At 36.4% G+C, this 115,995-nt stretch overlaps 4 protein-coding genes across 4 annotated transcripts; all 4 read right to left on the bottom strand.

Moving 5' to 3' along the window:
• Window positions 1-3,635: 3,635 nt before the first annotated feature.
• Window positions 3,636-32,782, bottom strand: LOC122022796 (E3 ubiquitin-protein ligase UPL1-like). Its single transcript, XM_042580911.1, has 27 exons — window positions 32,396-32,782; window positions 32,201-32,274; window positions 31,533-31,784; window positions 31,224-31,398; window positions 29,674-29,760; window positions 29,447-29,515; window positions 28,573-28,669; window positions 28,022-28,104; window positions 24,901-25,008; window positions 24,216-24,337; window positions 23,963-24,070; window positions 23,820-23,893; window positions 21,800-21,925; window positions 20,448-20,515; window positions 16,705-19,468; window positions 15,455-16,524; window positions 15,039-15,341; window positions 14,758-14,965; window positions 14,256-14,521; window positions 13,902-14,179; window positions 10,329-11,442; window positions 10,112-10,258; window positions 9,902-9,982; window positions 9,034-9,259; window positions 8,804-8,943; window positions 7,463-7,569; window positions 3,636-4,171 (listed from the first exon to the last, which is right to left on the bottom strand). Exons 1-27 carry the CDS (start codon window positions 32,714-32,716, stop codon window positions 4,069-4,071), a joined length of 8,571 nt encoding a protein of 2,856 aa, XP_042436845.1. The 5' UTR covers window positions 32,717-32,782; the 3' UTR covers window positions 3,636-4,068.
• Window positions 32,783-35,348: 2,566 nt separating this feature from the next.
• On the bottom strand, window positions 35,349-36,513 carry LOC122024985 (uncharacterized protein At3g27210-like). Its single transcript, XM_042583738.1, has 3 exons — window positions 36,270-36,513; window positions 35,836-35,919; window positions 35,349-35,746 (listed from the first exon to the last, which is right to left on the bottom strand). The coding sequence occupies exons 1-3, from the start codon at window positions 36,385-36,387 to the stop codon at window positions 35,409-35,411; spliced, it is 540 nt and encodes a 179-aa protein (XP_042439672.1). The 5' UTR covers window positions 36,388-36,513; the 3' UTR covers window positions 35,349-35,408.
• Window positions 36,514-40,643: 4,130 nt separating this feature from the next.
• Window positions 40,644-64,302, bottom strand: LOC122024052 (E3 ubiquitin-protein ligase UPL2-like). Its single transcript, XM_042582566.1, has 17 exons — window positions 63,985-64,302; window positions 63,742-63,868; window positions 60,644-60,739; window positions 60,350-60,553; window positions 53,704-60,238; window positions 52,454-53,523; window positions 52,038-52,340; window positions 51,757-51,964; window positions 51,255-51,520; window positions 50,901-51,178; window positions 47,328-48,441; window positions 47,111-47,257; window positions 46,901-46,981; window positions 46,032-46,257; window positions 45,802-45,941; window positions 44,461-44,567; window positions 40,644-41,179 (listed from the first exon to the last, which is right to left on the bottom strand). Exons 2-17 carry the CDS (start codon window positions 63,835-63,837, stop codon window positions 41,077-41,079), a joined length of 10,974 nt encoding a protein of 3,657 aa, XP_042438500.1. The 5' UTR covers window positions 63,838-63,868; window positions 63,985-64,302; the 3' UTR covers window positions 40,644-41,076.
• A 16,508-nt stretch (window positions 64,303-80,810) lies between these two features.
• On the bottom strand, window positions 80,811-83,453 carry LOC122022794 (disease resistance protein RPS2-like). The gene has a single exon (XM_042580910.1). It carries the CDS (start codon window positions 83,451-83,453, stop codon window positions 80,811-80,813), a length of 2,643 nt encoding a protein of 880 aa, XP_042436844.1.
• Window positions 83,454-115,995: the final 32,542 nt, after the last annotated feature.

Below are 115,995 nucleotides of genomic sequence, written 5' to 3'. Positions count from 1 at the left end.
ACGGGCTGACATAATTGATACTTACATGAGTATTTACTTCAATAGATCTTACGATCAATTCTTAGCTAGTGTAAAAATATCTCATTTAGTATCTGAGCTGCTTAGGGTGAATGATATCACCTTTTACTTTAGTGAATGATAAATACAAAATTGATATCTGCATGGGTGTTTCCTTCAATAGATCTTGAGCTCAATTCCAACTGGTGCAAAATGTCTCGTTGAATGTATGACCTCCTTCATGCAAAGGACCGTTGTACTAGGGCAATATGCCCTTTGTGATTTCCTTACATATATCTTGTCGTGGAATCAATGATACTGAACTGCTTGGGGTAAACAATATCACCTTTTACTTCAATCAATGATGAATAACAATGTCCCCACAAGTTAGTGCAGTTGGTACATGTATAAATGGTTACTCCAATAGGTCTTGGAATCAATTCACATCGGTTGCAAAATGTCTCGATGAGTATCTACCTCCCCATGTAAAGGGCCACTACACTAAAGCAAATGTCCCCCTGATTTACCCCTTCTAGAGAGTGTGGAGTCGCCTTGGAGAGGTCGCTAAGGTGAGCACTTCATTTTTGCTTCAATGAATGATAAATAACAATCTCATGTAAAGGGTCGCTGCGCTAGGAAAAATGTCCCCTATAATTTATTTGTCTGCATATTAGCGTGGGGTCAGCGATACTGGCTGCTTGTGGTGAGCAATATCACCTTTTGCTCTAATGAATGATAAATAACAATCAATAGGCAAGGGTTCAAGTCTCGGTTACGGTAAATAACCTTCCCACTTAAGGGGTCACACAGTACCTAATTTACCTCACTTCAATTCACTGTGGGGATAGTGATAAGTAGCGCTTGGCGTGAGCATTATCACATTTTTGTATCAATCAAATGAATGATAAATAACAATGGGGCTTGTCACCAGAGAGACGAGTTCGGATCCTCTGTCCTGAACTCCCGTGTCCCCTCTGTCCCGCTCACTGATCGAATGGATCAAATCACATTTCAAGAATGCTTTGCACATCACAAGGGATCTTACACACATCTCAAGAATATCACGACCGTCTGATCGACAAGGGGACACGGGAGTTCGGGACAAAGGATTCGAACTCCTAGAGAGACATGATTCAATTCTTGGTAAGTGCAAATACTATTTTGGGTTATCTCGTGCTCCCTATTTAGGAAGGTCGCTCGATTGAGATGGAATAAGCCCCCATAATTTACTCCCTTCCAGAGTGTGTGGGGTCGTCCTGGAGGGGTCACTAAGGTGACGACTTCACATTTTGCCACCATGACTGATAAATAATAAGTCATGAGACAATGATGCAATAGTAGAGCGTATTCTCAGTTTTTTAAATATTTAAGGACTGATCAGTCCCAACTTTAGTAAATTAATGGATGAATTTCTCTTAATATGTAGTTAACCTAAGAATACTGAATTGATCAGTCATCCGCTACAAGTGCATCTCGATTTATCTTAATTGTCGATAGAAAATTTATATGGGTCAAATTGATCATCCCAGAATTAATTAGGGTTGACTAGATATATAGGGTCAACTTAAAAACACGGAATGATAAATAACAGTCAACTATATCAAAACAAAGTAAAAAAAAATGAAAACTCGAATATTTAAAGAACAACAATATCGTTGAAAAGGAAAAAAACTCATGAAAGACCAAATCATGCTTGGGTTGAGGCGCCATACCTTCGTGCGCCTCCAATGTGGAAGACTAAAACATTCTTTCTCCGTTAAATGACCAATTATCAATGAGAGAATTTTGAAAAGTGGCTCAACTCTCTAGGCACGATTAAAGAAAAGAAAATATAAAATAATAAAGTAGACAAGTAAGCAGACAAAACTAAAACTAATATCTAATCAATCGGCTATACCTCCTTTGAAGGAATGTTCATGGTTAGAGGCGCTCGACCTTATAAAGCTTCTAGTATATGAATAACCGAGCGAAGGTCGAACAAGCACAAACGTGTTTGTATACGCTCGGACGAGCAAAACCTGACTGAGCTTAGAGGCGCTCGGCCTTATCAAACTTCTAGTATATGAATGATCGAGCGGAGGCCGAACAAGCACAAACGTGCTTGTATGCGCTCGAACGAGCAAAGCCCGACAGAGCTTAGAGGCGCTCGGCCTTATCAAGCTTCTAGTATGTAAGTGACCGAGCGAAGGTCGAACAAGCACAAATGTGCTTGTAGGCGCTCAGCTGAGAGCCTCTAATCTTCTAGTATATGAATAACCAAGCGAAGGTCGAACAAGCACAAATGTTCTTGTATGTGCTCGAACGGGTAAAGCCCGACCGAGCTTAGAGGCACTCGGCCTTATAAGGTTTCTAGTATATAAATGACCAGTCAAGATATGTTTCAGGTATTCTTTATACATGATTGGTTTAAACAACCAATCAAGAAATGCTTCGCAAAGGTGTTCTCCTTATATGATTGGTTCAAACGACCGGTTGAGATATGCTTCATAAAAGGTATTTTTAATATGTCATTAGCTTAAATGACCAGTCGAGACACATGTAGTAGATTATTTTATAACAGCCTGGCAAGTTTGGCGGAAAACATTCTCTCGAAGCTTCTTCAATTGCAGGGGTACATTCTTCTGCATATTTCATTAAAATGAGATGTTATAAACGACAAAAGAGGTACATCTGGGATATGAAAACGATTACTTGAAGAATTATTGGTAGAGGTTCAGGTTGTACTTTCTCTATCTTCTAACAAACTGGGAATCACTTCATGATTGTGGAGGTTGTATGAGGTGGTATAAAAAGGGGAGTCCTTTCCGATGGCAAGGTATGTTGACGCTCACAAACTCTGTCATCTAAAACTCTACTTCTTTGTACTTTCATTAGAATACTTCTGCTCCTTCCACTTTGAAAAGAAAGAACTGACTTGAGCGTCGGAGGACCTAGCTAGGGATTCTCATCCCGGTCTTAGATCGCTAATGGCTAATGCTTTGTTGGCTCGTCACGCTATGTGCAAGATCGTTGAGAAGCCCCTCCGGATTTTCAGAAGTTCATCTTCCTCAGAGTCACTGTTCATTAGAGCAAGCACATCTTCTCACAGATTTTAGACAGGATCAAAACAACTAGAAGGCAACGGCGTATGCTTAGACCAAAAAAGTCTTATTGATTTAAAAGGATAATTAATTAATTGGATTTATTCTTTTATGTATCTAACGTTTATGTATCTATATTGATCTTCGTCCATGTCCCTAACCGGTATAAGACCATTAAGATAAGATAACAGATTTACTTTTGATAAAAGAAGTAATCTCAAACGCTTGGTAAACACATGATAGTTACCTGTAGTGAATAGGATTCGAGTCTAGTCTCAGGATTTATATCTTGTAGATAGAGTTCAAGTCGCAAGAAATACATCACTTATATTTATAAAAGAAGTAATCTCGCGCTGATGGTTTATACAACAGTATTGCCACACATGTAGGATCGGAATGCCCTCCTAATTATCTCACCCCCTCTACACAAGGAATCGTCGATTCCTTTTGCCACGGATAAAACAAGTAATCTGATTTGTTATTTTAGATGGCCAGATAAGATTGGAATATTTTTTTAATAATTAATCAAAAAAGAACATCTACAATTCTGAACGTTGATGATTCAAAAGAAAAGGATGCATTTTACTGAATAACAAGATGTTGCCATTCACAATCTGTTCCAAATATCCACGAGAGCTTTGCTGTTTTTTGAGTACAAAAGTTGTACTAAAAAATAATATGGAAAAAAAAACAAAGTTAGCAAAGGAGACGCCATACAAGACGATTTGATTTGCAGTCACGGGGATTCGGACGACTGACACATCCACAATCTGCAACATCAGCCTGGAGTAAGAGTGGTATATCATATATGGGGGTTTCTCTCACAAATCATAAGGTGACTACTTCATGGTTGAATTCCAATTTGAGGAAGTCCCTATTCCATAAGTGCGACCAAGCAACCACACTTCAGACCCTCGGCAAGGAGAGAGTTGGCTTTTAAAACCCTGTCGAATACACCTATCTGTACAAGTGCACACCTTCCTTCCCACTCTCAACCGAAGCCAAACCCTTCATTCGCTTCATGGATAGCTAGAAGTAACCTCTCCTGCAACTGTCCTTTTGAGGTGTACTCAGGCAGGTCCAATTGGTTGAAGCTGCACAAGTACAATGTACAAAGACCATCATAAGAAAGACTGGGATAGAATTCACCTGATCAGTAAACCACAAGAGACAACAAAACAAAAGAGAATGAACAATGTCAATCAGAGAAAAAATGCAACTCATTAATAGCAGATTGGTAGATGAATATATATATTTAAGTGAAGCTAATCCCAAGCATAGTGGATTGGCTGTTGGTTAATCACTTGTTCCGTCGCCTAGAATGGACAACTAGCTATCTTGACAACAAACATACATCTACCTGGCCTAGCGATACCAACAAAGAAATTCCACAACAGAATAAAATATATTTATTATGATTATAAATTTATTTATATCAACTGCCAATAAACTTCGTGCCCATCCCTAAAAAAGAGAAGGAATATTATGTATGGATTTATCAAACTATTAAACTAATGTTAAGTTATTTCTTGGAAGGAACTCGTTATAGGGTCCAACTATAATGTCTTGGCAAAGACCACTCACTACATCTCTATCACAACTTAAGTATAGTGTCAAATATACAAATTACACAAGTTCTCACGTTCTAGATTGGATAAGAACAGATATTATAATATCGATTGTCTTAGATTTTGAACATGGAATGTGAAAACACTCACTGACAACATTTAGAGATAGTAAATACAATGATTAGGAGAATAATTAATATTTTGTGTTTATAAAAGATAAAATGGGTACAGAAGAAGCTAGAGATGATAAAGAATTTAAGTTATGATATACAAGAAAAAATAAAATGAAAAATGGAATAGGTATTATTGTATATAGTTTGTTAAGGGATGAAATAATAAGAGTAATTAGTTAGAAAATGAAATTATTAATGTAATTAACATATATGCACCTCAAGTTAAGATTAAATGAAAACATCTGACATAGGTTTTAGAAAAGCCTGGATGAGGTGGTTAAAAAAAATTTATGATAGATGAGATTATTTTAGTAGGAGGAGATCTAAATGAATATATAAGAATAAAAAATAATAGAGTTCATGAAGGTTGTGGTTTTGAAACAAGAAATGAAGGAAAATTTATATTGAATTTTGTGATAACATATGAACTTATAATAGCTAATAAATTTTTTAAGAAGAGACGAAAACACCTAGTTACATTCAAAAGTGGAAACAATAAGTCACAAATTGATTTTCTTAGATCTTATAATCGAGAAGGGGGATAGAAAAATTTATAGATTGAAAGCAAAATATCTTTAGGGTGAGGACAAGAGCAAGTATTAGGAGAAATACATGTGAATATGTAGTAGCAAAGAGAGAAGCCAAGAAAGCATTGAGTGAAGTCAAGGATTAAGCTTTTGAATGCCCTTGATACAAAAGAAGAGAAAAAAGACATCTATACGATAACGAAAGCTAGAGGAAAACAAAAGATCTTTCCCAAATAAGATACATTAAAGATGAAGTCAAAGGGTACTAATAAGGGCAGCTCGGTGCATGAAGCTCCTGCCATGTGGGTCCCAGGAAAGGATCCATTATACGCAGTTTTACCCTGCTTTTTTTTGCAAGAGGCTGTTTTCAGGATTCAAACTCATGACCTTTAGGTCACAAAGTAACAACTTTACCGTTGCACCAAACCAAAAGATACTAATGAAGGATGAAAATAATAAAAGAATGATTTAAGTTAGAGGAGTATAAAAATTTAAATTTTTATCAGAGAATTTAAGCAAACTTTAAATTGGATGCAAAATGAAAAAGCAATTGGTTTAAATGATATTCCAATAAAAGTAGGACAATGCCTAGAAGAGCAGGGTATTAAATGACTTACAAATTTATTCAATTTTGATATTGAAAAGGAACAAAATGTCTCAACAATGGAGGATAAGTACTCTAATCCTCTTATAAAAACAAAGATGTACAAAATTGTGCGAATTATAGGGGCATTAAGCTAATGAGTCATACTATGAAACTTTAGAAAAGAAAGAAAAAGATTAAAGAAAGAGACCAAGGTGATCAAAAATTAATTTAAATTCATGCATGAAAAGTTAGCGAAAGAAGTTATATATCTTTTCAAACAATTGGTTGAAAAGTATCGAGAAAAGAAGTAAGACTTATACATGATATTTATTGACCTCAAAAAAGCTTACGGAAGATTCTCAAGAAAGATTATATAGAGAATTCTAGAAAAGAAATGCATTATTATAGCGTATATTAAAATAATTAAGGATGTCTATAAGATGTAACGACAAGAGTGAAAATTTTAAGCAAATTAATTGAAATGTTTCATAAAGATCAACTCTAAATTTATATATATTTTACACTGGTATGAACTCAATATATACATCCAAGATGTGTTATCATGGTGCATGTTATTTGCATATTATTTTGATTGATAAGTCACGTGAATGAGTAAATGTTAAGCGTCAATCTTGACATGAAACAATAGAAGTAAAAGGTTTTAGACTTAGTAGAGTAATATAGAATTTAAGTTTAGTATTAGTAGTAAATGTAACAAGGTAATTTGTTAGGATACGAGATGACGAGTTATGTGTAACTAAGTGCTTTAAGTATCTAGGTTTGTTTTTTGCAAAAGGACTGAAAGATTGATTGTGATGTTTTATATAGAATACAAGCAGAAAGGTGTCAGGTGTTTTTTTATGATAGTAAGATATCTCTAATACTTAAAAGAGAAATTTTACAAATTGATAGTTAGAATTGTTGTGTTATATGGAGTTGAATGTTGAGTTATAGTTCGAGCACACAAGCAAAGATGATAATCACGAAGATAAAAAAGTTAAGGTGGATGTACAAGCATACGAGGATGGATATTATAAAAAATAAGAATATTAAAGAGAAAGTCAAAGTTGCATTTAATAAGGAAAAATTCCGAGAAATATATTTAAGATAGTATCTACATATACTTAAACAACCAATAAATGTCCCAGTTCGACAATGTGAGACTATGATAAATACACACATTAATAAAGAAAAATGACCAAAAAAATATTTGATTACAATGATAAAATAAGATAAAATTATAGTAGGAGATCGTGCCCAATGACGTAGGAACATCCATATAGTTGACCGCATTTAATAGGATAAAAGTTTGGTTGTCGTTATATTAGTTCTCTACCAGCAATATTATATATTTTATACCAAATATACCTACGTAGAATGATCAGCACTTTGCCTATAATTGGATAAAGACAAAATATGGAGTGGTTTTCTTTCAAAGAAGAATCATAAAATACTCAATAGTGTCTCTTTCTCCAGCCTATTTTCTTGTTTTTAAACAAGACATGCTATAATGGGAAAAAAAATATCATACCAAGTATGAGCTGAAGGCAGATGGTGCGGGGTTCCATATGCCTTGTGAATCTGAAACCGCTGAGAGCCTGAGATTCCTTGAAGTGCACTAAATCCTTCCAGAGGCACCTATTACAGTAAAAGATATTAGGAAAGAAGAAATAAAGAAGTCAACTAGTTGAGACATGGAAATGTACAAAAGAAACATTAGATGAGTGTTATTTACAGTAACAAACTGCTGTTGAATACAAACAACCATAGAAAATAAAATGCTAAAGAAATTAAGTCACACAAACAAAATGAAAATGACGAAGTCATAATGCCTATATCAATGATTGCTTGTTACACATCTTCATCAGCCTGCATTTGTTCCCAACTGTTCGGGGTAGGCAATATCCCCCTCAGACCTTCAACTTAAATCGCTTCAACTATTTGGCTAACTGATAGCTTTAGAATAGATGGTGTGAGAATGTTTAAAGAATTAGTATAAATGGGAACAAATTATAATAAAATTTTATTCTAACTATTTGATGAATAATTTCTATAATTGGGAATACTCTGATTAATAACAAAATAATATGATTTAGTATGACAAACAATCTTGCAACAAATCACAATTCACACTATCCATTGTTTTGTATCTCAAACTCGAAAATACAGATTTCATACAATGAAACCCAAAGGTAACTTCAAACTTGACACGTTAGCATGCATTTAAGAATCTTATTGACTATCAACCAGCTGGAAAAGAAAGAACAGTGTCAGCCCTTGGTGTGCAACAAGAAATTAGTGCTATACCAAACAATTTCATGCCAGCCGATAAGGGGAAGCAATGTGCACATCAAACTGTTGGACAAGTATTGTATCGTGGGACACAAACATAATTTGCAGATATGAAACAAACATATATAATTCCACCAAAAAAGCAGCAACTATAGGGATTTGAAGAATAGACGGGATTACTAGCAAGAGACAGCACAAATATGTTTGCTATCAAATGGTTGGACATCATAGACAGAATCCAGTAAGCTCTTTTCAGGACTTGGAATCAAGAGCTCCTAGGCTCCATACAATGAAAATGAAAGCCTAGGCAAATGGACTAACTTTCAGGCATGGTATTTTCTTGTACATCAATTTGTTTTATACAAAATTAGCAGAAACACACGGTTGCATTACTTGCTTCAAACAAGGCAATCCTACTGGTGCTTATAAGAAGGAAACCACCATACAAGAAAATATTGGACCCTTTGAGGTCAACTAACAATAGAAACTTAAGCAAATTTCCTATAAATTATCTATCTACTACTTTAAGGACAATGTTTCATATACAAACAACTATCATTTATCTAGCCAAAGAACCTACCTTTGAGGTGCCAGTTACAAATTGAAGGAATCGGGCCTTGTCCTCTTTGCTGAAGCCCTGAACGACTTCCCAAAACCATTGAATTACAGGGGATGCATTGCTATAGCCAGAATATTCAGTATTTGCTCTCAGGTCATCCACTGTCACAAGTGAAACAGAATAGGAATAAGAGAAGTGTATATGAAAAGTATATCTGTGGGAACTTTAAAACACATCAAACATCAACTCACAATCAATATCAGGAAGTCCACTTATTAATAATTCTAATTCTTTATCATTGAAAATAGATATCAGATCCCTGGGTATCAACTCATTAAAGCCTTCCATAAATGCATTTATTTGAGGCCTAATTGCAGTGGTTAGCAAATGTTCAGCCACACGATCAACATATTCGTGTTTGTTTTCTTCAGTGACTCGAATATTTCTCCCACCAGGAATCAACTCAGAATCAGTTACCTGAAATATAAGCATATAAGAACATGTCAGAAAAATATAATAACCCCTAAAACAAGAAACAAAAATGTATTTAATGAATTAAAAGGTTCAGGACTTAAGGGGATACAACTTCAAACATGCAAAAGACGGTCTAAAGTTTCTCAAGTCTCACAGATTTAGTAAAGGACCATAATTCTGACTTGAAAGCGAAAATTAGCATATAAATGCACCCAATAAACACGTCATAAATAGGAAAGAGAAATGTATAATAAACAGGCATCTAGTGTATCATTTTAAGGCTCCTGTACAAGCTTTTCCACCAAGAACGTATAATATCGTAAAAGACCTATGCACAAGAAGAGAAGTATATATACAAATCAGGATAGATTTGTAAATAAAAGGGAACAAACTACAGTCCAGAAAAATTTAAAAGCAAGACATAGAATCAGTTTATAATTAAAAGACAAGATCACATCCATTGAACTATTTAGTATTGCATATCTTTAGGCAAGTGTAGGTCACTTCAAGGGTCCATGTATTTTGGTTAATTTCCTAGAAACTTAGTTTCAAAACAAACAGGCTATACGATACCTATAGTGTACAAACTTAACATAAAAGATAATGGGAGTACATGATTATAAAGGGAAAAAGAATAGCATTCACCTCAGCCTTTTCATACAATATCAGTTTTTCCTCATCAGCATCCATACTGAAAGTAAGATCCAATACTTCACTTATATCGTTCTGCAATATGGCAAATAAAATAAATGGAAGATCAAAAATTTTGAAAAATAGAAGAATCATGAAACATCAAAGAATGAAGATGTTGATGAAGTAAAAGAACACCAAAATGTACAAGGAACTTCAGGATACCTCAAGCATCCACTTCAGATTTTTATAGTAATCTGGATCAACAGCCTCAATGTCATGATAAGTAACCTTTACACCAAGAATGTGTTTGTAAAATGACCTTGTAAAATGGACATCAAGGAGCTGACTATCAAAGAGTGCTTTACTGACCTGAAAAATTTGACAATGTTAGTGATCACAACAAAAAAAGCTTGAAAAGGATAATAATCAAATCACTCACCACTCGTCCAACAAACTTAAAATATGAAAGATGTTCCGTCTGGTAAACTGAATTGGGGTTTGGCTGGAATGTTGATTCATTGCCAACAGTTGTGAAAAGAAGGGCACCCTTATCAAAAATTACCCGAGAAAGCAACTGATACCATTCCCTGGTAAGTCCACCGGCATCAATACCTTCTTCACCTTGAAAATGGACAGTTAATTTTCCCTTCAAATCTTGTGGTGAGCGCATTCGCAATTGGTTATATGAGTCCTCCAATATGTAGGCTCTTCTCACTGAAATTCTAACAGGACTGTGATGATGATCATGTTGATGTTTTATTTTTGATCGAAAATGAGACCGTTTATTGTCAAAGTCAATGTATCGTGGAATTTTGAGCATGAGAGAAAATGACTTCTCAAGCAAACCAGGATTCTGACGAATGAATGAATTTAACAACTTCCTATGCCTCTCCAGAAACCTAACAAAAACAACCTGTTTTTCATGGGTGCTTGTACATGGACCACAAGATGATTTTTGTGCAGTTGGTGTAGTTGCATCTTCAATGTCAGTTGCCGTAGTAGCAAAATCTTGAACAGTTTCATATTGCCCAGGACGCAACTTTTCACATGTCACAAAGAATGACTCAATATATGGCAAGATATTTTGGGCACCAACAGAGAGTGGTGATACTACAATTGTACTCGTCGATGCCAAATTTCCTGAAATAGATTCAGGCTCTGATGGAGGTCCTGAAGAGATCTCAATTTTGCTTATGCAATTGCTCAACTCTAGCCACAAAGGTTCAAGTGCAGAATTTATATCCCATACATGAGAAAGAGCATTAATATGGTCTTTGTCGGGGAATGAAACTGGGTCCTTCTTTTCGTGCAATGCAGCAATAAGAGAGCTCAAAGCCTGCAGAACTCTCAAGATTGCAGTACCATTAATAGAAGATGAGCTGAGAAGTGCTTTCTCAGCATCCTCGTATAGGTTAAGTTCATTAATTGCATAAATACTTAAATTTCGCACTGAATTGACCAGCTCTGTAGTAAATAAATGACAATACGCTGGAGCATTGGCCACCACTTTTTTTAAGACCTCAGCAACAAGATTGTATGCATTATCAGATAATCTGCAGAGAAAAAACACTCTAAAATCCCCAAGAAAGTGTAATGCTTCATGAACAAGTTGAATCCTTCAGCAGTAATCAGGTTTAATTGGCATTGAAAACACAATCTTTTGTCTAATTTCATATGGCACAAAATCAAGGAAATATGAGTGTGACATGGCGGGGTAAACCATTATCTCAAAAGCTAAAATCATGAGAAATGCACAGGGTGACATAAAATATTTTTTTAGATTCATTTAAGTGTTTCTTTAGATCTTAAAAATAAGATTATTTAGATATTTTAATGAATTTGTTAGTTTTTAGATAATTAAGTTATATTTCTATAAAGAATATCATTGCCTGCCTAGAATCTTTGTATTAGATAATATTTCAATTAATAAAAAATTTCCTCTTTTGATGAGTTGAGTTGTTCCTCATGCTACATCAATTGGTACCAGAGCTAAATTCCTAATTCAATCTCTAATTTCTAGATGTGTGAATTCCCAATTCACTACTCCTTTCCCTTCAAGTGCTCGAAACCATCAGATCTCCCATCCAGCGTTCCACCCAAAAAAAGTCACTCCCACCATTTGTCTCTGCATGCCAGCAGCGGCACATTGCCAACAGCTGCCTTCTTTGCTGCAAGCATCACCAACCACCACCGCATTTGAGAGCCTTGCACCACCCTTGTTCCTGCTCACTGCAAAGCCCTACCAGGTCTACATCCCACTGGTGACCTGCAGTGAACCACGACCGCCTCACCAACCAACCAAGGTCCCCATCAAGGTGATTCCTTCGTTTGAGGTCGGGTCATACCCAAGGAACTGCCACCTTTGTGCATGATTCAACATAAAATAGACCTCATTTATGGATCACATTTGTCAATACTCCCATACTACCATATGAATCTTGAGAACACACTGAACTAAATAACTAGATCGAAGAACTCCCACAGAGAAAAACTTTATTAAAGAAAGCAGGAGTCCTTTCGTAACCTATGCATTATTAATGTCGAAAAAAGATCTCTCTTGGAAAGGCAACAACATCGCCTTTGTTGTAAGACTCCCTTGAACCAATCAAAGTCATAACTACAACAAGACAAGTTCTTTAAAACGGAGCATTGCATTCCTGCAACAACACTAACAATGCATCTCACATAGCTAAATTGTTCTTTACGAAGATTGTTCTATTGCATGGGTTACATATATTGATCGTAATAAATACAACAACAACAGCCAAGCCTTATCCCACTAGATGAGATTGGCTATATGGATCTTTTTATGTCATTGGGCTCTATCCCTTATTATATGATCATCTATATTTAAATAAATTTTATCTTATTTTATTGTTGCTAACTAAGTCTTTTTTGTCTTTCTCGTTTGATGTGCATATTTGTCATAGTTTCATATGAACATTTATCGGTAATAAATATGTTAAATTGGTAAGCTATTTTTGAAAGATCCTATGGAAGCTGTTTAGAATCCAACTCAAAATCTCATCACATTTCATCCACAACGTCGAAGCTCAAGCTGAAAATCTACTTAGGCATTTTGCTGAGGTATTTTGTAGGAAAACCCCATGATTTAGAATTCCATAATACCAATTGTAGAGTTTACTGATAATAATTATGTAAATCATTGTATAGGTAAAAGTCCATTCACGATACTCTATAGGTCTAAAGATCATCATTTAGTCCATTTGGTTCCATTACTAGTAGTTCCGTTATCTACCATCTTCTACACTTCTAAGTCAACGAATAACTTTTTTGCGCATATCCGAAAGACACGTCAATGTTAGGAGAAAACTAAGGATACATACCAATGAATTTTATAAGGATCACAAAGATACACACATAAACAAAAAGATTACAGTCCTTATGGTATTTCGGCATTATGAGAAAAATACATCTTAATGTTTATATTGCTGACTTCCCTCCTGAATATTATGAGAACTACAATGCACAACCCTCAATTTATTTGCTTAGACCAAACAAGAGGCACCAAAGTCATCTTCCACGGATGCACCCATTGTTACCCATTCCACACATTTATGAGGCATTGTAAAACTTAACAGACCATCTGGCTTTCTACTTGATAAGTTGAATTCTTCTTGGTGAGAGAAAATGACATAGTGATTCTTTAAAAGGTTGTTTAGATTTATTTAGGAGTTTGTTTAAATTTTTTTTTTTTTTTAAAGTTTGTTTAGATATTTACAAAAAAAATATTAAATTTGTTAGGTAACTATGTCATATTTTTACAGAAAATTGCTCTTGTTACTAGCCTAATAAAGGGATAGGATCCAATGTATTAGATCCTCTTTCAATCAATAATACTTGTCCTCTTTCAGTAAGTTGAATTGTTCCTCATGATGCATCACAGGATCTCACAAAACAAAATCAGGTTCTAACAAACTTATTTAGAATTATTGTCACAGAAATGATTAACCACTGTAAGTCTAAAGGCAAATAAACAAGAAAACTGTACCCTTCACGTGCAAGCAAAGAGCAGAGAAGTCTAAGCTCTCCTTCTGGAATGCTCAATAAAATATCACTAATATTGTTTTTGTTGTTTGTACCAGAAGTAGAAGCCTTTTTAGAATCCTCACTTTTCTTTGATTTAATATCCTCTTTAGCAGAAGACACAACAGCATCAGCATTAACTGGTGTGTCTTGCATAATGTCAGAAGCAGATTGTAGCTCAGTTGGTGCTTCAGGTTTGTTTGACAGGCCAGAATCAATAACAACCTCAATGAGATTTAACAACTGAAAAGCAATGGCTCAGTTAGTCAGTACTTGCAAAATAGGAATTAGACCACTGCAACTTCTATTTAGTAGGTACCTGTTCCAGATGAGAAACACTCCTCATGTACAATGGTTGATTCAAGAGTCCAAGAAGTAACACAATAGCAAAAGCTCCTGTTTTAACCTCGGATTTATCTTCCTCCATCAGAACAGCTTTCCCGTGTCCCTTGTCCGATACTTCAGGTACGCTTGTAGGTGAACATGGTAATACAAGATGCAATAGGAGCTTGGATACATTTGGATGATTTTTTGCTAAGTAGGCCAGAGTCTCCAAAATACGGCGAGACACTAACGGAGGCACTCCTGTATATCCAAAAAAACATAGTGATTGTGAAACAGATCATGAATCATGACAATGCTTTTGATTAGCAGATGTAAACAACAGTCATATTTCAAAAAAGTTAGTTGTTCAGCATTTTAAGGAAATCCGCCCAGTTTTGTAGTAGAGGAACATATAACATGTTAACAAGATATAACTGAATCTTAAAGGTCTCATGACAGGTCATCAAACAAATATACTGCTGCAATTAAAGAATTACCGCCATAAAATTGAGGACGGGAATAGGCGACATAACTCTGACACCCATACAACCTAAACGGGGATTCAGCGTATTCAACTGAAGTGTTAGTGGGTCCCCGTAGATCCAACATTAGCATATCCATTAAAACTTCCACCAAATAAGTTCTTGTCTCGTGATGAGTACATAGATTCAAGAAAAGCCTCTGTAGTTGACCTTTATACAAAGGCTGCAAATAAACCATCAAACTGTCAGCATGTAAAACGTAATAGAAAAGCAAGTTAGAAGAAACAAGCATCCACCTGAACTATACGTAGCAATCTGATCATTGCTTTTAGATCATTGATGCCAACTAGGGGAACACCATCAGTTTCAATTAGTTTTCCAACTGTAGATCTGCGAGCAGAAGCCTCAATATTTCGGTCCAGAGTAGACCCGATAGTATCTCCATGCCTAGAAGACTCTCCGCGTCGACTTCTAGAACTTATGCCAAAGAGTCCTCCAGTATGATGACGATGGGCAAACCTTTCACGCAACATATTTGCTTCGGCAACAAGTGCAGGGGTTAGTGTGGCCAACAAAGTATCAGGCGAGGTTAAAAGTACCTAACATGAAGGAAAATGCTTGCAAATATCATGAGAAATAAATTCACAGATATAACTTCATAAAAAAAAAATGCTTGAAGACAGAACATCTAACAGTCTGAAACAAAGTTCACCTCTTCTCGAACATCTGAAGGAAGTGTAGCAATTATAGACACAGCATCCATCTCAACAGGTTGGCCTTCTAGTTGTTGTGATTCTTGTTGTCTTTGAGCACGTTGTTGTGCTAAGACCTCCTCCCTAATATCAGGTGGAAGTGCAGCAAGAAATTCAGGATCGATATCTCCATCAGCTTGAGGCTGCTCATTTGAAGCCTGTGAAACCTGATTCTGCCGTGATGAAAGTACTTCAGCTCGCAATTCCTCAGGAAGAGCCTCCAAAAATGTGGGGTCTATAGCATTTGTATCAACATTGCCTGATGGTTGTTCCACCTGAAGTGCATCCCGATCAGTTTCTTCATTCTGATGTGGAATCTCACTGACACTCTCCAGAGATGTATCACGACCACTAACAGGGATTGAGTTTGCTGATGACCTTCTCATCCTAGCTGCTGGCGGTAAATCACCCAAAGGAAGTCTATCGACAGGACCTTGCCTGTCTCCATCATCATGCCCATCAACACTCCCAATTTCAACTTCCAAACTACGAAGGCTTTCACCTATTGTTGCCCCACTGCCACTGCTTGCTTGGCTCACTGCTTCAACATCTCTGACAACAGCATCAGCCCATTCATACTGCATCTCTGTCACTTGTTCACATGCACCAGAAACTCCAGTGTCTTGAATAGAATCGCCATTGGTGGCTACAATGCCAGTATTAGGAGAGACATCTATTGCTTGTAAAGGGATAACAATATTCTCATGATTCTCAGTACCCCTTGCTTCTATTTCATCCCTAACTTCAGCCTCTGATGTTTGCAACTGGCTTGGTTCATGTTTTCCTTGCAGACTAGTCTGTATATTTTGGTCTTGTGCAGGTGTAGGCTGTCGCAATTGGGAAACAAGCAGTTCTTCAATCCCTTCAGGCACTGCAGGAGCATTAGATGCACCACGTTGATGATTATCATCCAACCACATACTGAAGCGATGTCCATGTCGTCCATTCCTCAATGTACGGAAGATAGCATCCATTCTGTATGATGTGTTCTCCTGATTTCTTTCTGAGAAAGCTATATCCACTGTATTTTCTGAAAATGAAATTTCAAAAATGTGAGCATGAAATGACACTAATACTTATTGAACTACAAATTTTGACAAATTGGTATCCCATTATAAGAATAAAATAGTTGTTGGATAAGCAACATTAATTAGAGGTAAAAGGGTGAAGCATCAACTCAACCAAAAACTTGAGAGGCCAAATATTTTACCTGATTGTCTCTGGTGAACTAAATGTCTAAAAGAAGAAGGCTCCCCCAATAATGGATGTTCAAGATGAAGAGAAGTGTGATCACCGGTTCTTCCAAGGAGATTATAAATGGATGTTGTACGTCCTTGACGTCTAGAGCCAAATATGTCAAGAGGCATTACAGAAAAATTGTCACTACCAAGAACTTCAAATTGATCGAAAACATTTATTCCACTGATTCCTTCCTCTAAGCGGAGTATTACACCATCATCATCTTCATCATCATCATCCTCTTCTTCCAAGACATCTTCATCAAACTCTTCGTCATCGATCTCATGGTCATCATGATCTATATCTGGATGAGAGATTTGATGAACTTCATCCTCCTCCAAATCATTGTTCTCTTCATCATCATCCTCCTCGTCATCAACTTCCTCTCCATCCCCTGACATATCTTCATCCTCGTCATCATCACCCATATCATCTTCTACATTTTGTGATATTTCAAATCTGATTTCCACACTTGAAACACCATTATCCATGCCTGTACCATCTTCAGATACTTCGTGCATGAAATCATCTTCAGCTTCATGAGAAAAAACTCCATTCATTTCACGATCATGGTCCATATCATCTAACACAGAACTGGAATTGCCATAGGTTTGGGCAACACCAGCTGTTTGCCTTTGGTTGGGAACCTCTTCGGTGTGATCAGGTTGGGACATTGTTTCCAAGGCCTCAAACCTATCCCCTTGATCATTAGAGGAACCTAGTTGATGCTCAATAGTGGCCAGCTTCAGGGAGTTGTCCTCCTTTGCAGTGTTAATGTAAGCAGAATGAACATGTTCTTTTGTCACTAACTCCAATACCTTAATGATTCCTGCGATGAGCTTAGGTGAATCAGCATGGTCCAAGTCTAGCACTTGAAGAACCTGACTTAAAGAGTGAACAAGCCCAAGATCAATAAAAGTAACTGATGCTTCTGCTGAAATATATGAACCAGTTGGTGAACGAGCAGCAAGAATATCATTAAGTAGGTCAACAAAGGCATGAATACGTGAATCAGATGCCCTGCAATGACCAGATGAATCAACAAAGTCTTTGAACACATTACTTATTTCAGAAAAAATTCTTCTTCGTCCTTCTGTTGAACGAACAGATGATGCCACCAAAAATTGGCTTGCTCTGGTAGCTAACTTTTGCCTCCAATCTCCTTCAGTTTTTTTATCTTTCTTGGAAATTCCTGGGTAAGGAAGAAAATTCAGAAGAATATGATGAAAGATGCCCCCACTGACACTTCCATTTAAACCCCTAGAAAGAGAACTACTGAGTTCAGCATCTCTTCGAAGTAACACCTGAATTGATGAAGCATAAGTGAGAAGTATCTCCGTCAACAGCTTAACAATAAAAACAATTTTCGCAGTAGATACCAAAGCCTCTTGTGAATTAATTTTGTCATCTTTAGATGAAACATCGGTGACTTTTTCTTTTCCTTTAGCTGAAGTTGAGTCAATATCCATATCTGAAACTAACGAGCTAGCAGGACTTGCATCAGTTTGGTAATTTGTGACTGGAGGGACAAATTTCACTATCAGATCCAAAAGGTATTCAATTACACTAGTAAAGCTCTGTGGAGTTTTGCGATGAGCCTTGGTATTCTTTGTACAAGGTTCTGATAGCTTACCATGCCCATTTCCAGGAACCACCGATGCCATATCTAACCCAGTAGTCTTTTCATCACTTGCAGCTATTTTGTCTTTCTCAATTATCTTCTCCTTGTCCTTGGCCTTGGACTTTTCCTTCTCACGATCTTTCAATAGCACTACATTAGGTCTGTCACCTAACATTTCAATTCTGCATACAGCTTGTGCAGCTTTCAGAAAAACCACAGGGTCCCTGGAAATAACAATAGACAAATTTTGAACAAAAGTTCTTGGTGATACTCTTGCATTTGAATGTCTGCTTGTTGCTGCAATGAGGCTATGGCGTATCTCTAATTCCATGGCTTGTTGAAGAGTATTCGGATCTTCCAAAATGTGGCGGATAATCACAGCTGCCACGTTACTGTACCCAGGAAATAAGCTGTTTGCAGGTAAACTAAGTAAAGCTTGTAAACCTCCAGCCTCAAGAAAACTAACAGCAACTGGATGAACCTTAGTTAACATAGAGCTCAGCTGCAGCACCACATGTGTTATCTCACAAGGTAACTGATTCTGAATACATCTGCAGCATATTTCCAGAAGCCTCTTCTGGTGGTCCATGTTCAAAAAACCCATAGTTGACGCTAGACAAGACTGACAATTCTTTTCTTTTTGCTCATCAATCACAAGTGAATGCTGGGGATTAAGAGTATCATTTTTCATTTGTTCCAGATTTACTATTCCTGGAGGCATCTTAGGATCCACCTGCAATAACTGATCGACAGAAAGAAAACATGCAGTTACCCACTTTGGAACTTGAGGTTCTACACCATCTAGAGAGTCAAGATTCCATCGAGAAAGCAGGTCCATGGCAATCTTTACAAGCCCAGCTTGGTATGCAACTTCTCGTGCCATAACATCATCATGAAGAAGTAGAGCAAGGACATGAAAAAGTGCAGATAACATATTCTCACTTAATGTAGTTGAAGATACACAAGAATGGTTGACATGATCAATGATTTGAGAGAGGACTTTATGCCGATGCTGACCATTATTTTGTGAGCATATTGTAACAAGAAGATCCCTTATAGGAAAGGCTAAAGGTTCATTCGCTTGCAGGACAATATGATGTGGTAAAATAAAAATCTTGGCAATGACATTTTAAATCTCAGAAGAATATGATACATATGCAAGTAAAATGACCGAAGGTTATTTAAGACTCAGAATATATTGACCACATCTTGTTAAGTTTACTAGAACTTCATTTTACTATTCTGATAATAATAATTGGAAGTAGACACTATCATGGTTTAAAATCTCGACCCGTGCTGAGGTTTCGGTCCTAGATCGGAACGATACAGTTTCGGTATCGTATCGCACTGTGTCAATATAGTTTCAGTATTTTTTAAATATATAATATATTAATTTAAAATAAAATATTTAACATAAATATTTTAAATATAAAAATAATCTGAAAATAAATATGAAAATAGATAGATAAATAAATAAAAATTTTATTATATTTTTATAGAGTTAAAATAAATTAATTAGATAATTTTATTAGGGTTTAATAAAGCCTCTTTATATTATCTTTATCATAACTAGGAATTGATTAAAATAATTTACCTGAGTTTTAATAGAAAAAACACCCACCTGCGCACAAGAAAGTCACAGTCGCAGGTTCATGCGATTCCAGCACGGCCGCAGGGTCGGGCGACCCCCCCCCCCCCCCCCCCCCCCCGCGCTACGCCACCGCTGCAGATGCGGGGGTCGCGCGACACCTCTCTGTTGCCCCGGGGCCTGGTACCGGGATCGTGCTGATGCCGGTCAACGAGCAGAACGAGATGTTTCACCCGTTTCGGCACAGTATTTTAATCCCTGGACACTATATCTTAATTCTTCCATGGAACCATTTATAGTGCAATTCAAAAGTGTTATTTATCTACATAATTTTTTATATTAAGATTTGGAATTCATTCTGGAACTCGATTTTTATATCAGTATATTATATTGATTCTTTAATGGATAATAATGCACGTGCAAGTCACGTAGAAACGAGTTCAAATAAATAATCTAATTAAATGCCAAATGCTATACATGAAAACGAAGAAGCAAGGAACCAAACCTTTGGGTTTAATTCTTTAGTTGTTGCATTATCTCTTCCATGCCAGTAAAACGTGTTTACATCATTTCCTGTGAACCATTGTAATTAAGACAACAATATGTCATGCAAAAGCCCCAAAATCACATAAAGCATGCGTTCCAAATGGATGAAATATATTAAAACTTTTTATACTTTAAGCAAAATGCACTGAACATCGTTGAGGAGTTTCACTTCTATTTATTAAAGTAGTTAAAATAAGACAAATAATTGAGTAGAAGAAAGTGTTACTAAATTTAAGGTGCAGAGCAAAAAAGCCAACCAATCTCATAAGAACTTTTAGTTGGCCATTTAGCATCACTCACGTATAAGTGTAGTGCAAATTCCATGAGAATTCTATGGACTAATCTACATTTTGCACAAGTACAATATTGATTGATTGATATAGAGCAGGAACACACAAAAAGTTATGTATGCATGCACACTAAATACTTCAAATGAGAATGTTGACACTGTCATACAAAAAGCAATATATACACAGATATGCACATGCACGAGTAAGCCCAGTACATAATCCTAGTGTCTAGCTGCAAAACTCATCAAGCTAAACATCTCGTCAAACATTCTTGAATGAGATGTGGCAATATAAAAAAATAATAATAATAATAATAATAAGTAACCACTAAACATAGAGGTTACACAGGCTCTAAACACTTTGCAAGAAAAGGTGAAACATGTGCTCAAATTTTAATAAAAAACACTAAATATGATGTATTTATATATTCAACGTTGAACTTTTAAGGAACTCATTGCCTATATTAGTTCCATCATATAAAAATGAATAACCACATTGCAACCAAACAGGTAAGCCTATTGCAAATAGGATAGAGATAATTAGTCATCACCAAGTGGAAATTAAGGAGTGACCCGACAATGTTGAAGGTTAAGGAACTCATCGCCTAAATTAATTCCATCATATATATTTTCAATGTTGAATTCAAAGGAACTCATTGCCTATATTAGTTCCATCATATAAAAATGAATAACCACATTGCAACAAAACAGGTGAACATATTGCAAATAATATAAAGAAAATCAGTTGTCTCCAAGTGGGCAATTAATCAGTGACCCGACAACTTTATATTGAAAAAACTAATAGTTTGATCCCAATATTTACTATGAGTCCACAGCTATGAACTTAGAAATGGGTATCAGTATATAGCTTGCTAGAACTCTTGAGCAGCTATGGTCTTCATGACCATGATTACAACTTAAAAGTTTGAACAGCACTTGGTGTTATTTTTTTTAGAATCAGAATGCTACACATGAGAACAGAAAAAGGTTTTAGTTACAGTTTACTCAAAATAAAAACTCACCAGATTGTGTACTATTGAACCATTGGAACCATGCATTCAAGCGGACATAGGCTCTCTTGAGGAAATCAGTGATCTCATCGGTTTCCTGAGGTGAAAATTTACTTGACCGTATGCCATTTAGTAAGTCTGTTAGAAGATTGTTTGCAATCAAACACCCACTTATAAATGTTTCAACAGAAAGAACAGTTAGCACAAACACAGATTTATTTTTCCTGTCAAATCAGGCAAATAACCACATCTGCAGAAACAATTCTCATGGACATATACAATTCCCCCAGTTAAAGTTACACGACACCCACACACACACTCAATGTATGCATATCCACGGGAAACAGCTATAATTATCTCAGAAAATAGCATATAAATGAAACTGAGACAATCTATAGAATAATTATGAACCGTAACAACAGTATGGAGGATGCTTCAATCAAATCATACCAAATATCTATATATATAAATTGTTTTTTAAAAAAAATACATGTAACCAACTCAAGTAGTCGGGACTCACAGCTCATTGAAATATTAGTATATAGATATGAATAGTTCTGAATTGCAACAGCAAGATAGAGGATGATTCAGTCACCCAATCATGTGATATATATTAAAAAAAATTAAGGCACCCAAAACACAATATTTATTTTTACATCATGGAAAACTTAAGACTCACCCTTCTATCATCTAAAGAGCAGTAGATTCTTTACCCACTGGTGCTAAAATCTTTATGGCTGTAGTTTGCTTATTTAGTGATAACTATATCCCAAGATGCTGCTTAAACAAATATGTTACAAACACTTGGCAGCATCCATCTCTAGCCCACAATTTCAGTTCGTCTTAACTCCTAATGCCCTGAGTTAAAATTATATGGAAAAAACTAAATTCAAAGTTCCAACAAAACTGTCACAATTTCTGCAACTTTTCTGCAACTTCTCCAGAAGCTATGCCTCCAGAGCAAGGATTGAGTGGCATTTCCACTGTTAACCCTTGTAACTTCTGCTGGGAGTAAAAAACAGGAAGCTTTCTGCAGCAACATCTTTGGCCCAAAAAAAAAAGTTCCACATAAATTTGTGGAGAACATTGAACAGAGAAGCAGCTAATCAGCAATGATCACTTGTAAATAGAATGGAAAAAGTCTCATTCACACCTTTCTTTCTCTTGCAACAAGGAAACATTGGGGGTTCTCCGTTGGAAAATTGCCATGTCCCTATCATTACATGTTACTAAATGCCACAACCCTTGTCATCTTGGCAATGAGAGTATGAAGAGGATATGGCAGAAGGATGAGAGCGTAAGAAACTTTATTAGAGATGACAAAAGAATGACCTTTCTTGGTTTGACAAATGATACTAGCCTGCAACAGATATAAAATATTGGCATCTGAAGATTGAAACGCAGTCATCATCATGCAATACACATATTTAGTTGTGTGAAATTTAGGACCATGTACGATATTGACTTTAGCCAAATTTACGATAGTCAAATAAGTATCAGATATTCATAGAAGCAAATCAGAAACAAGCATAAAGCATTCCTGCATCCTTGACTCTGATTTAGCATACCTCTGAATAAATTTACTCTTTGTACAATATATAAGCAATGTATTTACAAAACAATATGCTAATTTATCACGCAATGCAAGCAAAACACGAATCTCGCAAGCACTTTGAACTGACCATGCTTAATATATTTCACAAATAGTTTCATTTATGGAGCTCCAAAAAGATGAGTTGAAATCTGAGACAGCAAGCTGTGATTGTATTTGTTAGAAGATGAAAATCCATGAGTAGATCTTTATTTCAATATCTGTTTTGAAACTTAGTCATTTTTTAAGTTGGTCAAAATCTTGGTATGTGAATGAATATTGTGAACTTTGGCTAAACATACATGCCTCCACAAGCAAGGACAACAAATTGAAGGCAATTTAATCATCAACACAATTTTATAAGCACACAGCATAAATTCAAAAACAATACATTTTTCAATTAGTAGGTAGGCAATATATGTATAGGTAAAGTTACTGCACCTCTTATAACAAGAAATAAAGTTGGTGGATTCCCATTTGTTGAATATTGAAGAACAAATTCCTCAGGTACTTTACTGCAAATATTGAACAAGTTTCATGTGAATAAATTGTCCACAATCTCATATAAATTGCGATTAAATTACCTCAACGCTTCAGCACCTAAAATCTGCTCACGAGGAATCCATCCATCAGCATTAATGAGATCCAACCAATGCCCAATGATGTCCATGGATAAATCAGCATCCCAACGCCTATTAACATTAACATGATACATATTTCAAGAAAAGTACATCAGATCATAAATGAGCCTAATTCCAGATGCTAGAATTTTATTCAATAGAAATTTAACAGCTGAGCTGCTAGACTCTGCGAAAATAATCATAGTATATGACAAACCCGATGATCATTTGATGGAAGCCTTCATCCCAAAGAAAACCTCTTGGAAAGAATGATCTACTAGGAACAGCTGTAAAAAGTGCAGCTGGCCAATAATAAATAAACTTATCCCCATTCTTTTGCTGCCAAAGAGATCAAATATAACATTCTTACTATACTTTCTTCCAAAGGTTAATCATAATAACATAATACAACTTCAGGGATCAAATATAACATGCTTGCATGCTTAGTGCTCATAATCAAAGGTCAATTTCTATCTTGAGCAGAATGATTTGATACAATAAATCTAACAGAAAATATGGCATGTTTATAATATAAAAGTCCTTTCATGTGAACACCATAATCTAATTAGCAAGGATTAATGGTGACTAATCTATTTAGGATTTAGGAGATAAATGGGCAAAAAAAATATCACAAATGTAGGTGATAAAAGATTCATATACATCTCAGAGTATATGACACAAATTTTCAAAAGATAAATAAAGTAAATCAAACGAGACAATAAAATAGCAAGCTTATATGGAAGAATTATAAAATAAAATAAAATTTTCAATGATTTGACATATATTCCCACTGTCTATCATACCTCTAAGTTTGATGATCATAAAAGCTATGGTTGATAAATAGAAAGAGAGAATGTGCAGCAGGTTAAAAATCTTTGAAACTTAACAAACCTTACACTTACAGTGTAACCTTCTGGTAAGGCAATCTTTGACTGACCATAGAAGTAGCCAATTCCTCCAAGCAGATTTCCTAAGGCTGCCCTACCAACAGCCATCAGTTCAGAATCAACCTGAATTAAGTTAAGAAGTCAAATAGTGTTCCATGTCAATCCATTTTCCATCTTCAATGCTTATGTTTCCATGGAAACTATGGTGCAGACATACCATAAGATGTATACTATAAACAACTTATGCTGTTAAACAATTCTGCCTAGATAGTCTGCAATAAGCATGTAAACAGAAGTGCACTTATTGATATAGAAGCCTATGTTTTTCCAAAGCAAGGTTCAAAGTAGCACTCTATAATGGAGTTTCAAAGCTTGGCCCATACAATACTATTCCAGTGTGATGTCATGCCAGAACTCAGCATGCTATGAAATCCTCAAAACATGTCAATATGATGTCAAGCTGATTTCACTCTTCTAATTCCCTTCACTTTGCATGGTTATTTTCAAAAATATTAATATAGAAAAAAGTGAGACTTTGAAGAAACAATTTATAAAAAAAAAGGAACAATAAACATCTGAGACAGATTTGCCAAGAAAATTTCAGTTTTCTCAGTTTGGATTTTCCCTAAACGACACATCATACTTTCTTTTTGCCAAAATAAAATACTTTTTCTCACCACATAGTCCAAAATATCCCATGGTTTGGCAAACGAAAATCTCTTTTTCTTATCTAATTATTTCAATAGCAAAAATTTGTTGAAAAAAAAGGATATAGCAGTGAATTTGTAGGAGTGAGATTATACCAAAGCATAATTAATTTAAAATTGACCACAAAAGAATTTTTCCCAAGTCCTAAATGACCAAAATTTGTTATTTTGGCAAAAAAAATCTAGACTTCCTAGGAGTCCTAAACGGATTGTTCACATGTTTTAAGTTGATAATAACTTTGTCATGGCCTAAATCATAGAATTTTGACTAGAAAATCATGCTAAAAACTTCTCAATAGTCTCTAATAGAGTGTTTGATTTTTTTTGTCGAAACAGATGGCCAAAATCAAAAGAACATCCCTTTTTATTGAATCGTCAAAGAGTGCTCCTTTTTCATTTATCATCAAAACAGCACTCATCCCACCTTAACACATCTTCATTTCCAAAAATACCCTTACTTTTAGCTGTTATTGTAGTAAGATCATAGTTCAATTGTTAGCACGCTCCTTATTCAGGCACGAATTATATATCTACTGCTTTAAACTTAGATGCAATATATCACTAATCTAAACTTTACAAAGTACCAAAGAATCAATTTAATCATTAACTATGCACAAAGGTGCTGTCTTGGTAATTTTTTACTTTTTATAAGTAAATTCAAGTTCAACATCCTCAAACATTGAAATATGCAAACAAATAATACTTTTACAGTGAAATGATTAGGGGAAAAGGAACAATTAGGGAAAGCTATCAAATCAATAAATAACTAGCATATATAGAGTTTTAAATTGTCGTGACTGTGCTATTTAGAGCAAGAGGTAGATAAAGATATTGTCAATCAGATAAAGAGCAGTCAGTTGAATTGGAGAGAAACATCTAGAATCTTCTGTGTTCATTGTGTGCCTTTTAGATTATTTTTTTTTTAAATTGAAGTATGATCAACCACTTATGGTGTTACTGAAAAAGATGATATAACAAATATAGCTGGGGAACAATTATGTTTAATAAAACTTATTCATGTAAAATTTCTACTTCCAGTTTGCCGATTTCATAAGACAAAACAAGGTCATTGAAAATTGAAAAATAAAAAACAAATACTTAACATATCATTCACCTCTATAAAATTTAAATATGTCAAAGAAATCAATGTTAAATATTTGTTTTATTATCCTTTCAACCTTCAAATTTTTATTTTCTTATAAACAACAAAGAAAATAGAAAAATTCTCAAACCCAACAATGAGGGACAGAGGAAGACAAAAGAAAACTTTAATTGGGAGGCGGTGCACTCAGATTCCCCGCTGATCAAGCGGTTGTTGAATATCCATGACCTCATCCTACGGCTACTCTGATTCCCAGCATGTTCTATGCAAAGGTTGGCAGATTGGTTTGAGCAGGACAGAGGTGTGGCTAGGGCTTATGACATTTTTAGGTATCCCAGTCCTAAGAAGCCCTGGGTGAGGAAGTGTGGAAGCCCTACATCCAGCCTAGTCATGAAATTACACTTTGGATGCTGGGCGACTTCCAACCAAAGACAAATTGGACTACATGGAGGATCAGTGTTGTGTCTTTTGTAGGCAGGAAATGGAGTCACACTTATTTTTTTGGATGCCCTCCTGTAGTGATTTTATGGCGAAGGGTCAAAGAGTAACTACAGATGGGGTCGGAGATGTCTACCTACCAACAAATGCTACGAGTCTTTGGGCATGTCTTCAAAGGAGGACGTCTCTTGACTAAAGCCCGACACCTTGAGATGTCGACTTTGATACACTTTGTATAGAGATCTAAGAACACTTGCATCTTTGATGAGGGACAGTTGGAGAGTGAGAAAATCTTTAGAAATGTACAAATGCATATTTACAAGACTTTGGGAGTGTTTTTTGATCTGACATTATGTTAGACATAAGACGCTACTAATTTCTAGTATTGTACCTTGGTCTTGCTTTGATATATATTTTTTACTTATCCAAAAAAAACTCTAATTAACATAATCAAAAAATAATTAAAATTGATTTAAAAGCTTAGCTGTAATTACTGATATAAGCTTTCATAGATTTCACTGGAAGGATAGAGTTAATGAAATTGACCAAAGTAGCTGGGATTGACATATGTTATTCTTTTTTTCTGTTAACAAAATCTGTACTTCAAAGCTTATGATACATATAAATAATTATGGTAACACCAAAAGGTATAAGAAATTTTACTACTGTGATCTTAAGTGGGCTGTGTGTTGCACTCAAACATAAAACATATGCAAGTAATTTGAAAGGAATCTAAAATGGAGAATCAATATGATCTAAAGTGCATTGTGCACGAACAACAAGCGTAAATGCTGAAATATTGTGGAATGGTAAGTAATCGGAAAGGAAGCTAAAATGGTAATCAATCACACAAGATTGCGTGTAGAAAAAAAAAATCAAATGAACATACCTTATCCTTCAGTTTAAAATATCTAAGATACTTGTCTTCAAATTCCTTTTGCTTCTCATCTAGACGAGTAGACAATATGTCTCCTGATGGAAAGAATTAACAAGAACTTCTTTCAAAGAAAATGACATTGGTGGGAAAACTGCAGCATAAAGTAGGAATTGTCTGTTGCTAAATTATTAAAAAATACAGAAATAATAATAGACAACAGAAAAGTTTTACACTGAAAATCCATTGTTGTTGGTGACAAATGGATACATTATATTCCATTTCATAGTATAACCTTTCTCAATTTTAAGGCAGTCTCAAGAAAAGTTCTTGCTTCATTTTGCTGACATTATGGAACATTATACGAAAATGATTTTAAAAAAGTTCACATTGACTCCAGTAACTCATCAAGATGTTTTGTGATTTAAATATTGTTCTTTCAATCTATCAAATATCAAGTCCTGGTCATAGCTATGGTCAACAGAATATGGTTGGATCAGTTGAGAATGTGCTATCAGGAATGTTAATTTTTTCCTTTTTTCTGAGGGGAGGTGGGACAATCATACCTGTAAGACTGTGGAGACGTTGATCCACCAAAGAGCCTTCCATATTAGTTCCAGATACAAAAGCAATATCTAGTTTTGCAGGAAGAACAGTTGAAATCTGGAAGGAAATACAATAAGTTTTGAAAGAAAACAATAACCAAATAACTAAAATCATGAGGAAGATTTTCTATAGATAAAAGAATATTGACTCAACAAACATAACACAAACTTTCTTTTAAATCGGCAATTCATCTATGCCAGTGTTTAGATAAAACCATATTATCGACAATATCCAGAGAATATACCCATTAGATAGATTAAACAGTGAAATTACTCGAGTATGAAGCACCGAAAGAAGACATGAGGATATTGAGGCCAGATAAAGAAGCCACAATAAGATCTAAAATAGTAGTCCAATTCACATTATGAACAAGGTGATTATTAGTAATTATGTGCAGTCCAAGTCTTATGCATTATGATATTTTAAGCATTTATAATCACCATACCATGTCTTGTAACAAACATTCACAAGTTTTCTTCAGAACATTTAGAAAGCAAAGGAAAATTATTTACATCATTAGTATGCCAGATATCTAACTCCAAAATTTGAGCATCTAGAATAGCTTCTCAATATCTAGAAGTTGTGAGCAGAGAATCTCAGATGTCCTTGAATAAAATAAAATAAGACTGAGAAGTCACATCTAATATGTGTCACAGGAGTGGATATCTAATATAATCATGTTGCATCGTGACATTAACACTCATCCAAAGTTTAATGTGCATGCTTCAGAATTACAGTTACCTTAGTCATCACAGTCAAAGCATTACCAGTCCTTTTCCAGAATTCCAACAAGAGAAACTGAAATTTTCAATATAGACTCTTAACTATTAATACCTGAATAACAACTACATTTGAAGATTCTTCAATTGTGTCAGATAGCTGAAGTTCCCCAGTTCTTCTTGCCTTGAGTACAAGCCAGCAATCAAGAAAAAGTTTTAATTAACATTCATGCAATCTTAGCCTTAGAAAAAGAAGGGAAAGCTGAAGGGAAGACGATTACCAAACAAGGACATGTCCTTATCTCAATATATTTTACATCACTGCTAAAAGATGAAACTTACTTGAAATGCAAGAGTACCCTGAACGAGTTCTGTCAAATTGTGCATATGATGGGTTCTGAACCCAGAAAAATGAGTATCCACATGTCTCTGCAAAGCACATGCAAAAACCATTAGGTCAGAATAACTTAATTTTTATACTATAAATTGGCAAGAAGAAACTCTTCACCTAATAGATTTGTATATGTGGTTTAAGAGAAGTACCTAAACTTGCTATTTTAAAAGACTCTGATGTATCCTTCTACTTCATAAAAAAAAAAAAAAAATGAATGACTGCATGTGTACTAAAAAAATTCCTTTTTCAAAAAAAAAATACAAAAGTGAAGTACCTAAACATTTTTAAATACCCAAAATTATATTTATCTCTAGCTATTATTAGTTTCAGAGATAACTTCTAAGACTAAGGGCCAGGACATGTTTTATTTTTTATTTTAAATTTTAAAGGTTATTTTTTATTTTTTAAATAGGTATTTCCTTTTCCCTATTAAATTTTTCCTTCTTAATTTTTTCTCTTTTATTCATTAATTTTTTTCTCCCTTATTAATTTTTTCCTACTTTTATTCATTATTTTTTTCTCCATCAAAATAAATAAAGAGAAAAAAAAATACCTCTTAAGGTAAATAAAGAAAAAAAAAATCTCTTAACTTTAAAGATTATAATCCTTTTCCCTTCTTAGATAAAAATTAAATATAATATAATTTCTAACTCTATAAAATTATATCTCAAATATAACTTAATAATATACATCTATAACGATCAAATATTAATAAAAATATTTTTAATTATTATATTTTATATCAAAAAAAAATATATCAAAACCATATCGGCATGACAAAATACGGAACCGAAACCGTATCATTTCACTCATATACTGAAACTTAGGCACATGTCAAAATTTAAACCTGGGTGCTATTGGACTATACTTATGGGCCCAATCAAAACTAGGTCTACACTAGCTGAGTATTGTCCACATGACCAAAAGTGGTGTCAAATCAGGACCTATAGCTTTGCTCCTATAGATACAAGATATCTTGTAAAAAAATATAACTTTGAAACTCTTTCCAAGGGCCTTTGATCAAGGTTACTTTTATTGTGAAAAAAAAAAAAATCCTCTCGATCAAGACATAAATTGTAAGCACTTTTCTTTGCCTCAACCGATGCAGGATCTTTCCATCAAACTTTGCCAAGTCCCTTGACAGTTTAAATAGCACTTGGCAAAAGAACTAATTTCTGGATTTAAGCTCCTGACTAAATCAAACTTATTGCAACTATATATTTAGCGAAAACATTAAAATTGGATAATCTAATGTAAACATGGAATGTATACTTATAAAGTAAGTTCAGTTCATTTGTTACAAATATAAGATGAAATGTGACCTATCAAGTAAAAGAACAAAGTAAAATAGTGGATTTAGAACTTCAACATGAGAAGGTATACAAGGCCTATACTAACATCTGAGAATGACCAAAAAAGTGCAGTATGATACCACCATGACAAGTCTTAAAAAAAGATGCATCAGGTTATGTTATTCAGAATCTACTGAGGTCTATACCTGGGAATCTAAATGCAGTTCCCAACCTCCAATATCATTGCGTGTTCCAAATGCCAGTAGGGTGGCATCACGTGTTTCAAATAGCTGCTTCTTTACATTTAAAGAATTTCCTTCCTCATCAGCAATATAAAAGAAAAGGTGTGTAGTCTCTTCATTGCCCTCATGTACAATTGATCTGTAAACGAACCGAATGGGAAATTGATCATACCACAAGATTGGAAGAATCCATAAATCTAAAAAGCATGATACTTAGAGATGTAATAAAGTTCAATGTTTGATAAAATTAACTGGAAGAATGACCAAAATTACTTTGCATTCTGTAGATCCAATCTGACAGCCCAGTCACCTCCAAAGCCACTTCCTTCCTTCTTCTCCTTTAAGAAACTAGTTGTGAATGATAATCCATGATCGACAATTAATTGACGACCATAGCTCCTACCATTGTGATCTTTCCATCCATATGTGCTTAGATCATCAGAATCTTGGCAAACATGGCGAAGAAAGTACTGACCATTTCGCATGCTTATCCACATTAGTCCAGCAATTAGTGACTGTGGAGTTCTGCAGAGACAGCAACAGATCACTCCCAAACAAATGCTTATAAAAATATTACTTGGCTTTCTTTCTTTAAAGGAAATCTACATGTAAATCATAGAATATATTTAAGTAACATTCAACTTTAAAAAAGTCACAAATTAAGAAAGAAAAATTATAAAGATTTGTAGTGTTTAGGGTTCAGGTATGAAAGTAGCTAGTGCACTGAGAGATTCACAAAATCCTTACTCCTTAGAAATATTCCAACTTTATTGCTGACATCTCAAAAGAGAGCATAAAATTTTAATTACAAAGTAAGTCCAAATGCACGATTACTCAACCCTACTTGCAGTGGTTCCAATCAGGTGCCAAGCTAATTCAAGAAATATGTTAGCATCTTCTATTGAGTTATTGGGGAATAAACAACCACAAAAGGAAGTAACCTTGCTCGTATTCCGAAATAGACATGGGGCCGGTATGTGCCCCAGTACAGGCTTTCCTTATGCTCTCCTTGAAACTGCAACCATTCCAAATATTTTAAAATACATCTTTTTTCCTTTTTTTCAGATGATTAACACTGAACTTAAGACAAATTCTCATAGATGATAACCTCAATTTCTCATAGATGACAACCTAACCTGGGCAAGATCCATCATCTTAGAGGCCTGCAAAGGGGTGACAACCCTCCTCAACCTCATCAAAGCCGGAGACTCGTGCCAAGATTCCCAATGATGATTATAAATCAACAAAAATACAGAAATGAAAGCCAGGAACCCAAACCCTAACCATAGAAGGGTCTTGAGGCTGACGTCCATAAGACGGATGGGGCCATGATCGCGGCTCCGAACCTTTCTCACCGCATCCACAGGGCGGGAGTCGCGGTGGGATTTTCCGTCACTGGCATCTATAGTCGGCGGCCGCCCCCGATTGCGGGCCGTCCGTCGACTACCTCCGCTCATGGCCGTCTCCGTCGACACTCGCGACGAATTGATCGACTTGTCAGAAGCGCTGAGATGGATACGAATCAATACAAATCCTTAGTTGACTTGACTTGTTAGAGAATTTTACCAAAACATACCTTCAGATTTAGTATATCTCAAAATACATCTCAAATTGATTATTAATTAACTTTCCCTATGGACAGATGTGCATAGAAAAATCGCTTTTACGGAACCCAATAAGTTTGTAAAATTATCAAATTACGTTGGTTAATTTGAAAATGACGAAATTATATATGCTATACTGATTTTCCCCTGTTATTAGTTGAATCAATTTTTTTATTATTCGAGCCATTTATTTTTGTTCATGAGCCGATTTCAATTAAAATTAATTGATCAATCGATTTCAATTAAAATTGATTGATCAATCAACTTCGAAATCTGGAGATTTCAGAATTATATGAAATTAGTTTCTATGTGTTCATCTATTTATCTCGATCATATTTATGTTCTCAAATATCAATTCGACCTGATATATTGAAAGCAATGAGTTTGTGAACATAAAATTGGATTCTGAAAATTAATTCATGTTCAAAAAATCATTGCTCCCAATATATTAGGTGAAATTAATATTTAAGAGAATAAATATAATCGTGAGAACTAGACTTCGAACACATAGAAATTGATTTCATATCAATCAAAGATCGTTTGTCCATCAAATAATTTTTCCCAAAATAAATATTTAAAAATCGATTTGATTGAAAAAAAACTCAATCTAATCGATTTCCAAAAATTCATCATGAACAGTACTATTTTAAAAAAAAAAATTGATTCATGTTGAAACGAATACTATACTCAACATATTATGTCAAATTAATATTTAAGAGTATTTATATAATCAAGAGAATTAAATTAACACATAGAGACATAATTTCATATTATTCCGAGGTCTTTAGGTCAATCAAACGATTTTGGACAATTTTAGCCAAAAGCGACTAATGGACAGGCTGATGGACCTAGAAACCTCGGAATAATATGAAATCAATTTCTATGTGTTTATCTAGGTTTTCTGATTATATTGATATCCTCAAATATCAATTTGACTAGATATATTGAGAGCAATAATTTTTTGAACCTAAAAATATATTCAAAAAACTAATTCATGTTCAAAAAAATTATTATTCTCAATATATTGGATTAAATCGATATTTGAAGACATAGATATAATCAAGAGAACTAGACGAACACAATGAACCTAGTTTCACTTCATTTTGAGTTCTCTAGGTCCATCAATCGATTTTGATCAAACGAACCAACACGGAGGAAGTAAATCACGGGCGGGGAATGAAGTAAATTCATGTCCTATGAGTTGTTCTAATTCTTATAATTATATTCATATTCTTAAACATCAATTTGACATAATATATTGAAAGCAATGATTTTTTTAATATGAATTAATTTTTCGAACATATATATGATAAAAAAAAAAATCATTGCTCTCAATATATAGATCAAATTAATGTTTGAAGGTATTTTTATAATTAGGAGAACTAGACGAATACATTGATTTCATGGCATCCGAAGTCTTTAGGTACATCAGCTGTTTTGTCTAAAATCGGTTGATCGATAGATTTTTCGAAAATCGATTTGACTGGAAAATATTCATTCGAATAGATTTCCAAACTATTTGAAAAATCCATTAGAAATCGATTCGGTTGAGTTTTTTTTCCAGTTGAATCGATTTTCAAAAAAATCCATCTATCAGTCCATTTCGACCAAAACTAATTAATGGAGAAATTGATGAACCTAGAGATCTTGGAATGATATGAAGTTTATTCTTATGTGTTTGTCTAGTTTTCTTGATTATATGCATGATCTTAAACATTAATTTGACCTAATATATTGAGAGCAATGATTTTTTTAGTTTTTCGAACCTATTTTTATGTTCAAAAATCATTGCTCTCAATATATCGAGTAAATTGATATTTGAAGGCATTAATATAATTAGGATAACTAGATGAACACATGTGAATCGATTTCATATAATTCGAGATCTCTAGGTTTCGAAATCACTAAGCACCCGATTTTGATTGAAACCAGCTGATGGAAGAAAATGGTTCGACTAATAAAAAAATGATTCGACTAGGAACAGTAACAAAGATAAAATCGGTATAGTATACATGATTTTATTATTTTCAAACTAACCTAAGTGATTTAATAAAAAATCCTTCGTCACATTAAGCGATATTTCCATTCGATAAAATTCAATTATTGCTAGATTCATCTGTCATTATTTTTAGATTTTGTTTTATTTTTTTAATTTATTACAAAATATATAATCATTTAGCATATTTACTAATACGTAAAGTTTTTTTTTTGTATTTCCTTTTCAATTGCATTATCAATGGAATAGAATAAAGCAACATTGAATACTGGAGATGTGGCGGAAATCAAAACAGTTTATCCTAGCTAATTCGGCCAGCTTGGTTCATCCTATCGAGTCGACTCACTCGGATCGGTCTGAGTTGATCCGGAATGGATTGTTATCCGGTTAAACAAGTGTGAATGAACAAACTATTGACTATACAAACCTATTTGATCAATTCCCATTGTCTTTCGAATTGAAATCAAAATTGGAAAGGCGAACAATCCATTCAACTCATAAGCATCTGTCATTCTAATTTAAGCATAACAAGAGAACAGGTTAAGCAAACTAGAGCTCATTAACATTGCGGCTCCTCCTGTCCTTGAAACTCAGACTCTGCACCAAGCTTGACAAGCAACGCTGCTTCGGCTTCATTTTTTTAGCTTTCTGATGACTTGAATCTTTATGATCTGGAGAATTAATGTCATCTTGGCATGGCTGTCCATTGACTTTCAACTTGTGATTGGCATCGTTTTGTTTGATTTCCAGTTCATCTAGTTGACTCTCCTGAAGAAGTTCAGCAAGACTTCTTTTCCCATAAGTCGGAGGCTCAGAGATAACTTCAGGAAAACTAGTAGGGGAGAAGATGTTGCCCGGTTGATTTCTGGAACTGGAAGGAACGAAATCTAAATATGACAGGAAAGAGAAATCTTCAAAATTGGTAAGAAAGTTGAAATAAAAAGTATAATCTGAGACTTATATGTGATCTTACAACCTCCATTGACACTGACAAAATCATCTTCACAATCTGAATCTACTAACCATGTCTGTGAATCAAAGAAGGTCTCATCCTTTGTACCTAATAAATATGCAATGAATCAGCACATTAGAACACATTTCTATCTGTTGGAAGTACATTAAACGCATTGTCTCTTCCTAGTCAAAGTGGCGGTCCCATAGATGAATCAGATTCAAAAGAGCAACCACCAGCAGAGCATTAAGGAATCATAAAATAAAGGTAATTTTGAAATTTGATCTACATAAGGAAAAGATACTCAATATGAGCTTACTAAGAAAAGTTCTACTTTTTAACTCCAAAATAAAACTGAAGAACATGTTAACTGTAAAATAGAATTGCATACAAAAAGCATCCAGATGAATAAGCAAAGAAATCAGATAGAGAAACAGGAAGAAATGCAAGGGCAATACCATGGCCGGCGCTCTGTCTCCTGGAGTCCAATTGTTCACTATTGACCACCTTGTCCTCCTCTGAGGATGCAGTCAGGAGCTGCCTTGCCTTGGACACAATTCTCAGCTTCAGTTTCATGAGGGAATGCGAAAACTTGGGGACTTGCAGAATTGTGAGACAGAAAGGAACAAGAAGGAAAGCGCTGACATAAAAAAAGATGCAGTTACAGGGAAACAAAAGCAAGTGTGTGAGGGGTGGTGGGTTTGAAAGAGATAGTGACAAGCAAATTTGCAGAAAGCTTTATGGTTCAATGGGTCCAACTGGAAGAGAAGAAGGGCGGTAGATGTGGTCTTGCATGTGCTGAGAAAGTGGACTTCTTTGCCAATTGTTTCAGCCACATGTGTTCATGTCTACATCACTAAAATAATTCACAAGATATGCTCTGCTAGTTGACGAAGTTTGTACCTGTTCACTGGTTGCATAAATTATTCGTTTTAATGATCATCTTTTTGTTCTACATCCAGATTACGATTAGGAAGCCCCAAAAATTTGAATTCTGATTGTGCTATCATCATTTATGAAAATTATAAACAAGTAGAACGTGCAGATAGAGCAGCTGGACTAGATTCACGATTCCAATGCAATTTATATATCTATAGAGTTGGTGGGGAATGACAATTTATGTATCCCTAGAGAATGATAAATATATATAGCGTAATGAATCACCTATGTACTACAATGAATGATAAATAACATGTTTTCACGGGCTGACATAATTGATACTTACATGAGTATTTACTTCAATAGATCTTACGATCAATTCTTAGCTAGTGTAAAAATATCTCATTTAGTATCTGAGCTGCTTAGGGTGAATGATATCACCTTTTACTTTAGTGAATGATAAATACAAAATTGATATCTGCATGGGTGTTTCCTTCAATAGATCTTGAGCTCAATTCCAACTGGTGCAAAATGTCTCGTTGAATGTATGACCTCCTTCATGCAAAGGACCGTTGTACTAGGGCAATATGCCCTTTGTGATTTCCTTACATATATCTTGTCGTGGAATCAATGATACTGAACTGCTTGGGGTAAACAATATCACCTTTTACTTCAATCAATGATGAATAACAATGTCCCCACAAGTTAGTGCAGTTGGTACATGTATAAATGGTTACTCCAATAGGTCTTGGAATCAATTCACATCGGTTGCAAAATGTCTCGATGAGTATCTACCTCCCCATGTAAAGGGCCACTACACTAAAGCAAATGTCCCCCTGATTTACCCCTTCTAGAGAGTGTGGAGTCGCCTTGGAGAGGTCGCTAAGGTGAGCACTTCATTTTTGCTTCAATGAATGATAAATAACAATCTCATGTAAAGGGTCGCTGCGCTAGGAAAAATGTCCCCTATAATTTATTTGTCTGCATATTAGCGTGGGGTCAGCGATACTGGCTGCTTGTGGTGAGCAATATCACCTTTTGCTCTAATGAATGATAAATAACAATCAATAGGCAAGGGTTCAAGTCTCGGTTACGGTAAATAACCTTCCCACTTAAGGGGTCACACAGTACCTAATTTACCTCACTTCAATTCACTGTGGGGATAGTGATAAGTAGCGCTTGGCGTGAGCATTATCACATTTTTGTATCAATCAAATGAATGATAAATAACAATGGGGCTTGTCACCAGAGAGACGAGTTCGGATCCTCTGTCCTGAACTCCCGTGTCCCCTCTGTCCCGCTCACTGATCGAATGGATCAAATCACATTTCAAGAATGCTTTGCACATCACAAGGGATCTTACACACATCTCAAGAATATCACGACCGTCTGATCGACAAGGGGACACGGGAGTTCGGGACAAAGGATTCGAACTCCTAGAGAGACATGATTCAATTCTTGGTAAGTGCAAATACTATTTTGGGTTATCTCGTGCTCCCTATTTAGGAAGGTCGCTCGATTGAGATGGAATAAGCCCCCATAATTTACTCCCTTCCAGAGTGTGTGGGGTCGTCCTGGAGGGGTCACTAAGGTGACGACTTCACATTTTGCCACCATGACTGATAAATAATAAGTCATGAGACAATGATGCAATAGTAGAGCGTATTCTCAGTTTTTTAAATATTTAAGGACTGATCAGTCCCAACTTTAGTAAATTAATGGATGAATTTCTCTTAATATGTAGTTAACCTAAGAATACTGAATTGATCAGTCATCCGCTACAAGTGCATCTCGATTTATCTTAATTGTCGATAGAAAATTTATATGGGTCAAATTGATCATCCCGGAATTAATTAGGGTTGACTAGATATATAGGGTCAACTTAAAAACACGGAATGATAAATAACAGTCAACTATATCAAAACAAAGTAAAAAAAATGAAAACTCGAATATTTAAAGAACAACAATATCGTTGAAAAGGAAAAAAACTCATGAAAGACCAAATCATGCTTGGGTTGAGGCGCCATACCTGCGTGCGCCTCCAATGTGGAAGACTAAAACATTCTTTCTCCGTTAAATGACCAATTATCAATGAGAGTTTTGAAAAGTGGCTCAACTCTCTAGGCACGATTAAAGAAAAGAAAATATAAAATAATAAAGTAGACAAGTAAGCAGACAAAACTAAAACTAATATCTAATCAATCGGCTATACCTCCTTTGAAGGAATGTTCATGGTTAGAGGCGCTCGACCTTATAAAGCTTCTAGTATATGAATAACCGAGCGAAGGTCGAACAAGCACAAACGTGTTTGTATACGCTCGGACGAGCAAAACCTGACTGAGCTTAGAGGCGCTCGGCCTTATCAAACTTCTAGTATATGAATGATCGAGCGGAGGCCGAACAAGCACAAACGTGCTTGTATGCGCTCGAACGAGCAAAGCCCGACAGAGCTTAGAGGCGCTCGGCCTTATCAAGCTTCTAGTATGTAAGTGACCGAGCGAAGGTCGAACAAGCACAAATGTGCTTGTAGGCGCTCAGCTGAGAGCCTCTAATCTTCTAGTATATGAATAACCAAGCGAAGGTCGAACAAGCACAAATGTTCTTGTATGTGCTCGAACGGGTAAAGCCCGACCGAGCTTAGAGGCACTCGGCCTTATAAGGTTTCTAGTATATAAATGACCAGTCAAGATATGTTTCAGGTATTCTTTATACATGATTGGTTTAAACAACCAATCAAGAAATGCTTCGCAAAGGTGTTCTCCTTATATGATTGGTTCAAACGACCGGTTGAGATATGCTTCATAAAAGGTATTTTTAATATGTCATTAGCTTAAATGACCAGTCGAGACACATGTAGTAGATTATTTTATAACAGCCTGGCAAGTTTGGCGGAAAACATTCTCTCGAAGCTTCTTCAATTGCAGGGGTACATTCTTCTGCATATTTCATTAAAATGAGATGTTATAAACGACAAAAGAGGTACATCTGGGATATGAAAACGATTACTTGAAGAATTATTGGTAGAGGTTCAGGTTGTACTTTCTCTATCTTCTAACAAACTGGGAATCACTTCATGATTGTGGAGGTTGTATGAGGTGGTATAAAAAGGGGAGTCCTTTCCGATGGCAAGGTATGTTGACGCTCACAAACTCTGTCATCTAAAACTCTACTTCTTTGTACTTTCATTAGAATACTTCTGCTCCTTCCACTTTGAAAAGAAAGAACTGACTTGAGCGTCGGAGGACCTAGCTAGGGATTCTCATCCCGGTCTTAGATCGCTAATGGCTAATGCTTTGTTGGCTCGTCACGCTATGTGCAAGATCGTTGAGAAGCCCCTCCGGATTTTCAGAAGTTCATCTTCCTCAGAGTCACTGTTCATTAGAGCAAGCACATCTTCTCACAGATTTTAGACAGGATCAAAACAACTAGAAGGCAACGGCGTATGCTTAGACCAAAAAAGTCTTATTGATTTAAAAGGATAATTAATTAATTGGATTTATTCTTTTATGTATCTAACGTTTATGTATCTATATTGATCTTCGTCCATGTCCCTAACCGGTATAAGACCATTAAGATAAGATAACAGATTTACTTTTGATAAAAGAAGTAATCTCAAACGCTTGGTAAACACATGATAGTTACCTGTAGTGAATAGGATTCGAGTCTAGTCTCAGGATTTATATCTTGTAGATAGAGTTCAAGTCGCAAGAAATACATCACTTATATTTATAAAAGAAGTAATCTCGCGCTGATGGTTTATACAACAGTATTGCCACACATGTAGGATCGGAATGCCCTCCTAATTATCTCACCCCCTCTACACAAGGAATCGTCGATTCCTTTTGCCACGGATAAAACAAGTAATCTGATTTGTTATTTTAGATGGCCAGATAAGATTGGAATATTTTTTTAATAATTAATCAAAAAAGAACATCTACAATTCTGAACGTTGATGATTCAAAAGAAAAGGATGCATTTTACTGAATAACAAGATGTTGCCATTCACAATCTGTTCCAAATATCCACGAGAGCTTTGCTGTTTTTTGAGTACAAAAGTTGTACTAAAAAATAATATGGAAAAAAAAACAAAGTTAGCAAAGGAGACGCCATACAAGACGATTTGATTTGCAGTCACGGGGATTCGGACGACTGACACATCCACAATCTGCAACATCAGCCTGGAGTAAGAGTGGTATATCATATATGGGGGTTTCTCTCACAAATCATAAGGTGACTACTTCATGGTTGAATTCCAATTTGAGGAAGTCCCTATTCCATAAGTGCGACCAAGCAACCACACTTCAGACCCTCGGCAAGGAGAGAGTTGGCTTTTAAAACCCTGTCGAATACACCTATCTGTACAAGTGCACACCTTCCTTCCCACTCTCAACCGAAGCCAAACCCTTCATTCGCTTCATGGATAGCTAGAAGTAACCTCTCCTGCAACTGTCCTTTTGAGGTGTACTCAGGCAGGTCCAATTGGTTGAAGCTGCACAAGTACAATGTACAAAGACCATCATAAGAAAGACTGGGATAGAATTCACCTGATAAGTAAACCACAAGAGACAACAAAACAAAAGAGAATGAACAATGTCAATCAGAGAAAAAAATGCAACTCATTAATAGTAGATTGGTAGATGAATATATATATTTAAGTGAAGCTAATCCCAAGCATAGTGGATTGGCTGTTGGTTAATCACTTGTTCCGTTGCCTAGAATGGACAACTAGCTATCTTGACAACAAACATACATCTACCTGGCCTAGCGATACCAACAAAGAAATTCCACAACAGAATAAAATATATTTATTATGATTATAAATTTATTTATATCAACTGCCAATAAACTGCGTGCCCATCCCTAAAAAAGAGAAGGAATATTATGTATGGATTTATCAAACTATTAAACTAATGTTAAGTTATTTCTTGGAAGGAACTCGTTATAGGGTCCAACTATAATGCCAAAGACCACTACATCTCTATCACAACTTGAGTATAGTGTCAAATATACAAATTACACAAGTTCTCACATTCTAGATTGGATAAGAACAGATATTATAATATCGATTGTCTTAGATTTTGAACATGGAATGTGAAAACGCTCACTGACAATATTAGAGATAGTAAATACGATGATTAGGAGAATAATTAATATTTTATGTTTATAAAAGATAAAATGGGTACAGAAGAAGCTAGAGATGATAAAGAATTTAAGTTATGATATACAAGAAAAAATAAAATGAAAAATGGAATAGGTATTATTGTATATAGTTTGTTAAGGGATGAAATAATAAGAGTAATTAGTTAGAAAATGAAATTATTAATGTAATTAACATATATGCACCTCAAGTTAAGATTAAATGAAAACATCTGACATAGGTTTTAGAAAAGCCTGGATGAGGTGGTTAAAAAAAATTTATGATAGATGAGATTATTTTAGTAGGAGGAGATCTAAATGAATATATAAGAATAAAAAATAATAGAGTTCATGAAGGTTGTGGTTTTGAAACAAGAAATGAAGGAAAATTTATATTGAATTTTGTGATAACATATGAACTTATAATAGCTAATAAATTTTTTAAGAAGAGACGAAAACACCTAGTTACATTCAAAAGTGGAAACAATAAGTCACAAATTGATTTTCTTAGATCTTATAATCGAGAAGGGGGATAGAAAAATTTATAGATTGAAAGCAAAATATCTTTAGGGTGAGGACAAGAGCAAGTATTAGGAGAAATACATGTGAATATGTAGTAGCAAAGAGAGAAGCCAAGAAAGCATTGAGTGAAGTCAAGGATTAAGCTTTTGAATGCCCTTGATACAAAAGAAGAGAAAAAAGACATCTATACGATAACGAAAGCTAGAGGAAAACAAAAGATCTTTCCCAAATAAGATACATTAAAGATGAAGTCAAAGGGTACTAATAAGGGCAGCTCGGTGCATGAAGCTCCTGCCATGTGGGGTCCCAGGAAAGGATCCATTATAAGCAGTTTTACCCTGTTTTTTTGCAAGAGGTTGTTTCCAGGATTCAAACTCATGACCTTTAGGTCACAAAGTAACAACTTTACCGTTGCACCAAACCAAAAGATACTAATGAAGGATGAAAATAATAAAAGAATGATTTAAGTTAGAGGAGTATAAAAATTTAAATTTTTATCGGAGAATTTAAGCAAACTTTAAATTGGATGCAAAATGAAAAAGCAATTGGTTTAAATGATATTCCAATAAAAGTAGGACAATGCCTAGAAGAGCAGGGTATTAAATGACTTACAAATTTATTCAATTTTGATATTGAAAAGGAACAAAATGTCTCAACAATGGAGGATAAGTACTCTAATCCTCTTATAAAAACAAAGATGTACAAAATTGTGCGAATTATAGGGGCATTAAGCTAATGAGTCATACTATGAAACTTTAGAAAAGAAAGAAAAAGATTAAAGAAAGAGACCAAGGTGATCAAAAATTAATTTAAATTCATGCATGAAAAGTTAGCGAAAGAAGTTATATATCTTTTCAAACAATTGGTTGAAAAGTATCGAGAAAAGAAGTAAGACTTATACATGATATTTATTGACCTCAAAAAAGCTTACGGAAGATTCTCAAGAAAGATTATATAGAGAATTCTAGAAAAGAAATGCATTATTATAGCGTATATTAAAATAATTAAGGATGTCTATAAGATGTAACGACAAGAGTGAAAATTTTAAGCAAATTAATTGAAATGTTTCATAAAGATCAACTCTAAATTTATATATATTTTACACTGGTATGAACTCAATATATACATCCAAGATGTGTTATCATGGTGCATGTTATTTGCATATTATTTTGATTGATAAGTCACGTGAATGAGTAAATGTTAAGCGTCAATCTTGACATGAAACAATAGAAGTAAAAGGTTTTAGACTTAGTAGAGTAATATAGAATTTAAGTTTAGTATTAGTAGTAAATGTAACAAGGTAATTTGTTAGGATACGAGATGACGAGTTATGTGTAACTAAGTGCTTTAAGTATCTAGGTTTGTTTTTTGCAAAAGGACTGAAAGATTGATTGTGATGTTTTATATAGAATACAAGCAGAAAGGTGTCAGGTGTTTTTTTATGATAGTAAGATATCTCTAATACTTAAAAGAGAAATTTTACAAATTGATAGTTAGAATTGTTGTGTTATATGGAGTTGAATGTTGAGTTATAGTTCGAGCACACAAGCAAAGATGATAATCACGAAGATAAAAAAGTTAAGGTGGATGTACAAGCATACGAGGATGGATATTATAAAAAATAAGAATATTAAAGAGAAAGTCAAAGTTGCATTTAATAAGGAAAAATTCCGAGAAATATATTTAAGATAGTATCTACATATACTTAAACAACCAATAAATGTCCCAGTTCGACAATGTGAGACTATGATAAATACACACATTAATAAAGAAAAATGACCAAAAAAATATTTGATTACAATGATAAAATAAGATAAAATTATAGTAGGAGATCGTGCCCAATGACGTAGGAACATCCATATAGTTGACCGCATTTAATAGGATAAAAGTTTGGTTGTCGTTATATTAGTTCTCTACCAGCAATATTATATATTTTATACCAAATATACCTACGTAGAATGATCAGCACTTTGCCTATAATTGGATAAAGACAAAATATGGAGTGGTTTTCTTTCAAAGAAGAATCATAAAATACTCAATAGTGTCTCTTTCTCCAGCCTATTTTCTTGTTTTTAAACAAGACATGCTATAATGGGAAAAAAAATATCATACCAAGTATGAGCTGAAGGCAGATGGTGCGGGGTTCCATATGCCTTGTGAATCTGAAACCGCTGAGAGCCTGAGATTCCTTGAAGTGCACTAAATCCTTCCAGAGGCACCTATTACAGTAAAAGATATTAGGAAAGAAGAAATAAAGAAGTCAACTAGTTGAGACATGGAAATGTACAAAAGAAACATTAGATGAGTGTTATTTACAGTAACAAACTGCTGTTGAATACAAACAACCATAGAAAATAAAATGCTAAAGAAATTAAGTCACACAAACAAAATGAAAATGACGAAGTCATAATGCCTATATCAATGATTGCTTGTTACACATCTTCATCAGCCTGCATTTGTTCCCAACTGTTCGGGGTAGGCAATATCCCCCTCAGACCTTCAACTTAAATCGCTTCAACTATTTGGCTAACTGATAGCTTTAGAATAGATGGTGTGAGAATGTTTAAAGAATTAGTATAAATGGGAACAAATTATAATAAAATTTTATTCTAACTATTTGATGAATAATTTCTATAATTGGGAATACTCTGATTAATAACAAAATAATATGATTTAGTATGACAAACAATCTTGCAACAAATCACAATTCACACTATCCATTGTTTTGTATCTCAAACTCGAAAATACAGATTTCATACAATGAAACCCAAAGGTAACTTCAAACTTGACACGTTAGCATGCATTTAAGAATCTTATTGACTATCAACCAGCTGGAAAAGAAAGAACAGTGTCAGCCCTTGGTGTGCAACAAGAAATTAGTGCTATACCAAACAATTTCATGCCAGCCGATAAGGGGAAGCAATGTGCACATCAAACTGTTGGACAAGTATTGTATCGTGGGACACAAACATAATTTGCAGATATGAAACAAACATATATAATTCCACCAAAAAAGCAGCAACTATAGGGATTTGAAGAATAGACGGGATTACTAGCAAGAGACAGCACAAATATGTTTGCTATCAAATGGTTGGACATCATAGACAGAATCCAGTAAGCTCTTTTCAGGACTTGGAATCAAGAGCTCCTAGGCTCCATACAATGAAAATGAAAGCCTAGGCAAATGGACTAACTTTCAGGCATGGTATTTTCTTGTACATCAATTTGTTTTATACAAAATTAGCAGAAACACACGGTTGCATTACTTGCTTCAAACAAGGCAATCCTACTGGTGCTTATAAGAAGGAAACCACCATACAAGAAAATATTGGACCCTTTGAGGTCAACTAACAATAGAAACTTAAGCAAATTTCCTATAAATTATCTATCTACTACTTTAAGGACAATGTTTCATATACAAACAACTATCATTTATCTAGCCAAAGAACCTACCTTTGAGGTGCCAGTTACAAATTGAAGGAATCGGGCCTTGTCCTCTTTGCTGAAGCCCTGAACGACTTCCCAAAACCATTGAATTACAGGGGATGCATTGCTATAGCCAGAATATTCAGTATTTGCTCTCAGGTCATCCACTGTCACAAGTGAAACAGAATAGGAATAAGAGAAGTGTATATGAAAAGTATATCTGTGGGAACTTTAAAACACATCAAACATCAACTCACAATCAATATCAGGAAGTCCACTTATTAATAATTCTAATTCTTTATCATTGAAAATAGATATCAGATCCCTGGGTATCAACTCATTAAAGCCTTCCATAAATGCATTTATTTGAGGCCTAATTGCAGTGGTTAGCAAATGTTCAGCCACACGATCAACATATTCGTGTTTGTTTTCTTCAGTGACTCGAATATTTCTCCCACCAGGAATCAACTCAGAATCAGTTACCTGAAATATAAGCATATAAGAACATGTCAGAAAAATATAATAACCCCTAAAACAAGAAACAAAAATGTATTTAATGAATTAAAAGGTTCAGGACTTAAGGGGATACAACTTCAAACATGCAAAAGACGGTCTAAAGTTTCTCAAGTCTCACAGATTTAGTAAAGGACCATAATTCTGACTTGAAAAGCGAAAATTAGCATATAAATGCACCCAATAAACACGTCATAAATAGGAAAGAGAAATGTATAATAAACAGGCATCTAGTGTATCATTTTAAGGCTCCTGTACAAGCTTTTCCACCAAGAACGTATAATATCGTAAAAGACCTATGCACAAGAAGAGAAGTATATATACAAATCAGGATAGATTTGTAAATAAAAGGGAACAAACTACAGTCCAGAAAAATTTAAAAGCAAGACATAGAATCAGTTTATAATTAAAAGACAAGATCACATCCATTGAACTATTTAGTATTGCATATCTTTAGGCAAGTGTAGGTCACTTCAAGGGTCCATGTATTTTGGTTAATTTCCTAGAAACTTAGTTTCAAAACAAACAGGCTATACGATACCTATAGTGTACAAACTTAACATAAAAGATAATGGGAGTACATGATTATAAAGGGAAAAAGAATAGCATTCACCTCAGCCTTTTCATACAATATCAGTTTTTCCTCATCAGCATCCATACTGAAAGTAAGATCCAATACTTCACTTATATCGTTCTGCAATATGGCAAATAAAATAAATGGAAGATCAAAAATTTTGAAAAATAGAAGAATCATGAAACATCAAAGAATGAAGATGTTGATGAAGTAAAAGAACACCAAAATGTACAAGGAACTTCAGGATACCTCAAGCATCCACTTCAGATTTTTATAGTAATCTGGATCAACAGCCTCAATGTCATGATAAGTAACCTTTACACCAAGAATGTGTTTGTAAAATGACCTTGTAAAATGGACATCAAGGAGCTGACTATCAAAGAGTGCTTTACTGACCTGAAAAATTTGACAATGTTAGTGATCACAACAAAAAAAGCTTGAAAAGGATAATAATCAAATCACTCACCACTCGTCCAACAAACTTAAAATATGAAAGATGTTCCGTCTGGTAAACTGAATTGGGGTTTGGCTGGAATGTTGATTCATTGCCAACAGTTGTGAAAAGAAGGGCACCCTTATCAAAAATTACCCGAGAAAGCAACTGATACCATTCCCTGGTAAGTCCACCGGCATCAATACCTTCTTCACCTTGAAAATGGACAGTTAATTTTCCCTTCAAATCTTGTGGTGAGCGCATTCGCAATTGGTTATATGAGTCCTCCAATATGTAGGCTCTTCTCACTGAAATTCTAACAGGACTGTGATGATGATCATGTTGATGTTTTATTTTTGATCGAAAATGAGACCGTTTATTGTCAAAGTCAATGTATCGTGGAATTTTGAGCATGAGAGAAAATGACTTCTCAAGCAAACCAGGATTCTGACGAATGAATGAATTTAACAACTTCCTATGCCTCTCCAGAAACCTAACAAAAACAACCTGTTTTTCATGGGTGCTTGTACATGGACCACAAGATGATTTTTGTGCAGTTGGTGTAGTTGCATCTTCAATGTCAGTTGCCGTAGTAGCAAAATCTTGAACAGTTTCATATTGCCCAGGACGCAACTTTTCACATGTCACAAAGAATGACTCAATATATGGCAAGATATTTTGGGCACCAACAGAGAGTGGTGATACTACAATTGTACTCGTCGATGCCAAATTTCCTGAAATAGATTCAGGCTCTGATGGAGGTCCTGAAGAGATCTCAATTTTGCTTATGCAATTGCTCAACTCTAGCCACAAAGGTTCAAGTGCAGAATTTATATCCCATACATGAGAAAGAGCATTAATATGGTCTTTGTCGGGGAATGAAACTGGGTTCTTCTTTTCGTGCAATGCAGCAATAAGAGAGCTCAAAGCCTGCAGAACTCTCAAGATTGCAGTACCATTAATAGAAGATGAGCTGAGAAGTGCTTTCTCAGCATCCTCGTATAGGTTAAGTTCATTAATTGCATAAATACTTAAATTTCGCACTGAATTGACCAGCTCTGTAGTAAATAAATGACAATACGCTGGAGCATTGGCCACCACTTTTTTTAAGACCTCAGCAACAAGATTGTATGCATTATCAGATAATCTGCAGAGAAAAAACACTCTAAAATCCCCAAGAAAGTGTAATGCTTCATGAACAAGTTGAATCCTTCAGCAGTAATCAGGTTTAATTGGCATTGAAAACACAATCTTTTGTCTAATTTCATATGGCACAAAATCAAGGAAATATGAGTGTGACATGGCGGGGTAAACCATTATCTCAAAAGCTAAAATCATGAGAAATGCACAGGGTGACATAAAATATTTTTTTAGATTCATTTAAGTGTTTCTTTAGATCTTAAAAATAAGATTATTTAGATATTTTAATGAATTTGTTAGTTTTTAGATAATTAAGTTATATTTCTATAAAGAATATCATTGCCTGCCTAGAATCTTTGTATTAGATAATATTTCAATTAATAAAAAATTTCCTCTTTTGATGAGTTGAGTTGTTCCTCATGCTACATCAATTGGTACCAGAGCTAAATTCCTAATTCAATCTCTAATTTCTAGATGTGTGAATTCCCAATTCACTACTCCTTTCCCTTCAAGTGCTCGAAACCATCAGATCTCCCATCCAGCGTTCCACCCAAAAAAAGTCACTCCCACCATTTGTCTCTGCATGCCAGCAGCGGCACATTGCCAACAGCTGCCTTCTTTGCTGCAAGCATCACCAACCACCACCGCATTTGAGAGCCTTGCACCACCCTTGTTCCTGCTCACTGCAAAGCCCTACCAGGTCTACATCCCACTGGTGACCTGCAGTGAACCACGACCGCCTCACCAACCAACCAAGGTCCCCATCAAGGTGATTCCTTCGTTTGAGGTCGGGTCATACCCAAGGAACTGCCACCTTTGTGCATGATTCAACATAAAATAGACCTCATTTATGGATCACATTTGTCAATACTCCCATACTACCATATGAATCTTGAGAACACACTGAACTAAATAACTAGATCGAAGAACTCCCACAGAGAAAAACTTTATTAAAGAAAGCAGGAGTCCTTTCGTAACCTATGCATTATTAATGTCGAAAAAAGATCTCTCTTGGAAAGGCAACAACATCGCCTTTGTTGTAAGACTCCCTTGAACCAATCAAAGTCATAACTACAACAAGACAAGTTCTTTAAAACGGAGCATTGCATTCCTGCAACAACACTAACAATGCATCTCACATAGCTAAATTGTTCTTTACGAAGATTGTTCTATTGCATGGGTTACATATATTGATCGTAATAAATACAACAACAACAGCCAAGCCTTATCCCACTAGATGAGATTGGCTATATGGATCTTTTTATGTCATTGGGCTCTATCCCTTATTATATGATCATCTATATTTAAATAAATTTTATCTTATTTTATTGTTGCTAACTAAGTCTTTTTTGTCTTTCTCGTTTGATGTGCATATTTGTCATAGTTTCATATGAACATTTATCGGTAATAAATATGTTAAATTGGTAAGCTATTTTTGAAAGATCCTATGGAAGCTGTTTAGAATCCAACTCAAAATCTCATCACATTTCATCCACAACGTCGAAGCTCAAGCTGAAAATCTACTTAGGCATTTTGCTGAGGTATTTTGTAGGAAAACCCCATGATTTAGAATTCCATAATACCAATTGTAGAGTTTACTGATAATAATTATGTAAATCATTGTATAGGTAAAAGTCCATTCACGATACTCTATAGGTCTAAAGATCATCATTTAGTCCATTTGGTTCCATTACTAGTAGTTCCGTTATCTACCATCTTCTACACTTCTAAGTCAACGAATAACTTTTTTGCGCATATCCGAAAGACACGTCAATGTTAGGAGAAAACTAAGGATACATACCAATGAATTTTATAAGGATCACAAAGATACACACATAAACAAAAAGATTACAGTCCTTATGGTATTTCGGCATTATGAGAAAAATACATCTTAATGTTTATATTGCTGACTTCCCTCCTGAATATTATGAGAACTACAATGCACAACCCTCAATTTATTTGCTTAGACCAAACAAGAGGCACCAAAGTCATCTTCCACGGATGCACCCATTGTTACCCATTCCACACATTTATGAGGCATTGTAAAACTTAACAGACCATCTGGCTTTCTACTTGATAAGTTGAATTCTTCTTGGTGAGAGAAAATGACATAGTGATTCTTTAAAAGGTTGTTTAGATTTATTTAGGAGTTTGTTTAAATTTTTTTTTTTTTTTAAAGTTTGTTTAGATATTTACAAAAAAAATATTAAATTTGTTAGGTAACTATGTCATATTTTTACAGAAAATTGCTCTTGTTACTAGCCTAATAAAGGGATAGGATCCAATGTATTAGATCCTCTTTCAATCAATAATACTTGTCCTCTTTCAGTAAGTTGAATTGTTCCTCATGATGCATCACAGGATCTCACAAAACAAAATCAGGTTCTAACAAACTTATTTAGAATTATTGTCACAGAAATGATTAACCACTGTAAGTCTAAAGGCAAATAAACAAGAAAACTGTACCCTTCACGTGCAAGCAAAGAGCAGAGAAGTCTAAGCTCTCCTTCTGGAATGCTCAATAAAATATCACTAATATTGTTTTTGTTGTTTGTACCAGAAGTAGAAGCCTTTTTAGAATCCTCACTTTTCTTTGATTTAATATCCTCTTTAGCAGAAGACACAACAGCATCAGCATTAACTGGTGTGTCTTGCATAATGTCAGAAGCAGATTGTAGCTCAGTTGGTGCTTCAGGTTTGTTTGACAGGCCAGAATCAATAACAACCTCAATGAGATTTAACAACTGAAAAGCAATGGCTCAGTTAGTCAGTACTTGCAAAATAGGAATTAGACCACTGCAACTTCTATTTAGTAGGTACCTGTTCCAGATGAGAAACACTCCTCATGTACAATGGTTGATTCAAGAGTCCAAGAAGTAACACAATAGCAAAAGCTCCTGTTTTAACCTCGGATTTATCTTCCTCCATCAGAACAGCTTTCCCGTGTCCCTTGTCCGATACTTCAGGTACGCTTGTAGGTGAACATGGTAATACAAGATGCAATAGGAGCTTGGATACATTTGGATGATTTTTTGCTAAGTAGGCCAGAGTCTCCAAAATACGGCGAGACACTAACGGAGGCACTCCTGTATATCCAAAAAAACATAGTGATTGTGAAACAGATCATGAATCATGACAATGCTTTTGATTAGCAGATGTAAACAACAGTCATATTTCAAAAAAGTTAGTTGTTCAGCATTTTAAGGAAATCCGCCCAGTTTTGTAGTAGAGGAACATATAACATGTTAACAAGATATAACTGAATCTTAAAGGTCTCATGACAGGTCATCAAACAAATATACTGCTGCAATTAAAGAATTACCGCCATAAAATTGAGGACGGGAATAGGCGACATAACTCTGACACCCATACAACCTAAACGGGGATTCAGCGTATTCAACTGAAGTGTTAGTGGGTCCCCGTAGATCCAACATTAGCATATCCATTAAAACTTCCACCAAATAAGTTCTTGTCTCGTGATGAGTACATAGATTCAAGAAAAGCCTCTGTAGTTGACCTTTATACAAAGGCTGCAAATAAACCATCAAACTGTCAGCATGTAAAACGTAATAGAAAAGCAAGTTAGAAGAAACAAGCATCCACCTGAACTATACGTAGCAATCTGATCATTGCTTTTAGATCATTGATGCCAACTAGGGGAACACCATCAGTTTCAATTAGTTTTCCAACTGTAGATCTGCGAGCAGAAGCCTCAATATTTCGGTCCAGAGTAGACCCGATAGTATCTCCATGCCTAGAAGACTCTCCGCGTCGACTTCTAGAACTTATGCCAAAGAGTCCTCCAGTATGATGACGATGGGCAAACCTTTCACGCAACATATTTGCTTCGGCAACAAGTGCAGGGGTTAGTGTGGCCAACAAAGTATCAGGCGAGGTTAAAAGTACCTAACATGAAGGAAAATGCTTGCAAATATCATGAGAAATAAATTCACAGATATAACTTCATAAAAAAAAAATGCTTGAAGACAGAACATCTAACAGTCTGAAACAAAGTTCACCTCTTCTCGAACATCTGAAGGAAGTGTAGCAATTATAGACACAGCATCCATCTCAACAGGTTGGCCTTCTAGTTGTTGTGATTCTTGTTGTCTTTGAGCACGTTGTTGTGCTAAGACCTCCTCCCTAATATCAGGTGGAAGTGCAGCAAGAAATTCAGGATCGATATCTCCATCAGCTTGAGGCTGCTCATTTGAAGCCTGTGAAACCTGATTCTGCCGTGATGAAAGTACTTCAGCTCGCAATTCCTCAGGAAGAGCCTCCAAAAATGTGGGGTCTATAGCATTTGTATCAACATTGCCTGATGGTTGTTCCACCTGAAGTGCATCCCGATCAGTTTCTTCATTCTGATGTGGAATCTCACTGACACTCTCCAGAGATGTATCACGACCACTAACAGGGATTGAGTTTGCTGATGACCTTCTCATCCTAGCTGCTGGCGGTAAATCACCCAAAGGAAGTCTATCGACAGGACCTTGCCTGTCTCCATCATCATGCCCATCAACACTCCCAATTTCAACTTCCAAACTACGAAGGCTTTCACCTATTGTTGCCCCACTGCCACTGCTTGCTTGGCTCACTGCTTCAACATCTCTGACAACAGCATCAGCCCATTCATACTGCATCTCTGTCACTTGTTCACATGCACCAGAAACTCCAGTGTCTTGAATAGAATCGCCATTGGTGGCTACAATGCCAGTATTAGGAGAGACATCTATTGCTTGTAAAGGGATAACAATATTCTCATGATTCTCAGTACCCCTTGCTTCTATTTCATCCCTAACTTCAGCCTCTGATGTTTGCAACTGGCTTGGTTCATGTTTTCCTTGCAGACTAGTCTGTATATTTTGGTCTTGTGCAGGCGTAGGCTGTCGCAATTGGGAAACAAGCAGTTCTTCAATCCCTTCAGGCACTGCAGGAGCATTAGATGCACCACGTTGATGATTATCATCCAACCACATACTGAAGCGATGTCCATGTCGTCCATTCCTCAATGTACGGAAGATAGCATCCATTCTGTATGATGTGTTCTCCTGATTTCTTTCTGAGAAAGCTATATCCACTGTATTTTCTGAAAATGAAATTTCAAAAATGTGAGCATGAAATGACACTAATACTTATTGAACTACAAATTTTGACAAATTGGTATCCCATTATAAGAATAAAATAGTTGTTGGATAAGCAACATTAATTAGAGGTAAAAGGGTGAAGCATCAACTCAACCAAAAACTTGAGAGGCCAAATATTTTACCTGATTGTCTCTGGTGAACTAAATGTCTAAAAGAAGAAGGCTCCCCCAATAATGGATGTTCAAGATGAAGAGAAGTGTGATCACCGGTTCTTCCAAGGAGATTATAAATGGATGTTGTACGTCCTTGACGTCTAGAGCCAAATATGTCAAGAGGCATTACAGAAAAATTGTCACTACCAAGAACTTCAAATTGATCGAAAACATTTATTCCACTGATTCCTTCCTCTAAGCGGAGTATTACACCATCATCATCTTCATCATCATCATCCTCTTCTTCCAAGACATCTTCATCAAACTCTTCGTCATCGATCTCATGGTCATCATGATCTATATCTGGATGAGAGATTTGATGAACTTCATCCTCCTCCAAATCATTGTTCTCTTCATCATCATCCTCCTCGTCATCAACTTCCTCTCCATCCCCTGACATATCTTCATCCTCGTCATCATCACCCATATCATCTTCTACATTTTGTGATATTTCAAATCTGATTTCCACACTTGAAACACCATTATCCATGCCTGTACCATCTTCAGATACTTCGTGCATGAAATCATCTTCAGCTTCATGAGAAAAAACTCCATTCATTTCACGATCATGGTCCATATCATCTAACACAGAACTGGAATTGCCATAGGTTTGGGCAACACCAGCTGTTTGCCTTTGGTTGGGAACCTCTTCGGTGTGATCAGGTTGGGACATTGTTTCCAAGGCCTCAAACCTATCCCCTTGATCATTAGAGGAACCTAGTTGATGCTCAATAGTGGCCAGCTTCAGGGAGTTGTCCTCCTTTGCAGTGTTAATGTAAGCAGAATGAACATGTTCTTTTGTCACTAACTCCAATACCTTAATGATTCCTGCGATGAGCTTAGGTGAATCAGCATGGTCCAAGTCTAGCACTTGAAGAACCTGACTTAAAGAGTGAACAAGCCCAAGATCAATAAAAGTAACTGATGCTTCTGCTGAAATATATGAACCAGTTGGTGAACGAGCAGCAAGAATATCATTAAGTAGGTCAACAAAGGCATGAATACGTGAATCAGATGCCCTGCAATGACCAGATGAATCAACAAAGTCTTTGAACACATTACTTATTTCAGAAAAAATTCTTCTTCGTCCTTCTGTTGAACGAACAGATGATGCCACCAAAAATTGGCTTGCTCTGGTAGCTAACTTTTGCCTCCAATCTCCTTCAGTTTTTTTATCTTTCTTGGAAATTCCTGGGTAAGGAAGAAAATTCAGAAGAATATGATGAAAGATGCCCCCACTGACACTTCCATTTAAACCCCTAGAAAGAGAACTACTGAGTTCAGCATCTCTTCGAAGTAACACCTGAATTGATGAAGCATAAGTGAGAAGTATCTCCGTCAACAGCTTAACAATAAAAACAATTTTCGCAGTAGATACCAAAGCCTCTTGTGAATTAATTTTGTCATCTTTAGATGAAACATCGGTGACTTTTTCTTTTCCTTTAGCTGAAGTTGAGTCAATATCCATATCTGAAACTAACGAGCTAGCAGGACTTGCATCAGTTTGGTAATTTGTGACTGGAGGGACAAATTTCACTATCAGATCCAAAAGGTATTCAATTACACTAGTAAAGCTCTGTGGAGTTTTGCGATGAGCCTTGGTATTCTTTGTACAAGGTTCTGATAGCTTACCATGCCCATTTCCAGGAACCACCGATGCCATATCTAACCCAGTAGTCTTTTCATCACTTGCAGCTATTTTGTCTTTCTCAATTATCTTCTCCTTGTCCTTGGCCTTGGACTTTTCCTTCTCACGATCTTTCAATAGCACTACATTAGGTCTGTCACCTAACATTTCAATTCTGCATACAGCTTGTGCAGCTTTCAGAAAAACCACAGGGTCCCTGGAAATAACAATAGACAAATTTTGAACAAAAGTTCTTGGTGATACTCTTGCATTTGAATGTCTGCTTGTTGCTGCAATGAGGCTATGGCGTATCTCTAATTCCATGGCTTGTTGAAGAGTATTCGGATCTTCCAAAATGTGGCGGATAATCACAGCTGCCACGTTACTGTACCCAGGAAATAAGCTGTTTGCAGGTAAACTAAGTAAAGCTTGTAAACCTCCAGCCTCAAGAAAACTAACAGCAACTGGATGAACCTTAGTTAACATAGAGCTCAGCTGCAGCACCACATGTGTTATCTCACAAGGTAACTGATTCTGAATACATCTGCAGCATATTTCCAGAAGCCTCTTCTGGTGGTCCATGTTCAAAAATCCCATAGTTGACGCTAGACAAGACTGACAATTCTTTTCTTTTTGCTCATCAATCACAAGTGAATGCTGGGGATTAAGAGTATCATTTTTCATTTGTTCCAGATTTACTATTCCTGGAGGCATCTTAGGATCCACCTGCAATAACTGATCGACAGAAAGAAAACATGCAGTTACCCACTTTGGAACTTGAGGTTCTACACCATCTAGAGAGTCAAGATTCCATCGAGAAAGCAGGTCCATGGCAATCTTTACAAGCCCAGCTTGGTATGCAACTTCTCGTGCCATAACATCATCATGAAGAAGTAGAGCAAGGACATGAAAAAGTGCAGATAACATATTCTCACTTAATGTAGTTGAAGATACACAAGAATGGTTGACATGATCAATGATTTGAGAGAGGACTTTATGCCGATGCTGACCATTATTTTGTGAGCATATTGTAACAAGAAGATCCCTTATAGGAAAGGCTAAAGGTTCATTCGCCTGCAGGAGATTAATGGACACCGACAGGATTTCATCAATTGGCGGCAATTGGACAACTTCCTCATCTTCATCAATGGTATTAGAATTTGCAATTCCATCTACCTTCAACGATGAGTCTGAATTCCCTAGGGACATGGCAACAGCTCTAGCAAGTTCATCATCTTCTTGCGGCTCTTCTGGATGTGAAAATAGCCAATCTGTTGCAATTTCAACACTATTTGTACCAACCTGTCTCAGTGCTTCTTCTGCTCTAGAACGAGAAAAGCCCATCTCTACAATCAATGATATAGCTGATTCATCAGGTGGTGGACCAACTAAATGAGATGCTCCACTGGTACTGGCATTCCTGACTTCAATCCCAATATAAATATGTCGCACAATGGAGATCATTGAAGTAACAAACTCCAAATTGCAATCAGAAAACTGATGATGAGTCCAGATGGGAAGTATAGCTTTTAAGACCTTGGATTGAAGCAGCCTGACAAATGCTTCTGCATCTGGAGGAAATAAAATGGTTCCATTTGTGATTGGTTGCTCGAGCAACTGCTTTGTTGAGGAGGAGAGGATGAAAGAAGATGTGGCTAAATGGTTCAGCAGTGTACCATAGCTAGCCAAAGGCCCATATATCCATGAATTATCTGAGTCTCCTTTGTCTTCTTTATAACATTTATCATCCATTTCCATCGGGGAAGCTGCAGAGACCCTGTTGACTGTAAAAAGCAACTGACTAGTAGCTTCAAAAGTGGTTAAAACGGCCTCAATAACACCATTTCCAAAACAACATTTTAGCATAATGGGATTGGATGATTCCGGCCTATCTGAAAGAATCCCATTCAGAAAATCAATAACTTTGCCAAGATATCGACATTTTGTTGATACAGAAATCTCACTATCTGAAGAAGAGCTCAAATGCCCACTAAAATTCAAATGTCCTAAAACAATTGAAGAAACTGTGTTACCAACAGATATAATGGAAGGGGAAACATTTGTGGGATTGTTCTCCCGACGCAAAGTGAGAAGCATTGATTTCCCTAGCTCCATAAAGAGATGGTTGATATGATAAACAAGTGACTTCATCATGTCATGGCATAAAGAAAAATAAGATCTCTGCTTGGCATCTTCTATCTTACTAGCAGTGCTGCTATCTGAAGAATTTGCAGATTGGGATCGGGAACTGGATGTGGCTCTCAATGTTGAATAACCATCTATACCATGTCTTTGTAAACCAGTGGAAGCACGTCCAAGATCCCGATATATGTTAACTAGGTCAGAAATTTGAGATTCTATGCTCCACCCAGGAACTCTTCGTCGTAATAATGGATCGAGATACTGCCTGAAAGTATTATAACGTTGCTCTTCAGAATCAATTGTACCAGAGTCTACATGTAAATCATTAGAAGAATCATCATCTTTTTCAGTCTTTAAATCTTCAAGGAGAGCAATGTGCCACAGAACTTCACGATGAATATGCCCAATGTCTTCTAGAACATCCCTGCTAGAATCTCCAAATTCAGTGAGCAATGCACTAATCCAGCGGTTATCTTTAGAAGCAGTGAGGAAAAGGAGAAATTCAACAACAAAAAGAGACGAGAATGCTCCATTGTCTTGCATAGACTTGGAATCCTGCAAAGACAGGGCAGAAAATGAACTGAATTCATCCAGAGATTTCTTCAAGTGCTCCCTAAGAGAGGAAGAAAATGAACGAGCAAGTGGTGCAGAATGATGCTGCGTAAAACCCTTGAAGACCACCGTGATGTGCAAAGCAATTGGCATTGCATCAGTTGACTGTGTGATGCTAGGCCGTTGAAGAAGTTTTAACAATGCTTCTATACCCCCCTTCTCTACAAACATTCTGCAAGTTTCAGAATTTTCCATTGTCCGATGAACTAAGACCATTATATGAAAGATACACAACTGTTCAAATTGCTCATCACTAGTTCCTTCTGCGGCCATATCCATAGCACTAACCAAATCGTGCCCCTCATTAGCTTTTTCTTCAGAATCAGTTTCCATGGCAGTGTTCTCATCCATATCCACTGTGGTTTCCTTGGATTTATCACTCACTATAGATGAAAGCTTTTTTATAATTTCAATAATTATCTCAACCCCAATACCTCTTAGTGAAGAAACATGACGAAGAAGCTCTTCAACAGCATTTGCCAGAAGAACAACACCCTCATTCATTGCAAACAAATATTTCCTTGTCGTGAAAGTCTCAACAAGGAACTGCAGTGCTGCAGTTTCTTTCACTGCCTCCAATCCTTTGCCATTAAGACAGATAGCACCAAGACCATTAGGAACACAAATGAGTGCCTTTGAAGAAGGAAGAATCCCAGATGTCACTGATGATAAAAAAGAGTCTGGGACAGCAAACTCATTCAGAACAGGGAAGCATGTTGGGTCCTTGTGAATGATTTCATTCATAACAGTTACTGCTGCAAAATAAATGTCCCCGCCAAACATATTTGCATTGTTAAATATTAGGGATAAAGAAGCAAGCAGGCAGTTATGGTGGGAATGATTCCTTGTAGCATTTGCTGGAGAGTATGTAGCAGAACTCAATGCCTTGAGCAAGCACTTGATAAGCTGTTTCTGCAAGCAGATATGATTTTCATCAGACTTTACTGTGTCTGTGGAGATCACTACGTCACTAGTACCTTCCCCAGAGCCAACGATTCTATAAACTTCAATCTGTAGTCTCTGAGCCAAAAGTTCAACCCCACCTAAATCTTTAAATAGAGAAACAGCAGGGGTACTATATTCCATTAGCTTTTGCAAGGTTTTAACTGCAGAAGAGACAATATGTATATGTGCCGGATCAGAATCTTGTAAAAGAGGTAGAAGAGGGGGAACAATTCCTGAGCCCCTTACAGCACTACCAGAACTTGAAGAAGATAAAACATGAAGTAAGAAGAATTGTAGAAGAGCATCAACAAAGACAGGGGTAGAAGGATCATTGGGGTTGCTAAGTGATGTAATAGTTTTCTGAAGCACATTTAGCAGCATCAAGCGATTCCCACTTCCAGATATGATGCTTGAACCACTCAATATTCTAGCTCGTTCATGAGATGATGCATATGCTGCTAACTGAGCTCCTAAAGCAAGCATAGCCAATGCCCTCAAGGTTCCTGGCACAGAATCTTCAGCACGAACAAGCTTGATGAGTTCATTTGTATACTCAGGTTCATTCGCAAAAAAAGAAGTTAGTTCATCATGAGCATCATTTGACTGTACTAAAACAATGAACGCAAGAATGCTAATCCTGCAATACAGCCTAAAGGTTTTGGGAGATCGGAATGCATGTGCATACCTAATTCTTGAAAGCAATGAGAATCTGTGCTCAGTAGGTACATTAAACTCTTCAACACACTGTTTCAAAATGCTCAAATCATCATCCTTCCTTTGATGCATATCTGGCATCTCTATGACACAAATGTTGGATGATTTAACTCCCTCAATGACAGACTCAGTAACTAATGAAGCAGTGGCATATTCAAAATGAAGAGTTGAACCCAACCGATGTTGGGTTCCATCACATCTGTCACCAACATCAGAAGGAAACAAGCACAATCCCTCATTCTGATTCCTCTCATTTGCCACTATACATGAATGTAAACCCAAGCCTTCTTCTTTGCTTCCCCAGCCTTGTGCTAGAGACAAAAGATAGCTATTCATAGAGTCACAGCCAATCAGTTTACCACCCAAATGTATCTTGGATGGATTTATTTTCACCAAAGCGGAAAGAGTCTCTAAGGTAGCTATAAGAATGTCCGGATCTGTGGATGCAAGTAGAAGCTTGAAATGCTGATTCAATAAAATGATTAACACATTAGAAAACATCAATGAAATACCATTACAAGTGAAAATTATTAGATTGTTATTCAACGGCTAAATAACTTGGATCTTCAGATTCACCTCTAGACCTCCAAACGAACTCTTGTTGTGACAATTTTCCAGAATAACTTGCATGACTCTTAAAATCTGCATAACTGAATGTTTAGGAAATGGATCCTCCTCCAACATATTGTCAGATAAGAGAAGGTCTTTTCTGCAAGAAAGATATGTCTTGAAGTATGTGTCAAAATGCATAAAAAGTGGCCTCCAATGATGAAAATTTCCCTGAAATTAAATCAAAGACTAAGATAGATACAAAAACCGCTATTTGAAAGTTAACTTTAAACAATAATAATAATAATAATAATACTGCACCTTATTGTACTCCCATCGAAAGCCTGAAAGAGGGATGGCTATATCATGTAATGGGCTATTAATTACCCTATCAATGAAAGCTTTAACCTTAGGTGGCTGCAAATACCAAATAGTAGGATTGTAAGCCAACTGACAAGCTTAACATAGAAATAAATTAACAAAAATTAAATAATCAATCAAAAGAACTTGAGTTCACTTGAATGCCATGTAAAATAGTACTAGGAAATATTATTTGAGCAACTAAAGTGCATCAGCTCTTGAAGCACTTGCATCTTCTCAGACATTCACTAGGGAGTAAAATAAGATTGGCAAATGATATTCTTCTACACTCAAAAAAAAAAACATACAAATAAACATAAGAACACAAGCATGTGCATAGCTAGCAATTTGGTGCTGTTTCAAAAGCAAAGTCTAATACCTCACACTATATCTCTCCAGGAGTTCATTCCTATTTCATTCCTACAAATGGAATGTGACTATACACACACATATATAATATGCATGATTCCAATATTTCTAAATGTGAAAGTATAAACTAAACTCCCCTAATATAAGCATCTACTTAACATCTATTCCAGCAGGTAACATAGTCGTATATTTATGAAACTGACATGGGAAGCAATCCAAGGAAAAAAAGACAATGACTTGGATGGATTTCACCTTGTTTATTTTTTAAAGCTGGAGCTTAAAAAAGATAATTGTATAAAACGATTTTCAATTAGAAACAAGTTTCAGGGTCAGAAGGAAAAAGGTCAACCATGACAATTACTTTTCTGATAAGGGCTTGAAAATAAACAAAGTAGATTTCTTTGTGGTAACTAATATATAATAATAACAAAGGTATCTTTTCCCAAATAATATACAGAAACATTCGCAGAAGGAGTACTTAGCCAATAAACAAAAACATGGACGAACAAGTCAAGGAACAATTTCTCAAGTCGTTAATCCATTCATAATGTCACACTGAATTTCTTTGGTGAAAAGTCCAATCTGAAGTACAGAATAATTAGTAAGTAGCACTACACATTTTGGGCAGAAACCATATTGACTTGATAACAAATCTAGAAAAGGTTAATTTGTCTAACAAAACGCAAATTGAATGAAATCTCTACCTGGTCTGCCTATTCGACTTATCATTATAATCAATTTTCACCTTTTCTCGTATAAATAATACATTTTTGTACACTACAGTCTGTCACCAAGATTGTTTTTATATAACACATATAATGCAAATTATTCCTCCATGCAATGTTCACATACTTCTTTTTTACCACCCTACATAATCTAAGAGATTCAGTTCACTATGAGGGAAGGAAACAACTAAGGAAAGAAAGAAGGTAGTAGGAAAAATTAAAAAGAAAAGGATAATGAAATATTTCATTTAATTCCTTAGAAGAAAAGAAAATAAAGGGCAGCCCGGTGCACGAAGCTCCCACCATGCGGAGTCTCGGGGAAGAATCCATTGTACGCAACCTTACCCTGCTAAATTTTGCAAGAGGCTGTTTTCAGGATTCGAATCCGTGACCTTTTAGTCACAAAGCAACAACTTACCGTTGCGCCAAGAAAGTAGAGGTTCCTAAAAATTTATTTGTTAAAAAACACTAAAAACATAAATCAATAGTTTAAAAAAAAATGAATTTTGGGGGCTCAATTGAACTCAGCTGACATGAAGAGAATCTTTTCTAGCCAATCAAAGCAGAAGCAGATTTGGGCAAATCTAAAGAAAAATATTCACTAGCCATTTTCTTCCCTCTCTAATTCTGCCAAAAAACACATGAAAGAGGTCATCAGGAAATCCTTCTGCCATATTGTTTCTATCCATGTTTCCTCCCTCGTAGGAAACACACTGTGATTGTCAGAAATAGATACACCACAGAAGTGATCAATAATGTTCTGAACTAGATTAATCTGAAATACCCAACCCAGAAATTATAGCATCTTCTAACCTACAAATTTAAATGATGCATTACTGTGCTGAAAACATCATCCACAACAAATCAAATATCGGAACAGAGTAGAGATCAAACATTAATGACGCAATACATATTTGACACTTGGAGGTTTACAAATCATCAGCATCATTAAGCTGTGTTAATCACAACTAATTGGCACAAGCTAAATGAATCTCATTCCTCCATCAAAAACCTATGCAAGACTATATCACTACTATTATTCAGATCTATTAAATCACTTTTAATTACATTAACTAGAGTTCTCTTTTGTCTCGTTCTATCCCCTCACACCTTCAACTTCAATCAACTCAACTATTTTTTAACATTTATATAAAGGTATGAAAATTTCTATATGGGTGTTGATTGTAGGCTTTGGTTAAAATCATATGGTGTCAACCCTTATAGACACCAAATAGGTTGCCAAGAATCAGACTCTATTTGGTGGGGCGGTAAAACACTCAAAGGAACAACTAAGAGGACTAGGGTTGATATTATTATAATTTTTTGTGTTATATACTGATTAAATAGCTTGAATAGTGTGCTTATTTATACATATACTACGCATTTTTAGAAATATAAATATTTTTTAATGCAGACAATTCATGCATGACACAGCTGGTCAAGCAAAAATTGCCTATGAACCATGGTATACGTAATTAGATAATATTTGGAATTGAGAAACTTACAACAAGGCCTTGCATTTGGATCCATGATAAATAGACTAGAGTTCATGATTTTGCTCAGCCTAATACCAAAACACATACACAAAATAGGTCCAAGTACAACCACAATGCAAACACGTTTCCACTGACCAAGATGAAAGACCACTAAAAGGGTTTCAGATCACATAAACACTAATCTGTAGAGGCAATGAAATTGATACAACTGCCCATTATTTTCTACTCATACGAACCAATTAGAGCCAACAAGTTTAAAAGAGCAAAAGCACGAAACAAGAAAAGGCATAAATATTTTAGCATTTCACGATCACTTAAAAAGTAAAACCTAAGAACTAGTTCATCACTCGACCCCGTAAAATCATTCAAAAATACGTTCACACTCCACCACAGACAACTGACTACTAACAATCTTAACGTGCAAGAAACAAACAAAGTAAACAGAGGATTAAATTCAGGGAGAACTCACGGACTCGGCCTCCAATTTCAGGACTGGCGAGACGGACCTCCCGCCCGACAAGATCTGCTGCAACCGCAGCGGGAGACTAGACCGGTGCCCCGACATCGCGATTCAGTATATGCCTTATTTCAGAAACCTGCCGACCGAGAAAATAAACAAAAACGAAACTCCATAAGAAACGGCGATACAGATCGAAGCCCCGTGAGTCAAATGATTCAAATAAAGAATATGATCGAATCGAAGTAGCCGGACCTTCGATTAGGGCGACGACGGGAGAGAGGAAGAGGAAGAGGAAGAGGAAGAGGAAGAGGAAGACGAAGAAAAGGAGGGTTTCGGAGAGAGCGGTGTTGAGGCGATGATGCAGACATACACATAGACTCGTAAAAGGAGACGGTAAGAGTGTGACGGGAAAAGGAGAGAGGCGAGACGGATAAAACCCAACGAGGGCAGTGCGAGAGAAATAGTCACGTCTCACAACGAAAGAAGATGGTTGGGAGAGAGAAGAGAGAGAGGAGAGAGGAGAGAGAGAGAGAGACAGAGAGGTCGGCGTAACGGAGAAGAGATGAGGGACGGAGGGATCCCGTGTAGGGTAGTGTCACGTTCCATCCACGTGCCATGTCCAGTTTGACGGTACTGAATGTGACATTTTTTCAAATTGCTCCAATAAATTTCATAATACTAATATGAGTAGGGATAATTACTGTAATGGATGTTAGGATCAATTATCGAGTGTATGATCTTCTTTAATAGGCGACTGTAGTGAATAAATATCTCCTTATAATTTATCCGCTTTCTAAGAATGTGGAATCGTCCGAACGACTTAACGTTCAGGCGATAATTTTACTTTTTATTAATAACACTTATCATGGATTGACGTAATTATTATTTATATTAGTATTTGTTTTAATTGATTTTAGAATTAATTTTTTAACATGTACAAAATACCACGTTGAGCGTATGATTTTTTCATACAAAGCATCTTTATACTAAATAAAATGTTACTATAATTTATCTATTTATATCTTATACGACTTAGAATACGACCTTTTTTATTAAAAAGAGTGACTATATTTCTTTATTAATAAAAAAAACATTCTAATTTTAAATTTATTAAAAAGAATATTAAAACTAATGTTACTCTCTTCTTATCTTTTCCATGAACCTTCTAAATTTCATGTTATTTTTTAATATATAAATCTGATATGAAAAAATATTAGGTCGATTTGATTTAGAAAATATCATATCCGGATTAGGTATGATATGAGATTACATCAGGTCTAACTGCGTGTTGCAAATTTTGAGAGCATGAAACAGAAATAAAATAATGCGATAATCACTCATAGTGCTTTCCCGAATAAATCACAATTGAAGACGTTGACGGTCGACGAAGGGATTGTCGCTGTCGGAAGCACGAACACGGAGCTGTCGGAAAGCGTTTCAAGGTTCACGAGCCAAATTCCAGCCTCTGGATGCTCTCTCTTTGCTCACACACGATCACCTCAGTGCTCTCTGATCACCTTCGCAAAAGCTTGGTATTCTCCCGGATCTATGCTTGGACGCACCTTAAATAAAAAAAGCTGAGGAAGACGAAGGGGAAAGGACGCCCCTTCGTCTCCCTGGCGTTTGCAGCAAACAGCCATTTGCAGCAGCGAAAGGGACGAACCCTTTCGTCTTCTGATGTAACGCCCAACATCTCTCACTAGTCCAAATCAATCCATAAGGTTATATGCTCACATAGACCATGTCAGTCACATAGACTACAAGGTGATCATGTCACGAAGACCAAAGCAAAATTAGTCACACGGACCAAATAAGTCACATAGACTTTATGAGGATCAAGTCACGAAGACCAAAGCAAATTAGTCACAAAGACCAAATAAGTCACATAGACTTTATGAGGATCAAGTCACGAAGACCAGAGCAAATTAGTCACAAAGACCAAATAAGTCACATAGACTTTATGAGGATCAAGTCACGAAGACCAGATCAGAACATCCATTCCATACATTAGGGAAAATGGTTCGTGCGACAGCAAGCACAGTGAGCATTCAATTGTTAAGAAGATTGTCACACCTTACTTAGCTACTCCATAGAACGAATCAGAGACATTAATGTCCATAGAACGAATTAAAGACATAAATGGCTTGCTTTTACCCCAAATTAAATTATTTACATTATTATGAACATCTCTAATCCCTCATATTGACCATATGTCAAGAGCATGTTCAATATCTTCAATCAAACAAATTATTCACAATTACATTTTATGTACTGAACTAAAAATGTAACCGGTACCAGTGAATAAATGTCACAGACGTAAATCAATCTCAATCTTCCTTTTTAACTAAAATCTATTCATTCTAATCAGTCGCTTTCCTAGTTATGGTCCATAGACCGAATCATCCATAGCCAATAGGAAACATGCTAAAATAGCAGACACTGATCAGAACTTCAAGTAGACAACTAAATAGTCACTTAGGGTAAAGTTGAGATTAACTTATAATCTCAAGGGTCTCAATAGTAGAGAAGTAGGGATTCATTCTCTTACTACCCTTCTTGTCGCCATAGCACATGTGTTATGAATCATATGCTACGATGTTATTCTCTTTTCCAAAAAGAGCGCATATTTTTCCCAAAATTTAACATCGTACAGATTTCGATCTAGACATTCCCAATGTCTAATCCTGAATTCAACATATGAATTCTAATCTGGCCTCAAGCAGATTCAATAAATGATGGGTGAATTTACTCCAATCATTACACAAATGATCTCATCTTGATACAAATATTAAGACGACCTTAACTTATGAGTATGTCTCTATTTACAGCTACATAAGATGTTCCATAAGCAACGGTCTTACCTCTATTCGTACTTAACAAATAGAGATGATTGTCCATGTGAGTGGACCAATCTCAATCTGTCAACATGTTTATCGAGACTTTTATTCGAATGTAATAAAGACATATACACTGAATAAATCATGCCATTTTTCATTTATCAAAATGTCTTTACAATTAGTTACATTCTTCGAAGTCCCAAAGACTTCACATGTCCATCAAATGACTCTTTAATCAATGGCTTAGTAAAAGGATCAGCAAGCATATTCAATGTAGGGATGTACTAAGGAATCACCTTTTTCTTGTCAACAATATCCCTTACAAAATTATACTTAATTTCTATATGCTTGCCTTTGATGTGATATTTGGGATCCTTGGAAAAAACTATTGCAGCTTGACTATCACAGTACATTGTAACAGGACTCCCACTATCCTCAGCAATCTTCAGATACTTCAGGAACCTTCTTAGCCAGACAGCCTCTTGCACAGCCGTTGCACAAACCACATACTCAGCTTCCATTGTCGACAAGGCTACACAAGTCTGCTTCTTGCTGTTCCATGAGATGGCGCCACCATTCAGCAAGAAGACATAGCCAGATATGAATTTTCTGTCATCAAGGTCCCCTGCCCAATCTGCATCTGAGTAGCCACTTAGGCTCATATCTGATCCTTGAAAGCAGAGACAATAATCCATTGTTCCTTTGATATATCTGAATATCCTCTTCACCGCTTTCCAGTGTCTCGATCCTGGGTTTGACTGGAAACGGCTAACTAAGCCAACAACATAGCTTATATTAGAACGAGTACACAACATAGTATACATCAAACTACCAATAGCACTGACATATGGTTTCTTCTTCATTTCGACTATTTTATCAGGAGTCTTGGGATACACATTTTTGCTCAAAATAGTACCTTTCGCAATAGGCGTCTGTTTAATGTTGCAATCTGACATATTGAAGTGTTGTAGCATCTTAGTGATATAAGCTTCTTGGGACAAACCCAAAAAGCCTATTTGATCGGTCTCTAACGATCTTCACTCCTAAGATGTACTCTGCTTCTCTCATATCTATTATGTCAAATTGTGATGAAAGCCAGGATTTGACTTCTATCACACACTTTATATCACTTCCAGCTATTAGCATATCATCAACATATAATGACAAAATGATAAACTTTCCTTTTTTCTTTTCTTAGGTAAACACAATGATCCTCATTGATCATTTCGAAACCATAAGACAATATTACTTCATTAAACCTTATGTTCCATTGTCTTGACGCTTGCTTTAGCTAGTATATAGACTTCCTAAGTCTACATACTATTTTCTCTTGGCCTTCAGCAGCATAACCTTCTAGTTGTACCATATAGATTTCTTCGTCAAGACTACCATTAAGGAAAGTCATTTTTACATCCATTTGATGTAATTCCATGTGATATTGTGCTACTATAGCTAGGATGACACGTATTGACACAAACTTTATAACTGGGGAGAATGTCTCTTCAAAGTTAATATCCTCCATTTTAGTATATCCTTTTGCAACTAATCGAGCTTTATATCGATTAATCGATCCATCTGCTTTCCTCTTTACTTTGAGAATCCACTTATTCCCAATAGCCCTTCGGGCCGAAGGAAGATCGACTAAATCCCAAACTTGATTCTTTCTCATTGACTTCATTTTTTCATCCATTGCAATTTTTCATTCTTTTCTAACTGAGCTTCCTCAACTATTCGAAGTTCCCCATCGTCAACTAGAAGAACCATCAATGTCTCATTCTCAATATCAAACCTTCTCCGAGAAATAATCTGACGACTACTTCTTCGAAGGTTAGACTGTTGAGAAACCGACTCATTCAGTGGCAAATTACTCCCACTCGGTTGACTAGATTGAGGCATCTCCTGATATGTTGATAAGGAACATTATCCTCCTCCTCTGTCTCATATAGATGAATTGTCTTATCAACTTCACCTCTTGTTGAGAACTCAATTTCAAGAAAAGTAGCATCTCTTGACTCTATTTCAGAGATGGTTCCATCTTGTCGCTCACCAATAAAAACATAATCCTTAGAAGTCTCAGAGTACCTTATAAAGATACACTTCTTACATCTAGGTCCTAATTTTTCATGTTCGTGAGTCTTTTCATGAACGTAGGTAGTTGACCCCCAAAGTCTCGGATTACTTAAATCTGGTTTTCTGCCTATCCAATGTTCATGTGAGGTAGATGAAACTGACTTTGAAGGCACTTTGTTAAGTATATAGGTCGCAACTAATAATGCATCTCCCCAATAGGAGATTAGCAAATTAGCTTGCGTCATCATAGACCTAACCATTTCAAGAAGAGTCTCATTTCTTCTTTCAGTAACCCCATTTTGCTATGGAGTTCCAGGGATAGTTAGTTGTCTAATAATCCCTTTCTCATTACACATTGTCTTGAACTGATCAGACAAATATTCACCTCCACGGTCAGTGCGCAAGGTTTTAACCTTATGTTCCAATTGATTCTCAACTTCATTCAAGTAATGAATAAAACAATCCAATTATTCAGATTTGTGAGAAATCAAATATACATGACTAAAATGTGTGAAGTCATCAATAAATGTAATTAAATAAGAATTTATATTTCTAGCCTTCATATTCGTCGGACCACAAATATCCGAATGAATTAATTGCAATGGTGATTCAGCCCTAATAGTCTTTCCAAATGGTTTTCTAGTCGTCTTTCCAGCAAGACAATGCTCACATATAGACAAGTTAATCTTAGCATGAGTGTCTAAAAGGTCCTCCTTAGCTAATCTATTCATTCGTTCTTGTCCTATATATCCCAATCTAGCATGCCAAATTTCATCATTAACATCAGCATTACTAGTAAGAGCAATGTTTGAAAAACAGTCATCATTATTATTTGGTTCTACATCAAGAATCATAAAACCATTTGTTACAAAACCATACCTGATTAACACAGAGTTAATTCAAAGTTTCACACAACGACTATAAAAATTTACATTGTAACCTAAATCAAGAAGACAAATAACGAAAACCAAATTCCGTCGAATCTCAGGAGCGTACAGGACATCATCTAGAAACAAGGTGCTTCCACCACGTAGGTTGAGCTTGCAAGTGTCAATTCCTTTGACTTCAATTCTTGCATTGTTTCCTACATATATTCATTTGTTGCCAGCTGGTACCCGACAGTACTCCACATACGTAGCTCGATCACGTGCTATGTGGTTCGTTGCTCCTGAATCTACAATCCATAAAGGATACTAATCAGCTAACAACACTGTACTTGCAACATATTGCTCGTGGAAAGAAGATAGAAATGGATCTACCTTTTTAGGCTCAGCACACTCCCGAGAAAAATAGCCCTTCTTGCCATAGTTGAAGCAAGTCAACTTGCTCCTAGGTTTTTGTCCATATTTCTTTCCTTTCTTCTTGATTTGGTTTTTAACAGCAACAACACTAGTCTTCTTTCCTTTTCCCTTTCCTTTCTTAAACCATCTTTTCTTATTCTTGGAACCATAACCTTCAGCTACAAAAGTTTGACCAGAAATCCTTGTGGATTCAATCCTCTCTGCCTCAAGTTCAACATAGCGTGAGACATCAATGAAAGTCTTAATACTCTCACTGTGGGTCATATTCTGTTTCATCGTTTCCCAAGAATCAGGAAAGGAACGGATAACTGCTTGAACCTGTTATTCATCGGTCAACGCATGACCAGCAGTCTTAAGCTCTCGAATCATGTTACTCATCTCCCTGAGATGTTGGGCCATGGTAACATTCGAGCACTTTTTACAACTATCAAACTTGATAGTTAGCTGACGGAACTTATTCAGACTGACTCCACTGTACTTCTCTCTAAGGGCTACCCAGATAGCATGAGTAGATGGTAATGGTTCATACTCAAATACCAGGTCATCCACCATTGAACTAATCAATATACCCTTAGCAATGAAGTTATTCCTTTTCTATGTCTTATAGGTATCAAGGTCACGTCTGTGCTGTGTTGTAGAACCATCAATCGGTTCCACCATGATTTGATTTACAGCATCTAGAACTTCTTGTTCCTAAAGAACGTATTGTATCTTGAGGTGCCAGATTTTGTAATTATTCCTATACAATTTCTCACCCTTATTGAGTTCAGCTATGATGCTTTTAGTTGCCATGATCTACATAAATAAACACATTATTTATTATTTCAATGTAATTCATATATGTATAATTATTTATTGACTCAGTGTAAATTAAAGTTAGTTTACAAAATCAAGTGATAACAATGTTTCCACTCATCATTTGTATGTTCTAATCTAATCAACACTGATCAATCATATTACACATATCTCATCTAATGAACGAATCATTATTAAAATGAACTAATCATTTTTCATATGAACTAATAATATGGATATATGAACAAATCATATTCACATGAACTAATCATGTCATGAAATGAACTAATCATTTCCAAGTTTGTTAACATATAGCATAACTTTTCATTTATCATAACTCTGTTCGTACATAACGACAGAAATTATTACATGACTCAAAAAACTAGATGAGCTAACACTGTTCATACATAACGACAGTAAACAGAACACTAATAAACTAGATAAGTCAGCACTGCTCCCATTAGGACAAAACACTACTATAGCAGCCAACACTATCCCTATTCACCTGGACTCATTTGAGATAATTTCAGATGGGGCAGTTTCAGGATTCTCCATCAGATCCATTTCTGGATCTTCCTCGAGTATCTTCTGGTCATCTTCAGACTCTTCAGGCTCTTCTTCACCCATATGGTGAAATAGTTCCTCACACAGTTCTGAATATGTGACGCGTCCTTCATGACGCCCCCATACATAGTCTGCTATTATTCTGGGATACTCTGGTAATGAATGCATCAATGCCCATATCCTATAACTGTCAAGGACTGGAAACTCTTCTTGCTCAAGTTTCCAAAATAGTTTATCCAGCCGTCTAACATGTCCGTCGACTTCATAAGCAGACTTATACTCTATCTCCTGAATCTCCTCTCAGAGCTGGTTTCACCGCACTTCGCGACGAGTTAATGTGGTAATCGTCCGTGCCATATGAAAAATTGAATTTAAATAAGTCAGTACAAAACTGACTAACCAGTACAAAACCAGTTTAATTCAATTTATACAGGCATACCATCATTATAAATCAAGAAAAATAAATCTTCTCGATTTTCAGGAGTTTAAGTCAACTGACCCATTAGACCGGTCAATCAGGAGTCCGGATGTTAAACTTAGTCTATTGTCCTCATTATAACTAATCTAATTGGACCTATGTTCTGTTATTGTTTAAGCTCATTTGAGTCAATCTCAGACTTATTGATCAAATTTAGGTCCGTTTGATTCATCCAATGCCTATTGGATTAAGTCTGACCCATTAGAACAAATCTAATCTTTTTGATTAAATCTGACACAACGGAACTAATATTTGATCAGCCTAACTTCTGTAATCAAACTCACCCCAATTAATTCAATAATAAGCGAATTGGTTAAACCAACAAATAATTTGAACCAGATCTTGATGTCATTGAATCAATTTGGTCTGCTTAAATTTATTAATAATTTAAATCAGACCTGGGTTTGATCAACCAAGTTGATTTGGTTCCATTTATAGTAAATTGAACCATAAATTAATTAAATATTTATTTATTAATTAATAATACATATCCATATGTATTTAATTAATAAAAATATTTAATTAAATTTTAGCCACTATTCATGCATGTTAATTAAACTTTAAACACGCAAGTGACCACTGTTCATTCATGCATCTAAACAGACGAACAAATTTTGTTAATGTGCTTCGTGAAAAATATTTGTAATTTTTTTTAAATTTTTTTCACTGTGCTTCATCAAAACGAAAAAGTGTTTATCTTTTTCTGAATCGATTCATGAATCGATTCATTCATTGTGCCATGAATTGAATCGATTCAAATATTTGAATCGATTGCACAATCGATTAAAACAAAAAATATACATTGTTCGTGTTTTTTAATTTCTCTTCAATCGATCAATGAATCGATCAAAAAAATCTGTGCGATTTTGAATTGATTGAAATGAAATCTCAATCGATTCAATGAACACTGTTCATCTTCTTCTTCGTGACAGAAGGAGAAAAAACGTGAGAGTGATCTCCGCGTCGATTTTCATACAATCAAAACTATGTTCTGATACCATTGTTGAAAATTTTGAGAGCTTGAAACAGAAACAAAATAATGCGGTAACCACTCACAGTCCTTTCCCGAAGAAATCGCAATCAAAGACGTCGACGGTTGACGAAGGGATTGCCGTTGTCGGAAGCACGATCACAGAGCTGCCGGAAAGTCCTTCAAGGCTCACGAGCCAAATCCCAGCCTCTAGATGCTCTCCCTTTGCTCACACAATATCACCTCAGTGCTCTCTGATCACTTTCGCAAAAGCTTAGTATTCTCCCGGATATGTGTTTGGACGCACCTTAAATAAAAAAAGCTGAGGAAGAAGAAGGGGAAAGGATGCCCCTTCGTCTCTCTGGTGTTTGCAGCAAATAACCGTTTGCAACAGTGAAAGGGACGAATCCTTTCGTCTTCTGATATAACGCCCAACACTGTAGACATGATATAAGAATATATCAGAACATTTTTAATCTTGGAGAGAAATGATGTATTAGAAAATGGTGAAAAAAAAAGGGAGGATTTAGAAGTTTGGCAGGAGGAATGGAAAGAGTATAATATTATTTTTAATATATTTTTTTGATAATTTTAAAATTAGAATGCTCTTTTATATCAATAAAGAAACGTGACCGTTAGTTTTTTTTTTTTAATGAAAAACCATTTAAAATAAGCCATATCACCTCCGATAAATTCCATAATACTCCACGATACACTTCCCACTTTCCAGTTGACACAATGTGCCCATCGCTGGAGCCCATACAAAGATGCCTGAACCGATTTTTATCCAAAATCTACGTAAACCTTTGTTTTTTCCAGCTGTCTAAAAGAGTATTGATTTTAAAGTATAAGTTATTTTAGTTGAAAAGGCTGGAAATAGAAACAATTCGTATACTATTATATCTTTTATTATTAGTCTCTTAAAAGTAAAACTATCATAATTATTTAATGAATAGATGAATTAAATTATTATGTTAATGATAAATAATTTTTTGAATGGAATATATTACCAGGTCCGACTATAATATCTCGATAAAATCATTATATATCTAGAATTCGGATGTAGTACTAAATATGCAAGAGTTTGTATTACAGGGTTCGATTATAATGTATCAGTAATGACCGCTATATCTCCTTAAGAACTTGCATGTAGTATTCAATAGATAAAAGTTCTCACCCTATAGATTGAATGAGAACAAATATGATTTTTTAAAAAATCAATAGTCTAAGATTTAAAATATGAAACATAGAAATCTTTATTAGTAAATCAATGGAAATAATAGAGACGATGATTAGAAGAAAAATTAGTATTTTGTGTGTATAAGAAATAATTTGTAGACAAAAAGGTAAAGATAATAAAGAACTCGGGTTTAAGTTATGGTACACAAGAAAGAGTAAATAAGAAATGGAGAGTGTATTATTGTAAATAGTTCATTAAATGATTAAATTGCAGGAGTAGTTAGAAAAGGGATTGAATTATAGCCCTAATAATAATAGTGGTGAAATAAACTATGAACATAATTACTGTATATGCACCATAAATAGAATTAGATGAACCTACCAAATAAAAATTTTAAAACGACTTAGATAAAGTATTACAAAATATTTCGTCAAATGAAATGATTTGAATAGGAGGTAATATAAATGGACATGTCGGAGTGAAAAATGAGAAATATGAGAGTGTACATAGGGGTTATGGGTTTGGAATGAGAAATTAAGAAGGAAAAACTATATTAGATTTTGCGATAATATATAACCTTATATTAGCTAATATATTTTTTAAGAAAATATAAGAACATCTTGTCGCCTTTAAAAGTGGGAATAATAGATCGTAAATTAACTTTCTTATGGTTAAAAAAAATAATAGAAAAATTTAAAAAGATTGTAAAGTCATTCATAGAGAAACATTAGCTACTCAACATAGATTAGTAATATTGGATATATGCCTCAAACATAATATCAATAAAAAATATATATATATGACCACTAGAATTAAATGGTGGAAGTTAAAGAATGAGAAGCAAAATATATTTAAGGAGAAGGTAGAAGTACAAGTATTAGGTGAAATATATGACGACTCTAATACGATATGAGATAAGATAGTATCAAAGTTGAAAATAATAGCTAAAAATGTACTCGATGAGTTCAAAGGGCATACACCACTAAATAAAGAATTTTTATGGTGGAATGAAAAAGTAAAGAAAAACGAGCAGCTTATAAGGAATTATATATTTATAAGAATTAAGAAAATTAAAAAAATATATACATTAGTCAAGAAAGAGACTAAAAAAATTGTGAATAAAGCAAATAATGAAAATTATAAATGTTTATATCAAAAACTAGATACAAAAGAAGGGAAAAAAGATATTTATAGAATAACTAAAGTAAGAGAAATGAAGACAAAAGATCTTATCCAAATAAAATATATTAAAAATGAATGTAATAGGGTACTAGTAAACGATAGAAAAATAAAAGAACGGTAGAAAAGATATTTTCATCAACATTTTAATGAAAGTTTAGGTTATTTAAATAAGTCAAATGAGTATAGAAATTTAATCTTTTATCTTAAAATTCAAATTTAAAAAGTAAAACAAGTTTTAAATAGGATACACAATAGAAAGTAAGATGATATTCCGATCAAAGTATTGAAGTGCTTAGAGAAACAAGATATTGAATGACTTACAAAATTATTTAATTTATATTGAAAATAAAAAAATGACCAAAGAAGGGTAAGTACTTTAGTTCTCTTATATAAAAATAAAGGAGACGTATAAAATTGTATAAACTATAGGGGTATTAAATTAATGAATCATACCATGAAACTTTAGAAAAAAAAATAATAGAAAAAAGATTAAGGAAGGGGACCACGATAATTGAAAATCAATTTGGATTCATGCTTAGAAGATCGACAATAAAAGCTATACATTTTCTTAGATAACTAATTTAAAACTATCGGTAGCAAAAACAAGATCTACATATTGGATTTATTGACTTATAAAAAACTTATGATAGAGTCCCAAAAGAAGTTGTATGGAGAATTCTAGAAGAAAAAAAAGTATTAACATTGCTAGGATCAGTGTCGCCGGCAAGAGGGGTGAATTGCCTACACAATAATAACGAAAAAAAATCTTACTCGATTTTTTAAAATAATAACACACTTTATAAAAAGAATCAATAAACTAAAAGAAAGAGGCTATCGATTTTTTACTTAGTTGCAACCGATAAGGTTGTTAATCCAAAACTTTAAAGCACTACTCAAATTCTCCTTTCGTCATAGGCGAAGAAGCCTCTTACAAGTGTGGAAGCACACAAAATAGTAGAACACTTAAAGAAACTCATATACAAGTGATTCTAGACTATTAGGATCAGGGTTGTATTTATAGCTATGGTCGGGGCGCCTGGTAAGGGATAAATTTTTATCTCCGTTGTTACGGAACGCACCACATCGCATTCCGGATAATTTTCTACTTTGGGCGCCCGGACCACCCCGGACCAGCTCGGGGCGTTGCTGACTGAAAAATAAGCTTTTGTTGATTTTTCGATCCAGGTCTTCCGTTCTGTTTCCGCTCACCTTGGTCCAGGTCTTTCGCTCTAGTTGCGTTCGCTTGGATGATCTCGGCCATTTGGAATAGGGCTCATCTGAACCCAACTTTCGGCCTTCGAGCAATCTTCCGCTCTGGCTTCTCATCCCTCGAAAACTCCTCGCGCCTCCTTCTCGTTCACCCACGTACTCTTCTGCAACACCTCGTCCCTCAGACGCACCGAGCCCGTCGCCTCTCTTCTGTGTTGTCCTTCTCGCTAGATGCGTCTTTTGTTCGACTTCCTGTGCTTCAAAGTTCCTACACACTTAGACACAGAGGTTAAATACCAACAGGACCTAACCTGACTTGGTTAATCACATCAAAACTACCTTGGGGTACTAACAATTTTCTCCTTTTTGATGTAAGCAAATCCAAGTTAAATTAGGGTAAACTTCAAAAATAACAGTTATAATTTTTTTTGAAAAGAAGAAAAATTGCAAGTAAAAAAAATTAAAAATAATTTGCAAGTAAAAAAAATTAAAAATACTACTCTTCCCCTAAACTTAATCTTCATTACTCTCCTTTTGTTCACATTAAAAATATGGTACTTTTAAAATTTACTTTGGGAAAAAAATAAATGCAGAGTCTAAAAAAAGATAAAAGGTTAAGCTTCAAAAACTCTGGTTTTATTAACAAGTAAAAAACTTTAAATGTTAAAAAGATTTAACAAGGGAATTTTTTTTTGAATTTTAGGGGAAAATTTTCATAAAAAAAAACTTGCATTTTGATAACTAAAACAACAATTTTGATAAGCAATTTGAAACATTAGTTAAATGCTTCATAGTAAGTCAATTAAATATTCAATTCAGTAATTGACTTTCAGATTATGACGAGGCACTAGGCTTTCTTGGTTATTGAAGTATCAACTACTTTTAGACAAAGCCTCTTAAATAATTTAAATATTTAATTTTTTTCTAAAAACCCTAAGTTTAACTTAAAACAGATCATGCATCACAAAATAATTTTAATTTAAACATGATTTTGGAACCTAAAACATATTTCTTCCTACTGATTTATCAAAAACTTTCTAGGAATATACTTCTGTAATATTCTTCTAATTTGACCCTTATGATATTTAAGATACCAATTTAGGTTTCTTTAGTTTTTCAGGTATTTTGATTATCATATGTAAAGTTTCTTAATTTTTTAATTTGGTCTTTCAATTTTTCATTTTCATACATTTCTAGGGACATGTTTTAGTTAGGATTGTTCTTAATTCCAAAACTTTCTTTTTCAAATTAATATTTTTCATTTTTAGTTTACATAGGGATATTGTCATGGATTTAATACCTGAATATAACTGGTCAGGGGTAATAAACATACCTCACTTACCAGATCTATTATAAAGTTTGTTTCTTCCTCCTCGCTACTACTTTCTTCTAAGAAGTCTCCCCCTTCATCTATGCTCTCCTCCTGGTGGCTTGCCATCAGTGCAAGTCCAGCATACTCCTCCAGATCTGACTCTGATGATGACTCGTCCCACGTCGCTTTTAAGATTTTGTACTTTGTTATAGTTGGGCCCTTATTGTTTTCCTTCAATTTTGGACAGTCATCCTTAATGTGCCCCTTTTTATTGCAGTTATAGCATCTTACCTTCCTTGCTCTTCTTTTCTTTGCTTGCACTTGATTGAACTTATTAGTTTTAAAACAAGCCTTCAAGAGTGCATACCTCAAGGTCCTTAGAGATGTAGTAAACATCTACTAAGGCTGACCATTCTTAAGTTCTCGGAAAGGAGTTAAGTGCATACCTTAAGGAGTCATGATTTGTTACCTTTTCTCTGAGGTTATTAAGCTGGGTGATCAGGTCTTTTATTCTTGTGTGGAGTTGGGCTACCTTCTCTCCCTTGTTCATCCAGAGGTTCGTTAGTTGGCTTCGGAGGATGTCCCGCCTAGCCAGTTTAGATTCCGAGGTACCTTCGTGAAGCTCCAAGAATTTCTCCTAGAGATCTTAATTTGATGGAGTCGTAGGTTCTGATCTGGCTAACCTCTTGGGGCGGAAGAACGCTGAGTAGATGGAACTTGACTTTTCCATTAGCCACGAAGTCAGCTTGCTCCTTCTTCATCTATGTGTATTCTTCCTTCTCGGCTCCGTGCTGATCCGTAGGTGCTACAAAACCGTATTTTATACTTAAGAGAATTTAGAAGTCAGTTTTGAAGAATACCTCCATGTTCTTCTTCCATGTTGCAAAGTCTCTCTCTAATTTCGACGGGTAGATGCTAGATCCGGCCATTTCTTTTGTTTCGGATGGTGGTTAGTCCTTCTGAAGCGGGTTTAGCTCTGATGTCAATTGTTAGGATCGGTACAACCATCAAGAGGAGGTGAATTGCCTGCACAATAATAACTAAAAAAATCTTTCTCGATCTTTTGAAATAATAACACACTTGTATAAAAAGAATTGATAAACTAAAAAGAAAGAGACTACCAATTTTTTACTTTGTTATAACCGGGAAAGTTATTAATCCAAGACTCTGAAGTACTACTCAAATTTTCCTTTAGTCGTAGGCGGAGAAGCTTCTTACAAGCATTGGAAGCACACAAAATAGTAGAACACTTAAAAAAAACTCTTATATAAGTGATTTTAGACTATTGGGACCAGAGCTATATATATAGTCCTGGTCGGGGCGTATGGAAGAGTTTTAGGCGTCTGGGAGGGGATAAACTTGTATCCCCGTCGTAAAAAAACGCGCCACATCATGTTCCAGGCGCCTAGAGTCTGGGCACCCCGGACAGGTCCAGGCACCCCGAACCAGCTCGGGGCGCTCTAGATTTAAAAATCAGCTTTTGTTGATTTTTCGATCCCAGTCTTCTGATCGGTTTCTGCTCGCCTTGGTCCTGGTCTTCCACTCTGGTTGCGCTCGCTTGGGTGATCTCGGCCATTCGGAATAGGGATCACTCGAACCCAACTTCCGGCCTTCGAGCAATCTTCCGCTTCGGCTTCTCGTCCCTTAGAAACGTCGTGCGCCTCCTTCTCGTTTACCCGCGTACTCTTCCGTAGCACCTCGTCCCTCAGACGCACCGAGCCCGTCGGCTCTCTTCCGTGTCGTCCTTCTTGCTAGATACGTCTTTCGCTCGACTTCCTGTGCTCCTAAGTTCCTGCACACTTAGACATGGAGGTTAAATACCAACATGACGTAACCTGACTTGGTTGATCACATTAAAACTACTTTGGGATACTAGCAAATGTAAAATATATTCAACTAATTAAGGATATATATGAGGATATAACGATAAGAGTAAACACTTCAGACAGAGTAACTGAAATATTTCCAATAAAAATAAGGTTACATCAAAGATTAACTCTAAATTCCTATCTTTTTATACTAATTATAGATGAACTCACTACACATTCAAGACACAGTAAAATGGTACATGTTGTTTATAGATGATATTATTTTGATAGATGAAACACGTGAAAGAATAATGCTAAACTAGAATCTTGACGAAAAATACTGGAAAGGAAAGATTTTAGGTTTAATAGAAAAAAGACATAATATATGGAATTTAAATTTAGTAATATTAGACATAATGAGATAATTGTTAAGATAAAAGATGATGAGTTGCCTGAAACCGAGAGCTTTAAATATTTAGAATTATTTTTACAAAACAATTAAGGGATTGAGAGATATGTCTTATATATAATATAAGCAAGATAGTTGAAACAGAGAATAGCGTCAGATGTTTTATGTGATCGTAAAATAGCTCTGAAACTTAAAGGAAAGTTCTATAAAACCTTCTATGTTATATAAAGCTGAATGTTGGGCTGTGACTCGAGCACATGAGCAGAAGATGAGAGTTGCAAAGATGATGATATTAATGTAGTTGTGTGGGTATACAAGGATAAATAGAATAGGAAACGAAAGCATTAGAGAGAAAGTTGAAGTTGTATCTATTGAGGAAAAACTCTTATAGATACGTTTAAAATGGTAGGAGTATATACTTAGACGACCAATAAATTATCCAGTTAAGTAATGTGAAATTAAGACAAACACATATATCAAACGAGAAAAAGGAAGATAAAAAAAAACTTGATTAATAATAATAAAATAAGATAAAATTTATAAGTATAGACGATGATATAGTAGAAGATAGAGTATAAAATGATCTATATAATTGATCTCATATAGTAAAATAAGACTTAGTTGTTATTATTATTAAATATATGGATTAATAAACATAGTAGTGAGCCTAATACTAGCAAAAGATAAGCAGAAGAAAAGTCCAAAAGACATAAACGGAAGTTTTAAACGTAGTAGTATAAGAAAATGTTTATAGAGGCTTGAGATATTTAAGAAAGGATTAGAACAAAATCATCTGAAATGGAAGATTACAAGGTGGGTGCACAGATGACAGTGAATTATTAAAACACGGTATCCCACGACTTCTTATAAGAGACACCACTAATAGTAACTTAGCAATAGCTGATTAGCTTCAAACACACACAATTATAAGCTTGATAAAAACCCTACGCACTTTAACTCTGCCTACAGAGGTTTGAAGAGGTTCTCAAAAGACAATTTGGTCAAATCATCCTCCCATTCCAATTCATCCCACCATGCTCTTTCGCTTCTGACACTCTTCAGCTTCCCACAGCACAGATTAATCCTTGTTAGTTTAGGGCATTCTTCAATCTCAATGCTCTCCAACGAAGAAAATGTCAATGTTCGACTCTCATCACTAAAACTCTCAAATTTTGGCAGCCGCTTGAGCACTATACGTTTGAGAGCAGGGAAGATGGCTATCTCCTCGCCATCGTTTGTCCCGGCGTCCAATTGTATTAGTCGAGCTATCTCCTTACAGTTCTCAATTCTTAGTGTTCGAAGACTTCCAAGGCACCCAACGGCCCTGCAGACAAGGGAAGCCTTTGGAAGATGGGAGAGGTGCAGCTCCATTAGATTTGCAAGGGCAGTACCTTGAATTGCAAACTCTTCCAGTTCATTCATTGCGTGCACTCGCAGCTCCATAATGTTTGGCATGCTTTCTTGAGGGAATTCTGTCGACGGAATGTCGAGCCGCGTCAGGCCTCGGCAGTCCTCTACTTGAAGCCAATGCACGGACGTCGTTAGCCTCTGCGACTCGAATAGTCTCCGAAGGGAAGTTTCTGTGCTAATGGCGATTCCGAGAACCTTCAACTTCGTCAGGACTTCCAGCTCTTCCAGATAAGCTTCCTCTTCTTCCGATGGTGCCGCCCTCCATTGGTTGTAGCCGTCGCACATCTTGAGCCACCGCAATTCCTGAAGCCTCGACATGAGTTGGTCAGGGATCCTTTTCAAGCGTGTCGTTGATGAACATGCCAAGTACCTCAGGTTCACCAAAGCCCCGAGCTCCCTCGGCAGGGATGTGATTTTAGTGCCTGATAGGGTGAGAAATTGCAGGAGTGCCAGATTGCAAATCCCCACAGGAAAATCTTCTATGGGATTGTCTTGCAGGTCTAGGATCTTGAGCTTCGGCATCCGCGAGAAGAAACCATTTGGAATTTTCACGAGAAGATCGTTGTATCCAAGATCAAGGTAAATCAAGTCTGGAGCTTGAGGCGCCTCCGGCAGAGCTCTTATCTTGTTCTGACCAAGCGCGACTCTCTCTGCGACCCTCCATTTCTCAGCTGTTGGTGCTTCTGCTAGTCCATCTCCATAATGCGCCAACCATTTGCTTCCCTTCTTCCCGCACGCCCTTCCCACCCACAGAATCATGGCTCGAGTCATCGGGTGCATTTTGAATCTGTCACTTTCAATTGGTTTTTCTGATGCATAGCTTTTGCCGTCAATTCTTTGTATCAAAGAGGATGAACTCAACATTCCGAGCAAATAGTGTGTCTCGTTCGCAGACTCCCAGACATTGTTGAAGTCATCTATGATCCCTTCTCCGATCCATAGCTTCCTGATGAAATAGTTGTCGACGAGACATCCTTCCGGCACCAGAGAGAAATAGGAGGCGCATAGTCGATCCCTGTCGGTGAGAAGGCGATCGTAGCTCAGCTTAAGAGGATACAGAACGCGTTCTTCCATACCTGGAAGCTGGAAAGGAGCGTCCCTCATGAGGTTGACGGCGTGCATCCACTCTTGGACGGTCTTCTTGTTGGCCATCGTTTGGGCGACGACGACGAGCGCCGCCGGCAGGCCGCCGCACTTCCTGGCCATCACTTTAGCAATTCTGATTATGCGTTCATCAGCGTCGTTGGGTTCAAGCCTTGCATTGAATCTGAAGAGCTCCCAGGCGGCTTCCTCTTCTATGCGCTCCATCCTAATCATCCTTTCCATTCTCATGTGGCTGCAGACGTCCTCTATCCGTGAGGCGACGATGATCTTGCATCTAGATTCCGGCTCCGGAAATGGAATTCCTACGGCTCGATAATCCAAAGGCTCCCATAAATTGTCGACTATCAGCACGAATTTTAAATGGCTCAGGACACGGAATATGTTGGCGGCTCTGTCCATCTGGCTCACGCCGTTTTGCCATGTCAGGTTCAGTCGGGCGAACAAAAACTTGTGAAGCTCCTCCACCTTATGCTCAGTCGATGACTCGAGGAAGATGATGATATCCAGATACTCCAGCTCGTTCTCCAGGTAATTGTTGAACTCCCTCAAGAGTGCGGACTTGCCGACGCCGCCCATCCCATGGATCCCGATGCAGGTCACGCCGTCGTCTCTCGCGTGTCGCCGGAGCTCCTCGAACGCCTTCTCCACCCCCGCCGTTTGTTGATTTTGCATCCTGATGAAGCGGACCAGATTGTGGCGGTGGACCACCTCCGGCAAGTCTCTCTGCTTCAGCTCCCGGGCAGACGCGAGAGCTGCCTCGGCTCTTCTCCGAAGCTTGACGCTGGTACAGATGTTGGCGGGAAAGCGGCAAAAACACTTGATCATTCGCTCGTATTTGGCGCGAATTTGATCCGCTTCACCTGCTACTCCTTCGACGGCCCTAAGCCAGCCGAGCACCTCGTTGCGGGTCGTGAGGCCTTGCCTCATCGTTGCTTCCACCTCTCGCTTGACGTCTTCACTTTTGCTCTTCAACTGGCTCACCTCTCCGGCCAGAGAGCTCAGATTATCCTCGTAGGACACGACATAGTTGCATGAATCGGAGGTGCAATCCTTCAAGCAACCGAGGGCCTGTGAAATGCCTGAAAAATACATCATTTTAGGAAGGAGAAGAGTGACGAAGTTAAGTCACAGCACTGATCATTATGATATTTATTTCATGCTAAATTATACTCTACCAGTAAATCTTAGGGGGTGTTTGGTTGATGAATTTGGGAATGAGGAAATGAAATGATAATAAAAAATAGTGTTTGGATTGTAAGTTTGGGAATGACATTTTGGGAATGATTACTAGATTTATGGGAATCAACCAAATCCATATAATTTGATTTCCATGCCTATTCCCATTCCACCCTACTATCAAATCCATACCCATAGTCATTCCCATCATTTAACCAAACGCCTCCTTAATTTACTTAAAGAGGATGAATTACTGATCTAAGAGGCATGAGATATTTTTTTCATTAGGTGGAATTAACAAAAAGATGGATTCCTAATCCACCTTTAATTAAGTGTGCAATGTATGATGCACGATCCCTGTGGCTCCACAAGGAGACAGAGAGAGACAGCCAGTGGTTGGGTGATTTGCTCATCAAGTTACCCCATGATGATTAATTAGTAGACTAAATGAGGACTAATGATTGACAGTTGGTATGTAAGTCTTGGCGAAGCTTTAGAAACGACCTTTGGTGTTAAATTATATGCATTTAATTTGCATTAGTCATTGCTTACTTGTATAGTGAATTTTTTTATTACATAAGGAAATTGGAGGCATTTGAGCACCAAACATATTATAGTGAGATTTTCAAGTGGTTTATGGAAGGGTGGTTAGGCATTGGATAGTGCAGATGTACATGGAGTCTGAATCATCATAAGTAGGGACTGTTTTTAAGGGCAGTTGCATAGTCTGCTTCAACCGGTTAAATTGATAAGCAAGGACTAGTTTAATCAAAAAAAAAAAATTAAAAATTGAGAATCTATGAGTTTTTTAAGATCAAAATACATAGAACAATGAGTCTTCTTTGTTCATTTCTTATAAAAATGATCATATATGGTTCAGTGGTTGGGACAACTTCTATCTTAATCTTGTCGTCTCATGCCAAGAGTTTAGTGGCAGAGGTCGTTTCATAACCACTAATTGAGTCTTGGTAGGTTAAATTAACAATAGGGAAAAGATATATAATATAAAAGCAAGACTGCAATAGTAGTCAGTCATTCTTCATCTTATCATTGTCGATGAGTTTTAGAATTTAAGATTTTGACTTAGGGTTGACTTTAACTTAGAATTTTAGGTCGCTATTTTTCCCTATGCTCAAATGTTTTATTCTGGGTTTGATTTTTTTTCAAACAAGAAAATGGTATTATAATGCACATTTTCTATAAAATGTTTATCTTTTTAATTTTATAGAATCGTGATTCCTTATTCCTTATTCAATTCTAAAAATAAATAGTTTTTTTAAAAAATAAGCTAGTCAACCTGCGACCAATTGATTGCTTATAACACTTAATGATCAAGAGAGTATTGAGTAGATACTATATGGATAAGAAAAAGATTAGTGACCTTGTTGAGATGACTTCAGTAAAGGATAAATTAAGTTGGCCTCCGACTCCTTAGCACCCTAGTTTTTTAGGTGTATCCTAATTTTTTAGGCACGCTCGACTTCTCGATATCTTACCTTCTTGGCCTCCCTACTCCTTGGTATACTGTCTCCTTAATTATTCGAATTGAAATTCAAGTTTATTTCAAAAAAAGAATAATCATGGTACAAAATCTCAAATTAATTCAGGGAAATGATAATCATCACGTAAATCTTAGATTATTTCGAGAAAAAAATATAATGACATGAATAAGTTTTGGATTATTTAAAAAATTAAATAATGATAATAAATAAATCAGAACAGAAAGAAAAAGTCTGTTGTCTACCTATAAAAGTAGCTCTTCCCGATGTCTAAGGTACATGCATGCATATATTGAAACTCTAATATTGCTCTTCTTCTTTGTTCTCTAACTTAAGCTTCAGAATGACTGCACAGGGGAACCCCTGACCATCATTTTAATACTTTTCTTCTTGTTTGCCTTCGTCTAAGCTTATAATACCACATCATTATACTCGTTGTCATTTTGTGATTGATGATTAAGTTGGCAACGAAGCCACCTCATCAGTGGTTCACTTGTCATCCTTCACAAGTATGATCAAATTGATGTCATTTGTGAGAATATTAAGTTAAAGACCTGGACCAAGATGTTAAAATGGATGATGTTGAAAGACCTAATGTCACTGCCATGGTAACAAAGGATTTTGACAAGTTAGTAGTAATAACGATGCAAGCAGTATTAAAGGGGCAATCCTCACATCCTTCACCTATGATCAATCCTTCAATAAAACTGCCACCCTGGTTAGTTGAAGCAATATCAACACACTAGAAGGTGTCTTGGCCTATGGGAACGTCGCAGACTGCTTTTCCCATACCAATCAGTAAGTCTGTTACAAGAGAGCATTTTGTAAAATCTTCTGGTAAAACCCCTCATCAAGATCTTCCAAGGGAAAAATGGCTCGAATATGATGGAACGAAAGCTCCTCGAGATTCTCTGTTCTCGAGGGACATCCTCCAAGATGAGTTACCAAGACATTTTCGGATGTTACAGATTGAAGAATATAATGGTACTACAGATCCCAAAGATCACATCTGTAAATTTGAAAATGCTTCTTTGTTTCATCAGTATATGGAAGGTGTTAAGTGCCGAGTTTTCTTGATCATGCTTTCGGGCTCAGCGCATAGATGGTTCAATCGAATCTTTGCCCCTTCTATCCGAACTTTTGAGGAGTTTAAAATTATCTTCATACAACTCTTTGCAACCAGTCAAAGATACAAAAAAACACCGCATGATTTGTTCACCCTCAGGTAAAAATTCAAAGAACTCCTGAATGAATATTTACAACGATTTAATCAGGTAGTCATAGATACTCCCTTAGTTACCCCAGAGGTACAGATTAGTTCTTTCTCACAAGGCTCAGTTGATGGAGTTTTTTCAAGTCATTGGTAAAAAAAACTCCAACCAACTTATAAGGATTACAAGCTCAAACACTTAAGTATATTCAAGTCAACGAAGTACAGTCCGTGAAAAAAAGGAAACTCCAACTCTAGCTCCCATCGTCACTCATCCAAATCATAGAGTGCCTCCTTCGCCCTTGCAAAATCGGGAATTCATAAATTAGATGGGGAAAAAGGTGGGACAGGTAGTGGAAGTAGCCCCGACTCCTACTTCTAAATCTGATCGAGGGTCCTCTGGGGCCATTCAATATCACGCCTACTATAAATTAGGTACTCACTCCACTCGGGATTTCCAACAATATGGAAAGGAATTGAAACGAGTAGCTGATCAGCAGAATGTCAATCAGAATTGGCTTGGCAAAAGAAAATCTCCTAAACCTTATAAATGTCATTATCATCATGATGCTAATATCAATCGACCTATAAGTTGGTGATTTCATTCTCCCTCAAAGGAACCCCAACGTTCCTTTTAGTCTCGTCAGAAGGCAGAAGAAAGAAAAAAATATAAGCAAGAATAAGATCAATGCTTGAGGGACTGTGAATATGAACTCAGGTGAGGCCCTACAGATGGATATTCCACTCGAATCTGGAAGGCTTATTGTAGAAAGCTATAGAGTTATGACATCAACGCCAATCGGGGAAAAGAACAAGGTCCTTCCATAAATTTTGAACCTGAACATTTGGCAGGAATTAAAGCCCTCACGATGATACTTTAATAATTGAGTTTTTTATCATCAATTATCGAATAAACAGAGTATTTATTGATACCATCAATTTCGTCAACATTATTTTCAAAATAGCTTTCAATTAGATACAACTGGACAGGAGGAACTTCACTCTATACATACCCCTATATAGTTTCACGAGGCACGAAGTACAGTCTATCGGCCAGATTAACTTCTCCATTTCCTTGGGGGAGAAGCCACAAATGCGAATTTGGCAAACATCCTTTATTATCGTAAACGCCGCTTCTGTCTACAATATCATACTAGGGAGACTGACATTGAGTATCTTCCAAGCGATGGTCTCTACTTTTCATCAGAAAATTAAATTCCCGATGGGGAGCCGAGTCGGGGAGGTAAAAGGTGACAAATTAGTGGTAAGGAAGTGCTACGTAGATATAATCCGAATCGATTCGCGCAAGGCCGATCAAACTCAAAATAATTCTATCCAACTGTCCAAGAGGCACCGATATAATTATACGCCGACTGAAGGAATATCATGAAAGTGTACAGATTTATCCCAACCGTCTAGACAGGTTCACTCGAGTAGCTACCAACATCCCTTTAGGCCTCAAACAATAATTAATTATAGTTTCTCATGCAATCATGATGTATTCACCTTGTCTCAAAAGACATTATTGGTGTTTCCTTAACTGTTTACTGGTTAAACAAAATACTAGAAATTTTACTCATTCTACAAAAGAAGTGAAATTTCTCTTCTAGAGCAAAACTAGGTGATTCAGGAGGAGATCATCAAGTTAATGGAAGTCGAGTACATACAGGTGGTTTAATTCCCTATTTAGCTCACTAATCTAGTGCTAGTGTCTAAATCGGGAGGCAAATGGAGAGTCGTATCGACTTTCATAACCTAAATAAAGCTTGCCAAAAATATTGTCACCCTTATCTTACATTAATCATCTAGTAAATTCTACTTTCGATTCTGAACTCATATGTATGCTGGATGCTTATTCAGGATATCATCAGATTCTCTGGCTTCTAAAAATTAAGAAAAGGTCAATTTTATCACCACTAATAGAACTTTTGTTATATTGTCATATTCTTTGGTTTGAAGAGTGTTCGAGCAATTTATCAATGACTTATAGATTATGTCTTTAAGTATCAAATTAGTAGAAATATTGAGGTATATATTGATGATTTTTTAATCAAGTATGTCTGATCTGAGACCTTAATCTCAGATATTGAGGAGACATGTCACATGCTCAAGTGATTCAGGCTTAAACTTAACCCCAATAAGTGTTTATTTGGGGGTCAAAAGTGAAAATTTTCTTGGGTACATAGTGACCAAGCGAGGAATTGAGTTGAACCTTGAGAAGATCCAGGTGCTCCAGAACATGCTTCCCCCTCGTAATCTCAGGGAGGCACAACGATTGGTCAGGCGTATTACAACACTTTTCCTATTCATCTCCCGCTCAGCTTATCAGAGTTTATCCTTTTTTAAGATTTTGAGGAAATCTTTCAAGTTCGAGTGGGGCATACTTTCACTAAATTTACCGAGTAATTGTCCCGACTACCCTTACTCTCCAAACTAGTGGCAGGAGAAAATGCTATGGGTATACCTATAAACATCTGAAGGAGCAGTCGTCATGATGCTGCTTCGATAGGAAGATGGTGTACAACACCCCATCTATTTTCTAGGCCACTTGTTGAAAGATGTCGAAAGTGTAGGTCCATGTAGGCGGTAAGAGGGGGGGGTGAATAGTCCTAAGAATAGAGTAAAGAAAATATCTTGCTTTTCGAACTAGCAAGGATAAACAGTTAAACAATTACAAATAAATTAATCAATAACATAAAAGAAAAGAAGCAGGATTTACTTGTTTACAACCTACGTAATTATTAATCTAAGGTAAGTGAAAGTTCAATAAGAATATCCTTCATTGAAGGCGGATGATACGGGTTGTATCGAGCAGGTTTTGGAAATGACGAGAAGATTCTGGTTAACATGGTGTGGGGGTTAAAGTTGAGATAGGAAAGCAATCTCCATCTGGTTCAGTTGATCACCTAACTATCAAGTCTTTTCCAAATGACTCTAACGCAAAAATACTTGGATGGGGTCAACCTGAACGAATTTTAAAGTTCTCTGTGAACACCTTGCCGGGCAAAGATCGAGCGGAGCTAGAGATACTTAATCTCATGTATAGCTCTTGATATCTATTCGGCCAGGTAAAGGCTGAACGAACATAAGATTCTCTGTGAACACCCGGCCGGGCAAAGACTGGACGGACCCAGAGATACTTAATTCCGTGTATAGCTCTCGATACGTGTTCGACCAGGTAAAAGCTGAACGAACATAAGGTTTTCTGTGAACACCTAGCCGGGCAAAGATCGGATGGACCTAGAGATACTTAATCTCATATATAGCTCTTGATACGCATTTGGCTAGGTAAAGGCTAAATCGACATAAGGTTCTTTGTTAACACCCGGCCAAGCAAAGATCGAATGGACCTAGAGATACTTAATCCCATATATAGCTCTCGATATGTGTTCAGCCGGATAAAGGCTGAATGGACATAAGGTTCTCTGTGAACGCCCAGTCGGGCAAAACTCGGACGGAGCCAGAGATACTTAATCCCATATATAGCTCTCAATACGCGTTCGATCGGGTAAAGGCTGAACGGACATAAGGTTCTTGTGAACATCTGGTCGGGCAAAGCCTGGATGGACCCAAAGATACTTAATCCCATATATAGCTCTCGATACATGTGCGATCTGGTAAAGATTAAATGAAGATAAGGTTCTTTGTGAACACCCATCTAGGCAAGGGCCGTGCAGGCTTAATAATATTTTATCTCATAAAACTCTTTATATATACACTATCGTTCGAATATATGACTTTTTGTACATGCCTGACCTATCAAAGGTCAGATGAGTTTATATTACCTGAAGATATAGTACCCCTAAAATATAGTTCTAACATACGTGATTTATTATATGACTCCTCAAGTGAACTTATGACATAATAAAAGTATTATATTAGTTTATGAGCAGGTTTTTACAGTATTTAATGCATGGTCGAGCAAATTAATACAATAACAAGTAGTGCGATTGGTCTGGTGGAGTGACTGATATGTATTCAGTAGGCAAACAACAAACAAAACATTTTAACAACCTATCATAATTGTTAGAAAATATTCCCTTGAAATCTCCTTTGGAAACTAATTGGTTTCCCATTAATGAGCCAGTTATAACAATATTCTCCTTCAATAACTTCAGTAATGATGTGGATCATAAATGACAAAAGAGGTACATCTGTGGATAGAAAAAAAATTCCTCGAAACTATCATGAAACACCCAAGTTGTACTTTCTTCTATCACCTAACAAACTCTAACAAACCGGGGACCACCTCACGATCGCGGAGGTTATAAGGTGGTATAAAAAGGAAAATTCTTTCTGCTGGCAAGGTACGCAAACACTTACATCTGAGCCTGACTCTTTTGGCATTTTTCTTTATTGTTCTTCAAAAGAGGACATTGATTTTAGCGTTGGAGGGTCTAGCCAAGAATTCCCACTTTGGTCTTAGGTCACTAACACTTTATTGGCTCATCTGATTGTGCGCATGATTGTTGGGGAGTTCCTTCAGATCTTGAGAAGCTTATTACTCTTCGACCAACCATCCATCGGAGCTAGTGCGCCATCTCATTGCCTTTAGACATGATCAATGGAGAAGCTTCTTACAATCTTTGACAGCTCAGTAAGGAATATAGAAATTGATTACAAGTTGTTGTATTTAACTCCTAACTCCTGGAAGCTATTTATAGCATTCTAGGCAGCTATTACCGTTGGTTTCCGTGGGTAATTGGAGGCGCCTCCAATGACATCAAGGGCGCCTTTAGTGGATAAAGTTTTATCCACGCTCGCAATGGCCAACTAACGGTAATCGTTAGCTCAAGGCACCTCCAACATTGTTTTATGGCCACCAAAATGCACGAGGGCTCCTCTAACACTGTTAGAGGCACCTTCCATCAGGCTGCTTGACCGGTTAACTTTCAAAACTGGTTAACTCTTCGTCGCTCTTCTTTGGGTGATGTTCTGACCATTTGAAGTTGAGCTCGCTCGAACCCAACTCTGACATTCTCTTTGAGTAGGCTTCCTCTCCGGCTTCTCATCCCTAGAAGGTCGCATACATTTTTCTCGTCCACTAGTGTATTCTTCTGCAACACCTCATCCCTCGGACGTACCAAACCCATCAACTCGCTTCTCATGCCATCCTTTTCGCTAGCTATGTATTCCGCTCAACTTCTTGTGTTCCTAAACTCCTATACACTTAGACACAATACATCAAAATTACAAGATTTAACTTAATCCGATTGACCACATCAAAACTAACCTAGGGTACTTACAATCTCTTCCTTTTTGATATGCATCAACCTAAGTTAAGTTAAGGTAAACAAATAATAAAACTATTTAAGAAATAAATTTGTAATTTGTTACAAATAACAAATTTGCAAAAAGTACAAGAAATTTTACATTTAGCACAATCAAACATTTACAAAAATTATGTATATGCAATTACCTCCCTCTTAACTTATTCCCTCTTCCCCTTTAATCACATTTAAAAACTAGGGGTAATTAGTGAAAAAAATCTGATTTTTTTTTTCTAAGGTTGAATGAACTAGTGATTTTCAGATATTTAAATTTAGGGATTTAAAAACCAGATTTGACAAAAAAAAAAAAAAAATTATTTTTAAGTTTCAAAAAATACTAAAATTTTTTCTTATGGTTTAATAGAAAAGGTCGGATCAGGATTTTTTTTTATGAAAAAAAGATTTTTCATTTGACCATAATAAATATTTGAATAAAAAATAATAATTTTTAGATTTAAATGCTTAAAAATAGATTTTTAATTTAAAATATATTGTTGATTTTTCTTGATGTTCAAAATATAATGTTCCTTAGCTAAAAAAATTAGGTTCTTCAAAATTTATCTCTAAAATAATTTTAATTTTAAAATTCCCTTTTTTATCAATAATTTATAACAAATTATATAATCGTAAAAAAATTTCAAAAGTATTTATTCTAAAACATAAAATATATTTCATTATCACAAAAATAAATTTCAATAGAAAACATTAATAGTAGGTATATGAACTAATTAATTTTGTAAACAATATTTAAAATTAATGAAAATTAAAATTAAAGCTTGTATAAAAATTAATTTTAATGAAGTTAGACATGATTTCATAATTCAAAATAAGTTCATACCTACTGGATTTATTAGAAGTTTTTGTGGTATATAATTTCTAGAAAATTTTCTGATTTGGTCCTTATGAAATTTAAAATACCAATTTAACTTTTCATAATTTTTAAAATTTGAAACTGGTAAATAATTAAAATATGAACTTGCAGAATTATTTTCTAATAATTATAGTTTATTTTTTTTATTTACATTTTCAACTTTTAATGGTTCAAAAACTTCTAACAGGCATCCATAACCTTTCTTTATTTTTATGTATTTAGTTCTATTTTTACATAAGGATCTACTTAACATTTGCACAACTTTATATAATTGCTCAGGGGAGAGGTTGTGTGTCCCCGGTGCTATGTGTAAGTACCCAATGGTAATTTTGATGTGATCAACAAAGTCAAGTTAAGTTCTGTTATGTTTTGATGGTCTATGTCTAAGTGTGCAGGAACTTAAGAGCGCTGGAAGTCGAGTGAAAAACACAGCTAGCGAGAAGGATGACATGAGAGAGAGAGTCGACGGACTCGGTGCATCCGAGGGATGAGATGCTGCGAAAGAGTACGTTGGAGGAGGAGAAGGAAACACACGACGATTCTGAGGAACGAGAAATCGAAGCGGAAGACCGCTCAAGAAGGCCAAAAAAGGAGTTCGGGTGAGCCATATTCCGGATGGACGAAATCACCCGGAGCGGAGCTGGAGCTGACCTGGATAGGAAGTCAACTCCGAGTTGACCCTGGTCCGGGCGCTTGGAGCTATTCCGGGCGCCTGGACTCTAGGCAGCCAAGGCGCCCTGAGTGTCAACTCGTGGTCAAGGGCAGGTTCAGCCCGGTTCGGGTGCCCAGACCAAAAAAACTTATCAAAATATGTACTGTCACGATCCGATACGACGCAAATAAAATTTTATCCACGTTCAGGAGCTTGGAACTCTTCCAGGCACTCCGATCAGGGATATAAATATAGCCCTGATCTCAGAAGATAAATACAACACTTGAAAATAATTCTATTTGAATTTAGTTTTATAATTGTGTGCTTTGACTGCTGTAAGAGGTTTCTCTGTCTGAAAGAGATTTTAGTGGGTTTTCAATGTCTTGGATTAGTAATCTTCTGATTGCAAACTAAGTAAAATCTCTGTGTCTCTTTTCTCTTTTTAATTACTTTCTTTTTTTGTATAAGTGTATGTTCTAAGAAAGCTGTAAAGTACGAGAAATGTATTTATTTTTGATTTTAGGCTATTCACCCCCTCTAGCCTGTCGCAAGGGATCAACACTATGGTGCCACGATAGGACATCCAAGTTGTCACCCAGGCACCCGCGATTCAATCCCTAATTATGGCATATTTGTAGGAGTTTTTCCTCTAAATGGGGGTTGCAACCAAAGGATGCTGGGCTTTTGGGCTAGCCGCTGCATACGCTTCCCGATTTACCTTGGTGATCGGTGGAAAACCTCCATGGGGTCGGGCCGGTCACCTCCAAGGATAGTTAATGAGGCTAACTGAGATTATCATTTTTTCAAGGGAGAGGTTGCGTACCTCACTTACCATGTCAGAATCATTATTCGAAGCTCCCCCTTCATCATTGCTCTTAATGCTCATCTCAGATGTGCTTTTGTCGTCCTCAGGTAGGTATTTGGCTATCAGTGATGTTTAGACAATCTCCTCGATCTCGGACTCATCTGAAGACGAAATGATGCCCATCGAGGAGTCAGATTCTGCCTCTTTTGGTTCTTCGTGGAGTTCTAAGAAAATTTCCCAAATTTCTTTAGTAGATTCATAATCGTCGATTCTTTTGAGTTCTTGAGCAAGTAGTACACTCAGAAGATGGAATTCGATCTTACTATTTGCCATAAATTCTTTGCGCTACTTGTTAGTCCAATAATGCTCCTCTAAGTTCTTTTCCATCTTTACTTTTGGGTACTTTAAAACCTAATTTAATTATTAATAAAATATAGAAGTCAGTTTTAAAAAAATATCTCCATGCGTTTCTTCCAAAATACAAACTCCTCCTCGAACACTAGTAGGTAGATGCTAGCCCCGACCATGTCTCGTTACTTTAGTCGGCAGTTAGTTCTTCTAAGACGTTCAAGCTCTGATACCAATTGTAGGTCTGCATAGGCGGCAAGAGGGGGTGAATAGCCCTAAGAATAGAGTTAAGAAAATCTCTTGCTTTTCAAACTAGCAAGGATAAACAGTTAAATAATTATAAATAAATTAATTAACAATATAAAAGAAAAGAGATAGGATTTACTTTGTTACAATCTAAGTGGTTGTTAATGTAAGGCAAGTGAAAGCTCAATAAGAATCTCCTTCGTTAAAGGCGGAGAAGTCTCTTACAATCATTAACAACTCACTAAAGAGTATAGAAATTTATTACAAGTTATTGTATTTAACTCCTAGCTCCAGGATGCTATTTATAGCATTCTGGGCAGCTATTATCGTTAGTTTCAGTGGGCTGGAGGCGCCTCCAATGACATCCAGGGTGCCTCCAGTGGATAAAGTTGTATCTATGCTTGCAACGATAAGCTAACGATAATCATCAGCTCAAGGCGCTTCCATTGGAGGTGCCTTCCACTAAAAGGCGTGAGGGCGCCTCCAACATTGTTGGAGGTGCCTTCCACCAGGCTGCTCGACCAGTTAACTTTCAAAACTGATTAACTCTTCGTCGCTCTTCTTTAGGTGATGCTCTTATTGGTGCAATAATGTCCTAGAAGTTTTAATGTGTTGACAATTATTTAAGTTTAAGTTAGTACATTGGATCTAATTTAAGTTATGAGTGTGTAAGATGGAAGAAGTCTAGGAAGGTCGAGAACTAGATTCTTGGCAAGAGAAGTCTAAAAATGTCGGGGACAAAATTCTTAACATGAAAAAGCCCTTGTAGGTTGGGAGACAGGATGCAAGACAAAAGAAGTCTAAAAAGATCGAGAACCCGATTCTTGGCATGAAGTTCTGGAGATGAGGAAGCTTCAGACACAAAGCATAGGGAACATGAGATTTATCTGACATGAGGTCCTGGAGATTTGTCTTGTAGCATAGTCTCTATAGTTTTTCAAATGTATGATTTTTTTCTGTCGTCCTTTAAACAATGATATTCTTGTGATGATTGCTCAATAGATTCTAGTGAGCATTATAGTATTTAGAATTAAATGTTAATCTAGTGGTTTTACTTGAGCTACAAGCACAAGTGAACAAAACAATTCCTAAACTCATGGTTTTCTCTTGCAGTCTTGAGCAATTTCATAGTTCATGTGATTGGGTGTGTATACTAATTGTGTATTGTGGATCACAACATGATATCAATTTTCTGGGTCAATACAATAGTCACTGCATTAACCAAGATCATTCAATTTTCTAATTATTTCCTTTCTCCTGTATCCTTAGAGATTTCATGGTTTTCCCCATGTGAGCTAGCTATTGGGTATGTGGTTTAATGTATCCCATGGTTCATCAGCGTTAGTGTATAACTTGTACGTGTTTAAACAGATATTCGTTTTGACTTAAGGTTATTCTTTTGAATGTTATGTGCATGCCACCATCCTATAATGAATATTTAATGTGCACTATCTCTATTTATATTCTTGTTTTGACATAAGTTTAACTCTTTTAGAAATGAGATATGCACTTTTGAGCATACTAATTTCATGCTCTTTTTAAGGCATTGGTTTAATTTTTTTCCCTAGAGGTATACTAAAGACATGGAACGTGATGTTGTTCACAGTGCTATATTGACTCTCGAAGAAATGGATACTCTTGTAGAAATCCAAGAGCGACATAATTATGACCGTAAAAGATCTGGAGAGGAAGTTACTTGAGTTGCAACAAGTCAATCATAACTGTATAAACCATAAATGCGATTGTCTATTTAGGTGAAGGCTTAATTTACATTAGGGAATGTTCACATTTTTTTAGATTAAATTTCTAATGTTATATTATCTTTGAATGTACGTAAAAAATTTATTATTAGTATTTTATTTATAAAATTAATTTAAATATTTATTAGATGAATCAAAATTATGTTTTTATATTTTAATTGTATTTAAAAAAATTATTTCTATTTAAGTAATGAATAAATTATGATGATGTCTAAATTTTAAATTAAAATTATATATTTTAGATAAATATTAGTTATAATTGTATAATATTGATAATGTGATTAACATTACATCATGACGTGGTGTGCGTTGCGAATGCTTTTAATCGAAACATTGTGTGTTGTGAATTGTTCTTAACCGCAGTGCGCGATGCGCACTGTCGATGCTTTATGACTTTTTTTAATTTACAGTTGTACATGTAATGTGTGTTGTGGATAACATAATTGTCTGTCGCGGATGACACATGCGGCATGTTTAAAAAGAGTGGTTGCATTTAAATACATAATGACTGAGACATGCTTACATTTAATATGTAATCTCTTTAGAAATATACAAGGGACCCACAACGTGGCTTGAGCAGTAAGGACAACTAAAATTATTCTTATCACATGACAGTTCAGTCAGTTAAACTCTCACCTCTTTCGATTAGACTTGAAAGGAGGACTTGTGATTCGGAAGATAATTAGTGGGTGCCACATGGATAAGAAAAGATTAATGATCTTGATAGTTTTAGCAAAGGGGAAACCAAGTCGACCCCCGATTTCTTAGCACCTCGATTTCCCCAGCTTCTTAAGCACCCTTAACTCACCCTTAACTCGTTGGCCTCCCGACTGCTTGTCATCCAATCTCCTTAGCCTCCTGATTCCTCGACATCCCGTCTACTTGGCGAATCAAATTAGAATTTAGGCCTATTTTCGAAAAGGGATAATCATGACGCATATCTCAGATTAATTCAAGAAAAGAATAATCATCATGTAAATCTTTAATTATTAAAAAAAATTATTAAAAAAAAACAATTGAATAAATCTTAGATTATTTAAAAAATTAAATAATGATAATAAAGAAATAAGAAAAGAAAGAAGAAGTCTATTATTTTTCTATAAAAAGTAATCCTTTTCGATATCTAACATACATGCACATATACATCAAATCTTATTATATTACTTTTCTTCTTCTTCGTTCTCTAACTTAAATGTTTAAGTGACTGTGTCAAAAAACCCTTGATGGTCATTCTAACTTTTTTATTTTTGTTTGCCTTCTTCTAGACTAGTAGAATCATATCATTATTCTTATTATCATTTATTGATTGATGATTAAATTGATAACGAAACCAGCTCACTGATGATTCCTCTGTTGAGGTTCATCGAGAGAATATAAAAATCTCGATTTCAACGTTCTTCATGGTTCTTTTGGATTTACCGCATTTTTATTCTTGAATACCGCCATTAGGACACAGTGCGTAGTTAAGAGAGTGGGAGGATGAGAACTTTATAATCTCTAGAAGTTGAGTGATACAAAAAACAAAGAATCCAATGTCTCCTTCATGCAATCTGTTAATTTATACGTTAATGCCAAAAATAATTCTCCCTCTTAGAACGTTTATTTGTATTTTTTACCTTCACATCATTAATCAAATATCTTATTTTTCAAATATTCTAAATTTCACAATAAAATATACTACAAACTAAATATTTATAGACCTCACCCATCAAATATATACTTTCAAATATCTTAAAATTCTCACAATGAAATATTCTATCTCATCTCTTTTTATTTTTTTTATTTAAAAAAATAGAAATCACTAGGTAAAACTTTTTGCCTGATGATTTCTAATATCTCCCTCTCCACCCCTTCCAATGACGGTCATCAAATGAAAAAATTATAAAATTTAATACTATCCCTTGAAAAAAAAAGAAAAAGAGTTGATGGAATTCTATATGAACAAATATTTTTTCCAAATATTTGTGATTCCATATTCACATCCTTCTTAAATATCCAAAATTTCATAATAAAATATATCATAAATTAAATAGTTATGGATTTCACACATCAAATATCTCACTCCTAAATATCCTAAATTAAATATCCTAAATTTCTCATAATGGAAATGTTCCATCTCTTCTTTTTTTTTTTTAATAACAAAAATCACTAGGTAAAACTTTTTGCCTAATGATTTCTAATATCCCTCACTCCGCCCCTTCCAATGGAGATTTGGGGTTTGGAGATATTAGGAAAAATATCCTCTTCAAATATCTCCATTTTGGATGCAATGAGAGTAAATATTTCTCCCAAATATTTGTAGTACTTATGTCCATATTATCAATCAAATATCTAACTTCTCAAATATTCAAAATTTCATAATAAAAAATATCATAAATCAAATATTTATGGGTCTCACTCATCAAATATCTCAAATTTCTCACAATGAAATATTTTATCTCTTATTTTTTGATTTTTGATTTTTTTTATAAAAGAAATCATCAGGCAAAACTTTTTTCCTAGTGATTTCTAATATCCCTCTCTCCACCACTTCCTCAGTCCTAAATGTCGTTGCTCGTAAATAAAGTTGTAAAATTTAACACTCCCTTGCATAAAAAGAAAGAGTTGTTAGAACTATATGAGATCAAATATTTCTCCCAAATATTTGAGATCCCCACGTCCACATTTTTCTCAATGTCTCAAATTTCACATGAAATATATTACAAGCCAAATATTTATGGGTCTCACTTATCAAATATCTTACTCCTAAATATCTCAAATTTCTCACAATCTTTTTTTTTTTAAAAAAAGAAATAACTGAGTAAAACATTTTACTCGGTGATTTATAATATCCCTCTCTCCACCCCTTCCAATGGTGGATATTTGGGGTTTGGGGATATTTGAAGAAATATCCCCTTTAAATATCTCCCATTTTGATTGAAATGAGAGTAAATATTTCTTCCAAATATTTGTGGTCCTCATATCCACATCATCAATCAAATATCTCACTTTTCAAATATACCACAAATCAAATATTTATGGGCCCACCCATTAAATAATGCAAATTTCTCACAATGAAATATTTTATGCCTTCTCTTTTTTAGTTATGTATTTTTTTTTAAAAAAATAGAAATCACCAAACAAAACTTTTTACCCTGTGATTTTTAATATTCATTTCTCCACCCCTTTTAATGGCAACCATCAGTCCTAAACGTCGTTGCTTGTAAATGAAGCTGTAAAATTTAATACTCTCTTACAGAAAAAGAAAGAGTTGTTGGAACTATTGAGGATCTTGAACCGACTAAAAGGGGGTTAAATAAACGATCACCCTAGGCGTTCACTTTCCTACATATTTGTTAGTGTACAGCGAAAATACAAAGCTAATACGAATATGAAAACTAAAGACAAGAAAAAAAAACAAGCAAACCACAATGACACGTTCGTTTACGTAGTTTGGAGATTAGGACTCCTACTCCATGGCTGCCCGTAAGGTGGACAATCCCCATCCAACGGTGGATTAATCCCTGGAACCTTTGACTAGCTCAAGCCTCCTTGTCGGTGAAGAAACCTCACCACAACTCGATCAAGACGCTTGGATAACACAGGAACTTGGAGACTCTAAGTATGCTTTAACCAAGTTTAATTTCATCACACAAATCAACCACCCCAAGCTCTATTATATAGAGCTTGGGGAAAACCCATAGGTTGATTTTTTCGTTATCAGTCGACTGGTGTATAGGGATGTAAATGAACCAAATGGTTCATGAGTTATTCGGAGCTCGGTTCGATAAAAAGCTAGTTCGAATTCGTTCGTTTATATTATCGAGCCGAGCTCGAGCTCGATTTCAAGCTCGACAATTTTATCGAGCTGAGCTCGAGCTTAAGGATATTCGGCTAGTGAGCTCACGAATATGTTCATTTGTAGGCTCGCGAGCCAAAAAACGAGCTCTAAAATTGTTGTTTCCGGTAAATTCCGGAGTATGCAAACTGATCGTCGAGGCTAGTGTTCGACACTATCTCCGTAAACGATATTGCTCCGCTACGGTGCTTAACGGATTGTTGCAATTCGTTCCCAAGATACAACGACGACAATCGTCTCGGAATCGTAGCACTCCGACTTCCGAGACCAGCGAACCTTCTCGTAGGCTTCTTGGACTCTTGAATGCACAAGATGAGTGAGTGAATACTTGAGGAAGAGAAGATTGAGTTGAGTGATTTGATTCCAATCTGGAGGGTTCTATTTATACAGAAGGAAGAGGCTTTAGGGAGGGGTGTGACCTTTGGGTGGATTAATCTGGGCCGTCCGGACTGAAGAGTTATAACCCTTCACATAGCCCCTTTAATCTCATCCATCAGATCTAAGAGTTGTGACCCTCAGATCTATCAGCCATCGGATCTGGATCCATTGATCCGATGCTTCAGATCATGTCTCATCCCAAGCCGTCAGATCGTGACTCATTGTGATCCAACGCTCTAGATCACATCACAAGCGATCCACCATACTTCTTTGATCAACGTTGATCAACGGCTGCCATCCGTTCGCCCAACCAACTGTCCAGTCATCTCCCTTTGCCCACGAGGATGCCACATAGGCACTGTGCAAAGTGCGCCTACAAAGCGCCCAAAGCGCCCATTGCGCACGTGCGCACGTGCTCACGTGGCGGGCTCACAGGTGCGAGCACCTGCTCGCCCCTGAGCAGAGAGTACCTGGTACTTTTCTGAGTTAACTCCAATAACTCAACATCATTAATAAGTAAGGAATGCACATTGGAAATTTCCGATGTGGGACTATTCTCCCTTGCATTTCCTTAATGAATAACCAACGTTATTTTGGGCCGACTTTGAACATTAATTTCTCATTCACCCTTAATCGATTTTGAGCAAATTAATAGTCTAAATCTATCTACGCGAAACGTAGATTTCAATTTTGAAGTCAATTAAGACTTTCAACAATTGATGGCTTCCGATTTTTCCTCCTCACAATCGTATTGGTCCATTTAGGCCCCAATATCCAACAATCCCCCACATGAATGGAAATTAATGTAATGCGTGTATGCATGCTGACACTTTACAAGAGTCCAATCGATAAGTCACTGCATCGGGAGAGGTAGCTTGTGGCTTTGAACCTTCCGTAGTGGAATTCTATCGAGTATACTAGGCTGCGCAGTGAACGTGATGTCTTGAACTGCTCAGCTGTTTGTGTATACTAAGACAATAACACCCACACAGAGACCTATCTCACCTACTTTAGGTTCTCATGGTTGGTTCCGTTTTGGCCATGGACACCATCTTGGATTCATGAGTGTTTCATTGAAGCGGCCTGTCTTCACACTCACATAGGTGACACTTCTATCAAGAGTATCCTACCATACTCCACCTTATAAGGTATATAAGTCACTAAAAGCATAAGCTTAACCTCACTACATGAGGTAGGACATCACAAATTCATCCTAGGATTGGGATAGAGATAAACTATCTCCTGTGCTGAACCACAACTTCTGAAACTTTGTTGTCCCATTGAACCAAGATCTTGGGATCTCCAGTCAACAAGGTTGGGTTTCCACTTCAGTCGTTTTAGTTGTAGATTTTTAATCCCATTCCTCTTGATGAGCAGTATACTTGATCTCGACTTAGCTCCTTCATAAGAGGGTCTGCCAAGTTATCTTTTGACTTAACATAGTTGATTACAATCACTCCGTTCGAGATCAACTGCCTAATGGTATTGTGTCTGCAACGTATATGTCGAGACTTACCATTATACATACTACTCTGTGCCCTTCCAATCGCCGATTGACTATCACAGTGGATAAGTACGGCGGCAGGTTTTTCCAGCTCGGAATATCTTCCAAGAAGTTCCGCAGCCATTCAGCTTCTTTTGCTACTTTGTCTAGTGCTATAAACTCGGATTCCATAATTGACCGAGCAATGTATGTCTGCTTTGTGGATTTCCAAAATACCACTCCTCCACCAATTGTGAATACATACCCACTAGTGGATTTGGAATCTTTTGTATTTGATATCCAATTAGCATCACAATATCCCTCTAAGACAGTGGGATATTTTCCATAATGTAATCCATAGTTCATAGTATATTTCAAATATCTAAGAACTCGCATCAATGCCTTCCAATGGGCGTCGTTTGGATTACTCGTGAAACGACTCAGTATCCGGACGTGTGCAGTTTGTAAGAAACATCAAACCGCCTATTATCCGAGAGTATTCCAACTGCGATATGGTCTCACCATGGTTTTTCGCTAAGTGTTGACTTAGATCCATAGGTGTTTTTACGATAGAAAGATCGTACGCATTGAATCTTTTCAATACTGTCTCTACATAATGGGATTGTGTTAGAACTATTTCCTCGGATGTCCCGAGAATTTTAATTCCCAATATAACATCTGCTTGACCCATATCTTTCATATCGAAATTTTTGGTCAACATTTTCTTTGTAGTCATGATTACTGCCCATTATTAGCATGTCGTCTACGTATAGACAGACGATTATATAGCCTTTGGGTGTGTCTTTGACATAAATGCATTTGTCACATTCATTTATTCTGAATTCGTTTGACAGCATTACTTTGTCAAATTTTTCGTGCCATTGTTTAGGCGCTTGCTTAAGTCCGTATAACGACTTAACAAGTCGACACACCTTTTTCTCATTTCTTGGAGCTATGAACCCTTCGGGTTGCTCCATATAAATTTCTTCTTCCAACTCACCATTTAAGAACGCAGTCTTAACATCCATTTGATGTATTTCAAGGTCATACAGTGCTGCAATGGCTATTAGCACTCGTATGGACGTAATCCTTGTCACCGGTGAGTAGGTGTCGAAGTAATTAAGGCCTTCCTCTTGCTTGTACCCTTTGGCTACAAGTCTGGCCTTATACTTGTCAATTGATCCATCAGCTTTATACTTGCGTTTTAGTATCCACTTACAACCTAATGGTTTATTACCAGAAGGAAGGTCTACTAATTCCCAAGTATGATTATTCATGATAGACTCAATCTCACTATTGACAGCTTCTTTCCACATTGGAGCATCGGGACTAGAGAGAGCCTCACTTAATGTTCTTGGTTCCATTTCTGACATGAAAGTCATGTAATCTGGCCCGAACGATTTCTCAACTCTAGCCCGTTTGCTACGACGTGGCTCTTTGTTTTGATCGTCAATAGTTCTTTTATAACAGCTAAGTTCGGTAACGACATTCTCGTTTGAACTTCTGTTGTTATCCTTTTCAACGTTTCCCTTCTTATTTGGGAATTCGTTTTCAAAGAATATCGCATTCCGAGATTCTATGGTTGTTCCCACATGAATATCAGGAATGTCTGATTTGTGAACTAGGAAATGATATGCACTACTATTATGGGCATATCTGACAAATACCGCATCGAACGTTTTAGGTTCGATCTTTACTTGCTTTGGTTTAGGTACTTCGACCTTTGCCAAGCATCCCCACACTTTCAGGTATTTGTATGATGGCTCGTGGCCTTTCCATAGTTCGTATGGAGTTTTATCACTTTTCTTATGAGGGATTTTGTTGAGAATGTGATTTGTCGATAATATTGCTTCCCCCCACAAGTTTTGAGGTAAGCCTGAATTTATCAACAAGACATTCATCATCTCTTTTAGTGTCCGATTTTTACGTTCAGCAACACCATTCGATTGAGGTGAGTAAGGCGTCGTTGTTTGATGGATAATGCCAAAATCTGAACAAAATTCATCAAACGGTGCACCATATTCTCCACCTCTATCGCTACGAATTATTTTAATTCGTTTGTCAAGTTGATTTTCAATTTCTGTTTTATAAGTTCTAAATGCCTCTAGGGCTTCGTCTTTACTTCTTAAAAGAAAGACATAACAGAACTTTGTGCAGTCATCGATAAAAGTAATAAAATACTTTTTACCTCCTCTAGTTTGCACAAATTTCAAGTCGCATAGATCACTATGTATTAACTCTAGAGGAGTCGTTGACCTTTCCACCGAATGAAAAGGTAGTTTCGTCATTTTTGCTTCCACGCACACTTCACATTTGTGTGTTCCGTCAACATTGATGTTTGGTAATAAATTTAATTTGACGAGACGTTTAAGAGTATTATTATGCACATGTCCGAGTCGATCATGCCACAAATTAAAACACTCAACAACATAGCTGGAAGCATTTATTTTATTACCATCAATATTTCGGAGTACAGACATTACAACCATTTTGAATAGACCCTTTTCTAGGTACCCCTTTCCTACGAAGATATTATTCTTCGTAAGTACAAAGTTGTCTGACTGGAACACTAGCCTAAATCCGGCCTTAACTAGTGCCGCTCCAGAAACTAGGTTCTTACTGATGTCGGGAACATGGAGTACATCAATGAGTGTTAGCTCCTTTCCGGACGTCATCTTCGAACAACTTTTCCGAGTCCGACAATTGGCGACGTCGTGGAATTACCCATATAGAGCTTCCTGCCATTTATCGGAGTATACTTGGAGAACATCGCCTTATCGGAACAGATATGACGAGTTGCTCCAGTATCAATGAACCACTGCTTCGGGTTGGTATCCACCAAGTTGGCTTCAAATACAACCGCAGTGAGATCCAAGTCCTCAAGAGAGGTTGCGACGTGGTTCGCAGCATCCTTTGGCCCCTTGGTTGGCTTCTTCGGGCGTCTGCAGTCCTTGGACAGGTGTCCTGCCTTTCCACAGTTGTAGCAGGATCCCTTGAACTTCTTTGCTTGTGCCTTCTTCTTGAACTGTTTCGGCTTTTTAGCGTTCGGCTCGACCAGGTTGGACATATCGTCTATAGTCCGCTTGGTTCCTCTGCAGTCGGATAACTTTCGATTATCCTCCTCTATTCGTAGCCTCAGGATCAGGTCTTGCAGCCCTATCTCCTTTTGCTTGTGCTTTAGGTAATTCTTGAAATCCTTCCATGACGGAGGGAGCTTCTCAATTACCGCAGCAACTGCGAATGACTCGTTCAGCTTCATTCCTTCGGCGTCCAGATCATGCAGTATTAATTGCATATCTTGGACTTGAGATGAGACGCTCTTTGAGTCCACCATCTTGAAATCCAGAAACCGGCCGACGATGAATTTCTTCAGTCCGGCATTTTCGGTCTTGTATTTCTTCTCAAGCGATTCCCACAAAGATTTCGCTGTCTCCAATGAACAATACACGTTATACAACGTGTTGTCCAAGGCGTTGAGAATGTAGTTGCGACACAGAAAATCTCCGTGCGTCCACGTATCGCAAGCAACCTTGCTACCGTCCGTAGCGACTGGCGGGTCTTCACGCAAAAACCGTACAAGGTTTAGCGTTGTTAAGTAGAACAGCATCTTCTGCTGCCATCTTTTGAAGTCGGCTCCGGTGAATTTCTCCGGCTTTTCTCCGTGCGGAATGGATGTCGGAACGGCGGTCGGAACGGCCGTCGGAACAGCGGTCGGAATGGCGGTTGGAACGTCGTTGGTAGCCATATCAGTTTGTACGGAATATCGTTTACGACTGTTGTTTCCGGTAAATTCCGGAGTATGCAAACTGATCGTCGAGGCTAGTGTTCGACACTATCTCCGTAAACGATATTGCTCCGCTACGGTGCTTAACGGATTGTTGCAATTCGTTCCCAAGATACAACGACGACAATCGTCTCGGAATCGTAGCACTCCGACTTCCGAGACCAGCGAACCTTCTCGTAGGCTTCTTGGACTCTTGAATGCACAAGATGAGTGAGTGAATACTTGAGGAAGAGAAGATTAAGTTGAGTGATTTGATTCCAATCTGGAGGGTTCTATTTATACAGAAGGAAGAGGCTTTAGGGAGGGGTGTGACCTTTGGGTGGATTAATCTGGGCCGTCCGGACTGAAGAGTTATAACCCTTCACATAGCCCCTTTAATCTCATCCATCAGATCTAAGAGTTGTGACCCTCAGATCTATCAGCCATCGGATCTGGATCCATTGATCCGATGCTTCAGATCATGTCTCATCCCAAGCCGTCAGATCGTGACTCATTGTGATCCAACGCTCTAGATCGCATCACAAGCGATCCACCATACTTCTTTGATCAACGTTGATAAACGGCTGCCATCCGTTCGCCCAACCAATTGTCCAGTCATCTCCCTTTGCCCACGAGGATGCCACATAGGCACTGCCATGTCAGGTACTAGCCTGACACGTCACCCGAGTGCCATGTAGGCACTGCAATGTCACCTGGAGCATAAATTTAAGCTCCTCGCGACGATGCGAAGTGCAAAGTGCGCCTACAAAGCGCCCATTGCGCACGTGCGCACGTGCGCACGTGGCGGGTGGCGGGCTCACAGGTGCGAGCACCTGCTCGCCCCTGAGCAGAGAGTACCTGGTACTTTTCTGAGTTAACTCCAATAACTCAACATCATTAATAAGTAAGGAATGCACATCGGAAATTTCCGATGTGGGACTATTCTCCCTTGTATTTCCTTAATGAATAACCAACGTTATTTTGGGCCGACTTTGAACATTAATTTCTCATTCACCCTTAATCGGTTTTGAGCAAATTAATAGTCTAAATCTATCTACGCGAAACGTAGATTTCAATTTTGAAGTCAATTAAGACTTTCAACAATTGATGGCTTCCGATTTTTCCTCCTCACAATCGTATTGGTCCATTTAGGCCCCAATATCCAACAAAAATGAGCCAAAAAATTAGTTCTAAAACGAACCTTAAAATGAGTTTTAAAACGAGCAAAAAAAATGAGCTCTAAAATGAGCCCAAAAACGAGCCTGAGCTCGCTTAACGAATTAGGTTCGTTAACTATGATAATCGAGCTAATAACGAGCCGAGCTCGAACTGTTCGCGAGCTTGATAATTCCTAAACGAGACGAGCTTGAGCCTTGTTATAAAAGTTCGATTCGAGCTCGAGCCCGAATATAACTTAAACGAGTTGAGCTCGAGCCTAATACTGTTTGACTCGGTTCAGTTCGTTTACATCCCTACTGGTGTACCGTTGGACACACCCAATGACACTCTACAGAATCCGTAATTATGCCAACAACTCCTTATCAGTTGACTAATGTCTTAGCCATCGGCAAAGAAATATTCTGTGCCCTGCCCGATCGACTGGTCTGGACACCAGTCGACTGATAAAATCCTAAACCTAAGATTTTCCTTCCCGAGTATATTTTTCTCGCACACGGACCCTCACGACTCACTTGACTCTTCCTCGCAGCCTTGACCTCTTGCTTCAAGCCTCCTTCTTTTGGCTCTCGTCCCTCGGATACATTCAAGTCCACGACTTGCCCCAATGCCATACTTCATATATGCCTCGAAGTGCGCTTCCCTCGGCTTGTCTTTGCTGCCTTGTTCACGGTCCCTCAGATGCTCCATCCTTCACTGGACTCGAAGCCATCAAGCTAAGCCATATGTATATCCTGTAAACTTGCACAACCCAAATACACATATCAAATATAAGGGTAAATAAACATCAAAACTGATAGTCACACCGGACTCTCAAGATTGCTTCCAACAAGAACTCTATGAGAGCAAATATTTCTCCCAATTATTTGTAATCCTCACGTTCATATTCTTCTTAAATATCTTAAATTTCATAATGAAATATACCACAAATCAAATATTTATGGCTCTCACCCATCAAATATCTCACTCCCAACTATCTTTAATTTCTCACAATATTCTCTCTCTTTTTATTTTTTAAAATTGAAATCACCGAGCAAAGCTTTTTGCCCAATGATTGCTAATATCCCTCTCTCTACCCCTTCCAATGGTAGAGATTTGGGGTTTGGGGATATTTAGAGAAATATCCTCTCAAATATCCCCCATTTTGGATGCAATGAGAGCAAATACTTCTTCCAATTATTTGTGATGCCCACATCTATATCATCAATTAAATATCTCACTTCTCAAATATCTCAGATTCCATAATGAAATATACCATAATCCAAATATTTATGGGCTTCATCCATTAAATATCTCACTTCTAAATATCTCAAATTTCTCACAATGAAATATTTTATCTCTTCTCTTTTTATTTTTTAATTTAAAAAATAGAAATCACTGGGCAAAACTTTTTGCTTGGTGATTTTTAATTTCCCCTCTCCACCTCTTCTAATGATAGCCGTCAGTCCTAAATGTTATTGCTTGTAAATGGAGTTGTAAAATTTAATACTCTGTCTTGCAGAAGAAAAAAGAGTTGTTAGAACTCTATGAGAGCAAATAATTTTTCTAAATATTTATTGTCCCCGCGTCCACATCCTTCTCAAATATCTCAAATTCCATAATGAAGTATATCATAAATCAAATATTATGAGTCTTACCCATCAAATATTTCACTCCTAAATATCTCAAATTTCTACAATCTTCTCTTTTTATTTTTTTATTTTTTTTATTTTTAAAAATAGAAATCACCAGGTAAAACTTGTTGCCTGGTGATTTCTAATATCCATTTCTCCACCCATTCCAATGGTAGAGATTTGGGATTTGGGGATATTTAGAGAAATATCTTCTCCAAATATTTCCTATTTTGGATGAAATAAGAGTGAATATTTTTTCCAAATATCTGTGGTCCCCATGGAGGGTAAGTACTCTAGTTCCCTTATATAAAAACAAGAGAGTCATACAAAATTGTGCAAACTATAAGAGCATTAAACTTTAGGATACCATGAAACTTTGAAAAAGTATAATAGAAAAAAGATTAAGAAAGAAGACCACGGTGACCGAAAATCAATTTAGGTTCATGCTTGAAAGGTCGACAATAGAAGTTATACATCTCCTTAAACAACTAAGTAGAAAATATCGGGAGCAAAAATAAGATCTATACATGGTATTCATTGACTTAGAAAAAGTTTATGATAGAGTTCTAAGAGAAATTATATGGAGAATTCTAGAAAAGAGATGTGTTAGCATAATATATATTGAACTAATTAAGGATATGTACAAGGATGTAACGACCAGAGTAAAGACTTCAAGTGAAGTTACTGAAGCATTTTCAATAAAGATAGGGTTACATTAAGGATCAATTCTAATACTTTATTTTTTTACACTAATTATGGACGAACTCACTGCACACATTCAAGACACAGTATCGCAGTGTATGTTATTTGGAGATGATATTATTTTGGTAGATGAAGCACGTGAAGGAGTAAATGCAAAATTAGAATCTTAGTGGGAAACACTAGAAGGGAAAGGTTTTATGCTTAGTAGAATAAAGATAAAATATACGGAATTTAAGTTTAGCAATATTAGACTTAATGATAAGTTGTCCCGAATTGAGAGGTTTAAATATTTAGGATTATTTTTAAAAAATGATGAAGGGATTGAGAGAGATATTGTCACACTCTGAGGGTATACTTGTCTGCCAAATCGAATGGTACCCCGACCCTAGTGACAATATCCGAAATAATCGATATCATACCTGATCATGTCCGAAAGTCGATGCGATGGAAAGCAGGGGATGTGGCACTTATGCTAACCGCTTGTAGACTCCGCTCCGACCTACAACATAGATTACGACAGTGCCGAGCCAGGGAAGGGGTCCTCGGCGTTGGCCCTTCGACGCTCAAGTCAGTCATCGGCGATGAAGTAGGAGGCGGAGCAACAACAAGAATGAACAGTAGCATGAATAGTATCTATTGCGTATCTCCGCCGATGCTTGGACCCCCTTTATATAGAGCTCCTGTAGCGCGCGTGCTCGCTCCCCAAAGTGAGCATGCTTTCCAAAGTTTTCCTTGAAAAGACCTGTTAGTAAAGTGTCCCTAACATAGTACCCTAACAGGACGAGTATATCTCTGAAGTGATAGTGGAAGCTGATGTCGTACGATCTTCTGGTTGTTCATGCCTGGTGTTAGCGGCACTAACTCCCAAAAGGATGTCGATGGATAACAGAGGGAGTATGCTGCTAGGCCAAGGGGGTTGGTCGCTCGGTCGAAACTTCGCTGTTCCTGTGTCCCGTCCGTTCGGCCGGAACTTCGGTACTCCTGTCTCGTCCAGTCGACCAGAGCTCCACTGTGCCAATACCGAGTCCTATCGCAAGGCCGAGCGGGGTAGCTACTCGGTCCGGCTTCTGCGCATCGTCACCTCTTTTGTCCGGCGTCCACAACTCCCTTGAGCGTCGACCATTTGACACTTTCCCGTATCAAAGGCGGGATCGGATCAGAACCTTCTCCTCCAGGGATTGGACCGGAGATCGAAACCTTCTCCCCTCGGGATCAGACCGGAACCTTCTCCCCTCGGTCGGGGCATGATCGCCCGATGATATCTGAGCATTGACCTTATCACCCGACCGACCGATGATATCTAAGCATTGACCATCTTGACTTTTACCTCCACCGTGGCAACTATCCTCTACGGGGTGGGGCCCCTCATCACCGCATCACATGCCTCCCCCTCAAGTATAGTCAAAGGAGGCTGCAAGTCCGATTGACTGGATAAAATTATTTGTGAAGGTTTCGACCTGATTGGTTTCGACACTCCTTGGCTTATGATCGAACTAACGTGGCCCAACGGTCGGCTATGTGACCGTTCTATGCCAATCAGCTTGTTGAAGATTGTCGTTCGGCCATATGTCTGCTCTCTTAAGCCGATCGACACAATGAACATGATGGTTGCTATTCGGAATATCATATCGGTTCCCCTGTGCAAAAATTTTGTACAAGTCATGAACCTTTACTAACAACCTATTGTGTTCTTTAAAAATTAAATTAGGAATCGCAAACAGAACTTAACATTATTGATTCTAAATTTAACTTATCTGTTCTTAGAGGTTTAGACTTGGATCGCAAACGATGTTTAACATTATTGATCCAAATCCACCCATGTTATAAATTCAATTAAATATTAATTTTTAAAATTGGCTTCTAGGACTGCATGGCGAGATACTAGGCCTTCTTGGGTATGTGATCATCCACCACCGCCCTGACAAAGCCTTTTAAAGAAATTTAATATTTAATTTCCTTATAGTAGCCCTAGGTTTAACCAAAAAGAACAATCGAATCACAAATTCGAAAAAACAAAAGAAACATAAAATTGAAAACATAAATTCGATTACCTAGATTCATTAGCCTCTTGTGTTTATATTTCAAGATCTAAATAAAAGATAAACTAGTTATGATGCGAAAATTAATAACTAGTTATACCTTTTATAGCTTATAGACCTCACGATCTTCTATCGTATTCCTCTTCTTATCTCGGGCGTCGTGTGGGCGACGATCTACCGAGACGAGAATCCACCTAAGTTACTTTCTTCTCCAATCAAGTTTCGGCCACCACAATAACTCCAAGAAAGGATGAGGTTCGACTACCACCACCAAACTCCAAGGGATGCTAGAAACAAAGCCTCCTTTCTCTCCTTCTCCAAGCAAAATCCGACCACCACAAGAGCTCCAAGAGATGATGAGGTTTGGCCACAAGAAGAAGAAAGGAGAAGAGGAATAGGGCCGACCACACCAAGGAAGAAAAGAGAGAGGAATAATAGATGATATGTTATGAGGTGAGGCACCTCTACCCTCTCTTTTATATTCTTTGGTCTTGACAAATAAGGAAAGTTTTATAAATAAAAACTTCCTTATATTCCTTGCCATTGTTTAAGAAGGAAAATTTAATTAAAATCTCCTTATTAAACCTCTAATGGCCGGCCACCTTAATCCCTCCAAATAAGGAAAATTTTAAACATAAAATTAAAACTTCCTAATTTGTTTCTGAAAATTTTTAAATAAAAATTTCTCTTTTGAAAATTCCCTTCATGGTTGGTCATAAAAGGAAACTTTTATAAATTAAAATCTCTCTATTAAAATATGTGGATTATTTCCAAAAAGGAAAGTTTTCTTTAAAATTAAAATCTTCCTCTCAATCTACAAATAAAGAAAGATATCAAATCTTTTCTTAATCTTTTGTAGAAACTATAATAAGAAAGATTTAATTTTAAAACTCTCTTTTAACTCATAAAAATGGTTAAAAAGGAAAGTTTTATCAAAAATTAAAATCTTCCTTTTAACTACAAATAAGGAAATATATCAAACCTTTCTCTTAATCTTTTGTAGAAAGCTATAAAAGAAAATATTTAAATTTTAAACTCTCTTTTAAAATCATGGCTTCCACATAAGAAAAATTTTAAAAAATAAAATCCCTTTTTTTTTTTTTGGTCGGCCACCTAAGCTTGGGTTCAAGCTAGGGCCGGCCACCCAATGGAACCAACTCACCTTGGTTTGGCCAGCCCTAGCTTGGGCTCCAAGCTATGCTTGGCCGACCACCTTAAGGTGGGTAAGAAGGTGGGCATAAGTGGGTATAATACTTTATAAATAAGAGACTACGACAGGGACCGAGAGGAGGAATTAGTTTTGGTCTCCCGATGAACTTGAGCTTCCTGTGTTCGCCTCGAACACACAACTCGAGTTTATCAATAATAACTCATACCACTAAAGAGTTTTATTGAACTACCGCACCAATCCCATATTACTATATGAGCTCATTCTTATCATGAGTGTGTTAATCTCCCTATGTTTAAGATATAGAATGCTCACTAATTAAATGAGTTACTGACAACTCACTTAATTAATATCTAGCTCCAAGAGTAGTACCACTCAACCTTATCGTCATGTCAGACTAAGTCCACCTGCAGGGTTTACATGACCATCCTTATGAGCTCCTCTTGGGGACATCATCAACCTAGATTACTAAGACATAGTTTCCTTCTATAATCAACAACACACACTATAAATAATATCATTTTCCAACTTATCATGCCTCTTGATTTGTCGAACTAAATCTCACCCATTGATAAGTCAAATAAATAAATACTAGATATATGTGTTTGTTATTATATCAGGATTAAGAGCACACACTTCCATAATAACAAAGGTTTTGTTCTTTTATTCAGTCAGTATAAAAGGAACTTACCTTAAATGATCCTGCTAAATACACTCAAAGTGTACTAGTGTAATTTTATAGTTAAGATAAACTAATACCAAATTGCACTACGACTATTCCAATGGTTTGTTCCTTTCCATCTTAGTCATGAGCTATTGTTTATAATTTATAAGGAATTGATAATATGATCTTCTGTGTGTGACACCACACACCATGTTATCTACAATATAAATTAATTGAACAACTACACTTAGCATATAAATATAGATATTTGACCAATGTGATTCTTTATTTCAAAAATAAATGTTTACAAAAGCTAGGCTTTTAGTATACACTCTAACAATCTCCCACTTATACTAAAAGACTATGCTGCCATCAATACTGCCATACATCTGATTCCCATTCCTTCAACATGCCGATCGAAAGCTTTCGCCGGAAGGGCCTTAGTGAAAGGATCTGCCAGGTTATCCGCTAATGCAATCTTGGCGACAACAACTTATCCTCGTTTTACGATGTCTCGTATCAGGTACTTGCGCTCTATATGTTTACTTGCCTTATGGGCTCGTGGTTCCTTCGAGTTTGCTACTGCTCCGCTATTATCACAATAAATTGTGATGATTTTGGGCAAACCAGAAATCACATCTAAGTCCATTAGGAAGTTCCTAAGCCATACAGCTTCTTCGGCTGCCTCAGAGGCTGCCACATACTCCGCTTCCATGGTTGAGTCTGAAACGCATTTCTGCTTAACACTCCTCCATGCAATGGCTCCACCTCCTAGAGTAAACATATAGCCTAATGTAGACTTACTATTGTCCCTATCTGATTGGAAGTCAGAATCCGTGTAACCCACAGGGAGCAAATCATCTGCTTGGTAAACTAGCATATAATCTCTAGTCATTCTCAGGTACTTTAATATATGCTTTACAACAATCCAATGTCCTTGTCCAAGGTTACTTTGATATCTGCTAACCATGCCCACGGTAAAACAGATATCTGGTCTCGTGCATAGCATTGCATACATTAGGCTTCCGACAGCCGAAGCATAAGGAACTACCTTCATGTCCTCTATCTCCTTTGATGTCTTTGGAGACATCTCTTTAGATAAAGCTACTCCATGTCTAAAAGGTAGAAAACCTTTCTTGGAGTCTTGCATACTAAAACGAGCTAGGATTATATCGATGTATGAAGCTTGAGATAAGCACAACATTCTTTTCTTGCGATCCCTTATTACTTTGATCCCGAGAATATGTGCACATTCTCCCAAGTCCTTCATATCGAATTGCTTGAACAACCATACTCTTACCTTCGACAACACCTTAATATTGTTTCCAACTAACAAAATGCCATCTACGTATAGTACAAAAAATACCACCACGTTTCCATCACACTTCTTGTATACACAAGACTCATCTGGACACTGAATAACTCCATATGTACTGGATTACTTCATTAAACCAGATGTTCCAAGACCCTGAAGCTTGCTTCAGTCCATAAATAGACCGTTTTAGCTTGCACACTAGATGCTCTTTGCCTTTTTCAATGAACCCCTCTGGTTGCTTCATATGGATGTTCTCTTCAAGACTTCCGTTAAGGAAAGCTGTCTTGACATCCATTTGTCAAACCTCATAATCCATATGAGTGACAATAGATAAGAGTATCCGGATAGACTTAAGCATGGCTACCGGCGAAAAATTTTCCTCATAATCGATTCTCTCTTTCTGAGTGTACCCTTTCTCAACAAGCCTTGTTTTAAAGGTTTCCACCTACCCATCTGCCCCTCTTTTTCTTTTGTAGATCCACTTACATCCAATAGCTTTTACACTATTTGATGGTTCTACTAGCTCCCAGATTTTGTTAAAATGCATAGATTCTATTTCTGAATTCATTGCTCTTTGCCAAGATGTTGCATCCTTATCTTGGAGTGCTTCATCATATGTACGGGGATCAGGTTTATGTTTACCTGGGATCAAGTCCGAAGACTCTCCAAAAAACATGAATATTTCAGGTTGCCTCACAACACTCCCACTACGACGAGGCACTGTCTGTGGTTGTGTATCATTTGTGATACGTGTTGTAGTATCTTGTGATATTTCATCTTGTACTGTTGGTACTAAGTTACGCGTGCCCTCTCTTATTTCTTCTAGAACAATTTTACTCATGGGCTTGTGGTCCATTATATAATCTTCCTCTAAAAATCGAGCATTGGTGCTAACAATGATCTTCTGATTTTTAGGATTATAAAACAAACCACCTTTCGTTCCTTTGGGATATCCTACAAACAGACAAATTTCTATTCATGATTCCAACTTGTCAATGTCTCCCTTCAGCACATGTGCTGAACTACCCCAAATTCGAATGTGTCTTAGACTAGGTTACGACCATTCCACAATTCTGTGGGAGTAGAAGGTACTAAGTTTAGAATGTGCGTTGCCATTTCCAAGGCATATCCCCAAAATAAATTTGGTAATTCTGAATAACTCATCATCGATCTAACCATTTCCATAAGAGTTCTATTCCTTCGTTCTGCCACACCGTTCTGTTGGGGTGTACCAGGTGCAGACAATTGTGATTGAATCCCAGCCTCTGATAAGTAATTCTTAAACTCTCCAAAGAGGTATTCGCCACCACGATCAGACCGTAGTGTCTTGATACTTTTACCATGATGTTTCTCCACATCAGCCTTATACTCTTGGAACTTATCAAAGCATTTAGACTTGCGGTGCATCAAGTAAATGTATCCATATCTCGAATAGTCATATATGAAAGAGACAAAATATTCGAAACCACCTCTTGCCTGGATAGACATAGGACCACACAAATCAGAATGAATCAGTTCTAACACATCTTTAGCTCTATACCCCTTGGCCTTAAAAGGTCTCTTGGTCATTTTTCCTTCAAAGCAAGATTCGCAAGTTGAAAAGTTTTCCAACACTAATGAACCCAAGAGTCCATCGGCTATAAGCCTTTGAATCCTAC

This window comes from Zingiber officinale, chromosome 9B (assembly GCF_018446385.1).
Source record: "Zingiber officinale cultivar Zhangliang chromosome 9B, Zo_v1.1, whole genome shotgun sequence".
In the NCBI taxonomy this organism is placed as follows: domain Eukaryota; kingdom Viridiplantae; phylum Streptophyta; class Magnoliopsida; order Zingiberales; family Zingiberaceae; genus Zingiber; species Zingiber officinale.
This window is presented reverse-complemented; position numbering and strand designations above follow the sequence as displayed.

What these genes read in the sequence shown, in the direction of transcription:
- LOC122022796 (XM_042580911.1), bottom strand. Translation starts at nt 32,716, where the DNA reads ATGAGCGGAGGTAGTCGACGGACGGCCCGCAATCGGGGGCGGCCGCCG. An exon ending in GTTCAATAGTACACAATCTG is followed by an intron (nt 20,516 to 21,799) that starts GTGAGTTTTTAT and finishes AATGGTTCACAG; the next exon opens with GAAATGATGTAAACACGTTT. An exon ending in GATTGCTACGTATAGTTCAG is followed by an intron (nt 14,966 to 15,038) that starts GTGGATGCTTGT and finishes GTTTATTTGCAG; the next exon opens with CCTTTGTATAAAGGTCAACT.
- LOC122024052 (XM_042582566.1), bottom strand. Translation starts at nt 63,837, where the DNA reads ATGTCGGGGCACCGGTCTAGTCTCCCGCTGCGGTTGCAGCAGATCTTG. An exon ending in TATTGTATGAAAAGGCTGAG is followed by an intron (nt 46,258 to 46,900) that starts GTGAATGCTATT and finishes CTTATATTTCAG; the next exon opens with GTAACTGATTCTGAGTTGAT. An exon ending in CTGCCTTCAGCTCATACTTG is followed by an intron (nt 41,180 to 44,460) that starts GTATGATATTTT and finishes GTACTTGTGCAG; the next exon opens with CTTCAACCAATTGGACCTGC.
- LOC122024985 (XM_042583738.1), bottom strand. Translation starts at nt 36,387, where the DNA reads ATGAAACTGAAGCTGAGAATTGTGTCCAAGGCAAGGCAGCTCCTGACT. An exon ending in GAGACAGAGCGCCGGCCATG is followed by an intron (nt 35,920 to 36,269) that starts GTATTGCCCTTG and finishes CATATTTATTAG; the next exon opens with GTACAAAGGATGAGACCTTC. An exon ending in TTTTGTCAGTGTCAATGGAG is followed by an intron (nt 35,747 to 35,835) that starts GTTGTAAGATCA and finishes TGTCATATTTAG; the next exon opens with ATTTCGTTCCTTCCAGTTCC.
- LOC122022794 (XM_042580910.1), bottom strand. Translation starts at nt 83,453, where the DNA reads ATGTATTTTTCAGGCATTTCACAGGCCCTCGGTTGCTTGAAGGATTGC.